Source organism: Anguilla anguilla, chromosome 6 (assembly GCF_013347855.1).
Source record: "Anguilla anguilla isolate fAngAng1 chromosome 6, fAngAng1.pri, whole genome shotgun sequence".
In the NCBI taxonomy this organism is placed as follows: domain Eukaryota; kingdom Metazoa; phylum Chordata; class Actinopteri; order Anguilliformes; family Anguillidae; genus Anguilla; species Anguilla anguilla.
The window spans coordinates 32,142,134-32,286,312 of NC_049206.1; the positions used below are offsets into that span (position 1 = coordinate 32,142,134).

Consider the following 144,179-nt stretch of genomic DNA (forward strand, 5'->3'; position numbering starts at 1 on the left):
TCTGGAGAATCCGTCCCTTTCTCACCACCTACTCAACCCAGCTCCTGGTCCAAGCAATGGTACTATCCCGCCTGGACTACTGCAACTCTCTTCTGGCTGGACTACCGGCATCTGCCATCAGACCCCTGCAACTCATTCAGAATGCTGCAGCTCGTCTGGTCTTCAACCTCCCCAGACACTCCCACGTCACTCCCCTGCTCACTATCCTCCACTGGCTGACTGTTATGGCTTGCATCAAATTTAAAACATTGGTCCTAGCATATCAGGCAGTCAAGGGATCAGCCCCAGCATACCTCCACAAGATCTTCAAACCCTACATGCCAGCCAGACACCTCCATTCCGCTACCTCAGGACGCCTAGCACCTCCCCCTCTTTGCACCTGCGCTTCCCAAACTTCTCCTGTCTGTTCTGGCCCCACGATGGTGGAATGACCTCCCTGTGGAGATCAGAACAGCTGAGACACTGACCCACTTCAAGCGACAACTGAAGACTGACCTCTTCAGGCTGCACCTCTCCCCATCCCTCCCTACCTCCCTGTAAACTCTAAACTGACTGTAAGCTTAGGGTTGTAACTAGGTAGCTGTTTCGTAGGTGACTTAGTTAATGCACTCGTCTTAACTACTGCTTGTATTTTTGCATAGACTGTGTTGTTGCTGTTCTCGTTTGTGTTAGTGTTAATCAGTTTAACCTACAGGGTCCAAATTGAACTATGCAGTTGTTCCCTGCACTTGGAACGGTACTTCTCTCTAGGGTTTTCGACACACTTGTTCTTGGTCTGTGTTCTTACACTTTAGCCGCGTTTCCACCGCAGGAACTTCACCCCGGGGGCTTTATTTTACCCCCAAAAAAGTTCCTGCTCGGGGGGTAGTACTTTCCGAAAGTACAGGAACCTTTTGGGTGGAGCTTGCAGCGCTGAACATTTCTGATTGGTCGAGTACTCGCAGCATTTTTTTGTGTTCATTTTCAGCCGCCATGTTTAAAAATATGCAGGCGCAAACCGATTTATTTTCATAATAACTTCAAATCAAACTTGTATGTTATGCGGCGCAGTAGCCTAGTTTTGGTTATAGTCTGCCAACGTCTTGGAATTATAACGTGTGCTCTTCTGTTCTTTTCTTGCTTTAGTATTCGTTTTATAAAATGCTAAGCATTCGTGCTGGGACAGCATATTACGTACCAAAACATTCAAACGGATTAATTCGGTTGCTGAATATTTTCTTCCGGATTTTCTTTGTTAGCCCGTTGTAATTGACTCAAAACGTTTGATACAGTTATGTGAGGTATGCGGTAGTTCTGCGTAATTCACATTGGTGATACAGTAAAAGCAAACTGGAAATCACCTTCCGCACTTTTTGTCAGGGTAAAATAACAGGTTAATTCTAGTAATCGTCCCTTTAGCTTTTTCAGACTGCCATAAGTTTACTCTGCGGTTCTTCAATTCCACAAAAAGACCAGGAATACTACACATGGACTAATTTATGGCGCATGGTTCGCATCTGGAGGGCACACTTCGCCGCTCCGCTAGCAGTAACTTTGAAGGAAAGCAAACGGTGGCTGTACCACTGCAATATTAGCTAATTTAAATTTTCATGCAAGTCCGAGTTTTCATTCTATTTATTCTTCTCATTTTGCGATTAGCCTATGTGGAAATGACGATAAGAGTCAAATTAGTCAGTTCAACAGCAAATTGTTTACGATGTGTGCATGTTTTCTGCTGTTGTTACCAGTTATTTGTGGAATGTGAATGCATTCTGTCGCCTCGGATGTCAAGACATGAAAGTGAATGTTCGCATAAAAATATAATGAATGTGTTTGAGAGGATATATAAAAACAGTTACAATCTGTATATTGGCCTGTTATATCCTGTTTGTTGCATAACAACGGTCCAAGTCGAACTACCAACGAGAGTTTTGCTTGACAACAGTAAAATAATATGCCCAAACTGCTGCGGAATAATATTTCAATTTCAGGTGATTATTAAGTCAATAAAAATCAATAAATACTAAAGTAACCATATATAGTCATTGTTGGTAACCCATTGTATAAGTGGAATAAACCCCTCCGGGCTGTCCCGGTTATTGGAAAATAATGTACTTCCGTGGTGGTATGGGGTTACAGAAGAAATCATATGACAGATGATGTCGCTTTTTCATATGTCAGTGGGCTAATTTGCCTAATCTTCGCGGGTCCTTAGACCGCAGTGGAAATGCAGACAACAATGGGCTGAAGGAACCTTTTAGGTAAAAAGGTAAAGTAATTCCTTGAAAAGTAATTCCTGGGACTAAAAGTTAGGGTACTTTGGGTGGAAATGCGGCTTTATTTATTTAGGTCGGATCTTTCAGACAGCAAATATTTCACTATCCATGAAATCTGAAATTTCACTTACCAAATGAACATGTAATAAACATCAAATTTGAGGGGAATATAAGGAAGAGACAATGAAAGATAATATGCTTGACCACCAAAAATGGGCTATAGCAGTATCCACCTGATTTTGTGTGGGTATAATGAAGAGACACGATTCAAGTTAATGACAAGTTTAATATCAGACTGAATATATTGAAGCCATCAAGCTCTTAAAAGAACTCCAGCACAAAAAAGACAGAACAAGGAACAGAGAAACAGAAATATATAAACATCGAGAGGGGGATTGCAGCGCTATCATCAAAATTAGCAACACAGTTTTAAACCTACAATACGTCGTTAGATTTAAAAACCAGAATAGTTTCAATGACATTTTAAGCTATTAAACAAACTACATTGTTATAACATTACGTGGGCTAGTTTAATTATAATTACATTTCTGGGCTCTTCTCCTGTGCTAACGTATATTAATAGCACACCTGGTCGTGCCTTAGTAGCTACTTTATTAAGTGTCACAGAATTAACATTATAGCTATTTTATATCAATTTACTTCAAGTGACAGCTTACCTGAAAACCAGTAACGTTACGACAACTTCTGAATATGAAGAGAAAGTGACAGTTTGAAGAGTGAGCGTCTCTCCTTCTCGAGTGCTGGTTGTGGTCGCAAGCGAGCAACTGGTGAGAGTGGGCGCCTCTCTTTCCTAGAGCGCTGGTTGCGGTGGTGGCAAATTAAGTATAATAGTCAGTGGGCCGACCTATCTGAGACGTTTGAAATAGAGCACAGGGATTAGAAGAAATCCGCCTATGGGCCGATGCTTGTCAGAAATTATGAATAGAATGCAACGTTACAATCTCAGGTCAACACCTATTTTTATACAGTCTATGCTTTGTCCATATTTTTCCCACTGCGCGCAGGAACTGCCGCTGTGGGCTGTGCATGGCAAATTGTGGTCAGTCACTCACGGACGATCTGAGAGGGACATTTAGTTGGACGTGTGCGCAGGTGATGCTTCGTCTTTGCATTTCCTAAAATCATCGCCTAACGTTACTTCAGTTAATCCTAACATGTTAGCACCTTTATCTGTCTGCATCTCCCAAAATCACAACTTCGAACGGCACAAGATTTTTATGCACAGCTTTATCGCCTAACGTTACTTAAGCTAATCCTAACATGTTCGCGTTTCGCCTACTTTAGTTAACCTAATCACCGCGTATGGATTGCCTACTTTAGTTAACCTAGTTAGCGCATATGGATGCTATCCTGAACGCATGAGTAGGACCTAAGGACACACAGCTAAAACCACTGATACAGATGTATGGACACACGGAGGACAACAAATAACGTTACAGAGGTGAGGACATGCCATAGCTACCTAGCTATATAGGTAGTACAGTTGCCCCGTGGGTCTGGACGGTTTCGTGCTTGTTATACAGTCTATTCATGCATTCAGACGGTCCTCGTCAACATGTAAAGTCAGAAATTTATCACGTGACCAAGTCGTATTTACAAGGTGTTTGGTTCGGGTGGTCATGGCAACAGGTAAATTTATCTCATGAACAATATCTATGTCCGCTGGGGATGTAAAGGAGGTGGACCAATGCAATCACCCACTGTTGGTCACATGATACATTTCCGACATCACCAGAGTCATCCACAAAAACTGGGGGAATACCTAAACAAATAATATTTAGAACAAGGAAGTAGCCTAACATTTATTATAGTCTAGTTTACAGCTATAAGTAGTTAAGCTAATTAGATTTAGCAATTATTTCTTGTTGTTTACTTACTGATAGGGCATAATCACTATCATGCCATTAACAGAAGGTACTTGGTACATGTAGGCTAACTGTTAACAATCATTTGCACACATTATGATCGAGAAATGAAAATTATACAGATATATTTACCATTAACCTGATACATTTATTCTATGTTTGCCAGTCGTCCACCATGTGTTGAAAGCAAGGTGAGGTCAGTGAAACGTCACAACTTGTAAACTCGGGTATCATAGAACTTGTCATGACTGAAGGTAGAGCTGAGTAACTTTCAGGCTGATTGACCAAGAGGGAGCATGGCGATGGGCGTGGCCTATCACATAAAGGCGCATAACTCCCGAATGGATTCACAGATTTGCACAAGTTTTTGTGGAAAGGTTGGTCATGAGCCAAAGAAGAGGTCACATGTTTGTGTGAGGGTGTGTGCGTGGATGCATGCACACATGGATGCATGCACATGTGCGGTCGCAGCTATTGCGGATTCGCTCTTGTTTTAAACTGACTCAAAAGAAACACATAATATCCGCAAGAGAAACCATGGTGCAGCAGGTTGCTAAAATACGATGACTACTTCACGCGCATTGATTTTTATTCTTATATGTATTTCCAGTGTAACTGGCATGAAAATATGACTGTAAACCCCTTAGTTCGCTAGAAAAAGGCATGGGATTCTCCATTACACCCGATGGGGAAATTGAGAGGTGCGGTGCACTGGACGCCAAATTGGTTTCTGCAACTTCAACAATCGAAGCAAGCTGTGACTTGTATTCCTTATCATAGAGTTCCATATCATAGCAGCTCCCATAGGAATCCATGAAACCGGTAGCCTAAATGGAAGTCTCCAGTTTTTTTATATCTCGATCTCATAGAAAACACATTTTCAACGTACAAAAATGCCAAGTTACTCACACATACATAGCATTGTCTATAACTCATTCATTCAAATGGGCAAAATTTAGGCCTGCCATTAGGGTTGGGCCGATGGACGATGCCATCGTCCATCGCCGATGGCTGACAATCATCGACCACTGAGCCCAACATCGTGATTTAAAGGAATTTGTGATTTACTAAAGGAAAAACTGCTTATTTAATCACACTATTCACCGCCCAGTGAAAGCATATTTTAATTTAGGCGCCGCGCAAACATAAAATTATTTTTAAATCTACCTGGTTTGCACCTGCCTTTGTAAATCAGGGGGTGAGTCTTTATTTGTATCGCAAAACTGAGGATTAAAACTTATCTACAGGGTGAGCTCTCCCGTTCTCTCATAGGAACCTAAATTTCAAAAAGGTAGGAGTCGGACTCCTACAAACTACCAAACATGAAGCAAAGTGCTGCACCTGTCTTAAACAAATAATTCCTAATTGTTATATTGTCATTAACCCTTTTTTTCACCATGCCTCACCCTGCACATTTAACTGAGAGTTAGTTCATGTTTAGGAAAAATATAATCAATAAATGATTAATATTGTAATAATTAGAGGAAACTCTTGCTGATTTAAGCCGGTCAGCCACCGCACGCGTAGCGGGCGCAAGTGCACGACGCGCGTATTATGTGCGTAAGTGAAGCGTAGTTGAAGTACTGTTATTACAACGGCAGCGGGTGACGTCCTCCACACCAGGCACGAACCGGGTGCGAAACTTGTGTGACACAAGCTAATTGAAGCGTAGTTTTTCGCTTCTGTTCTATTTTTCGGCTTGCCGCACGGCATGATGACCTGTTTGTACACAGAAATATGCTCTAAAATGCTAGGTATACATGCTCTGATTTATATTTCATCCTTATATTACTGGGGGTGTGACCCTAGTTCCCTCTTGCAGTAGTGGAGAACAAGATAAAACCAAATAAGCACCAGATATTTTATAAGCAGCTAAAAAATGCAAGCCTTTTCGATTTTGTATTGTCCTGGCAGAAAAAAAAATTTAAACTGGAACCTGGGAAAAAGGCAAACATAGTTTCGCTATCTTATTTTGTGGAGGAGGTGGGTAAATTCAAAAATACACCACAGAAAGACAAAAAGTATTGAATGATGTAGAAGTGAATGCACTGAGCAGCGGTTTGTTAGCTCGAGTGTTGGAAGGTAGTTTTTAACCAACCATTGCTCAGCCTATTTGACTTCTCCGATGTCTTCGTTTGCCGTGCTTTCAAAAAGGGCTTGTTAATAAAAATAAAATAATCCACAGAGCTTTAAAAGAGCAGATTATTTAGTGGTCTTGCCGATGAAAATGCACCTATTTTATAAATGAAGTTGTAAGCAAGCCTTTATTGCACTTGTACTTCAAAGCTTCCGGTGTTTATGACGTTGTGGTGTTCATATCCGTTCAAGTTTAAACTGTTACGCTATCTTTTTGATGATTAGCTGATGTTACTAAATCTGATCATTTCAATGTTTTGACGTGAATAACAAGACGACACAGGAATTCTGAATGGTTGATTACGGACTATTTAGGGGTCCTACGAAGTAGGAACAATATTGTTTTTGTTAGTATTATTAGGGGTCCAAGCAGCGAAGCTGGTGGAACCCTATTGTATCTGTTCAGATTATTATTATTAGGGGTCCAAGCAGCGAAGCTGGTGGAACCCTATTGTTTTTGTTAGGATTATTATTATTATTATTCTTATTTTTCTCCGCTAAAAGTGTCTGAGGCTCAGAAACCATAAGTCCTAGAGCAACCAAATGTGGCAGGTGGGTTCCTATGGCCCCCCACTACTCAGGCACTAAAAATCGCCTATGTCGGCCAGATGGTGGCGCTATAACAAAGGGTCATGTGTACAAGGCCATAACTCCCACACCATAGGGTAGACCAACCCAAAACTTCATGGACCTATGCATCTGAACGTGCTCTACAACTTCGCCATTGGCACCACCTATGTCGGCCAAATTGTTTGCCCGCCATTTTGACATTTTCCTTTGGGCGTGGAAGCTTTCTCCACTAAAATGTCTGATGCTCAGCAACCATAAGTTGTACACCAACCAAATTTGGTGGGTGGGCTCCTATGGCCCCCCACTACTCAGGCACTACAAATCACCCAAGTTGGCCAGATGGTGGCTCTATAACAAAGAGTCATGTTTAAAAGGTCATAACTCCCACACCGTATGTCAGATCAACACAAAACTTAATCGACCGATGCATCTGAATGTGCTCTACAACTCTGCTTTTGGGACCACCTATGTCCGCCATATGGTTTGCCTGCCATTTGGACTTTTTTATGAGGTGGGGTGCGGAAGAGCTGGAGCTCCAAATCTATGTGCTACAACATCTAGTAAGCTTCTTTACGGCAAGCGACATCCATGGCGACGCAAGTAATCTGACACCGTAAGGTCCAGTTTTTATCAGTGAGGGGAGGGACTGACCGTCAGGGAAGCAATGGAAGATAGTGCCAGCCACAGTGTGTGCTAGGCTACTAAAAGTGTGTTTCTAAAAGCTTTTTGACAGGATGAATAATTACTTTTCTTTGGCATGGGTCCTTCTGAAGACAATATCTGGTGAGTTTGTTTAGTCTTTGAATCTGTCGTTATGCTGAGAAATAGCTAAACCATTTTATTGGTAGTATTTGAGTTCTGTGTAAACGTGCCAAAACACGCTGGTATAATAAAACACTGACGGTAATACATATGTAGTCCGCTTCGTTCCGTTGCTACCATAACATACCAGACTATCTTGTGTCTACAGCTGCAGTTTCTCGCTGCAATTACTAATATCGAATATAAACAAAAGACACAATTTATGCTGTACTCTACCAATGTCTAAATACATAATACGGTACTCTGACCGTAGGAAGCAGTTAGCATGGATGGCGAGTTGATATTTTTTGGTACCATTCACAACTTTAACTTCAATTATATTCATAATATAGGTAGAAATAAAGTGCCACAAATGTAATTATCTTTGTGAAAATAAAAAAATGAAGTTGTTATCCTTCAGTTTTAAATGAAATACTGAGAGATATATAGATATATAGACATATAGCAGACAAAACTACACATATGCTGGATCATAAACTCCTTGACCACAAGTATGCAAAATCTGAGGGTGTGGAACTACTAAATATCTATGAAGCAAAAGGTAAGCAGAGTACCTTGGTGTCCCACGATGTCTCCAAATCTATCCAAAATATCTAAATTGTGCATTGCATCATAACATAAACAATTTTGACTCACGTTTGCATAAGTTTCAAGTGAGAATTTCATCAGTATAGGTAGTGCTTGATTTGGAGTAAAATAAGTTCAGAGACTTACTTTTTCAAATGTTTTCAAAACTATTTCAATTTTTCATTTAATAGTCTGTTCAGTGATGAGCAGAAAAAATGAGCACAAAATGTGTAAACTATGAAAATATCTTTTTCATCTGAAATTTGATGTAAATTAATTTCATGTACTAATGTCAAATTTAAAAAAATGTCAAATAATTAACTTCTGTCAAAATATGCCTAACATTTTGACAGCACAACTCAAAGTGGAGCATGGATCACTAACTATCCCCATTGCAGAACAATGTTAGACAGCAAAGGCAACATTAGGGGAGGCATATAGGGCATCCTTTTAGGTGCAGTGTGGTGTCCCTCACTCCCTTCTTCAGAAAAACAAAAAACGAGGTGTGGCCTAGTCCCGGCGGTGCGGCTTGGTTGGAAAGCTCACCAGCGACATCTGTTGGTTAAAACGTGAACGCACTATAGGAAAACAGCAAGTCTGAGATCAGTGTTCTTTACCCTCATTGTGTGTAGAGTGACGTTCAACACTTAACGCTTCCAACTATCACAAGCTAACGTTACCTAGCAAGCCACCATTTCTTATTTAGTAGGCTAACTAACCTCGTTACAAACTGCGTTATCACCTCATCTCGACGGTAAGTACATTCTTTTTATATTAACTTAAGCAGTGTATAGGTAACGTTAAACTAGTAGTATGAATGTAACGTTTGATACATTGTAACATTACATGACTTATTAATCGCAATCGAAATGACGACTTCACTTGTTTATTAATAACGTTAGCTTGATGAGATTGATGTGCACGACAACATTGTCATAAAATTTTTCCCGACCATGAAAACTGCCTGACTTGTTTACATTTTGGACAGATGTGGCTACAGAGTAAATCTATCGTCGTTTCCGTCGCAGCACCTTCGACACAAGTAATATCGGAAAAATCCTAAAATTTATTTTTACGGTGAAGGGTGCCTGACCGGCAACCGTAGAAATGTGTAAACACAGCGGCAAAATTAGGCTACATCTAGAAATACCATCTTTGGGGAAAAAACGCTATGGTTGAGGGTCAGGCACTCTTCACGGTAAGAAGAAATTTCAGGATTTTTTCGATATTGCTTGTGTCGAAAGTGCTGCGATGGAAACAATGATAGATTTACTCAGGAGCCACACCTGTCCAAAATGTAAACAAGGCAGTTTTCACGGTCGGGAAAAATTTTATGACAACATGGTCATTTAGCTAACTTAGCTAGCTAGCCAAACAGTTAGTAACACAGATACTTTCTTTGTGACATTTAGGGATAATGTCAAGGAGGAAAGGTAGCCTACTGTAAAAGCCAAAAAACCTTTTTTTAAATGTTTAAAAGGACTTGAATACAAGTTTTTTGTAGAGTGCAAAAACCTTGATATTATTTATTTTAATTTAATTTATTTTGTTGTTGTTGAAATGTGACCAGCATTCCAAGGCTGTAAGAATCAGTAGCCAATCAGGACTTTTTAAAAGTTTTTTGTAGAGTGCAAAAACTTTGATATTATTTATTTTAATTTCTTTTTTTGTTGTTGAAAACACAGCATTCCAAGACTGTACATTGTTGTCAGGTTCTTTGTAAGACTCTGCTATGCTGTAAATAGTTGTTGATTTTTAAAAATGTGTGTTGAATAAATGACTTATTTATAACAACATTCACATTACGTAGTCATATTTTCAAATCTCCAGTCAGCTTTTAGCACTGACTTAATGTAGGGCCCTATGGAATCTGTGTTATAGCTTTTTTAAATTCTCAATTCCGTCCATGATTCTGTTATCACAGAAACTATAGGGCCCTACACCTTAATGCTGCCATCAGTCTGTCGTTGACTCGCACCGGGCCCCCGTCAAAAAAGACACTTGGCTGCTGGCCCCCGTCAAAAGATACAGGGCTCCAGACTAACTTTTTACATTGGTTGCACTGGTGCACCTAACTTTTTCATTTAGGTGCACCAGCACATAATTTAGGTGCACCCAAAATTTTTCACCGCGCCTTTTGGCGCCACAATAATACATTTTAAGCATTACCTTTTTTGTCAGTTCCCATTCACATTGGTAATTTCTTAACACATTATGTGAATGATTGTAAACAGGAATAAAGGTGCAGATAAATGTTTTTTCTTCATTTAAATCACAAATAAGCACAAACAAGAAATCGCAATAACCTCAATTGTTTAAAAAATAAACTTTAAAAGTGCTGATGTTTAAAGTGCTTGACAAACTCAAATAAATAAATCAAACTCAAATAACTCAAACAAAAGTGTGCGCTGCTCCCAGAGGAGTACAGGGCGCGGTTTCACACATACATGTCTTATTTTTTTCCCCACCCACATTCAGTGAAGAAGAATATCAGGGTCAGAGCCAATCAGAGGCAGAGTAGGGGCGGGTCTTCGCAGAATGCGGGTGGGAAAAATAAATAACGCTACACATATACTCACACTGTACTACGACGGAGTATTGGGGCCACATTGAGGGGGAAAAAAAATTCTGAGATTTCAAGAATAAGGTCGTAATATCACAAAAATAAAGTCAAAAACATAATTCTTTGGAAAATATATTACCAGCGACCAACAAAACGGGCGAGAGGACAGTCTAATGGCAGCCTGAGTGCTGCCTGCAATTTCCTCCAAGTCCGTGTGGTTTTTTCTTCGGAATAGACACAGTGATAATGTGGTGCTGATGTGCCAAAAGATTAATACTAAAGTATAACTTCACAAGATGCTCCACCTTCCTCATTTTAACGCAGGCGGCAGGCTGCTCTTCTGATATTTCCCATCTAAAATAACACGTAGCCTAAAATTCCTACTTTATTCTCGTATTATGACTTTTTCTCATAAAATTACGACTTTATTCTCGTAATATTACGACCTTATTCTCGAAATCTCAGAATTTTTCCCCCCTCAGTGTGGCCCTAATACTCCGTCATAACACACAGAGACAGACTAAATGTCAGGCGCACCGGTGCGACCAATGAAAATGTTGACAGATTTTTGGTTGCATGTGTGACCAAAATGGTCACACTCTGGAGCCTTGAGATACTTTCCACCGGGCCTAACAACTTTTCTGGGGGAAACCCTGCTAACTCCTGCCTTTTCTCCCAACCAGAGATGCTTTGATAAAATAAGGAGGTACATAAACATGAGCCAATATTATGGATAACAGAGCAACTCCATTAACTTAAGAGTATGAAATTTGTAAAGATAGCTTGGCCAATAGTAGGCTAACCTATAGGGAGCACATCCAAGCTAGGAGTTCAATTTTTTGTGCTCAGGCATGCTCAGTAGTGTCGTTGATCATATGCTTGATCACAAGTATAACACAATGACAGTAAATGCAAGGACAATGCTACACCGCCATTTTCAATGGGTGAGAAGAGAGATCGATCATATGGCTTCCTGATCAGCCTCTTGTGCAATGGATACAGAGAATGCGCAAGATTACACAGCCAAGTCTCCGGTTTGTGATTCAAAAGATGTAATCCTTGTTGTAGCTGTGCTGCAGAATTAGTTATACAACACTGTGGTTCACGTATCATCCTAGAAATTTTTGTTTGAAATTATTCCTCATATTCTCAAAATAACTCGCTCTTATATGTAGTGTGGATGATAGTTTCCCACTTTCCATATGGCAAACCTCCTTAGAGTTTAAGGCTTTTTAAGGAGCTTCTTCAAACATTACAGCACAGTCCTTTGAGGTTGCAGGTTTATAATGTTTTCATTTGAACCGAGAAGGCCAGAAAGGTTACAATTCCTGAAGGAATTGTGTGGGCTTGCTTCAAATTCCAACTGGCACTGTCCTCAAGCCTCAATGCATTTCAATGAGGGCACATAGCTCAGAAGAAGCACGAAACCGTCCAGACCCACGGCGCACCGTAGCATTACATATACAGCCGGGGATCAGCAAGTAGCAATTATGTTCCAGGGATTAGTCATATCCTAAAAGAGTCCTGAGTAAAACTTGGCTAACTATATAGCTAGCTAGCTATGGCATGTCCTCACCTCTGTAACGTTATTTGTTGTCCTCCGTGTGTCCATGTAGCTGTGTGTCATTAGCTCCTACTCATGCGTGCAGGATAGCATCCGTACGCGGGTTGTAGCTGTGTGTCCGTAGCTCCTACTCATGCGTGCAGGAAAGCATCCGTACGCGCTAACTAGGTTAACTACATAGCTCAGGAGGTAAGAACGGTTGTCTGGCAGTCGGAGGGTTGCCTGTTCGATCCCTACCCTGGGCGTGTCAAAGTGTCCCTGAGCAAGACACCCAACCCCTAACTGCTCTGGTGAATGAGAGGCATCAATTGTAAAGCGCTTTGGATAAAAGCACTATATAAATGCAGTCCATTTACAAGAGAATCTTACATCGCCATGGCCTGAAAGGCTGTCGCACAAGGAAGAAGCCCCTACTCTAAGACCGGCATAAAAAAAGCCAGAATGAAGGTTGCAGGTGATTACCAGGACGAAGACCTAGCCTTTTAGAGGAGTGTTCTCTGGTCAAATGAAACAAAAAATTGAACTGTTTGGCCATAATGATCAGTGTTAAGGTATGGAGAAAAAAGGGTGAGGCTTTTAATCCAGAACACCATCCTAACTGTGAAGCATGGGGTGGAAGCATCATGTTGTGGGGGTGTTTTGCTGGAAAAGGGACTGGTGCACTTCAGAAAATAGATGGCATCATGAGGAAGGAGGATTATCTAGAAATACTGAAGCAAAACCTCAAGACATCAGCTAGAAAGTTAAAACTTGGTCGCAACTGAGTCTTCCAGCAGGACAATGGCCTTCATTCACCAACCGTTCTTAAGAAGAATTTTCTTCTTAAAACCCACTTACGCAGCTTTCACGAAGATTCTGACATTCATCAATGTTTTCTTATTTGGGATTTGTTCTTAGGTAAGAACAGAATCTACGCACACTCAAGAGCACACTTACGCACATTTGAGTGCTGACATGTTTGTGCAAAATAATTGGTTATTGCGTTTTCTTCAATTCTACAGATGTATAATATTATATTTAAATTACAATAATATTTTTATCATTTATAATATTTTTTCATTATTATTTTACAAAGCATTAAGGTGCCAGGTTCTGCCTCAGAGGGTGGTTGCCTCAGCGGGAGTAAATTATAAAAATCAAACCATTGTAGTGACCTTTTATTTTTGGGGGTTTCAATTATGCAATGTTTGGTCTATACTGAAAAAGCAAATGTTTAAATTTTGAATACAAACTTAGCACTTAAGTAACACTTTTTAAACACATGGACATGTTGAAGAAAAGAACGTCAACTAGGGGGTGACACCAAAATGACTGGCAATACATTTTTTGTGCAATATTTTGTGCAGCGACGGGTTTACTCTGATGCAGTTTACTGCCGGTTGATTTAATTAGCGGTATTAATGTGACGAGAAGCGCTTTGTCGTTTGAATGCATAACACGCAATTCCTTGCGCCCACTCCCAATATTTTTTTTTTTTTTTGCCACAGATTTTACATCAAACCATTTTTTTTTACTTCATCAGTTGTGCGCCCTTCTCCGGATACAGCGAGTACTGAACAACATACATCTTTTTTGTGTTATTTTATATGCACTACTGATGCTACTAAATATGACAGGTTGTTTGCTGTTCACTTCCCGCAGCAAAACCTCCACTTCAGAACTACTGAAATTTTTCTTACGTTTTGAGTCCGGTGCTCCACCGTCTTTAGATTTTCATTTGGGCATTACTGACTTCGTTCGCTCTCAACTTTTCTTTTCGATTTCTGTGTGTGCACGGCCCTGCAGTCTCATGCTCTTTTATGGGGATTGGCGGGGCGTTTACCTATGCTAATTAGGAACAACTGGCACGCGCTTTACACTTACGAGGACAATGGGATTCATCATTTTAAGAACACGTGCAAACACTTCTGCGGTTTAAGAACACGTCGTGAATCTGACGTAGACTTTTCTTAGGAATTTTCTTAAGAACAAATTTAAGAAAAAACTTATTGGTGAATGAGGCCCAATGATCCTAAGCATACCTCCAAAGTTGTAACAAAATGGATTAAACACAACAAAGTGAAAGTATTGGAGTGTCCATCACAAAGCCCTGACATGAATCCCATAGAAAATTTGTGGAATGAACTGAAAAAGTGTGTCTGGGCAAGGAGGCCCGCAAACCTGACTGAGTTACCCCAGTTCTGTCGGGAGGATTGGACAAAAATTCTGGCAAAGTATTGAGAGAAGCTTGTGGAAGGATACCCCAAGCATTTGATTCAAGTTAAGCAACTAAAAGGCAATGCCACTGATAGGTTCCCAGTTTTATTTAGTATACATATATATATTATATGTAGTGTATTGTGTTTCCGTTTCTGCCATTACTGTGTCTGTAGTTTGCATGCCTCTGTGTCTAGCCCCTCTGTAGTGTGTCTCAGTATAACACCTCTAGTGTCTGCGGCAAGGATGTCACATTCCTATGCTAAATGGCTGCGAGGGTCCCCAGGAAGGGACAAGACCATTTGTCTCCGGCCCGCCACTTAACTCAACCTTTTGATATGTATGACTGGTAAACTGTATATCCAGACACCACACAGCGTGATCGGCAGAGATTCTCTCAGCGCAGCGCCCGAATGTGCTGGGTCTGTCTCTCCCTTGCGCATTGAATTAAACAACAAATCCTCTGAGGAAACTTTGTCAGCGTGTTCTTCATTGTCCTGCATTTGACTCCACGAATAAGGGCAAAATATCTTAACACCACCAAATACAAAGTGTATGTAAACCTTTGACCCACTGTAAAATCTGATGTAGTACATAAAAGCTGAATTAAATCTGTCTCTTAGTTTTTATTTTTAAATAAGTGTTATGGAAATAAAAGTAGATGCTATAATTGACGTAACACAAGAAATGTATGGTAACATGAAATGTGTGGAGTCGTGAAAAATTGAATTTGAATGTCTTTAGCCTTGGTGCATGTAAACTTTTGGCCTCAACTGTAAAACTGCAACTCAATTTTCCTAATGCTCAAAATGCTTTACAGTGATGAGTGGGAACTCACCTCACCCACCATCAATGTGTAGCACCCACCTAGGTGATGCACGGCAGCCATTTTGTACAAGAAAGCTCACCACGCATTAGCCAAGGTGGAGAGGGAGAGAACATTTTTAGCCAATTAAATCAGGAGATGATTAGGTGGGAAGTTTGAGAAATCCAGGTTGGGAATTTAGCCAGGACACAGGGGAACCCCCTACTCTTTGGGACAAGTGTCATGGGGTCTTTAATGACCAGTGTGTCAGGAACTCTGATTAACGTCTCATCCGAAAGAAGGCATCTCCAACAGTCTCCCACTACATTGGGGTTTATTCAACCAGAGGGAGGATTGCCCCCTGCTGGCCCACTAACACCACTTCCTGCAGAAACTTATTTTCCCTGGTGGTCTCCCATCCAATTATTAACCAAGCCCACAGTTGCTTAGCTTCAGCCATTCAGCAGTAGCAGGGTGCATGGTGGTATGTATGGTTGCTGGCTAATAACATTATTATTAACAATAATAATAATATAATAATGATAATAGTAATAATAATAAAGTATTTGAATGCATTGGTAAACTATAGAGCAAGTAAACAATCTTATGTCTTCTTTGTTGCCTAAAAAAAAAGGTATCGGCGATTTGGCTTTAAAAAATAAGTTTTAAAAAAATTAAAAATCAGCTACTGGAATCAGCCATAAAAATTCATGATCGATGCACCCCTACTTTAGTTTCATAAGATCTGAACTGGATCATGACAATTTGTGATGAAAATCAATCAAGACAAGATTCCAATACAGGAGGCAGGAAAAACCTGCTCTCTCTACAGGTGGGCAAAGATGTTTTTGTTTCACATTTATAACGATGCCAGGTGGCAGGCAGAGAGACATTTAGAATTCCACAGAACTGTACAAAATACTTCTAGACTATTTGATGTTTGTCCTTCCTGACAATATTAGTATGATAGCCTTCTTGATTTCTTACATTATTGTCATTTGTGTATGTTTTTGTTAATTTTATTTGGGCATCTACACAACCAGGTCATCATGACAAATCCCACAGATCACACCATCCAGGACTATGCTGCTGAAGTTAAGGGCTTCTCAAAGCAACTCTGTTGATGCTGAGACTGGACCAGAACTACCAAGTTCATCTCGGGCAGTCAACGAGCTCAAAGATCTACAGGCACAACTTCAAGGCATTTATAACTGCATGAAGCTCCCAGGTCCTGACGAAGAGTGTGGGAAAGACCTACAGAAAAAGCTTTAGAAGGAAATTGCACTGTTTAAGACAACTGAAATCCTTTAGCAGTGGTATAAACCTCTCACCATAATATAGCCCTCAACTGCTGTAGCAGAAATGGCATTCTCAGTCTGCTAACAATTGGTCACAAAAATCAAACCAGTTGAGTGACATTGATACTTTATGCTTCTTGAAGCAACACTTGAAGCTATTATGACACCCCGCTACCAACCTGAAGTTAAGAGGGATGCCTGTATGCTCTGTCTACATCTATATTCAGCTGTACGCTTTTCATAGGTTGTCATGTTGTAAATAATGTACAGGGCATGACCCAGCAACCCAGAGGTAACTGATGGTTTACCTGAAAACTCAATATAATTTCAGTTAAGAAATAAACACACACACAACTTTTGAAAGCTGTAATACAGTATTTACTTCAAGACAGGATACAAAAAAGTTGAGCTACAGAAGCAGTCCAAAGACAAGCCTGGTGATTCACAAATCCCCCAGTGGGACAGTTTGGGTGAACGCAAGATATGTCCATCCACTGTAGCCTTCAAATCCACTTTCTGCCAGACCTAAGAGAACAAATGCTTCTTGAAGAGAGAACAGTAAAAATACTAACGAGGAAATACTATAGTAATTAGAAACAAGTGGGACCTTTGATCAGAAACACAAGTAGAGTCACTGGTGGCCATAAGTTTACAATAAGTTAGGGTTACACTTAAAGTAAGTTGGCAATAGCAGAAAGTTGGATAAACACTTCTGTGCTTTGCCATTTCCTAAATTACTTACAAAATAAAAAATCATTAGGCAGGTTACTGTGGCTGATCAGTTTCTCTGGAATGCACACCTTCACTCTTGTTCCTGAAAAAAGCACTTTCCGTCACCAGCTTCTTTGAAAAGAATATATCCAATTTCAAGCAAATTACACATCAGCATATAGTCACAATTTGGCCTATAAAAATCAGGGTGATTCTATTTTAAACATTACTGATGTGCCACAAACCAGTCAATAATTTGAAAATCTAAAATATCTTCTAAGGTTGTTTAACCTCTTAGCGCACACCCCGTAGTGGTAGGCACGCCGGCGTGCCTAGATTATTCAACACAGACATTCATTGCTCCTGCAACCAAAGTATGAGTTCAAAACAGAAACGCTTTGTTTTAGTTTCATTAGTAGACGATACACAACAACTATGCTGAATACGAAGTTTCGCAAGCACCCCCTATCTGCAGTCTCATCTGCAACTACACCCCCCACCAATGACATAATGGAAAATATCATCTATCTGGGAATTCATAAAAATATTCTTTCACCACTCAAAAATCGTGTTCTGTCATAGCAACAAGATAAACCCAACAATAGCCAATATGCCAATACAGCAGTGAAAACGCTGCTCACTGAATAATGAAATAAACAAGACAAAGTTTTCAAAAATTATACCATGTCATTCTACAGTCAATATCTCGGACTTAATATTGAATAAATATACGTTACCATTGGGTTTACGCGTAGAGATGTCCCTTTTGAGACTGAGTGGTCATACTGAGTGTCTTGGACAATCCGTTTGTGAAATATGACACCGGGGTACCTTCCAAAATAGCTGTGCGTTATACCACACGTGTTGTTTACGGCATTGTCGCCCATTTTAGTACAGTCTGGCTTGATTGACAATTCATTTATTCAGTAGATGAGAGTATAAGCTTTCTAACGATGTATAACATGTCTACTTCTGCTTTTGGAATAGCGTTTCATAGCTCAGCGTAACCAAAAGTTCATCATCGCATTCACTTACACATTCAGTCTGTGGTAGCAGTAAAAGACACTGCACCTGACGGAACGTTATCAACAATATTTTTGTAATTTCCTGGAAAAAATTATTATTGAGGACTTCTGAACATAGCTAAGCCATGACTGCTGATATAGACCTAACTGACATTGTTTTCTGGAGTAAGACAGAAGTGGAGAGAATGGCATCATTGATTTACTGTCTGTCTATCTACTGAACACAGATGAGATTTCATCAACACTATGTAAGTATTATTGCTCAAAATATTTTGATTATATATGTTATATTTGTAATTGTGTGTCTTTAAATAGGTTAGTGGTATTTTATAATGAGGATATTTCACACTGTAATGTAAGCGTTCGTTGGTAGCTTAGTAGTTTTTGTGATGCATGCAACAGTTATGACATGACTTGGAACATTGCCAAGACATGGTGGATGGTTTAAAATTGTTTTCATGTCATCCCATTCCCATACAAGAAAACATTACATACTGTAGAGTACAGAAATGCATATGAGTAAATTATTACACATTTAGGTACTGTACCACATTATGAGACAATGTTTTTGCATTATTTTTTAATCTGATATCAATGTTTCATCTTAAACCTTCATAAGGGGCTCATTTATATGCTTTATAATGGACAAAAAACATTTTATTCATATTTGGAGAGATTTTGGATGTTTCTGGACCCCTAGATATTTTAGACCACTCTACTGATGGAAAACTTGTAATACCCACTTGAAAATGATGCAACAGTGAGTTTCTTGAGTCAAAACAGTTGATTTGTAGTGAAATATGTGAATATGCTGCGACTTACAGCAATGCATAATTTAGGCATTTTGGATAGATTTGGAGATGCTGGGTACACTGCTTAGTTTTTGCTTCATAGAACTGTTGTATTTCTACATATCCACCTTTAAATTTTATAAACTTATGGTCAAGGAGTTTTTGATCTAGGACATGTATAGTTTAACCTGCTGTATATATGCAATCTCCCAGTATTTCTTTGCAAACTAAAAAAGAGCAAATTTATTTTGGATTTTTTGCCTAGACAATTGCATTCGTAGCATTTTTCTTCCAAAATTATGAATATAAACTAATCTAAGCATTATAGTATTGTAAATGGTACAAATGTCTTACTTAATTTAAGCCATTTTTCAAGTCTCTGTGGTATTCACATCTGGAGTTATAAAGCTTTAAATAGGGTACCCCATAAATGGGCAACGATTGGCCAGATTTGGCATGTGCGCTAAGCGGTTAACAGGCAGCCCCTCAAAGAAATTTAATATCAAGAACAAGATGCAACACAACCATATTTAAAAAGCCTTGAAGTATTAAGATTTAACTGAAGATATCTAGATATTCTGCACAGGATAAATACATTTAAAAACAGAAACAAAGGCCAACTTAAGTAGTTTTTTTCCAGAAAATTTAGGTAAATTATGAACTGCTATAAATTTAAAACCTATATTCAGAGAAAACGAAAACTCTCCTGTAGATATGAATTATCTACATAATCGACAGACTGAACAGATGACTAATTCATTAAAGCCTGTGCTTACCTCCCATTTTCCAATATTGGCTCAGACTCATTGTGTATGTGGTTAAGACCACAGTAAACATTTTATTCATACAAAATACAATAGATTAAAAAAGATGACACTTCTTATGACATGACCTCATGAATCTGTTCAAAAGGGAACAGATTCATGAGAATTAGGGCAGTGATAACTAAACTAAGTGAGAGGGAGAGAAAGAACACAAAACTGAACTGCAAACCAAAGATTGATGGTATGAAGATAATTCAGGGGAGATTCCACGCCTATTGTTTGTGACAATAAAAAGGGTGTGATCAAGAACAAACAGCTATTGATCCATAACACAGATCATAATTTTTTTTTTTTTTTTTTTTAAAGAGATGGTAATACTGACATTAATTAGAACTGTGCTGGGTTTAGCTTTTTTCTGTTTTCCCTTCAAAACAGAAGTGGAAGTCTACACTGAGAACAAAAAAAGCTGGAGGCAGTAACCCCTCCCCCACTCCCACCACACCCCTTCAAGAGGACAGATAGGACAGATCCCACCATCCTCTGCGATACCATGCCTTGAGACATGAGGGGAGGGAAGAGGGACCTAGCCACTATGCTTAGGGTGGGGTTGAATGCAGTTCTGCTAGGATGACACAGTGACTGGGTTTAGAGAACCGTTGCGGCTGTAGAACTTTGTGAAGGCCTCTTCCAGAACTGAAGCCAGTCGCATCTGATCCCCCTGCAGGAAGAGAGGAAGAGAGAGAGAGTGAGAGAGATGGGGCAGTCATTGTGAAGTAATAACATTTGTGCAACAAATCAAAAATATAGCCCTCTCTTTAAATAAATCAATTCTGGCAGAGCTGCTTTAGGAAATGTTGTTCATTTCTTTCACAATTCAAAATAATGAATCTTGAGATCCAATCTTGATCATACTTTTGTTAAACTGCACCCAGGTCAAAAAAAGTTTGTTATTATTCGCCTAAAATGGTCATGATTTATTTGTTCATTGAAGGACATTGTAGGGTTGCATAATATATCGAACTGTGGTTTTGCAAAGCATAATATGAAGAATTCCTGCCATGGGGCATACAAGCAAACTTTCCTTCAATTATACCAGATGCGGCAGTAAACAACCAAATGTCATGTGAAATCCTTCCAGAAAAAAACATCACATAGCTACTGGGGGTGTTAATAAGACAGCCAATCAGCAACAGCTTCATTATGATCATGTTATTTGTTTTTTTAATCACATTGAAGCTGTGGGTTGGCTAATCTGCACCCAATAGATATTATCTGAACATCCAACTTGTACAGAATTGCAGTCGCTAGGGTTCTTACTAGAACTAAGAATTGGGAACATATCAGTCTAGTGCTTAAAACACTTCATTGGCTGCCTGTAAAATTTAGGATTTACAGAGATTCTGCTGTTAACTTAAACGGTTTGGCTCCAGAATATCATAATGAGTTACTCATTCCTTACCCTCCTCTAGGATTCTCTATATGTTGGCTATGCGAAAATGACAAGTATATCTAAACTTACAATGGAAGTAGAGCCTTCTATTACAGAGCTCCTGTCTTATGGAACAATCTCCTCATCAATGTGCAGGCTTCAAACACAGCTTTTGTCAAAGTGTAGGCTCAAACGTTACTTCTTCAAAGTAAGTGAAGATGTCTGGGAGGGGTAAATCAGGACCATAGAGTTGTTGTCAACTGAGCTGGCTGTACCGTTTAGTCAGGGAGAGCAGGTATAGAGGAAGGTGGTTTGGGGACACTTGACGCTGACAAATAGTCAAGTTGAATCATGGAGTTTAGGAAGGTAGATTCTGATGTCTAGACTGCTGAGCAGGCTAGGGCATCATAGCAGTGCTTCCCCTCAAACCAGCAGGAACAGATGTTCCCTTTGCAGCCTAGCCCAGCACATTGTTCTGGGCTATGGCACAAAGGGAGGAAGGCAGCTTAGCCTTGTCCATGAATTCACTGTCAGGGTTAGAACATAAAATGAAATTGGGTTGAGACTCCAGTAGGAGTAGTCGCTGCCTTAGCCATCATAGGTTATAAACCGGTGGCTGAGGATTATATAGCAGCTGGTTGGAACTTCTTTACAAGTGTTAATCCAAGTTTTTTGGCACAGAGAGTACACTTGCTCTGTTGTGTGTTGATAACCTACAGTACCGAACCATCTCTTTTTCTTTGTCCCTGGGGCTCGTGCCCTGCCTCGCCCTGAGTTCATGGTCCGCTCCAGCTTTCTCCCTCACCCAGAGTTCACAGGTTCACTCCAGCCCTGTCCCTTGCTCGGTAGACATGCACTGCTGCTTTTCTTTTACATCCATTCGTCCCCTACAGCACAGCAGGCCAGCCACTTGACGATGGGCTTCCCCCTCTATAGCCAGGTTCCTACCAAGATTTCTTCCTATCAGAAAGTTCATTCTCACCACCATTTGAGGGTTTCTCCCTCTACTGGGGAGTTTTTATTTTTACCTCATGTGCTTGCTATTCGGGGGGTCAGGTCTAGTTTTTGTTATTTTCTGCCACTCTAAAAAGTGTCTTTGTGACAGTTTTCTATAAAAAGTGCTATACAAATAAAACAGATTTGACATCTCTGTTCAGAGATTGCTTTGGCCAGTCTGAATCACTGACTTAATCAGTTACACCTTGTTAAATGAGGTTAATGTTTTGAGCTGGAAATCCCCTTTCTCCATAAATTTAACACAACCTAATGAAACTTGCCAACCAATTCTAAGGCCAAAAAAATGAAACATTCTGAAATTCACAAAACATCACTGTTCCCTTCCAGATATTTCAAACATACTGCAATGATCAACCTCCATTTCTGGAACACTGTACCCTCACTGCAAACTCTCTTAAAACAGGCCCATAAATGAAAATCAGGCAGCCTGTAGGTGATGTTGGTGACTCACTTACCTCACTGATAAACCCCAGCTGAACCAACTCCACAGCCAGTTCCTGCACATTCTCATCTAAAGAATCAGACAATGCATTCAGTCAGTCAGTGCCACCCCTACAAACACACGTCTGAATTAATACATTTAAATTCTATATAAAAACCAAATGCATATACATTCATAAGCAATGATCGGATCTGCGGTTGCAGATAACTGGACTTTCCAAATTAAGGTAGGAATTGGACAGGTTCAAACCCATGTTGGGCACCAAATAAAAAAAATTACTCCATTCCATTACTTTCCATTATACAAATAAAGTCCTTACATTCTGAAACAGTGTACAACATAGAATAGCATAACTTTTTAAAAAACGTGATTGGTTAGAGCAAATCAAAGTCACTACCTGGAAAAGTTATACACAAAACCTACAGACATTTTTCCAACACAAAGATACTTACTTGGTAACAAATCACAGCTTAGATGTCTGTTCAGCTTATCTTCCAATTTCAGCAATAAGGTAAGCTGTTAGACAGAAGTCAATTAGCATTTGGAAAGAATGTGTAATAGTTCGACAAGACAGACTGCGGTATTGACTGAACATGTTTGCAGTTTATCCCAATTTAAAGGAATATTTCACTTTGGTAGAACAAGTAATTTTGGGGAGCTTACAACTCCGTTAACAGCACTGCCGTTCTTCCCATTGTCCCCAAATCCCATTTTTGTGACCTCGCCAAAATTAATAGTTTTAAAGCACCAAGAAACTACAAAGCATAATAGACTGATAAAAAGTAATATCGAATGGACCAAGTTTTAAAAAAAAATTATCTGATGTATTTTTGAAATTTTATTACCTTGTAAAAAAAAAAAAAAAAAAGAAGATCCGAAAAAAGTTCTGTTACTCGAAGTATCCTTGAGCACAATAAAATTCACATGGGCATGTGCATTAAAAAAAAAAACTAACTACAGCTTACTGTATTTCTATGCCGTAGCCAATCTGAAAATAGTTTCAACATTTATTGCTAACCTAAACCTAGAAACAGATTGTCAGCTCAAAAAAACAGACACCGTTTGACGTTAGTACTCTCTTATCAATCTACTATTCTCCGTAGTTAGTTTGTGCTTCAAAACTATTAATTTTGGCGAGGTAGCAAAAATGGAAGAGTGAATTGGGAGCCAGACAGCTGGGATGAACGGCAATGCCATTAATGGTCAGCAGGGACAACTGATGTTGCTAGTCTTTACACTATGCAAATACAATGGGTAAGGTCCACAAAATTACTTGTGTTATACCAAAGTGAAATATTCATTTAAATCTATATCCATGTTCCCACAGAATGTCATCATTAATAGAATGATGACATGCTTCAGTGACTTGATCTGACTAAGGCTAAGCCCACATAACCTATGAATAATTTTGATGAGCAAAGGGAAATATGTGTTCAGTGACGGACCGTCATGCAGATCACTGTAAATACACTGAAAAATATAAATGCAACACTTATCAATTTCTAAGATTTTATTGAGTTCAAAGGTAATAAACGTAAATCAGTCAACTGAAATAGATTCATTAAGCACTTATCTATTGCTTTCATGGGGGACTGGGGATACAGATATGCATCTGTTAGTCACAGATTCCCCAAAAAAGAAGATACCATGAAATGAACAGAATACTGATCAGTATCTTGTGTGGCCACCATTTGCCTCACGCAACGCAACACATCTCCTTCGCATTGAATTGATCAAATTGTTGATTGTAGCCTGTGGAATATTGTCCCACTCCTCAATAGCTGTACAAAGTTGTTGGATATTGGTGGGAACTGGAACACGCTGTCGTATGCACCGGTCCAGAGCATCCCAAACATGCTCAATGGGTGACATGTCTGGTGAGTATGCAGGCCATGGGAGAACTGGGAAATATTTCTGCTTCGAGGAATTGTGTATAGATCCTTGCAACATGGGGCCGTGCATTGTCATGCTGAAACATGAGATGGTGGTGGATGAATGGCACAGCAATGGGCCTCAGGATCACATCAGGATATCTCTCTGTGCATTCAAATTGCCATGGATAAAATGCACTTGAGTTCTCTGCCCATAGGATATGCCTGCCCATACCAACACCTCACCATCACCATGGGCCACTCTGTTCACAACGTTGACGTCAGCAAACCGCTCGCCCAGCCGACGCCATTACACACTGCCTGCCATCTGCCCTGTACAGGTGAAACCGCGATTCATCAGTGAAGAGGACCGTTCTCCAGCGTGCCAGTGGCCACCGAAGGTGAGCTCTTGCGCACTCACGTTGATTGTGATGCCGAACTGCAGACAAATTAAGACCCCGGTGAGGACGTTGAGCTCGCAGATGAGCTTCCCTGAGGCGATTTCTGACAGTTTGTGCAGAAATTCAACAGATGTGTAAACCAACTGTTTCATCAGCTGTCCGTGTGGTTGGCCTCAGTCAATCCAGCAGGTGAAAAAGTTGGATGTGGTGGTCCTGGGCTGGCGTAGTTACACATGGTCTGCGGTTGTGAGGCCTGTTGGACAAACTTCCAAAATCTCTGAAATGAAGCTGGAGGTGGCTTATGGTGGAGAAATGAACACCCATTACTCTGGGAACAGCTCTACAGGACATTCCTGCAGTCAGCATGCCAACTGCATGCATTAACTCTTGAGGCATCTGTGACATGGTGTTGAACAACAAAAAAATTCAACATTTTAGAGTGGCCTTTTATTGACCCCATCATAAGGAACACCTGTGTAGTGATCATGGCTTTTAATCAGCATCTTGATATGCCACAACTGTGCAGGAGATGGATTATCTTGACAAAGGAGAAATGCTAGCTAACAGTGATATAAACAAATTTGTGGGCAAAATTTAAGAGAAAAAAGATCTTTGTGCACATAGAACAAATCTTTGAGGTGTTATTTAAACGCATTAAAAAATGGCTGCAAAAATAAAAGTGTTGCGTTTATATTTTTGTTCAGTGTAGATCACTAAAATACTATATGACTCATGACAATTACAAATCCCACTTATAAACTCATTTCTTTTCAACTGCAGTACTCTGTTGAAAAGAATCCATTTCCATATTGCTAAGCGAAACTTACATGATGCTTAGCCCCTTCTTCAACTGGCTCGATATTGCACTGCATTTGAAGGACCTTAAAAAGTGAAGTGAAAGCTCAGAGTTTCTGCATTGAACACATAGCTTAATTTCACAGTTTCAACACCCATCTGAAATCGTCTTGATAATTTCCAGCATTTGCTCTACCCAAAGAGAAACCAAAATTGCACTTTCAGAGTATGTTCCTTTCTTCTTCTCTACCTCTCCAGTGCCATTCCTATCTCCTCACCTTCCTGGTCTCCAGCTCTGCAGGCTCTGGTGTGGGGGTTTTGACAGAAGGTGGTACAATAGGTGACTTAACAGCCTCCTGCTGGGGTTGCTGTGGGCATTGCATCCCGAATGCCGTGAGAGGATAGATCCCATTCCTGTTGATTTCAAGGCAAGGGGGCACAAATGGGCCAGAACACAGATAATGGTCATACCCTGATAAATAAACTCAGCACTTAGACACAAAGACCTTAAAATTACAGGGTGCCATTTGTCATTTTAACAGTTTTAACTGAGCGTTAAAATTTTCATACAGTATAATATCACAAAGTACTATTTCTTATAAGAGTTTCAGTTGCTCAACACCATGAATTAATTACTTAACAAACAAATATAGTAAGTTTTTAATAAGCTTGGACAACTGCAAAATTTATTTTCTTTTTTGGTGAGATGGCAGTGGGGGGGGGGGGGGGGGGGGGGGGTAGTTTTTGCAGAAAAGACCTTTAACTTAAAATTCCTTGGAAATGTTCAGCAGTATGGTTCTAACTAACACTAAAATCTACTAACAAAGTGCACTTCAGGCATGGCCCAGTTTCTAGTTTCATAGTATACCAGTGTGAAAAAGTTCCAAAACCACTACAATTCCCACTCATACCATTCTGATTATTTTTAAAATAAATTAAAAGGACTGTGAATGCTGCTCTTATTCTACGAGTTTCTACCAGTGCAATTTATCGCACGGCATCTACTAAACATTGCGTGATCAGCTATATGAAAGATAAAAACAAACCTGGGGCCTCATTCATAAAATGGTCTTACGATCATTAAAATAAGTTCAATAAATAGTGCCTTATGCATAAAACCATGATGCAGTAGTTCAATAAAATCCAACTTTATACTACTTAATTTCACTGGTTATGTGGAGGTACTGCACTTTTCAGTGTTGCGTGCAAATCCCTGAAATTAGCTATGCTCATATCCAAAAAACCTAGTCACAGTAAGCCAATAAAAATTGATAGAGGTGTGGCGTATCACAAAAATGCTGTACATTATGTGTCACTGCCATCTTGGATTGGCCACATTTTGGAATGTTACTATCCACTTTCCTCTGTCCCCTGTTTTGGCCTAACCACTTGAGTGACACTTACAGGTATGCAACATTGTTGGACAGTATGTAACATGACCATTTTTTCTAAATTATAGCCTTTTGCTTGGACCCCCATGTATCTCTTCTTGCAGCTAAATTTAGGGGTCCAACCACATGAGTAAAACTTATGCAAATTGGCACATTGTTTGACAGGTTATTCTTTCCAAATTACAGCCTTTCGCTTGGACGTATATTATGACCACTGTCTTAAGTTTTGTTTACATTGGCCGTTTCGTCTCCAGTTACTCGCCGTTTGCCACTTACCAGTGGAGACTAGCTCTTCAAAGTCGTGCTTGGTGTGTTTTGGATAGCTATTGCGTCATTTGCCTTTGCATATTTTACCTTATTTTTGTATGGTTATAAGACTGATGCACATTAGAACTGCTGAGTCAGTGGCCTTAAACTTCATCTGAAGATCAGTTTAATAAATTGGCTCTAACAAATGTTATATGTTGGGCTTGCGTAATGTTTGTTTGGTTATGTTTCTTTTTTAAATTATTCTTTTAAAAAATGTTTATTTACACACATTTTTTTGTTCACTTTCTAAAACTTAACAGCTTTTAGGGTGTGTGGATTATTAACATTACTAAGATTATTGCCCTCTAGTGGTTGTAGTAAGCCTGGTTATTAATTATTAGCTAAGGCAGATAGGGATTCCTCACCTCACATCCTCCAGGAACTTATCCAACTCAAGAGCAGGAAACTGGGAAAGCCTAAAAAAATGAAATGTATTAAACACAACAGGAGATCCAGAACTCATTTCCAAACATAAAAGATCCAAGAATGCATAACAACAAGAATTGGTCATTCAGTCAAACTATGCTTACTACTTACTTACAAACTAGCATTGTACCAAGCCTGTACTTGAAACCCATAGAATAAGGATGTAATCAAACCCAAATGCCCGGTTTGAAAATGCACACACAATGCATTGTATACATATTTTATATTACATCATTTTATATATTATATATTCCTGAGGTATAAATGGATAGATTGAAATAAGTTAGAAATAAATGATTGAAATGAATGCAGGTGAACTACCAATAGCTAGGCAGTTATGCTGCGTTTTATTATCAGTGAACACTGATGAGGATGAGTCTTTGTTTGCAACTTTGTTAGTGAAGTTGGCTACACGTAGCTAGATAGCATATATACTGTATCAATTCAGTTCTTGATTGAATTAAATAATGGTTAATTACTGAGCTAGCTATGTTGCAACTATAACAGCAGTTCCCACAGCGGGGAAGACATCTTGGGAGAACACAATTTGATACAAAAGCTAGCTATCCTCAAGCATCCAGCTGCCTAATGTAACTAGCAAGCTAAAAGTAACGTTACTTACAGGTCCCAAACCACAGGCTCTGTAGCCACTCCCACCCTTCCCCACACAGAAAAGAGCACCATGCCAAGAGACATCCCAAACACATTTCAGAATAACACATATAGGCAAAATGTGCACAAATTCACCTAAACTAAGTAAAGACATAGATTGCCAGTGCATCATAGATATACCTTAGCATGGTTATTTTATAATATTTTCAAGTATCCAGCACAGACTGCCTTTAATACTCAGCATATTCTGATACATCGGTTCTATGCAGGCAACTCTCAGTTCAACCCTAGTTTTTCAGCTTAGTCAACTGATGAGTCAATCAGAGCCTCATACTCCATGTGTAGGTGTGCCCGTGTAAGCAGGTGGGCGCACTGTGACGTAAAACGATGCAGACAAAATTGGAATTAAAAAAATCTTATAGCTTCTGGGGGGCACAGAAAAAATTAAATTAAAAAATAAATTGGCGCCTGGATAGCAATTCGTTATTATAAATATTAGAGTTGAAAAGTGGTTAAATCTGTAGTTTTGAATGGACTTCAAGGGGGAATTGTCTTTTTTTGGCACCAGAGGCTTGCTAAACTGCAATACCTAGAATAACCACTGAAATTTGTGAGCTTCACAAAGAATGGTAATTCCTGGTCCCCTGAAGTAAACACGAATGTGCTACAGTAACAGTTTTAGTTCCCGATGTAGATAGTTCCGGTCTACTTTTTAGTTCCTACAATCCTGTGGAAAATGGACTAAAATGTGCCAAATTAGTTACACTGATATATCTGACTTTGATCGCCACACCCACTGCTGGTTTAGTCTGAAGTAGATGCAGATCATTTTGTTTGTTGAACATACATATACCCTAGGGTCTCTGCTTCTGCTGTAAGACCTGGCAAGCTAATGCTACAAAGACAACTCTCTGTGAACAGAAACTTACACAGAATTTACATTTTGATTATTTCCTCCTTTGTTCTACTAACAGAGCTCAGCCCATATAGTGTTGCACTTACTGAAGTTATCTCTTAGTACTGAAAATCTGTGAGATCTAAAACATGCAGTGCATGCAAGAAGACCTAAGAACAGTTCTGAACTCAAAGGCTTCAGCAAGGAAGAGTGGGGGCGGAATGCAAAAGTGAGAATAGAAAGACTAATAGCTGGCTGTAAGAAATGTTTGGAAGCTGTGATTTTTGCCTGTGGAGGTGTTTCCAAATACTAACTGACAGTATATCCAAACTATTGTACATGCCACATTAACAGTTTTATTTCTCAGATTAAATTCAGCAAATAAAAAGTAATTGTGCATAGAAATGTGAAGAAATGCTATGTTTGTTCTCTGCGTACTTATTTTCACTGAGAAAATCAAATACCATTAGTAAGCTCCTTCCTCTTGTGACTTTTGATTGTCTGAATGGGATAAGTTCTTTTACAGAGAGAATTTTGGCCTTGATGCCCTCAATATTACATCTGAATATGGCGTTAGTGGCTTCTGCCTTGGTGGCCCATGCCATTTAGGCCTTGCCTTAAAAATAACAAAATTCAAGGCCAGAAATTGTCATTTTGAAGAGATTCATAGTCTGTCAATCAGTCTGTTGCAAACAGGAATTATACAGATTTGTGTGCCAGTTGTGGCTACAGCACTGGGCAACACTACATATTTATTTTAACACTGTAAATACCTGAGACAATTATGAGGATTGCTTGGCAAAGTTGTTTGAAACAAGCAAAAATATGTCAGAAACCAAATCCCAACCAGTAAATACATTTTACACAAAGTCCATTATGCATTTGCAAGCTTATCATTTACAGGTGTGGTAGTGGAAGTGCTCAGCTTAATTACTTGAGTGCTAACACCAGGCCTGCATTGATAAGAAGAGTGGTTGTCACTCTGTGTACAATGACATCAGTAAGCAGGTGTTGCTGGCAAAAAGAAAAATGCAAAAAGACTCCACAGTAATCTTTTCCTCACCACCACACAACCGCTGTGGAGTCTGAAAATACTTACAGTTAAACCCAAAATTATTCATACCCATGCCAAATTTTGAGTTATAGTGAATTTTTAATTGACGAATAGGTTTCTTCTGGCTGGAAATGACATAAGAAGGTCAAGTTTTTTCTGCAGACTGCCTGATGTTTTCCACCAGAATCTTAATGTAGCCCTCTTTGTTATGATGGTATTACTTTGACAAGGTTGCCTGGCCCATTCTTGCCTGGCTTCTTGTGAGCAGCCACAATGAGTAATTGGAGGTCCTCACAAAGCTCTTTGGTTTCACCCATGACTTGCAATTGACTAGAAACTGACTAGAGAACAACTGCATCAGCTGTTCTCAATTTATAGTTGATTAGAATGCTTTAGAACATGATAGAAATTACCAGGACCATTTGGAATGGTATAGAAGCTTGCATTTCCTCAAAAATTTGCGACAATTTCAAGGGGTAATTTTGGAAATGGCATTTTTTGTAAAAATGTAAAAAACAAAAAACAAAAAAAAAAAAAACATTAACACAATGTTTTACCATTTTGTCTTTTGTCACCTTATGATGTAATTTCCAGCCAGAAGAAACCTATTCAAATAAAAATTCACTATAACTCAAAATTTGGCATGGGTATGAATAATTTTGGGCTTAACTGTATTTGTTGGATTTTCTTTTTGCCAGCAACACCTGCTTAATGATGTCATTGTACACATACATGCATTCAGTCACACTCCATTTGCATTACACCTCGCACCTTGTGGACTTTTTATGTTGGATGTCTGTCACTGGTGTGATTATTTTCATTGTAATAAACTTTTTGGTACCTCGTATGTTGTCTATCTTGTACCGATTTTGGCCAATCAACTGTTACAGTTAATATCAGCGGAGGGATGACTGTTGGGATTAACAGTTTCTTAATCAGTCCTTTATTGGTTCAGAGAATTTGTGCTTTGATTGGTGGCGTTTAGATTTAGCGCATAGTGCCACAGAGACACAGAGTATGTTTTAGTTTTTTTGTTTATCCAGTTGTGTTGGAGGGAGGATTACTTCCAGTTTGAATCTAAAAGATAATTAATTTTTGCTTCGGCTATCAATTATAAGTTTTTGTTTTAAAAGAGAGGAGATTTTGTTTGCTGATTATTGAGGCCAGTCCAAAATAGTTTTGGTACAAGTTACGATAGAGCAAGGAATTTTGAAAATTGAAATGGTAGACAATAGTGTTTGTGGCATTCAGTCCACCGAAGAAGCGTATCGGTCTTGGTTGCGCCGGCTGGTGGAAAGAGCACATGCACCTGGGCTGCGTTGACACGTGAGTCCAAGTGTTTAAAGGTGTGTTCCTCTCTGACCACAGAGCTCATTAACATATACATTGACTATCTGGACAAAGTGTTGTGCCAAGTGGTGGAATTGCAAGGTGGTCCAATTGAAATTTAATTGAGCAAAGAGTGCACGTTATTCATCCTAATGTTGTAGTGCTTTATGTACAGTGTCTGCGGTCTTTTGTTGTTGTTTTAATAACATCATTTAAACCCCTTTCCTCAAATACTCTATAGGATCAAAAGTATCTGGACACCTCTTAGTCTGAAGCTGCTTTTCATGGTTTGGGCTAGACCCCTTTGTGTCCAGTGTAAGGCCAATCTAAATGCTACAGAACATAATTACATTCCAGATGATTCTGTGCTTCCCCAACATTTGGGGGAAGGCCCTTCCCTGTTTCAGCATGACAATGCCCTTGGGTACACAGCAAGGTCAGTATTCAATAACGTTGGGATCAATTGGAAAGTCAAATGTGAGCCAGGCCTAATTGCCCAATCAATGCCCGACCTCACTAAAAAGTGGAGGCTGCGGCAAAGGGTGGGCCAACTCCACATGAATGCCCATAATTTTGTATGAGATGTTGGATATCAGGTGTTCACATACTTTTTCCCATGAAGTGCATCTTGGTTTGATTGAATTCATTGCCAGTTTATCAAAGGTGTAACAATAGCCTACAATGCAAATACAGTTTATTCAATATGTGAGTTTAGTTTTCACCCCATCTCACTAGGTTACAGCCTATAGTAGGAAGGTCAAACCAGTTTTGGTGATTTCTAACAAAACATATTTTGACAGTTTATTTTTCATGTATAATGTCATAAATGCTACAGTATAATCAAATAACATATAAATCGCTAACTTGACAGAAAATAACGATTGTTTGCTTTAATATGAATTTTAAAAATTAGCCGCTTCTCTTAAAAAAAAAAAAAAGAAAAAAAGAAAGAGGAGACAATGGTTGATGTGAGACAGGCAGCAAGGACTGTTTGTTCAGAGAGTTTGAGGTAAATAAATCCAAAATAATAGTGCAACGAAAATGTAGCTAGTGAGCACATGTTCAAATAGTACTTTACCAGGAAGGCATTTGTGCTTTCGTTTTTGTTACAAGTAACAACCATTTGTGAATGACATGACAGTTACTATATTCTGATAAAAACAGAATAAAGTAGCTGCCTTATTAGAAGCAATCTTGTTTTGTAGTTATTTCTGTACCCTCCCCCGGTTTCCTCTTCTCTCTTTGTGCCGATAAATTGAAAAATGTTTGAAAATGCACAGGGCTTTTTTGGGCCGCTCAAAATTGTGGTCGGAACGAGTCTCTGAACTGCTCATACTTAACCAGCGTCGGTAGATGGGCATGAGCACAATAATAATAACCAATAATAAATAAATGAATAATTCAATTAGAAGGATAAAAAGAATAGTTTATCGAAGTTTATCAAAGTTTTGTGCAGAACCTTTAGAGGTATACCATGTAGTATTTTGCAGCCTTTGTAGACTCTGGTAGTAAACCCCACTCACAACATTCTCACTCCTCAACCCCACCCACACCTCCGCTGAGGACACACCCTCGAGCGCTACAAGCAAAATATCAAGCGAAGAGGTGAGGTGGTCAGAGATATTGAAAATAGCATTTTCAGCAACATGAATGATTCCATATAGATGGTAACAGTAATTATGCAGTGTTATAACTATCTTTACACTGAGTGCAACCCTCAGTGCGTGGGAACATTGTATGGTAGCTACTCTGGAGTACCGGTGCAGCTATTTAGTGTTTTTCCTCATTTGGTGTTTGGCTATTCTAGGGCATGTTTCACGAAGCAGGAGTTAGCAGGATAACTGCACTGAGTAAAATTCGGAACCCTCCCAAATCTGGAACATGTACTGATAAGAGCTGTTCTGGATTTTACTCCAAGCTCCGTAAGCCTTTTCAAGGTTGTTGCAAACTTTGTCACCTTTGTTAGTGAAGTTGGCTGGCTACACATAACGTTAGTTATATAAGTTGCAACTATAACAGTAACAACAGTTCCCATGAAGGGGGGTGGGGGGAGGGGGCATCTTGATAGAAGAACATAATTAAATGCAAAAGCTACCCAACCTCAGGCATCAGGCTGCATAAGGTAACTAGCTAAATGTTTTAACTAGCTTTACTTACAGGTCCAACAGAAACCAACTCCGCATCACTTTTCACCCCCTTGGTGAACTTCAGTTGACGCCACCAAAGAAAAGTAATTGCAAGGTTGACTCTAGTTTTTGAACAAGCCCCGTCGGCTTGCATTTTTGCTTCGCTGTAACTAGACACAGCATCTGCCAATGCAGCACACTAGCAACAAAAACTTTCTTGGAATCTGATCACAAACCACAGGCTCTATAGCCACACTCCCTCCCCACACAGAAAAGAGTGCCAGGCCCAAAAATGTCCTGAACACATTTTAGAATAATAAATACAGGTTAAAGGTGCACAAAATCAGCTAAATGTATAAAGACGGAATTTGCCAGTGCATCATAGATATAGCGTAGTTATTTTATAATATTTTCAAATAAAAAATCCTGTATAGCATGCCTTTAAGGGAATTATCTTTTTTATAGTGTCAAAAAATAGTGTTTTTAATCGACCTGGAACAATTAGGTAGCCCTTGTTGCTTCCAAAAAAGAAGAATAAGGCACCGAGCAACTAAGAAGATAAATGCTATAATTAGCTTTGCATGAGCTTTGCCTTTGAAAGAATGGGGTTCTGAAGTGAATCCAAATAGGGGACACAGGGCTGGGAGGGATGTCTTTTTGGAAAATCGTGCTGTTCTGTAACCTCTGGCCACCTGCCCCCTCCCTCAGTGCGTGCCTTCATGAACAGTTGAATTAACCTACTTTGAATGAACATTATTCATAATAAATAAAATTAAGTAACTAATTTATTTATTTTTAAAATAAAAAAAATTAAGGGGGCGACATAGCTCAGGAGAAAAGAGCGGTTGCCTGGCAGTCGGAGGGTTGCCGGTTCGATCCCCACCCTGAGCGTGTCGAAGTATCCCTGAGCAAGACACCTAACCCCTAATTGCTCTGGTGAATGAGAGGCATCAACTGTAAAGTGCTTTTGGATAAAAGCGCTATATAAATGCAGTCCATTTAACTAAGGAGCTTCTTTTATGGAGCCAGGCTTCTATAAAATCTTTTGTCTAGCGTATTATAACTATTGATTGGCCACAATCAGTACAAGATTGAGACAACACAAGTGTGAGGTACCAAAAACAATTTCTTACAAAGAAAATAATTTCCTATGGGTGATAGCGCTCCAGGATGCTGGTGTGTCCCACCCTTGGAGAGTCAATTCTGACGTGTTTTCCTAGGTAATATTTCCCCATGTGGAGTTATCTTCATTTGCATGTATTTTTGCTTGTGGTGGCTGCTTGGTTTTCCAAGGACACTGGATAGGGATATCAAACTGGTGTCTTCTGTGCTCCTCTGTGCCCCTTGCTGGTGGGGTTGTTCTCTTGTTTACAGGTACGGTACTGGCAGTGCTCAACTTAATTACTAGATTGCGAACACCTGGTCTATGTCAATGCGAGGAATGTTTGCCTCTCTTCCTTGCCAGGCGGCTGTGGCCATGCAGTCCACGGATACTTTTTTTGTTGGTTTTTCTACTTGACTACAACATCTGCTTATGATGTCATTTACATTACACTTCACATCTCAAGGAGGCAGTTGCAGTAGACCAGACAGCAGCTGGGTCAAGAACTGAGTTGGTGGTTGGTGTTCAGTATCATTCCAAGGGTCCAAGGTTCTTAGCAGAGGAACAGGTCGACACTGTGGTACTGTCCATGGTGAGTGATAGGTCAAGCAAGAGGAGAACTTTACCGGAACTGTAGCAACTCATTTTAAACCGAGTTGAACTAAAGCAGGTTTTCCATCCAGCTCAAAATGCCTTGCAGACCATTTGTAGAATATTGCAAAAGATGCATGCTAAGACCAGAGTATCAGAATTAAGGAGAGAGAAAAAAGTTGCCTGTCATCAGCGTAGCAGTAATAAGACAGGCCATGGGAGGAAATGGCAGAACCAAGAGACCTGGTATCAAAAAAGAAGAGAGCCAAGGACTGAACCCAGAACGACACCAGTATAAGTGCTGAAACTGCATCCCTACATTCAACCTTGAAAGAGCCACCATTGAGGTAGGAAGCAAATGAGATATAAATCACCCTTGCCAACATATATACTCAAACAAGACCAATTAGTAAATGACCCTATGTTCAATTTTTAAATTTCAGATGAGCGTGCTGTCTAAAATAATAATTACAGATGCGACAATTGAATTGACAGTAAAGGAATTATGGAATATATGGATTACGGCTTTGTTTCAGTAAATATCCAGCTGTATAAATGCAAGCTATTTAAAAAAATAAAAAATCAATCAGATTTTTTTAAATCAGAGATTAAATCAGAGTAAGTCACTCTGGATAAGGTCATCTACTAAATGCCAGTAATGAAATGTAGTTTAATGTAATGCATATTTAGAATCCCAATCCTTCTCAGGCAACTAACTTAATACAAACCATGGAAAAAATAACTTGGCTATATACAGTAACAAATTCCAAAACATTTTCATGGGTGGTGCATTTACCACATTTTTGTCAACTCACTTGGCATATTGAAAACATCTCATACCTTCCTGGAAAATAGAAAGCTCTTCCTGGGTTTCTGTTTACCCAAGATTACTGGCCACATACTGAGTTTTAGATTCTTTATGTGAATAAATTAAAAGATGTAAAAAAAATTTAAGAAAAGGAATATATTTTAAATCCTGTTAATCCTTTTTATAATTGCATTACTTGGTATGGTCGCTACATTGATGATTTATTGTTTGTATTCGACGGAGATGAGAATCAGTTGTTGGACTTTCATTAATATCTCAACTCCATCAATGAGAATATTAAGTTGTCCATTGAATATTCACAACAGAGCATTGATTTTTTTGGATCTTACTAATTCAAATGATGAAGATGGCTTGGTACATACTAATATTTTTAGAAAAAAGACATCACGCAACACCATTTTGAGAGCAGATTCTTTTCACCCCCCGCATCTAAAGAATAATATGGTCAATTCCAGCGGCTACACCGCATATGTGGTAGGGAAGAGGTTTTTGAAGAACAGGCTAGCATCATGTCCAAAAGATTCAAGGACAGAGCCTGCAAACCTGCGGTCATTGCGCAGGCGTGCGACAGAGCTCAATCGTACTGATCTTCTTAGTAAAACTGCACATCACACAAATTCTCAATCTTGCACTTTTGTTACTAAATATAGTACCCATGCAGAACGCATTGTTAAATCCAATTAATCCATCATTGAAAGTGACTCAATACTCCGTAATGTTTTCCCGGAACCCCCATTGGTTTCTTTCAGACGCGCTCCCACATTGAGGGACAAGCTCAACAAGTCCATAGTTACCTCCCGGTGGAGAAAAAAGAGACTTGGCTCCAGAAACCAACTGGCACATAAAAATGCATGAATTGTAACCACTGTGACAATGTGCTGCAAACCAAAGTTTTTACTGATTTTAAAACCCAGAAAACATGCACACACACAGATTTTATTAATTGCAATACCACTTTTGTTGTGTACCATCTGACTTGCCCTTTTTTTTTTACGTAGGGCGTACCAAAAGACGCCTTAAGGACCGTCTTGCGGAGCATAAATATGCCATCAGAAAACTTTATAAGGACTACCCCACAGCGGCTCACAATAGCAATGATTCCCTTTTAAAAATTGAAGGCATTGAGCATATTGAAGCCTCCATTAGAGGGGGCGATAGAATACGAAAACTCAGCCAAAGGGAAACTTTTTGGATACATACCTTTGATGCTTTAAATTAACCAGGCCTTAATGAGGATATCGATTTCATGTCTTTTTTGTGATTTTCTCTTCTGAGTTTATTATTGTTTGCATATATGTATATGCTACATATACATATATTTCTATCCATTTATTTCTCACATTCATTTTGCTTTCCTATGCTTAGCTTACTCCACCATGTGACCTCTACCTTGTTTTTCCATTGGATACACTGTCTACATAGGTAAGGCCTCACCTGTTTGCCACGTATGCCCTGATGAAGATCGGTTCTCGATCGAAACGTTGGCTTTTTAGTTTATTTAGCCATTATAATAAAGGCTTTTTAACTTTACCCTTTTCCTGCTCTCCTCATTGGATTACTATATGAGTGCCTAGAACGCTTTTTAATTCTTTTTGGACTTATTATTCTTCATGCGTTTGTTCCCTACGTTCTAAGAGCACCTACTATATATATGTTTTCGCATACTCTTGTTTACCAGAGAGTATATTTTTCTTCTACTACAATATCATTAATCTCCATGAAAAGTAGAAAAACAGTAGCTAGCAGACTATTTACAGTCTCTTATGTATAACTGTTAGCATTTAGAACAATTAAGCAATGTTAACAGTCATTTTGTGGGCTAGTGCTATTCATTGTTGCTAGCCACGGATTTCTTGGCAAAGAATAGAATCGCAAATCAGGTTTTTAAATTGTTTGTGGAGCAGTAGGCCAACATTTTGAAAATTTCAATGATTTTAATATAGTACTAGCCCTAATTTAAAGACCTATAACCCCTTCCACTTCACTGATTTCCTATGGAAACTCCACCAACATTTTCCCCATTGGGGGTTGGGCCTGGAGAGTGTATGACATGTCGACTGGATCTACTGCTGAAGCTCTCGCTCATTTTTTTCTTGTTTTGTCTCTTTTCTTGAACATGTTACCAAATGATTCGAAAGCAGCTGATGTGCTCACGTACTGAATAATTATTATTATTATCTTCCATTTGAAAACTCCATTCGTGCACAAATTTTGAAATGTCTGGTCGGTACTTGGATCCTTTTTTTAGTTTAGTTTAGTTTATTCATTTGACGATTCACTTTAAAAGGACAATTACATGGTTGCAAACACCAATGTACATGCACAATTAAAAGAGCATCAATGATGACACAAGAAAGTCACAAGACTTATTTCCATTGTGGTCCTTGCTGTGTCTTACATAATAAAAACATGCTTGCCAATATGCTTTCCAAGTGCAGTCTTGCTTCAGATCTGGTAATTGTACCATCACTGCAGTATCTCCAGTAGGTAATGATATTGTCCAAGCTCTCGATAATAAACACACATCGCACTACCCTATCAATTGATTTATCCAAGGCTTTTGATACAGACTAAGCCTTGGATAGAGATTGGCTTTGGATCTGCAGCATCTAACTGGTTTGCCAATTACCTTTCTAACAGTACACAATGTGTTTTTGTAGATGGACATAGGTCCCCCTCCTTAGAAATTAAGAAATGGGTTTCACAGCTCCATCTTGGCTCCTATACTATTTTCCTTTTATGTCAAGAAAATTTAAACGATACCCAATGCAATTACAATGCAGGTAACACAATTCTGTATTGCATGGCCCCTGCCCTTTCACAAGCCTTCAAAGTAATCCACAGAATGCTTTTAATTGTATTCAGTCAGCACTCATGAAAGTTCACTTGTACTACTCAATGTAGGCTAAATAAAATGGCAAGTGTTTTCGTGGTCTCATTCCTCACTTCCTGATGACTTCAAAATAACAGCTTTTGGAGGAAGGTTTTAAGATATTTTGGAAAATTCACTGTAGCCACTTTATCATCTGCTTTAGACTATGGACTCCCTCTACTCTAATTGTGATTTTCAATGTGTCAATGTGTCATGTCAAAGTGATGTGTGCTCCTGCTTTTAACCTCTGCTTATAATTCCAGTTTTACACAAATATTCTTATCTTTGGTTCTGTCAATTGTCTTCGTTAATTGCGTTATGTCACGTCCCCCGTTGAAAAAACTGCAAACCCAAAGGGGTCTTCCTGGTTAAATAAAAGTTAAAGGATAGGGTTGGTATTTAGGACTTTAGGCTCTATTTTCAGATAGTCGAGGATGATTGGGAATAGTACAGACCATAATTTGGCTGATTGCTTCAGTATTGGACTCATGCTGCAGCACCACCATATTTTGGGTATGCAATATAGGTAGAAGGCTAACTGTGTGGATGAAGCAAGAATAAGGACCAGAAGAATGCAACTTCCAACGTCCAATGCCATAACTTTTTGATACAATGCTGTTTGTGACCATTTTTTCATGAGAACATAGTAGGACATGCATAAGCATCCATTTACAAAAAAAAAAAAACCCATTTATCATGGCTTTTGGAGGCTGCAAAAATTACCCCACTGTATTCCCATTGGGGCCATGTCTGAGTATCTGAAGGGGTTGTGATCTCAATACCAAAGCAAAATTAGCATTTTGATCATCCCAGACTATCCACATACAGGGCCTAGGGTCCTAAATATCAAACCTATTCTTTAAATTTAAAAAAATATAAATATAGCAATACAGCAGGTATACAGTTCCATCTAAGCACAGATTTAAAATCTGATGAGCTGGCCAACGCCAACAACTAATAAAAAAAAAATTGAAAATAGCTTATGAGAAAAATTTTAATGTCACAGAACACTCACTTCAGCTGAACCCTTTCCTTGCTTTCAACGATTACAAGGTTTGGATCCATGTTCTTGGTAATTTCTTCTAAAGCATTTTCCGGAATCATGTCTAAAAGGGACAAGAACAATAGTGAGAGGACAAAAAACACTTTAGTAGAATACATATCTGCTAATGTTTCATGTGGTATATTCAATAGATGAGTGATTCAATCCTGACTGGAATCATTTTTAATTAAGACGCTGTTAGGGCAAAACTGGAAGTGTTCAGCCTGCCACAAAGGCAGGTTAGGGTGTACATGTATAGATGGAATTCACATTGTTGGGTTATGATTCAAAAATCTGACTTATAGAACAAGTAATTATATAAGCAATTATATAAAATATCACAGTGATCTTAGGTAAGTTGCTAAATGTATTTCACTAAGCGCTGAATGTTTATTTTAATAGCCTACATATCTACTTATACGCTGTTTCACCATAGCATGTGTCTGTTGAAATGTAAGCAAAAGGAGACAGACCCAAACTGGGGTATAAATCAAGTGCATTTGGGAACCCAAGGACAGCAAAGTTGGAGGAGGCTCACATGGTCAGTCTTGGTATGGACTACCTGATCCCAGCCCATGATTGGCCATAAATGCAATTGGTGGCCAATGCAATTAAATTAATGGTGATTAAATGAATCTCATAGGCTAAGAACAACACTTCTTTGTCTCTGAAAACTAAATAAACTCATACATTGGACTTTACATTTTTGAAGACTGAACTTGTACCTCTTCCCCACCAGTCGTTTTATTTAATTATAAGAAGGACCTCCTGAATCTGTCGTTGGTTAACTTTATCTTCATCACCATTATTTTAGTAAAAAAATTCCAACATCATACTCTTTCCCACTGTCTTTGTTTGCAGAAGGCTATAAGTCGCAGCCTGCCTGCTTAGGCTTTGACAGCATACAGGATTACTTCCTTCACTCAATGTTTGTCCACTTATTAGAAAATAAGAATTAGTGATTCTTGAGTGATCAAGTTAGCCATTGATAAGAATTAGTTACCTACCTAATTACCAAACCAATGTTATTACCATTAGCTAGCTTTGCTAGAACTGGTGCTTTGAAATGCAAAATATGAAAATGCAGAGTATAAATGCCTAGAAACATAAGCCATTCATGTACAATCTGAAAAGACATCACAGCAAGGGTAACTATACAAATAAATATTAACGTGTATAGTAGAAATATACTGTACTATACAGTATATATTCAAGTATAGAAGGGATAATATGTGATGGTGTAAAATGATCAAGAAATATGCAGTGGTGGACAAAGTACATAACCCCATTACTTGAGTCAAAGTATAGATACCCCTGGTCAAATATTACTCCACTACAAGTGAAAGTTGTTCAGTCAAATTTTTACTTGAGTTAAAGTACTGGAGTACTTGCTTTTAAAAATACTTAAGTATTCAAAAGTGCATTTTATTTTTAATGCCAACGCACTGTTGTATTGTTTCTACGATGCATTTGCAGAAGCTCATTTACAGATGCATTTTTACTGTTATTAGATAGCAACACATGATAGACAGGGGTTAAATTGGGATTTGGGAGGTGGGTGGACCCTGAGATCCGGTGGGAGGTGGGTGAAAAAAGGTACAAACCAATGAATGTCTCAGCTCAAAAAAGTTCTATCTTTAATGTAGTGCACATAATTGTAATTAAGGAAAACAATGTTTTAAAAAGAATGTATACTCTATTGATGCAGCATTAAGGTAGGGCCCCATAGTTTCTGTGATAACAGAATCACGGACGGAATCGCGGAATTGAGAATTAAAAAAAGCTATAACACAGATTCCATAGGGCCCTACATTAAGTCAGTGCTAAAAGCTGACTGGAGATTTGAAAATATGACTACGTAATGTGAATGTTGTTATAAATAAGTAATTTATTCAACACACATTTTAAAAAATCAACAACTATTTACAGCATAGCAGAGTCTTACAAAGAATCTGACAACAATGTACAGTCTTGGAATGCTGTGGTTTCAACAACAACAAAATAAATTAAATTTAAATAAATAATATCAAAGTTTTTGCACTCTACAAAAAAACTTGAAAAAAAAACCTGGCTACTGATTCTTACAGCCATGGAATGCTGGGCACATTTCAACAACAAAAGAAATTAAATTAAAATAAATAATATCAAGGTTTTTGCAAAAAACTTGTATTCAAGTCCTGATTGGCTACTGAATCTTACAACAAGCCTTGGAATGCTGAGAACATTTAAAAAACTGTCTAAGGTTCTTTGGCTTTTACAGTAGGGTACCTTTCCTCCTAGACATTATCCCTAAATGGCATAAAGTAAGTATCTGTGTTATTGACTGTTTGGCTAGCTAGCTAAGTTAGCTACATGACCACGTTGTCATAAAATTTTCCCAACCGTGAAAACTGGCTGATTGTTTACATTTTGGACAGATGTGGCTCCTCAGTAAATCAATCGTTGTTTCCGTCGCAGCACTTTAGACACAAGCAATATCGAAAAAATCCTGAAATTTCTTCTTAGCGTGAAGAGTGCCTGACCCTTAACCGTAGCGTTTTTTCCCCAAAGATGGTATTTCTAGATATAGCCTAATTTTGCCGCTGTGTTAACACATTTTTACGGTTGCCGGTCAGGCACTCTTCACCATAATAAGAAATTTTAGGATTTTTACGATATTACTTGTGTTGAAAGTGCTGCAATGGAAACAACGATGGATTTAATATGTAGCCACATCTGTCCAAAATGTAAACAAGTCAGGCACTTTTCACGGTCGGGAAAAACTTTATGACAACGTTGTCGTGCACATCAATGTCATCAAGCTGTTATTAATAAACAAGTGAAGTTGTTATTTCGATGGCAATGAATAAGTCATGTAATGTTACAATATATCGAACGTTACATTCATGCTACTATTTTAACGTTACCTACACACTGCTTAAGTTAATATAAAAAGAATGTACTTACCAACGAGATGAAGTGATAACGCAGTTTGTAACGAGGTTAGTTAGCCTACTAAATACGAAATGGTGGCTTGCTAGGTAACGTTAGCTTGTGTTAGTTGGAAGCGTCAAGTGTTGAACGTAACTGCGCACAATGAGGGTAAAGAACACTGACCTCAGACCTGCTTTCCTACAGTGCGTTCACGTTTTAACCAACAGATGTCGCTGGTGAGCTTTTCAACCGAGCCGCCCCACTGTAACTGTAGTTTAAAAAACATCTTAAAAATACATAAAAATTATTATTTATTTTTTTTAATTCCCTGATACTTAGGGCCGGCGGGGGGTCAACTTAGGCCCAAGCGGGCTGCCGGGCTTGCAATACACTGGCGGAAACCCTGATGCTCCTCTCAGAACATACAGAGTGAAGTCCAAGACAATGCCTGGTTCACTCCTAGGTTACACAACCTTCTTCATAAGTGCAACTTGGCCTGGGCCAAAGTTCAGGTCTAGAATCTGACTGTCTGCTTTTCAGGCAACTGCGCAACACATACACAGTTCCTATGAAGAAAGCCAAAGCTAAGCACTTTCTTACCAAAACATCAAATAACTTCAACAACCCAAGCAAATAAACCCAAAGGAAATAAAACTGGTATAGAGCTTCCACCATCCATTGGCAAAGACTCTCACATGATCCCTGCTAAAACCGACATTGAGATTAAACAGAGCAGAGCAGCCTACCATTTTATTTATTTAGACATTGGCAGATGAGAAAATATTTGGTTACGCTGACCTATAAAACACTATTCCAACAGCAAAATCAGACATGTTATACATCGTTAGAAAGCTTATACTCTCACCTACTGAATAAATGAATTGTCAATCAAGCCAAATTGCACTAAAAAGGGCGACAACGCCGTAAGCAACAGGTGTGGTATTAGGCACAGCTATTTTTGAAGACAGCCGACCCAGGCGTCACAAATGCGCGTAGCCTGTATTTCACAAACGGATTGTCCAAGACAATTTATGACCACTCATTTGCAAAAGGGACATCTACGCGTAAAACCAATGGTAAGATTGTATATTTATTCAATGTTTAGTCCCAGATATTGACATGGTATAATTAAAAAAAACATTTGTCTCGTTTATTTCGTTATTCAGTGAGCAGCGTTTTCACTGCTGTATTGGCATATTTTAGGGCTAATGTCGGGTTTATCTTGTTGCTACGGAATATTACATTACATTACAGGCATTTGGCAGACGCTCTTATCCAGAGCGACGTGCAACAAAGTGTATAATCATAATCAGGAACAAGTGTGTCGAAAACCCTAGAGAGAAGTACCGTTCCAAGTGCAGGGAACAACCGCATAGGTTCAACGTGGACCCTGTAGGTTAAACTGATTAACACTAACACAAACAAGAACAGCAACAACGCAGGCTATGCAAAAATACAAGCAATAGTTAAGACGAGTGCATTAAAGGAGTACCATGGTGATTTTCACACTTTCTCGGTTTTATGTGCTATTTGCACAAGAGGCATTGAAGAAACACAATGAGCAAAGTATTAAATATGTCCGTTCTGTATTTTTGGAGAAATATGCGTTTTAAATTCATCGTCCCATTTTCAACCGGTTGAGAAAGTTGTCATTTTTCTACGTCACGAATACAGTAACCACTCCTATTTCCACGCCCCGTAAAGAAATCTGACAGGACACACCGTCCTGCTGTTCAGACAATGCAAATAGTTGACTAACGTTAGGTTCACTTAAATTAGAGTTCCTTTAGATTATTTCTGGTTATATTCATTTAGCTAGCTAGCTAACGTTAGCTAGCTAGGAGGTTTGCTTTCATAAGGCAATGTTATCAATAACGTTAGCTTGCTAGTTCGCTTTTATGAGGACGTTATAGTTGTGCTTTTATCTTAACTTGGCTAGCTAGATAGCAAAAATTGTAACTGGATACAAGTCAACGTCCTTACCTTAGCTATCTATCGATACTTGATATACTACTAAGCTAGCTAGCTTGTGAAAATTCAGTCTCCCAAAGAGAGCGCGTATCATGGGGGTAGCTATGGTAACGGGGAACGGTCTGTCAATCATAGCTAACTGACAGTTCTCATTACCACGCCCAGACGGTTCGGGTGAATTTTTATAGTGGGAAATTTAGGCTTAGAAAGATACGTTTTAAAGTACATTGAAATGACTGAAGAATAAAAAAATTATGCACATTTGTTTTGTTGTTGCCTGAAGACAACTGGGAAGTGTCACGTTCAACCACCATGGTACTCCTTTAAGTAAGTCACCTACGAAACAGCTAACTAGTTACAACCCTAAGCTTACAGTCAATTTAGAGATTAAATTGAGAATACGATTTCTCTCAGCATAATGACGGATTTAAAGACTAAACGAACTCACCGGATATTGTCTTCAAATGGATCCATGCCAAAGAAAAGTAATGATTCATCCTCTCAAAGCTTTTACTAACAAACTTTTAGTAGCAAAAAACGAAATATCAACTCGCCATCCATGCTAACTGCTTCCTACGCTCAGAGTACCGTAGTATTTATTTAGACACTGGCAGAGTACAGCATAAATTGCGTCTTTTGAATATATTCAATATTAGTCATTGCAGCGTGAAACTGCAGCTGTAGACACAAGATAGTCTGTTATGTTATGGTAGCAACGGAACGAAGCGGACTATATATGTATTACCGTCATTGTTTTATTATACCAGCGTGTTTTCGCGCGTTTGGGACAGAAACTCAAATACTAACAATAAATGGTTTAGCTATTTCTCAGCATAATGACAGATTCAAAGACTAAACAAACTCACCCGATACTCTCTTCAAATGGATCCAGGCTCAAGAAAAGTAATAATTCATCCTCTCAAAAAGCTTTTACTAACAAACTTTTGGAAGCCTAGCATGCACTCCAATAAAACTAGACCCTACGGTGTCGGATTACTTGCGTCGCCATGGATGTCGCTTGCCGTAAAGAAGTTTACTAGATGTCGTAATACTTAGATTTGGAGCTCCAGCTGTTCCGCACCCCAACTATTAATAAAGTCCAAATGGCGGACAAACAATATGGCGGACATAGGTGCTCCCAAAAGCACCTAGTTGTAGAGCACATTCAGATGCATCGGTCAATGAAGTTTTGTGTTGATCTGACTTACGGTGTGGGAGTTATGACCTTTTAAATATGACCCTATGTTATAGCACCACCATCTGGCCGACATAGGTGATTTGTAGTGCCTGAGTAGTGGGGGGCCATAGGAACCCACCTACCAAATTTGGTTGCTCTAGGACTTATGGTTGCTGAGCCTCAGACATTTTAGCGGAGAAAGCTTCCACGCCCCAACGAAAAAGTCAAAATGGCGGGCAAACAATATGGCGGACATAGGTGGTGCCAATGGCAAAGTTGTAGAGCACGTTCAGATGCATATGTCGATGAAGTTTTGTGTTGATCTAACTTATGGTGTGGGAGTTATGGCCTTTTACGCAAGACCCTTTGTTATAGTGCCACCATCTGGCCGACATACGTGGTTTTTAGTGCCTGAGTAGTGGGAGGTCATCGGAACCCACCTGCCAAATTTGGTTCCTCTAGGACGTACGGTTGCTGAGCCTCAGACACTTTTAGCGGAAAAAAATAATAAGAATAATTAAAGCCGCAAGCGGCGTTGGGAGGGGTCCAAGCATTGGCAGCATCGCGCCCCCTATGGAGCGATTTTAAAATGGCTTTGTCCTCATGATCATATGCCTTCACCCAGCATATCTACTGAATGTCATGATGATCGTATGAAATATTGATGACTTATGGCCAATTTTGAGCTAAGAGACGCTGTCGGGTGACTTAGTTACGTCGCCATGGATGTGTCCTGGCCGCTTCCCGTCAAGGCCTTTACTATGTCGTAACACTTAGATGGCATGTCATAACACTTAGATGGTCCGGTGTGCATGCACAGCTGCAGTGTTTCTGCGCCGCAACTAAAAATGGAGTCACACTAGTGTTGTCACGATACCGAAATTTTGACTTTGATATTGATACCAGGTTTAGTATTACGATACTCAATACTGAAATGATACTTGAAACGTAAACGGTGCTAATTCGATACTCGGTACCTAACGATACTGAAATTACCTTAATAGATCAGAAACGTAATGTCCATAAGGGTTGACCTCATTGTCTAATTCATGGTTTATTTACAACCTGGTTCATTAACAACCTGTAAGTTGAAGTCTCTTCAACATATTAATATGCATAGGCCTATAGTGTTACACACTGAACAATAGAAAAATATGTTAAATATATTTAAAAAATTAAACAGTTGTAAAGTAAATAATCTTTAAAACAGGTCTTTCACCTTTAAATAGATTTAAAAACAGCATATTTTAATAACAATGAAGCATCTATCTATAATAAAATATTTCCAAATTGGAACACCTATTGCTACTGAAGTGAACTGAGTCAAAGCTTGCGCAGTATCAGGGAAGTGAATGCACAAGCGCAGGTCACCTCACTTGGCAACCTTAGTTGCTACTGCCATCTAGCGAAGATTCTGACAAACTACACTTTTCATCCTCTAAATCAGTAATGCGGGAGAAACATTTCCCTGGCTTTTACATTTGACGCAGAACTACCGAACGTCGGAAAATTTTTTTTTTTTTTTTTTTTTTTATGTACCGAGAAAGTGCTGAAGTTTTGGTATACCGTGCAACACTACGTCAGACACATATTCCAATCCATTGCTCAGTTTAGCAGAGAATGCACATTTCAGAGCGCCTCAGAGACAGATGTTCCCGTAGCCGGCTGCGTAATAAATCTTCCTGCTTTTACTACAAACTTTTGATCTGCTTCTTCCTGGGATAACGGTCATTTTACCTGTTTTAGGTAATATCTTGATTAACCTACACTAGTTATCGCGTACGGATTCTATCCTGCACGCATGAGTAGGAGCTAAGGACACACAGCTACAACCACAGATACAGATGTATAGACACGGAGGACAACAAATAACGTTACAAAGGTGAGGACAGGCCATAGCTAGCTAGCTATATAGTCAGTACAGGTGCACCGTGGGTCTGGATGGTTTCGTGCTTGTTTATTTCACATCCGAGATAGTCTTTCTCCTGTTTTTTTATCATATATATTTTTTTACCTTGTGTTCTGACATCTTTATAGAATATAATTAGTTTTTATATTGTCCGTCTGCAACCATGTTATATTTGCTGCTGCCTGTCTTGGCCAGGACACTCTTGAAAGAGATTTTTAATCTTAATGAAGTTTTATGGCAAAATGAAGGTTTCATTAAAAAAAAAAGACTGGAGCAGAAGGTAGAACAGTGGGAAAAGGAATAGTAGAAAACGAGGTGAGAACTGGGTATGTGTATGTGCACACGCATATCTACGTATATGGTCTGGGTACTCACGCTGATGACTGACAATGCAGTGGGCAGCCAGCAGCTTGAGCTGCGGCACTTCAAACAGCGCCTGATGGAACAGCAGCTCCTTCGCTGTCGGCCGCTTACTAGGGTCTGCCTCCAGACACTTCTGTATGAATTCCTAAAATAAACACAAACACCCATTGTATGCTGTAAAAACACACCCCATTACATCAAATACTCAACATGTACACAGGGTTGAAGCCATTATGTCAATTGCAAATACAAATGCATATCATCATAAACGTGAAAAACTGCGAAGTCAAAGACACTCCCTGCAAGCCCATTACATTAATGCTAGGATTAGCATGTGGAACCCTTTACAATAAGTTTTGTAACAGGTTTTTCAAATTCTGAGAACATAAATTTAATTCTGAGAAAAATTATCCTGAACTCATAGATACACCGATGGTCACTTTCCATTGCCTAAGTGAAGCATTTTTTAAAATAACTACATATTCCATTGTGTCTGCTATCAGGGAAAACTCTGAGTTTAGTTTACAATCATTGTTCAGGGTCATTAATGCTATGTCTGGACCAGTGATGCTTTGTGACTCAAAACATTGGGAAGGCCGGGAGAAAAACCAACCCACTGCATAATGCTATTTAATACAAGTTGGAAATTTCTCTACTTTCTTGCCCCTCTGTGACCCCCTCACTCACATTGCCCTGAAATTCTTTGTTAGCAGTAGCATTAATCCATTGCAGCAGTTAGTTTGCTGAGCAGTTCATCAAAACCAAAGCTTGTTGTAGCGCTAGCTACTGCTGGATGAAAAAACATAAGTCAAAAAAAAAAAAAAAAAAAAAAAAAAAAATTGGCCACTGGAAAACCTAGCAAGCAAGCCAACTTGCATTAGCAGCTGGCTAACTTAACTAGTAAAACCAACAGCCAAAAGTAAATCGGAAAAAGGTATTTACAATAAAAAGTATTTAAAAGAACATTTTGCACAGACTAATTTCTCACACATTTCGGGGGTGTTCTATTTAAAACATTATAACAACAGATGTGAGGATCAGACACTTGGAAAATGGTTTGAATGAAGCAATACATTTGTACCATTTACAACACCAACTTTAGATATTCATAATTTAGGTAAAAATAAAGTGTCACAAATTCAATTATTTTGGCTAAAATGCAAAAATGACATTCTCCTTCAGTTTGAAATTAGAATAATTAATGGAAATCGTACATCTTTACTGAATGCAGGCTCACTACTCATAAATTAGACAACATAAAACATTAAACAAGACATTAAAGGTAAGGAAAACTGAAATCTTTGCTGTTGTGTCCTTTTAATGCTTTTTTGCATTCACAAACAGCCGAGAAATATTTTTAAACAATTCTTTCAATAACAAAAAAAACAAAAAAAAAACACAAAAGCCTGCTTTCTCACTTGGCTAAACATCAGGTTTTCAGTGGGCAACTGGGTGTTAGTTACGAAACAAAAACCTTAAGTCTAGTGAAGTCCTTCCTACATATAATATGCCAATGGTGTTCTTGCCACTTCAATCGACCTTCAATCACTGTTATTGTTATAAGCTTCCAATGACAAATGCCATATGGAATGCTTATACTATACTCAACTAGATAAGAGTCAATCAAACCAGCATTAAGTAAAAGGGTCAAAACAGTGTTAACAGCAAACGCATAACCATTTAAGATGGTATAATTGCTTGGAATTTGGGTGTGTATTTCTCAAACGGATTTTCCAAGACAATTAATGACCACTGAATCTTGAAAGCAACAACTCTACACATAAAATCAATGGTAAGATTATATATTCTACTGACCCACACAAAAAAATACGATCACATCTCACACCAATCCTGCACAAACTACACTGGGTGCCAGTAAAATACCAAATACAGTTAAAAACCTTCCTGCTAACGTGCAGTGCACTCCATGGTTTAGCTCTGGCCTACCTCACTGATCTTCTCCTGGACTACGAACCCACTCACTTGCTCTGCCCTTCTCTGCAAGACTTAACTGCCCCCATCCCACCACTCCACTCTTGGTGATCAGGCTTTCTCCTGTGCAGCGCCCAAACTCTGGAACACGCTGCCTCCCCACATTCATAATGCTGAGACTCTCTCCACTTATAAAAAAATATTTTAAAAACTCACCTCTTCACTCTAGCTTTCGCATGAACAGGACATCGCTATCCACTCCCCACCCCGAACCCCCCCCCATCGCACTTTTATTTATTTCTTTTCAAATACCATGTCCTGCAAGTGCTGTGTCTTTTTTAACTGTTTTTAATATCATGTCCTTTTATGTGTAGTGTCTTGTCATTTTTCTAACCATTTTAATACCATGTAAGGTGACCTTGAGTGTTCAGAAAAGCCCCTGATTAATAAAATGTTTTATTATAATATTCATTTCATATTTAGTAGCAGATATTGATAGTATAATAATGTGGTGTAATTATACAAGAATCCCATTTGTTTATCTTGCTATTCAGTGAGCAGCATTTTTCACCGCTGCATTTGCATACCTTCGGGCTATTGTTGACTCCATCTTGTTGCTATGATGGAATCCAAATTTTTGGTGGAGAAAGAATATTTTTATGAACCTGCAGATAGACACTATTATCCAATATGTCAAACTTTGTCTGTGTAGTTGCAAATGTGATGGGGGGAGGGAGGTGCTTAAATGAACAACCTACGCGATGATGGTGGCCCTTGGAAACTCAGTATTTGGAATAGCTGTCATGTATTAGGTACTAACAAAGCTAAAACACAGAGCTTGTTCCCACAGTTTGGTCTCAGGAGCAATGTCTGAGTTGAGAAATCTCAGGATGCCAGCGTCCTGGCCACAAGGGGGCCTGCATCAGCAAGCTAACCTCATATTCATTTCAAATTCAATGTGTTGGAGAACAGAGCCAAAATACCTATGAACTGCACTGTTTGCATCTCACTTACTCTCTGAAGTGGGTCCTCCAGGGACTGAATGGCACTGTTAATGGCTTCCTGTGATACATATGAAGACTCTCCATTGCTTTGGATCTCCAGCACAGCCATCTATAAAACAAGCCACAGTACAGAATACGAGAACCAGGGCTCTGCAAGTTTTTCTCTGACAGCCTACTCTTCTCATGACATTTTATTACATGCTGGCATTTGAGAGATGCTCTAATCCAGGGTGACTCAAACAGGCAGCATTTTTAACTATCCATTTTAACAATCCATTTATACAGATGGATATTTTAAAGCAGTAATTCAGGTTAAGTACCCAGCTCAGGAGGACCCCAGCTGGGAATCAAACCCACAACCTTTGAGTTACAAGCATGTATGCAAACCATTATACTACACAGTTATCCCAGCTTTCCCTAATCATCCATTACTCTTCTGCAAGAGCCTACTGTTTTCACCAGGTAACCTCCTTAACTAAACATGTTTTAGGAATTGCAAACCTTTTGTTGAATTATACTGCCTTAAAACGAAAAGATGAGGCAGTGTTTTTTTTCCACACTAACAGCTGAGCTAGCGCGGTCACAGTACATGAAAACCACTGAAGAAAACAAAAACAAAACAAATGCCTATTTGAGTAAAAAAAAAATTTACATTTTTTTTTTTTACACAACATGGCACTTGCACTACTCAGATATTAACTGACCCCCATGCCAATCTGGACCACCCCTTGGATTTCTCACCTCTAAGGCGCACATTCCGAAGGAATAAATATCAACCGCTGTAGTGACATCTGCTACAGCTGTAAAAATGGCAAAAGGATAATTACAGTGATGAAAAAGAAGTTCCGTTTATGGAGAGATGAAAGGTGTGCCTTTTGATGAAAGGTGTTCAGAGACTACCTCCATATTCTGGTGCAAAAAAGTGCAGGTTCTTCTGCTCCTCCCGACAGGTTTTGACATGGTTGTTGATGGTGTCCGGGGCCACTGAAAGAAATAGAAATGAGTTACTTCCTTCTTTCTTTTTGGCACTCAGAAAAGCAGCTCATTTGTTGTGTGCACTTGCTTATGCACCTGAGCCAATCTTGATCAACCCATTGTGCTGGATGAAGATGGTGTCGCAGGTCAGGTTCCCATGAATGATTGGTGGATCACATGAGTGCAGATAGCTGGAAAACAGAAGACAGCATATGTGAATAAGAGTCCAGTTTTTAAAACAAAGATCAGGGTCCCTGAAGAACATGGAGACAGATTACTGCCTCCAATCAAACATACAGTTCAACACTCAATAAGACCGAAGGATTTTGCTTTGAGAGACTGGTCCATTGTGAAAAGAACTGTAAGGGAGTTTTTTAATAAAAAAAGTACAGTGGTTTAGGGTTTTTTTGGTGCAGCGCCCTGAGAGATCCCCGAGAGGGGCAATTTTTTTTTTTTTGTTTTTCCACAGGAACTACTTTGTACAACCATCACCAGGTGGCAAATATGAGCACTCAAAGCCATATCTGACTGTTAACACTTTGACCGTGTGATCAAACAAACTATCAGCAGCAGTTTAACAGTAGTTTGCGGTCAAATTGCTGGTGCTCTTTAACGGGAAACAAGAGGAAAATATATTTTAGAAACGTGCTGTAAATACAGTACCTTCAGAAAGTATTCAGACCCGTTCACTTTTTCCACATTTTGTTATGTTACAGCCTTATTATAAAATGGATTACATTAATTTTTATTCTCAGTCTACACACAATACCCCACAATGACAAAGCGAAAACAGATTTAGAAATTTTTGCAAATTTATTAAAAAAAAAACTGAAATATCACATTTACACAAGTATTTAGACCCTTTACTCAGTACTTTGTTGAGGCACCTTTGGCAGCGATTACAGCCTTGAGTCCTCTTCGGTATGACGCTACAAGCTGTATTTGAGATATTTCTCCCATTCATCTCTGCAGATCCTCTCAAGCTCTGTCAGGTTAGATGGGGAGCGTTGCTGTTATTTTCACAGACTTGTCCTAAAGCCACTCCAGCGTCTTGGCTGTGTGCTTAGGGTCGTTAGAAGGTGAACCTTCACCCCAGTCTGAGGTCCTGAGCACTGTGGCACAGGTTTTCATCAAGGATCTCTCTGTACTTTGCTCCGTTCATCTTTCTCTCAATCCTGACTAGTCTCCCAGTTCCTGCCGCTGAAAAACATCCCCACAGCATGATGCTGCCACCACCATGCTTCACCATGGTATTGGTTAGGTGATGAGTGGTGCCTGGTTTCCTCCAGACGTGACGCTTGGCATTGTGGCCAAATAGTTCAATCTTGGTTTCATCACACCAGAGAATATTGTTTCTCATGGTCTGACATTGCGCTGCTATTATGCATGGGACTTACTTACAAGTTCTAATAACTTCCATTTTTTTTCATTTAGCAAAATAAAAACAAATCTGACAGTAAGAAAGAAGTGTGTGTTCTATATCTTCAATACAAAACATTAATAATGTGATTTACACAGGCCTAAAATAAGAGAGGGTTGATTATTCAGAAATTGAAACAATGGACTTACATGGTTCTTCGTCTGTAGGATTCAATTAAAGGTAAAAATTTGGAACTTTGAAAAGTCATAACTCCTACGCCGTGAGTCCGATTTACACGAAACTTGCTACAGACGTCCATCTATCCTCACTCTACAAATTTGCCTCAAGAACCATTAATTAACTGACTGAGTTACTGACTGAGTGAGTTAGTGACCTTGCCGGTCATAAAGGTGCATCTAAAAATGACCATTCAAGAATGTAAATTGGAACTGGACTTGAATGAGTATATATGGGTATATCCTGGTATTATGTGGCACCTCGAGTGTACCAGTAAAATAAATAACAATTACAAACAGAAATATAGCCATTAATTATAAGTGTGTTGAAGGCTCCCTTTTCCCAAACCCAATACCTATCATTAAATAGTTTTCATGCAGACACAATCAAACAGTCATTTATTTTTTATTTAGTTCTTGTATGACATGATGATGAAGGTCCTATGCTGCTGTTAGTTTGTTGTGCAATTAAACCTTTTCATTCATTCATTGAGAATGAACATATTGTGTCAAGTCAAATTCCTTGTATGTATAAATGGACTTGACTATTACAATTACTCTAATTCTGAGTAGGTCTTATTGCACTTTGCAGCTTTCAACAGTCCATGTTGGCTTGAACCCCAGAATCGCCGCTTGCGGCTATATTTTTCATTTTGAATTTATTAGGAGAAGTAAAGAAATATTGAATTATTGAAATAAACTTAATTATTTTTAAAATATTTTAATGTGTAGAAAATAGTTTTTCTCTCCCCAAAGGCATCATTGAAAGATTACAGCAAAGGTGTGCGTAGACAAGAGAAAGCAGCAACAAGCGAATAAGGGAAAAGTGAAACCTGACACCACAATATTTTGAATAAAAATTAGTTTTTAGATTTTGTATTCAAATGTTTTCACTGGCAGGGGTCAAAGAAAACATGTGTCATGATGCCTGTAATGTTTTTAAAATGGTAATAAATCGCTTATCAACACAACTGACCCCATCTATGGGTACAAGCAATCCCAAGGAGCAGTCATTTGAATTGAATTAAATAATCACCAAAAGTTAAAAGACAGTATGAGGTTGTTTATTTGGAAATGCTGTCATTCTTGAGCAAGCAGTCTCTTAATAATCACGAAAAAGACTAAATGGGGCAGAACTCCCCTACAGTCAGATAGCAAATACTTTAGACTTTAACATTAAAATTACTCCAACACTAAATGCAATAGCTACCCTCCTCCCTCCATGACTTTTCTTAAATATTTTGGCTTAAAATTACTGCATTTTTAAGATTATCAACTCCATCACACGATTGCAATGAATGAAATTTGTGTGATTGTATGTGCGAACACAATTTGTATCCAAGCGTTGGACATTCAGTTGCTCAACAGCGGGTGAGGAGAGGAGAGAGCAACATTTGCACCTGACCACGTACCGAAAATTCTGCAGAGATAACACCTGACATATATTCAGTTTTTCACTGATATTGAGACTTTAAATAAACTGACTCTGTATTTCTCAACAATTTTAAAATTTTTTGTTTTGTTGCATTTTGCATGCTTTTCTCAGTATGCCGGTAATGTGCCTTGATACATTTGTCCCTAAGCCCATACAACAAAATCCCTATAATTTAGAAATACAACTGTTGGAACTGATTCAGTTGTGTCCTTTATTTCAAGAAAATGCTTTTTTAAACATGGTTTCGTATTTTTTATGAAATTATGTCGCTCTGGGCGCAGAAATTGATGAGGTAATATTGGACCGTAATAGGAAGTAATAAAAAACATTAGTGAAAAAGCCAAATACATTTTTTTAATGTTCCATTTGCTCCAAAATTTTCAAGAAAGCAAGTGAAATTAGTTATTTTCATAACTTCTAGGGCTGGGTGATATGATGATAGTTTAATTACCTATGCATGCATAACATTTGGCAGAGCCACCAATAAAGCCACTGTGCAAATAAGCACAATGGGGGCTACAGCAGCCACAGCTCACTCAAAATAAATGTCATGGTCGTGATCGTCGCCGCAGACGGCAGAAGGAAATGTCACTGACAAAAAAAGTTGTCTGTCTTTGCAGTGGTTTGGGCTGGAAACAAGCTGTAAGAGCGGAATAAGTGCCCGAAGTGAAGCACAACACTGCCTACTGATCTTACATAAGGTCGCTTTGAGGTTGCTTTCCATAGAGGATTTCAGCTACATGGTCCCATATTACTAAAAATTCTGTAGGGGTGGCTAGCTATAAGAGCATATCGATGTATGAGTGCTGTGTGCGTTGTGTTGATTGTAGCGTTGAGACGTGAGCTTGAAGTGCTGTACCCATTGATATACTTTTGGACTGGAAAGGCTTCCGTAGGTGTAGAGAGAGGGGGTGGTGCAAAGTGTGAGAGGAGGAGAAGGGAGCACTTATGCACTTATAGCTAGCCACCGCTACAGCATTTTCAGTAATACGGGAGCATGCAGCTGAAATCCTCTACGGAAAGCAACCTCACAGCGATCTTATCTACGATTAGTAGGCAGTGTTGTGCTTTACTTCGGGGGCTTATTCCACTCTTACAGCTCATTTCCAGCCCAAACCACTGCAAAGAGAGAATTTTTTTTCATGTATTATTATTAGTTTCTGTTAAAAACATTTAATTCATATTCAGAGAGATAGCCAACTACTTGCAAGTTAGATGAAATGTGTAGCCGTTTACTAATACGATCGCATTTCAGCCTGGACAATAACCCATTAAAGCAGAGAAATTGCCGAGTTGTCTTAAGCCGCGTTTCCACCAAAAGTACCCGGAACTGCTTTTCAAGGAACTAAAAGTTTCCTTTAGCCCATTGTTGTCTGCGTTTCCACCGCGGTCTAAAGTCCCGCGAAGATTAGGCAAATTAGCCCACTGACGTATGAAAAAGCGACGTTTTCATCGGTCCATCTGTCCTGTGATTTCTTCTGTAATCCCATACTACCACCGAAGTAGCCTACATTATTTTCCAATAACCGGGACAGCCTGGAGGGGTTTATTCCACTTATATACAATGGATTACCAACAATGACTATATATGGTTACTTTTGTATTTATTGATTTTTATCGATTTAATCACCTGAAATTGAAATATTCTTCCGCAGCCGTTTGGGCATATTTTAGTTGTCAAGCAAAACCTGTCATTGGTAGTTGAACTTGGACCGTTGTTATGCAACAAATAGGATATAACAGGCCAATAGTCAGATTGTAACTGTTTTATATATCCTCTCACATTCATTATGTTTTTATGCGAACATTCACCTTCATGTCTTGACATCCGACGCGACAGAATGCATTCACATTCCACAAATAACTGGCAACAACAGCAGAAAACATGCACACGTTGTAAACAATTTGCTGTTGAATTGATTACTTTCTCATCATCAATTCCATATAGGCTAATCGCAAAATGACAAGAACAGAACGAAAACTCGGACTTGCGTGAAAATTTAAATTAGCAGTGGTACAGCCACCGTTTGCTTTCCTTCAAAGTTTCTGCTAGCCCAGCAGCGAAGTGTGCCCTCCAGATGCGAACCATGCACCATAAATTAGTCCATAGTCTTCCTGGTCTTTTTGAATTGAAGAATGGCAGAGTAAAATTACAGCAGTCTGAAAAAGCAAAAGGGACGATTACTAGAATTAACCTGTTATTTTACCCTGACAAAAAGCGCGGAAGGTGATTTCCAGTTTGCTTTTTACTGTATCACCAATGTAAATTACACATAACTATCGCATACCTCACATAACTGTATCAAACGTTTTGATTCAATTACAACGGGCTAACAAAGAAAATCAGGAAGAAAATATTCAGCAACCGAATTAAACCGTTTGAATGTTTTGGTACGTAATATGCTGTCCCAGCACGAATGCTTAGCATTTCATAAAACGAATACTAAAGCAAGAAAAGAACAGAAGAGCACACGTTATAATTCCAAGATGTTGGCAGGCTATAACCAAAAGTAGGCTACTGCGCCGCATAACATACAAGTTTGATTTCAAGTTATGAAAATAAATCGGTTTGCGGCTGCAGATTTTTTAAAATGGCGATTGAAATGAAACACTGCAAGTTGTCGACCAATCAGAAATTTTCAGCGCTTGCGCCCCACCCCAAAGGTTCCGGTACTTTTGGAAAGTACTACCCCCCGAGCAGGAACTTTTTTGGGGGTAAAATAAAGCCCCCAGAACTTAATTTAGACCCTAGTTCCTGCGGTCGAAACGCACTGAGTTCCTCAAAAGGTTCCTAGTTCCGGGGTAAAGTTCCTGCGGTGGAAACGCGGCTTTAGAATCTTTATCACCACAGAATGTAGCAAGGCTGGCAGCATCGGCATAGGAGTGGACACTGTAGCAAAACTTTAAGCACGTAACAATGGCTATGACAGCTGTTTTAAAATGTCATTACGTCACCCGGATCATTTGTGCAGCCCGAATCAAATTTGTTCTGACGGTACCACAATAGCCTACAGTAGCCGACAATGTGAGTATAGTTTTATGTACTGATAAAGTTTGATGCTCATAGAATATAAGAATCAGCCAATAATATTCCTCCTCGCCTCCTCCATCATTCAGTTGCTAAGGACATCGCTGTATTCTCAAATAAATAACCAGCCAAAATAAAATGGTGATTGAATGCATCACACATTTGTTTTTTTATCTGAGATAATGATATTAGCTACTATATGATGCTGTGTCAATAGCCAACGCGTTATTGCAAGCGAGTGTGTCATCTAGTCACGCGTCATCGTAGCAAGCTAACCAGACAGTAAAAACGCCGATAAAACACTTCTAACATGGATCATTTTAAGCCATGTTTATCTAGCTTTGTCGTGATAACATGAGAGAAGGATTGCTGTTGGAGAAGTGAATCAACCAACACGAAAGCGCATTGTAGTTTTTTTCACGTATTTCATCCAGTCAATTTAATTTCATCTAACGTTGCACTTGATTCACTCTTTGGCTTCGCTAGAAATGTCTTACTCTTTGAGATCATGTAGTAGAAATAAAATAAGAAAATATAATTCATTTAACTTACTGCGAATATATAATAAGAAATAATGAGGCTGTGTCAATAGCTAATGCGTTATTGCGAGCGAGTGTGTCATCTAGTCACGCGTCAGAGCGCATTGTAGTTATTTTCACCACCGAATTCTTACGGACAGGGAAGCTCGCTAGATAGTCTTACTCTTTGAGATCACGTAGTAGGAATAAAATAAGAAAATATAATTAATGTACTGAGAATAGATACTAAGAAATAATAACAAATTAATAACACCAACAACAATAATAATAATATTCATAAAAATACATGTTTGAAACTGGAAAACTGACTTTTTTAAATTCATTTTTTATAGATGGCTGGAAAAGAAAGGAGTAAAAGCAAGGTGTGGAGTTATTTTGTTTTCACACACTTAAAGATGGTGTTAATATATATATTTAATTTAATATCATCGTTTACTTATTTTATCTAAAAAGTTCTTTGTGTGTTTATAAGTTAAATGTTCTTAAATATAGAAACTTTAATGAAATATAAGTTTTTCAAATTGATTAGAAAATGTTGCACTTTTTGACAAAATATCGGTCAAAACATCGGTAATCGGTGGGCTAGGACTCTCCAAAATCGGGATTGGCATCGGACCCAAAAATCTGGCATCGGTCGGGCTCTAATCACAACAAGCAAGTAAGAGTAATCAGTTTTATGGTCACCTTCAATTTCCTTGTTTCTCGAACAACTACAGTAGGCTAGCTTCTTATCAGTCTCCACTTCAGTGTCGCGCGATTAATGTTATTCACCAGTCACCCCTCTTGGGTCAGCGCTGCTTTCATTTAAAGCATGATTTCTCTGCAGTTGCAGCTGAACTAGCATTAGCATGCCACTGCTGCATCCACAGACTAAATCTTGAAACAGACTCTCTTGAAGTACTCTGGGTAGTGTATGTTATGCATGCTTCTCTGACTGAACCTTGGTTTTAAAAGGACATTAAATTGGACTGCTGTTTTTAGCCTAACATTCTGCTTGCTATGTAATCATCATGGGCGTTTGCTATATAATCACCATGGGTGTTTGACAGACAAACAAAAAAAACTGACATCTGGACACACTTTAACAGGTCATTTAATAAACAAATAAACAATTAAGAGTAGAAAGAGCTATTAAAATTGCACTGATAGTTCACGATGTTACGCTTTTGAAGTCAGAAAATATTATGGTAATTTGACTGTTTACAAGCATTGGTGCCAACACTTAACGCTGCAACAAAATCAATGGGGTCATTATAATGATGTAATTGCATTGAAGACATTATTACTCTGTCACAGTGTTGGGAAGTTCGATTCATTAAAATGAATCAGTAGGTTTGATTCAGGTCATCTAAATGAATCATACTTACATAATTTATTTTCCCCAGACTGCAGTGCGCCTCCTACGTTGCTTCAGTTTGGTTCTACCATGTTTTAAAAAAAAAAAAAAATCACTTTTGCCGAACATGAGAGAGAGCAGGGAAATAACTAACGGCTTTCGTGTTTGGCTTAATTCTGAAAATACAACTAGAAATAGATTAATCATTTTTAATACAAACAACCTTGGTTATGATTAGACCACAATGAAATTTGATGTCACATGCCACCACATTGCCTAAAGTTAAAGTTGAATTAAATAAATTGATTATTTATATAATTTTTACATACATTTTTATTTTAATCACTCACTCTTTATTAAAGTTCTTATTTGTTTTAATTATTCTTAATTCCTTATTCTTTTTTCTTGGCTGTTATTTTTCATTTGTTGATCTTTCCATAAGCTGCCTTTATTCCTTATATTTTTAACTTGGATTGCATGCATATTTTATATTCAGATATTTCTATTTCTTGTTTTTTTGTTGTTGACATAGACATTTGCTGTGAAGTCCTACACGTCATATAATTGTTTACTATGAATTACAAATAAGTCTAATTTCATTGCTACAATCTGTTCGTACTGTATAATTAAGGGCAACGTTGTTTTTCCAGCACAAGCAAAATAATAGAATGCTATACAGATACATTGGGTTTTGCATAGAGAAATGGTCCATGTGCTAATTTTATTTTTTACCAAATATGGCAAGTATGACACATAATACTGTTAAAAAAGTTCTAATCATCAACATTGCCATTGACGTCATTGTAAACATCCCAGTGATACTATTTTTCAAAAACCTAAACACTTCTTTCGCAAAACATACCATTTCCTGTTTGTGTTGTGTTGCTGCTGCTCGTAGCAGCCATTAGTATGCCTACACTCCTCAAGTCGTTCTTTTTCAGTAAGCTTATTTTTGAGTTTTCGTATCAGTTAAATCTTTCAGGTATTTTCATTTGTTTGAAGCCTCTTTCAGTAGGCTACATTCAGCACAATCAGTTCATTTCGGCCACCTTGTAGTGCTTTTTACTATTTTTAACTATTTTAGTTACATGTCTGTTTGGATTTTCTCAATGTTAATATTTCACCTGCATTTCAGTCCCGTTTCAATCATTGTTATCCAGGTTTGCCCATGCATGCATTTTAGTCTTTCAGCAGGCTACATTCAGAACATTTCCTTCATTTGAGTCAGTACATTCAGCACAATCAGTTCATTTTGGGCATTTGAGTCATTCAGTACATTTCAGTTATTTGAGTCTATCAGTACATTTAGTTCATCACGTTCATTTGAGCCCTTCAAACTCTGAATGAACTGGAAGAAACAAACAAAAGACCAGTCTGACGGGCTTCCACTCCACAGTAGTGTATAAGCAATTTCTTATTTAATAACAAAAATAGTATTTTCAATGCCTACAGTGCAAATACATTTTGATAACGTATTGTCTTCAGTGACAAAAACTGCTCAGAAATAAGTCACCTACTGAATTTATACATAGTATACAGTGTTGTTAGGCTTTTCACAGACGTTTGCACAACATTTAGCTCCATTTAAAAATAAAAGGTTAGGAGGCGCAAGTTAGGAGACAGACGTTACAAAATTGTTTGCAACCAACAAAGGACTGATTATAACAATATAACCTATAGGCTATTTTATTAAAAGAGCACACTATTTAGCAGTGTGGGACTAATGAATGTGTAGCTTTAATGATACAGAATCCGTTGGGAAATGGCTACTGAAAATATACTCTTTCATTCACATTTTATTTAGGCTGTAATATATCATGCAGTCAAAGAGCTTGGTTAAATTGTATGCCAATCACTTTCATTTTACACATGCAAGTGACTGTCCTTGCAATACGAAGACGTTTGGGTGTGGGAGAGCGGTACGGATCCAGCAGCAGCGTAGCTAGCTCATTGCAGATCCGGTCCCTTCACGTATGTTCTTCAACCTTGCCGCTGCTTTCAGTTTAGGGACTATTGCTTCTGATCACACAGACGAGAGGAGCTCGTAGAGCACGCCCCACTCCAGCGGATCAATGCTGTCGCTGGATAATCACTAGCACGCAGCCCAAAAGTGAAAATAGTTCAACAGGAGTATCTGCAGCTTCAGCGAATGGTAAATTCGCAACTTACTGAGAGCTTATCCAAATGAATGAATCTTTACATGGAGATGAGTCAATACGATTCGTTCACCAAAAAAATTCATTCAAAAAGAATTAATCGTTCACGAAAGTCACACCACTGCTCTGTCAGGGGGTGAGCCGTGTCACGAAAGACGATCAGTGCTGCAATCATTGTGGGTGTCTAAATGCTGACAATTATAACACCTTGTAGTGCACACGTAATTATTGTAGTTGCATGTTTGGATTTTCTCAATGTTAACATTTCACCCGTATTTCAGTCCCGTTTCAATCATTGTGATCCAGGTTTGTGCATGCATTTAGAGTACCGGGAAGGCCCCACCGGTATTCACAAATAACATCTTAATGCTTGTTATTTTGATGTTTTACGGTTTCTCAAACACAAAACACGCAGACGTTACTGTCGTTAATTCAGTATTTATTGTTTGCCAGTATCGTGTAACAATAATCTGTATTCAATTTACATTCATTCACAATGGGCTGTGCCCATTGAATGTAAAATATTGTGTTTGATAATTGTATTTGATTACTATTATTTATGTACATTTATGTGCATTTAGTAATGTTTAATTTCTAACTGGGGTAATGGTAGGAGCTGCAGTTATAAAAGGGCTGCATTAGGCTCCACACCTGAGTCTAGTTTTTATGTTGAACATGCCAAGAGCAGGAGGGTGATATTGTGTGCACGGTCAGAGGACATAGCCTGGCAACATATGCCCATTTATTTTCTTTTTTCTGAACAGTTTTTGTACTGTTCACTGTATATATGTTCATTCACTGGCTTCCCGCCTGCTAATAAAACAAAAGCAAACGCACTGGTTTTGGAAAACGCTGTCTCCTCTGCTACTTACCATTATCCAGGGATGATCAATCCCTAACATACACTTTCATTACAAGAAAAATTCATTGCAAAAGGTTTCATTTAATAGGTTCTTATTCAGACTTTTGTATATTTAAAATCCTAGTTTGAACAAGATTTTTAAATTTAAATCTTCAAGATCTTGTCTAGTGTCGTATAAAGCATTTTAGTTTTACAAATGGGTGTTTTTTTAATTACAGTGAAAAGGAGACATGCGCCTTCTCGATTCCGTGTTCCCAACCAGCTGCCAGTGTGTGATGATTTGTATCCCTCGAGAGCGATTACATGGAGTTATTTTCTGGCAAGTTAGCGTTTTATGTTATTTTATTATACTGTAGCATTTACGACATTATACATGGAAAACAAACTGTCAAAATTTGGTTTATAAAAAAATCACCAAAACAGGTTTGACCTCCCAGGTTCTACAGCCTCTTGTAGTAACACAAGCCATCCGAGCCACCAATGATACAGGATTAAAAGGTCGCATGTCATAATATTATTCAGCAATTGGGATGGCAGGTATGCCATCCCGCCAAGTTACGCCTTGGCGGGGCCATGCCCCATACCTATACAGCACAGAGAGTTTGGCACTTTTCAGGGTTCCCCACAGAAATAACCACAACAGCCACAGACACTCAGCCCTTAAAAACATTAAATTCTGTACATTCTCACCCCATTTCAACAGACAGATTTCATAAACAACTTCACATGTCCACACAATAAAGCCCCAAACTAATAGGATTTTGCATTTTCTCCTTCTTCTCTTCTTCTTCTCATTCTTATTTTTCCTGCCGCCTATCCCACTAACAACATGTCTCCCCATTGGACATTTTACAGACACCAGCCAAATCTTCACCTACACGACCCAATCAAAAACTTGCATACACACGCAAAATACCCATACCTTTTTACTCTGAAATATTTCCAGTCTAAATAGCTAGCCTGCCTGTGGCCTAGTGGGCAAGGTTACAGTCTTGGGAATATGGGGTCCTAGGTTCAAGCCCAGCTAGGAACACGTTTCTTTAACCTGCTTTTACCCTCACTAATAATAGTCTACTACTTCTCAATTATTGCTTTTGCATCATATCTACCCGCCGTTCACCGAATGTATACAATGCATTATGACGTACCGTCTGCACGTTTCAGTTATTTACCGGCTACAATATTGCAAAGCCATATGGAATCAACAGGAGCTCTCCTGTGCTTACTGGCCTGTGTTCTTCTTTAAAACCACGGACAGGTTTACTAATGATATTTCACGCATTGCATAGCTATGTCATGTTGCTGCACTAACAAAGTCACAGACTGGAAAACCTCCGGTTGAAGGATTGAATCCCGCCTCGCCCTCAGGCAGATAATTTCCTCTTTTACACTAACGTTTTCTTACGCTTATATTTGCTTTATCAAAACTCACTCACGGCCACCCATATGCATTTCATGACGGCAAATGTATTCCTTTTAGTAAAAAGTTACGCCAGTTCACCGCTGTGCCATTTCTACTAACTATATTTCTCCACTTGGCTACCGTACAAAACCTTCTTATCAGCAAACGCCACGTTTCTACATTCATGTTACCTCGCCCTGTTCTCTATCTAGCCACATACAAACAATTACTACGTATGTACATTCTGCAACTCCCCATTAAAACATTACATTTAAAATTAAAATTATAACTATTAGTACTGAACATGAGAAAAGCACATCCGTGCAATAGATTTCACACGTTACTTAACCCTCCACTTTAACGACTAATGTTTTACACAGACTGTTATTATATATCGTTCGAAACTAAGCTCGCTCATGGTCACTTCATTTACTTCGCACTATAGTCTGTGATCATGTCAACCTTCACCTAGATGCCCATTCTGCTAAAAACATAATGTTTCAACTACGCAATTTCATCATTTCTCCTAATTTCTCTCACACTGTTGTTATTTTCTCATCTGCAAAGCCTGCTGGGACATATGCGTCTGCTCCTATTCTCCACTATCAAGTTTTCCGGTTCTAGAAAAACAGCGAAGAGGATTCCTACCTGCAGATAAGCCTATCAAAATGCCTCATAAACCTTACAAACACTAAAAGTGCATCTCCACGAAATAACAGACAACGGAGCAGGACAGAAGGGTACACAAGTTGCGACCTAGGGAGCTCTAATTCTACGGACTTGCTGATTCTTTTGTCAATCAAGGCTCGTTGGATGGCCGTCAAATCCGTGAGTACATACACTGGCCATATTTCACCTGTGTTTCTGATGCGTTTACACTTACGCCACCACACTTTGTCACAGCCACTGTTTTACATATATAGCAAACCGAAACTGCTAAACGGTACACGCTCAGACTGTACAAATTCACACAAGGATAGCCATAATCCACAACCGTTTCTTACAGGGTCACTTCGCATTTCTCACTCTCATAATAAAACGCTTTGCAAAAAGAAATGATCTCTCATAAAAACCAGGTTTTCAACGTACAGAAATGCCAAGTTACTCACACATACAAGACATACACCGTCTAAGTCATTCATTCAGACTGCCAAAATCCAGGTCTGCCATTAAAAGTATTGACATCAAAATGACGCCAAGTTACGGTACTACAAACAATATAGGCTATCTTGCCTCACCAAAATTAAATAAGATGTATTCCAAAGCAACGCTTCCCAATATTTCCTCAATTCTTTCAAGTCACTTGGCCCTGTGTTTTGTAATCTTACCATTTTACAATGTCATGCAAACTTTGTGTCAGATCAAAGTGTCAAATATTTCGAATTGCCTCATGGAACACATTGAAATTCATGTAGAAAACTGCTGGTGAGTAACTACAGGAAGCATATTTCTCCAGAAAACATATGTTTCTATTTGCTTCTGAACTGAATTTCAGTAAATGTACAAGTTATTGTATATTTGCTACGTACAATAAATGCTGCATGTCAAATACATATTGTACATACATACATAGAGAACTTCTTTATCCCCATGGGGACATTTCCCTCGCAGCATGTTACATTCACATTTACGAACAGACATTTATACCAAGAAACATACAATCATTCACGCAACAGAAATGCTGGGCAGCGAAATACATACATACCAATACAAATTGGACATATAGACGCCTATTCAATCAATCTAGACTGTGAGAAAGCCATCCACACACATGTTTGGCCTGTCCATGTACTGCATGCTTTTACACACAGGGCCAAGTGACTTAAAAGAATTGAGGAAATATTGGATAGCATTGCTTTGGAATACATGTTATTAAATTTCGGTGAGGCAAGATAGCCTATATTGTTTGTAGTACCGTAACTTGGCGTCATTTTGATATCAATACTTTTAATGGCAGGCCTGGATTTTGGCAGCCGAATGAATGAGTTAGACGGTGTATGTCTTTTATGTGCGAGTAACTTGGCATTTCTGTACGTTGAAAACGTGTTTATGAGATTTTATATTACTCTACAAGGTCTACGAAATGCACGGGTAAAGTTTTAATGGAAAAAATATTCCAGTACATTTAAAAATATATAAATAAATCTAGCAAGTTCTTATTCTTTGAGCAAAATAGGCCATTTTGGGTGGGCGCCCACACTCCCTCTCCGGAAAAGTGAACATTGGGCCTCATTCACCAATATCTTCAAGTTTTTTCTTAAATTTGTTCTTAAGAAAGGTCCTAAGAAAAGTCGACGTCTAATTCACTACATGTTCCTAAACTGCAGAATTGTTTGCACGTGTTCTTAAAATGATGAATCCCATTGTCCTCGTAAACGGAAAGCGCGTGCCAGTTGTTAAACGGCCAGCCAATCCCCATAAAAGGGCATGAGACTGCAGGGCCGTGTGCACACAGAAATCGAAAAGAAAAATTGAGAGCGAAGTCAATAATGCCCAAACAAAAATCTAAAGACGGTGGAGCACCAGACTCCAAACGTAAGAAAAACTTCAGTAGTTCTGAAGTGGAGGTATTGCTGCAGGAAGTGAACAGCAAACGACCTGTCATATTTAGTAGCGTCAGTAGTGGATATAAAATAACACAAAAAAGATGCATGGGATGCTATTACTCGTTCAGTGAACGCTGTATCCGGAGAAGGGCGCACAACTGATGAAGTAAAAAAAAAAAAAAATGGTTTGATGTCAAATCTGAGGCATAAAAATAAAAATGCTGGTGGGAGTAGGCGCAAGGAATTGCGTGTCACACATTCAAACGACAAAGCGCTCCTCGTCACATTAATACTGCTAATTAAATCAACCGGCAGTAAACTACATTGGAGTAATCCCGTCCCTGCACAAAACAGTGCACAAAAAAATGTATTGCCAGTCATTTTGGTGTCACCCCCCTCTGATGGCGTCACCCGGTGCGGTCCGCACCCCCCTAGTGACGCCTCTGAATAAGTGTTCTCTTCTTCAACATGTCCATGTGTTTAGAAAGTGTTACTTAAGTGCTTAGTTTGTATTAAAAATTTAAACATTTATTTTTGCAGTATAGACCAAACATTGCATAACTGAAACCCCCCAAAATAAAAGGTCACTACAATGGTTAGATTTTTATCATTTATTTACAGATGAACACCGTAATGCTTTGTAAAATAATGAAAATAATACTTAAAAAATATTATAAATTATAAAAATATTGTTGTGATTTAAATCCTATAATATTATACAACTCCAGAATTGAAGAAAATGCAATAACCAATTATTTTGCACAAACTTACAGCACTCGAATGTGCGCAAGTGTGGCTCTTGAGTGTGCGTAGATTCTGTTCTTACCTAAGAACAAATCCCAAATAAGAAAACATTGGTGAATATCAGAATCTTCGTGAAAACTGCGTAAGTGGGTTTTAAGAAGAAAATTCTTCTTAAGAGCGGTTGGCGAATGAGGCCCATTGCTTCCGTAAATCCACCGGTACACCTTTGCAAGCTACAAAACAGCTGAACAAATAGCATTGCATCAAATTAAATGAGTTAGCCCTTGCTCGTCTACCATCCATGCTCTTGGTCTAGTTTCACTGGGTCTCAAAGTGCACTTATTTCATAAATGCAACTGTGTAAACAGGACGGGGCACAATGTATCAATGACAGCCAGATTATTGGATAATTAAAATAAAATTTGATCATTTTAAGCACTTTCCCTGCTCTGGAGATCAGAATTGTGTAGCACACAGCAAGGTAAAACCAAGTTGTTTGAGTGTTTCTAAGTTAAATTAGTGTGTGTGATAAGAAATCATTATGAACACATTTTGTACATAGAAGCTCTCCAAAACGACCCTTTGACTGAAATACAGAGCTTAGCCAAAAAGAGGGAATGGGTAAATAAACAAGACCAGGTTAAAACAAGACCAGGTTAAAACCTAGAGTATAAGTTTTAACCCATACTGTAGTGCATATAATTTTGTAGATAACAGGGTTTATTTAAGACAGGGGGATTCTTATAGGACGCCGGCATCCTGAGATTGCTAAACTCAGACATTTAGAGCTCCTACAATCAAACTATAAGTGGAGACAATAAGCTCTGTCTTTCAACTTTATTCAAAGGTGATACAGGACAACTAGGTAAATTACGGAGTTTCTAAGTGCCACCAAAACGATAATCACAGAATAGTAATATATACATGAATTGTGTAATTGGACCAGGCCATTCTACTATTAATATCTGCAACTAAATATGGAACAAATATACAACCTTACCATTGGTTTTACGTGTAGAGTTGTCCTTTTCAAAATTGAGTGGTCATATATTGTCGTGGACAATCTGTGTGTGAAATGTACTTATTTGTGATGCCTGGTTACCTTCTGAAGCAGCTGTGCATAAAACGACTCATGCTGTCGCCCTTTTTAGTACATTCAGGCTTGATTTTACCCAGTAGGTGACAATATAAGATTTCCAACAATGTATAACATGTATACTTTTACTTTTGGAATAGCGTTTTATAGCCCAGCATTTCCAAAGGTTTTGTCTCATCAACGCCGCCTTACGCATTCTGCCTCTGTGATAGCAGTAAAACACATGCACCCGGAGAGCCGCAAGCATTGTTTTCCAACATCTTTTGGAAAATATTCTTGAGAACTTCTGAGCGTGGCTAAGGCATTTATCGCTGATACACCGAGCTGACATTGTTTTCTGATTTGACCTGAAGCTGGAACATCCACAAATAATTTGAAGAGACCGTGAAGAGTCCCTAACTTGTTTATGTGTTTATCTACATTCTGGACAGAAGTTACAGCAAAACGATGTTACACTTGGAACACTTTAGACGCTAGCAATGCTGCCGATTTTAAACTTGCCTTTAATTACTAATATTGACATAAGGGTATGATGGGGAGTAGGGATGCACTGATATGAAAATTTCAGTCCGATACAGATTCCGATTATTTGGGGGAAACATTGGCCAATACAGACACCGATTGATTGGTAGTTGTACTTCCATAAGTTTCATGAACAATTATTTAAAATCTAGCCATTGTAATGAACACAAATATAATTACACACATTTAAAGTAATGCAACATTTATTTTTTGACATTTCTTGTCATTCATCCAACTGAAAGTGCATTCCTGAAATATCAGTGCTTCCCATATAATTTTTTTCAGGCCTGGTGGTAAGCACTGAAAAACCTATAAACAGACACGGCACGCAGGGTGGTATATTGACATGGTTGGATGGTGTAGCAGGCAGTCGGCAATTAATATTTGCTTTCAAATACCTGTATGCTCTGCATATGCAAGATTTAAAATGATCACAAGAAAAGGATTGATTACACTGTGTTTATTGCATAAAAATAAGCGGTGTAACCTCTGCTACATTATAAAAACTCCACAACTGCATACAGAGCATCTTTAACAATGTTACAAACTTGTGACAAAGAATATTTTTAGAACATTTTGTAAAAATAAATAAGATCAAATTAATTTACATTAGATTAATGTGCCAGGGAGATGCTAGGTCTGAGGAATTGCCATTGGAGTCAAAAATAGGGACACAGCTGGCAGCTTTAACCAAGGTTTTATGCACCTTGTCCATTAATGTTAATTTCCAATAACCTTCACAAAATATTAGCACATCATGAATATAGGAGATAACATTTAATACTTGGTTGTCCATTGCCTGCATTAGAGTTCTCTCGTTTAGGCCATGCTCACGTTGTCGTAAAATTTCTTCTTACTGTGAAGAATGCCTGACTAGTTTACGTTCTGGAAAGAGGTGAATGGAAGTGAAATCTATAGCTGTAACCATCACAGCACTTTCGACACAATGCCAGAAGCGCTGTCCTAAAATTTCTTCTCATCGTGAAGAGTGCCTAACCGGCAACCGTATGAAAGGTGTTACCACAGCAGCACAATTTTATTGAGAAATAGCATTTTGGAAAAAAAGGCTAAATCCAGTCACTGCATTTAGAAAAAACTTTCCGCCGTTGCTTGTGTCAAGTGCTGTGAGGGGTAACAGTGATACAATTTGCTTGCAGTAACATCTGTCCATAATGTAAACAAGTCAGGGATTCTTCACTGTAATAAGAAATTTTACGACAACGTACAACCATACGGATACAATGCGGTAATGTTAGGTTGACAGTGCAAACGAGACATACAAGTGAGACTGCAGTTGCACAAGCCAATATAAAATATAAGAAACTTATTTTCACTTCACTCAGCAGGGATAAGTAAAGGGGACTGTGATCACATTTCAGTAGGACTGACAGCAGCATAGAAAACAATGAACTGTATAAGAACAAGTTCTTATACACTTCATTGAGAGAGCACTGCAGTGACACTATCACGTCAACTTTCTCAAGCAACAACAATGAGGTTGACTCATTTCAGAACAGTGCCTCGCAGAGGCTCCCAAGCTAAATGATTACTGACTTCCAAATGAATAGATATTTGGCATTATTTTTGTCATTTTAAAAAAGCATTTTGTTGCCTGGAAGCCCACCAGGTCTGTACAATTACAGGAGATTATGGAATATGGAAAAGAAAATTAAATTATTTTGTATCTGACAGGCAAATGAAAACCACCTCTTGAACTACAATTAAACAATGGACTATTTCTTCCTTTTGATTGACAGGACATAATTATAGCTGACCATCGGCTGGTTTCAAACTATTGGCCAATGGCCGACTGCAGTATTATCGGCAGATAACGATTGGTGGCCAATCAATCGGTGCATCCCAAATGGGGAGTCTAATTTTGATTGGTGCAAATTTGCAGCAGGGTCATTATCACCATATGGCGTTTGGCACTACACAAAGTCTCTAAATTTTAGGTAAAATATTACAAACTTACATCCTTATCCTCCAGCAAGGCCCTTGATTTGGATGGCTACCCCAACTCCAGCCCATTTATGACAATGCTAAACACTTTAAGGAAGTGGTGACCTCCATCTCATTCCAAATCCATGGGCATTAATATGGAGTTGGTCTGCCCTTTGCTGCTATAACAGCCCCCACTCTTCTGGGAAGGCTTTCCACTATTTTTTGAAACATGGCTGCGAGGATTTGCTTCCAGTCAGCCACAAGAGCATTAGTGGGGTTGGGCATTGATGCGGGGCGATAAGGCCTGGCTCACAGTCAGCGTTCCAGTTCATCCCAATGGTGTTTGATGGGGCTGGGGTCAGGGTTCTGTTCAAGTGAGTCAAGTTCTTCCACACCAGACTCGGCAAACCATTTCTTTAAGGACCTCAACTTGTGCATGGGGGCATTGTCATGCTGAAACAGGGAAGGGCCTTCCCCAGACAACTGCCAGAAAGTTGGAAGCACACAATTCTTGAGAATGTCATTGTATGCTGTAGCATGAAAACTTCACAGGAACTAAAGGGCGAAGGCCAAACCATGAAAAACAGCATCAGCCTATTCCTCCTCCACCAAACTTTACAGTTGGCAATATGCATTTGGACAAGTAGTATTTTCCATTTGCCAAACCCAGATTCATCTGTCAGACTGCCAGATAGTCAATACGATTCATCACTCGAGAGAATGCTTTTCCACTGCTCAAGAGTCCAGTGACAGTGTGCTTAACACCACTCCAGCCAAGGCTTGGAATTGCACGTGTGATCTTAGGCTTGGGTGTAGCTGCTCGACCATGGAAACCCATTTCATGAAGCTCCCAACGAACAGTTCTTGTACTGACGTTGCTTCAAGAGGCAGTCTGGAATTCAGTAGTGAGTAGGGTTGGGTCAGTTTCCGGTTTTGCCGGTCCGGTGTACGAGCTTAAACCGGTTTGATTTTATGCGAACCGACTGAACCGGCATTTGTCATGAGACGTAGCCTACTGGCAAATTGAAAAGTAGCCTACATCAGCAACCTCTGCCGACAGCGCTAAATCAAACTTGTATTGCATTAGTAATAAACAATATGACAATGTGATTAACATGATATTATGTTTGTTTATAAACGGAGCCACTAGTGTCTGAGTGCAAAAAAAAGATTGACAGGCCGTGCGCAATTTAGTGCCGAGGCCGGCAACAAGGAGATCCAATTTCATTATACAACGGCTTGGCTGAATACTCGATTCTGATTGGTCAAAGGGTGGGCATTATTTCTCAGTAAAGGGACCTTGGGCTTTTAACACTTCTAAAATCAATGTGCTACAAAATCCAGCATTCTAAAGCAGTTTAAACAGCAACTTTCGCTTTTGAATTGTTGTTACATCCCCTCCATTTTCAATGTGCAATTTCACAACTGATGGTAACGTTGAATCACATTTCTAGTTACTGTTGCTAGCTTTACAAATCGGAATCGTCCCTTATTTGGACAGTAGAATTGGCATTATGCATTTAACTCATGGCTACGGATGCATTTTCATCCATATGTTTGTGAACAATCGCGTTATAGTAACCGCTGTTTTGAATACAGTTCAATAGTTAGCTAGCTAACCAGCCGGGATAACAAGCATGCCGTGAGACCATTCTGACCTAAAACCAAGAATTTTAATATTGGCTAGGTGACAAGTGACGGCGAACCTATCTTAAAGCTAGCTGGCATTCAAACCTGTTTCAGAGGGTCTTAGAAAGACGTTATGTATACACTGCGCGACCCACACCGTTTAAAAAGCAAGACAGTGCTAGGGAGATTAATTTGATTGACTTATGGTTTCATGCAGTTTTATTAAATAATGTAATGACAAAAATGACCAAAATTGGTGCTAATTGTACGGTATAAAATTAGAAGGAACTATTTTTTCTTGATAACATTATTGTTTTCATAGAATTAACGACCAGAGGTTTTTGCTTAACAACGGTGCAAATAGAACTACCAACCAGAGTTTTTGCATAACAACGGTCCAAATAGAACTACCAACCGGAGTTTTGCTTGACAATGGTTAAAGCCGCTACACTCATTCATGGGCTCGCATTATGTTCCACTCGGGAGCGGCTGATTCACGTGCGCCTAGTGGTTAAATTCTGTATTAACGGTCCGGTCCGGTATTTGGCTTAACATCAAACCGGTTTGAAAACTTTTACATCGGCCCAACCCTAGTAGTGAGTGTTGCAACTGAGGGCAGACGATTTTTACACTATGTGCTTCTGCACACAGCGGTCCCGTTCTGTGGGCTTGTATGGCCAACAGCTTTGCTGTTGCTGCGCCTAGGCGTTTCCACTTCACAATAACAGCACTTACAGTTAACCGGAACAGCTCTAGCAGGACAGAAACAAACGGACTTTTTGGAAAGGTGAAATCCTATGACAGTGCCATGTTGAAAGTCACCGGGCTCTTCAGTATGACCCATTCTATTGCCAATGTGGGTCAATGGAGACTATATGCTTGATTTTATGCACCTGTTAGCAATTGGTGTGGTTGAAGTAGCCGAACCTACTAATCAGAAGGGGTGTGCACATACTTTTGGCCATGTACAGTACAACCCCAATTCCAAAAAAGTTGGGACAGTAAGGAAAATGCTAATAAAACAAAAAGGAGTGATAATGTAATTCTATTCACCCTGTACTATATTGAAAACACTACAACAGAACATTATTTGATATTTACCTTGTGAATTTAATTATTTTTTGAAATACTCATTTCAAATCTGATGACTGCAACACGGTCCAAAAAAGTTGGGACAGTCAAGTGTTTACCACTGTGTAACATCATCATTTCTTTTAATAACACTTATTAAGCGTTTGGGCACTGAAGACACCAGTTGGTTAACCTCTTAGCGCAAAGCCCCTAGTGGTCGGCACGCCGGCGTGCCGAGATTACTGAACTCAGACATTCAGTGCTACTGCAACCAAAGTATGAGTTCAAAACAGAAACGCGTTGTTTTAGTTTCATTAGTAGACAATACACGACAACCATTCCGAATACTAAGTTTCGCAGCGCCACCATTGTCGCACTGGTCGTTCATTTGACATACACCCCCTCCCCCTGCAGTCTCATCTACAACTACACCCCCCACCCATGACATAATGGACAATATTGTCTATGTTGGCGTTCTTTCACCACTAAAAAATCTGTCAAAGCAACAAGATAAACTCGACAATAGCCCTAAGATATGCCTATACAGCAGTGAAAACGCTGCTCACTGAATAACGAAATAAACGAGAAAAAGTTTAAAAAAATGATTACATGTCATTCTACAGTCGATATCTGGGACTAAATATTGAATACATATACACCCTTACCGTTGGTTTTACGCGTAGAGATGTCCCCTTTGAGGCTGAGTGATCATATATTGTCTTGGACAATCAGTTTGTGAAATATACGCGCATGTGTCATGCCTGGGTACCTTCCAAAATAGCTGTGCGTAATACCACACGTGTTGTTTACGGCGTTGTCGCCCTTTTTAGTACAGTCTGGCTTGATTGACAATTCATTTATTCAGTAGGTGAGAGTATAAGCTTTCTAACAATGTATGTATAATTTTGCTTTTGGAATAGCAAACTTTTTCTTATCATCGCATTCACTTACGCATTCACTCTGTGGTAGCAGTAAAAGACACTGCACCTAACGAAACGTGGGCAACGATTTTTCATAATTTCTTGGAAAATACTATTATTATTGAGGACTTCTGGGCATAGCTAAGCCATATGTTTACTGATAGACCTAGCTGACATCGCTTTCTGGTGCAAAACAGAAGCGAATACAACAGTATCATTGATTTACTGTCATTGTCTCCATCTACTGAACATAGATAAGATTTCATCATTGCTTTGTAAGTATTACTGCTCAAAATACTTCGGTTATATACGTTATTTTTGAAATTGAGTGTCTTTAAATAGGTTAGTGGTATTATAAAATGTGGACATTTCACACTGTAATGCAAGCGTTAGTTAGAAGTGTAATAGTTTTTGTAAAGCATGCAACAGTGATGATGTGAAAGTTGGAACATTGCCAAAATGTGGTGGACGGTTGAAATTGTTTCATGTCGTCCCATCCCCATACAAGAAAACATACGAGTACGGAGTATAGAAATACATACAAGAGTTAATTATTACACATTTAGGCACTGTACCGCATTGTGACAATATTTTTGCATTATTTTTTAATCTGATAGCAATGTTTCATCTTAAACCTTCATAAGGGGGGCTTCATTTAAATGCTAAATCTATAGAAGTTCTACATATCCACCCTTAGATTTGATATGAACTTGTGGTCAAGAAGTTTTTGATCCAGCATATGTATAGTTTAACCTGCTGTATATGCAATCTCTCAGTATTTCGTTGCAAACTAAAAAAAGTGCAAATTCATTTTTGATCTTTTGTCTAAACAACTGCATTTGTGGCACTTTATTTCTTCCAAAATTATGAATATAAACTAATCTGCGTTGGTATTGTAAATTGTACAAATGTCCTGCTTCATTTAAGCCATTTTTCAAGTCTCTGTGGTGTTCACATCTGGAGTTATAAAGCTTTAAACAGGGTACCCCCTAAATGGGCAAGGATTGGCAAGATTTGGCACATGCGCCAAGGGGTTAAAGATTAGCAAACAGAATTTTCCCCCCATACTTCCATATGCAAGTCTTCAGCTGCGCAATTGTATGGTGCCTTCATTGCCGTATTTTGCGCTTCATAATGCGCCACATTCTCAATCGGAGACAGGTCAGGACTGCAGGCAGGACAGTCTGGCACCTGCACTCTCTTCTTACGCAGCCATGCACTTGTAATCTGAACAGAATATGGGTTGGCGTTGTCCTGCTGGAAAATGCAGGGACGTCCCGCAGAAGACGGCGTCTGGATGGCAGCATATGTTGCCCCAAAATTTGTACATATCTTTCTGCATTAATGGTGCCCTCACAGATGTGCAAGTTATCCATGCCATGGGCACTGACACACCCCCATACCATGACAGACGCTGGCTTCTGGACCTGACGCTGATAACAGCTTGGATGGTCCTTTTTCTCTTTGGCCCGGAGAACACGACGGCCGTTTTGTCCAAAAACTATTTGAAATGTTGACTCGTCGGACCACAAAACACGCTTCCACTGTGCTACTATCCATCTCATGAGACTGAGCCCAGAGAAGTCAGCGGCGCTTCTAGACAGTGTTGATGTATGGCTTCTTTTTTGCATAGTAAAGCCTTAACTTGCATCTGTAGATGTAGCAGCGAATGGTGTTGACTGACGAAGTATTCCCGAGCCCACGTCATGATATCCATTACAGACGCATGACGACTTTTAAGACAGTGACGTGTGAGGGATTAGAGATCGCGCGTATTCAGAAGTGGTTTTCAGCTTTGCCCTTTACACACTGAGATTTGACTGGATTCCTTGAATCTTTTAATTATATTGTGCACTGTAGAGGGTGAGATGCCCAATATCCTACCGATTTGTCTTTGGGAAACGTTGTTCTCTAAGTGCTGGATTATTCGCTGATGTATCTGTTGGCAAATTGGTGAGCCTCGACCCATTCTTGCTCATGAAGGACTAGGCCTTTCTTGGAGGCTCCTTATACACTATAACACGATTGCCTCACCTGTTTAACATCACCTGTATCACATCACCGTGATATCCTAAATTGCCCCTGTCCAAACTTTTTTGTAACGTGTTTCAAGCATAAATTTCATTATAAACATATATCAAACATACAAGTTGATTACGTAAAACATGAAATACCTTGTCTCTATACTGTTTTTGTTTGAATACAAGTCAAAGTAAATTTACAAATTACTGCTTTCTGTTTTTATTTGCATTTCATTGACCGTCCCAACTTTTTTGGAATTGGGGTTGTACAAAATTAGCATTTCCTTACAGTTTCCCACATACCTCCTAACATCGCTGGCATTCATATCACTTTGGACTTCACTTACTAAATTCTTGGTCTACAGCTCACCTTAACTGCTTGTCCACATAATTCCATGTGGATGTTTCCAATTGCACAGGGTATTTATTGAGTACTTGTGGCTCTGGTATATTTGCCTGCTTGAGCATTGACATTATTCATTTTTATTTATCTTAGTTGATAACTATTTATTTTTCTATGTGAAATATGTTTGTGTTAACTAATCAAGTGCTACTTCTCTAAAACTACAGTATTGGTGTCAGTTAAGAAATGGCAAATGGAAATATTGTATTTGAATTGAGACATGCACATATACAAGTAGGAAATTGAAATACAAATGTAGGATTACACTGCCATTTTACATTTTCATTTGAATTTTGCCTGTGATATCCTTCCATATGATTGCATTGCTGTACAGTATATAGTTGAATCCAAATTCTTTTTGTGTATGCAGTCATTTCTGTGGGAAACCCTGAAAAGTCGATTTCAACAATTTCAGGGTTTCCCATGCCCCGCGAGTGTGCAACTTGACAGACAGTACACCTGTCATTCCACTACAAAAACAGAAAAAACCATTAAAGATCATTTTCATGTCACGTATCACTTCAATTATTTGAGAGGCTGAATGATACAAATTTTACACTTAATAACAATCAAGACTGAAATGTACTTTCCAAATAAATTCAAAGATGTCACAAATCTCTAGTTAGCTTTTTGTGTATACTGAATGAATCAGAGCTAAATAAACCTCAGCTTAGCAAAGTCATGTATTTTATGTCCAATTTGATGGTGAAACTAAAGTGTTCCATTTTATAGTAATTGGAAGTTATTTGCATATTTTTTGCAGTTTCATTCTTGGGCAAAATTTCAACTTGTCGCAAAAAGCTTTAAGAAGCCCAGCTAAAAATGAAAGAATGAATGAAAACGCGCCAGAACGTTCAATTGCCATGTAATGAGGAGCAACGAGACAGGATGTACAAAATTGGAAAACTTCAACCAGCGTCTGCCATGGAGGAGTCTCCTGTCTGTGAAAATGGACACTTTGTCCCTAATTTTCTGAATGATAGTGAGGGTTATTTCCTAAAAATGGTTATTACACTCAGGTTATATTATGGTAACATTAACATGACATCAAGTCAAATATAAGAAAGATCTGAGAGGTCAGAATTGAAATTGAATTGATTCTCCCATAATTACCCTAAGGGGACATTCTGTAAGACATACTCTGGAAATGACTGACAGTGACAGAATGTGACAGACCTGAGAGCTGACAGGATCTGAGTGCACCAGCGCTTCCATGCCTAAAAGGAAACAAAACCAGGAGGCTGTTTATTCTGCTGAAACACAGCCTGCAGGTGTACAACTGACAGAGAGAATCAATGCTTTTACTAAAATCAAATCTGTGCTAAAATTTCTTGTGCTTTTTTTCTTTTGAGCACAACGCAATTACTATTTTTTGTCAGAAAACCCAGCATGTCCACTTTACATTACATTACAGGCATTTAGCAGACGCTCTTATCCAGAGCGACTTACACAACTTTTACATAGCATTTTTACATTGTATCCATTTATACAGCTGGATATATACTGAAGCAATTTCGGTTAAGTACCTTGCTCATGGGTACAACGGCAGTGTCCTACCCGGGAATCGAACCTGCGACCTTTCGGTTACAAGCCCAGTTTCTTACCCACTGTGCTACACTCCGTTCCACTTACTCTATATTGGACTAAAACATTGTACATAAAAAAATGCATACCTTTTCATTCATCGTTTTGTGGTTTTTCTTGGTCTTTTTCAGAAACTGTTTCAAGCTTCCTGAAGACATGTACTCTGTAATAAAAATGACCTGTTGGAATAGAAGATATTCCTCATCATGACCCTGCTTTTTTTATGCAGTTAAGCTGTCACACACATGCTTACCAGTAATGGCCCTTAACTCCATTATCAAGTCTTCTTCTTCAAAAAAAAATTGTTACATGCAAATATATACTGTACATACTATACATATGTACTGGATAACATACAACATGAACTCAAATCTACCTTTGACGTCCAAACTCAAATCTAACCCAACAGGCCTCCACAGCACATCTCACTGTGGCTATACTTACCCGTGCTCGGTTTTCTTTCACATCTGCCCAGTATTTGTGAAACTTCACAATATTGAGATGCTCCAACTGGATCAAGTTGTCAAAAACTGCTTTGACTTTTTCCTGTTTGGCAAAGAAGGTTAAAAAAGGTTTTAAACAAAACTACCATTTCATTTTCACATTATTGATTATGAAACTTATTTTACGTAACCCTGAGGATGCATTCACCCGCTTGGCTTCCTGTTTGTAGTTCCTCTCTATAGGTCATAGACAACAGGCCCACTTCAGAAATAGCCTCTAAAAAGACTGCCGAACACAGACCAATTTCTACAATGCTGATGCAAGGACTCAAAACGATGTACATGACAAAATTTTTACAGACAACAGCACTGCTCCCTCACCTCAAACTGAGCTTACATTTCAGGGATTCAGCAGACACTTACACTGAGAAATTTGCATAACTGTTTTTGTACTTGCTTTCTTTAATATGGAAACCCCAATAGTCTTTACATGCACAGTATTTTGAATAATGGTCCTTTATCCTGGTCATATTCTGAGTAGGCCACTGTATGTGCACATGCCTTTTCTGAATCTTTTTGATCCAGTGTTGATGGTGGTTGGCTCACTGGAGTCTTTTCTTCTTGTTAACAGCATATAGCCTTTGCTATAGTCTCTAGAGTCTTTGCTAAGCACCTTGATTAGTAGTGTAGTGAGGTTTACTCAGATAAATTGAGTTTCAACAACCAATCAGAAATCGGTATATCAGTAGAGCCCAACTTATTGAAATAAGACACAACAACGGTTTAGAAATAAAGAATATACATTTATTGATTATGATGAGTTGGTAACAGGCTAATTGAAAACAATGATTTGTATAATATGATGAATAAGATCATATGCTTCAAACAAGAGGAAATGATGCTTTTGCAATGGCTAAACATAAGAGGTTGGCAATACTACCATTTAACGAAGGTTAATTCGTACTATTGGTTGGTGAAACGCTACTTTATGTTACATGGTTAATTTCTTATATCAGTCTCATAAATAAAGTTTTAACAACGTAAACTACAAGGTCAGGGAATTAGCTATTGCCGACAAACATACACACAGCAAACAAAACAACGAAAAAAAAAAAACCTAATCAGGTATTTAAAATTTCACACTATCCTATAGTTTGATGTCAGTGTTAAATGAAATTAGTTTCAATACTTAACAGTGATACTAAGGGAGGCCAGTCCTTAATTCCGTTAGGTGATGCTTGTTCAGCTCGTCAGCTGGTCCCAGGGGTCCGTGGCAGGTGTGCAGAGACTTGGGAGACTTGAAGTCGGGGACGCAACAGGTTCCAGTCAAGACGACGGATGTGCACAAATCCTCCACTTGGGCCCGGCCACAAGGGAGATACAGAGGAAAAGTATATAGATACGTGTTCCTCAAACAGCTGTCGATGGGAAATAAACCAGCTTGGTTTATTTTGTGGACGGTGGCAGGCCAACTCAGGCAGGTCTCCAGCGAGCTGGGAAATGCAGCAAAGTCCAGCAACGTCCTTAAGGGGATGCGCGTCTGGTCGGTTAGGCAATGTTTTCTGAATGAGTTTATCCTCAAAAGTCACTGATGCGACATCACACATGGGGTTATCTCGTGTGTAATGTGATTGTTGTATTATTTTGGCTACACAAACATTTGATTGGCTTGTGGTATTGGAGTGGCCAATGAAACAGATAGATAAACCATTGATTACTGCGTTAATGTTCAAGCTCCCCATTCCTCCAAAAGGGGATGTTCCTTGCCCCAAGCTGATGCTTAATTGATCGAACAGAGTTTATTGCATGGTCACAAGAGGAAGGGGACAGGCACTTCATTATATCTTGGTTTACCAAAAAAGTTAATGATGAACGAGACTCGGCAGAGAGTCAGAGAGGCCCCAAAGTTTGTGTGTATAGTTAAACACTGTTACAGTAGAATCAGGTGTGCGCTGGCCCTTTCTGGATTAGACTGGGGACCCGAGCTCTAAAACATGAAAAGCACCTAATTAAGAAAAATTAATACCTTGTTAAAATTCTGGCATTGCAGTTGAGGTTGGAATGAAAACCAGCATACAGAGTGGTCCCCCAGGATAGAGTTCGAGAACCACTGCAATAGCTGCACAGAGTTCTTTCTGTAATTTTAAGATGGTGTCACTTGCTAGACAACACAATATTTGTCTTCTGCCTCTGGATCTTCCTGGCATTTTCCTGTTAACATTACATGTATATACACAGATAGATAGGTGACAAATTAAAGGAAAAACCAAAATAAAGTGTCTTAAAGTGTTGGGCCACCATGAGCCACCAGAACAGCTTTACCCTGCCTTGGGTCTCTGGAAATCCACTGGAGGGATGGAATGTTCTTCCAAAAGATATTCCCTCATTTGGTGTTTTGAGGATGGTGGTGGAGAGCGCTATATATATACACTCACTGGCCACTTCATTAGGTACACCTGTTCAACTGCAAACTGCACCCGTTAATGCAAATATCTAATCAGCCAATCACGTGGCAGCAACTCAATGCATTTAGGCATGTAGACATGGTCAAGACGATCTGCTGAAGTTCAAACCAAGCATCAGAATGGGGATGAAAGGTGATTTAAGTGACTTTGAACGTGGCATGGTTGTTGGTGCCAAACGGGCTGGTTTGAGTATTTCAGAAACTGCTGATCTACTGGGATTATACCATCTCTAGGGTTTACAGAGAGTGGTCCAAAAATGAGAAAATATCCAGTGAGTGGCAGTTCTCTGGGCAAAAATGCCTTGTTGATGGCAGAGGTCAGAGGAGAATGGCCAGACTGGTTCGAGCTGATAGAAAGGCAACAGTAACTGAAATAACCACTTGTTACAACAGAGGTACGCAGAAGACAGGGCTCCAGACCAACTTTTTACATTGGTTGCACTGGTGCACCTAACTTTTTAAATTTAGGTGCACCAGCACATAATTTAGGTGCACTCAAAATTTTTCACCGCACCTTTTGGCGCCGCAATAATACATTAAGCATTACCTTTTTTGTCAGTTCCCATACACATTGGTAATTTCTTAACACATTATGTAAATGATTGTAAACGGGAATAAAGGTGCAGATAAATGTTCTTTCTTTATTTAAATCACAGCACAAACAAGAAATCGCAATAACCTCAATTGTTTAAAAAATAAACTTAAAAAGTGCTGATGTTTAAAGTGCTTGACAAACTCAAATAAATAAATCAAACTCAAATAACTCAAACAAAAGTGTGCGCTGCTCCCAGAGGAGTACAGGGCGCGGTTTCACACATACACACTAGTGATGCGCGGATTGGCTCTGACGTCATCCGAATCGCATCATCCACCCGCCACCCACCCGAACTCACTATTTTCTTCAATTTAGAGACCTGCACCCCTACGACAGAGTATTAGGGCCTCATTGAAGGAGAAAAAATCGGAGATTTCGAGAATAAAGTCGTAATATTACGAGAATGAAGTCGTAATTGAGAAAAAAGTCACAATAGTATGAGAATAAAGTCATAATTTAATGAGAAAAAATCATTGTGGCAAACAAGCCTGCCACAGGCCACCGAAGTGGCTTTCCACGGGGCCCTCCAGCACAGAGACACAGGGTGTTCAAATAGTCCACATTTATTTACAAGGGTTTGGCAAGATGTTACCGCCAAGGAGCAGATGTAAAACACTGTCATGACAGAGAGGCTTCCTTGTGTGGGTGGGGATGGCAGATTTAACCTGTGCGCACTGATTACCTCACTACGCACAGGTGCAGCCACCCCTGTTCCTGGGCCCAATTAGCCTGGCCAATTATCTAATTCATAACCAATTATCTAACTAGCCAGGTCTAATTAGCTTGACCCAGGGCAGGTGTGTCATCAACCAGCCATCCCCACACCACATACCCCCAACACCAAACTGAGGCCTACTCCCCCCCCCCCCCCCAGCACTCCAACCAAGCAAAAAAAAAAAAAAAAAAAAAAAAACTAACTGCTCTGGCGAATGAGAGGCATCAATTGTAAAGCGCTTTGGATAAAAAAATTAATATTTTCCTCATTAATGATGTATTATTTCACCCACCCACAACCCATCTGCTTTTAATCAGAATGTTAATTTTTATGACTCGGCCCGCCCGATCAGTGGATTAACCGCGGTGCCTGCAGATGTAACTGCGATCCGCGCATCACTAATACAGACATTCCTTTTTTTCCCCCCCACCAGCATTCAGCGAAGAAGAATATCACAGTCAGAGCCAATCAGAGGCAGAGTAGGGGCGGGTCTTCGCAGAATGCCGGTGGGAAAAAAATAACGCTACAGACATACACACACAGACAGACCTGCTAAATGTTAGGCGCCAGGTGCGACCAATGAAAATGTTTAGTACCACTTGACAGATTTTTGGTCGCATGTTTCGACCAAAATGGTCACACTCTGGAGCCTTGGCAGAAGAGCATCTGAACACACAACACGTCAAATCTTGAAGCAGATGGGCTACAGCAGCAGAAGACCAACCCTGGTGCCACTACTGTCACCTAATGAAGTGGCCGGTGAGTGTATATATATATATATAATCTCATAAAAAACAGGAAATATTGGAAGCATTGCTTTGGAATACATCTTATTTAATTTCGGTGAGGCAAGATAGCCTATATTGTTTGTAGTACCGTAACTTGGCGTCATTTTGATATCAATACTTTTAATGGCAGGCCTGGATTTTGGCAGTCTGAATGAATGAGTTATAGACTGTATGTCTTGTATGTGTGAGTAACTTGGCGTTTTTGTACGTTAAAAACGTGTTTTTTATGAGATATCATTTCTTTTTGCAAAGCGTTTTATTATGAGTGTGAGAAATGCAAATTGACCCTGTAAGAAACGGTTGTGGATTATGGCTATCCTTGTGTGAATTTGTACAGTCTGATGAGCGTGTACCGTTTAGCAGTTTCGGTTTGCTATATATGTAAAACAGTGGCTGTGACAAAGGGTGCGGTGGCGTAAGTGTAAACGCATCAGAAACGCAGGTGAAATATGGCCAGTGTATGTACTCACGGATTTGACGGCCATCCAACGAGCCTTGATTGACAAAAGAATCAGCAAGCCCGTAGAATTAGAGCTCCCTAGGTTGCAACTTGTGTACCCTTCTGTCCTGCCCCATTGTCTGTTATTTCGTGGAGATGCACTTTCAGTGTTTGTAAGGTTTATAAGGCATTTTTATAGGCTTATCTGCAGGTAGGAATCCTCTTCGCTGTTTTGCCAAGCTAGAACTGGAAAACTTGATAGTGGAGAATAGGAGCAGACGCATATGTCCCAGCAGGCTTTGCATATGAGAAAATAACAGTAAATGGTAAATGGACTGCATTTATATAGCGCTTTTATCCAAAGCGCTTTACAATTGATGCCTCTCATTCGCCAGAGCAGTTAGGGATTAGGTGTCTTGCTCAAGGACACTTCGACACGCCCAGGGCGGGGTTTGAACCGGCAACCCTCCGACTGCGAGACAATCAGTCTTACCTCCTGAGCTGTCGCCCCAACAGTGTGAGAGAAATTAGGAGAAATGATGAAATTGCGTAGTTGAAACGATATGTTTTTAGCAGAATGGGCATGTAGGTGAAGGTTGACATGATCACAGACTATAGTGCGAAGTAAATGAAGTGACCATGAGCGAGCTTAGTTTCCTTGTCGAACGGTATATATAACAGTCGCTATAAAGCATTAGCCGTTAAAGTGGAGGGTTAAGTAATGTGTGAAATCTATTGCACTGATGTGCTTTTCTCATGTTCAGTACTAGTAGTTATAATTATGAGTGAGTCATGATTTTAAATGTAATGTTTTAATGGGGGAGTTGCAGAACCTGCATACGTAGTAATTGTTTGTATGTGGCTAGATAGAGAACAGGGCGAGGTAACATGAATGTAGAAACGTGGCGTTTGCTGATAAGAAGGTTTTGTACGGTAGCCAAGTGGAAAAAAATAGTTAGTAGAAATGGTCCAGTGGTGAACTGGTGTAACTTTTTAATAAAAGGAATACGTTAGCCGTCATGAAATGCATATGGGCGGCCGTCAGTGAGTTTTGGTAAAGCAAATATAAGCGTAAGAAAACGTTAGTGTAAACGGAAATTATCTGCCTGAGGGCGAGGCGGGATTCAATCCTTCAACCGGAGGTTTACCAGTCTGTCACTTTGTTAGTGCAGCACCATGACATAGCTATGCAATGCGTGAAATAGCATTAGCAAACCAGTTCATGGTTTTCAAGAACACAGGCCAGTAAGCACAGAAGAGCTCCCGTTGAATCCATATGGCTTTGCAATATTGTAGCCAGTTAATAACTGAACGTGCAGACGGTACGTCATAATGCAGCGTATACGTTACCGTATACGGTAAAATGTAAAATGTCCAATGGGGAGACATGTTGTTAGTGGGATAGGCGGCAGGAAAAATAAGAGAAGGAGAAATGCAAAAATCCCCTTAGTTTGGGGCTTTATTGTGTGGAGGTGTGAAGTTGTTTATGAAATCTGTCTGTGGAAATGGGGTGAGAATGTACAGAATTTAATGTTTTTAAGGACTGAGTATCTGTGACTGTTGTGGTTATTTCTGTGGGGAACCCTGAAAAGTGCCAAACTCTCGGTGCTGTATAGGTATGGGGCATGCCCCCGCCAAGGCGTAACTTGGCGGGATGGCATACCTGCCATCCCAATATATATATATATATTGCACACACACATACTGGGATGGAAGTTACGCCTGGGCGGGGTGGCATCCCCCATACCTATACAGCACTGAGTTTGGTACATCTAGTAAAATGAACTTGATAACCAAGAATAAAGATATGTTTGCTGGAGGAATATACATTCTGTAGGTATTCACCTGCAGTTCTGTACATTCATTTAAATGTCTTGCATGAGGCATGTAATGACACCAAGATCGTAAGATTAAAAAACACAGGGCCAAGTGACTTGAAACAATTTAGAAAACATTGGGTAGCTTTGCTTTGGAATACAGCTTCTTTAATTTCGGTGAGGCAAGATAGCCTATACTGTTTGTAGTACAGTAATTTGGTGTCCTTTTGATATCAAAACTTTTAATGGCAGGCCTAGATTTAGCCAATTTGAATGAATGAGTTATACACAGTGCTTTTGTATGTGTGAGTAACTTGGCATTTTTGTACGTTGAAAACATTTTTGTGAGATCTCATTTCTCTCTGCAAAGTGTTTGTTATAAGAAAGTGAGAACAGTAATGCATATAAATGTAGAAGCATGCGTACACATACATGCAAACACGCATACAGCTTAGGCAGTGCCAGATGTAGACTGGTTTGATTGTGAGGCAGAGTGAGATTTTGGGGGAGGGCAAGTTGAGGACATGATTCGTGATGAACACCGGAGCAGACCTGGGTGCAAAAATGCAAAGTAACCCTTTAAGAAATGGTTGTGGATTATTATGGCTATCCTTGTGTGAATTTGTACAGTATGACAAACCATTTAGCACTTTCGCTTTGCTATATGTGTAAAACAATGGCTGTAACAAAGGGTGCAGTGGCATAAGTATAAAAGAAGCTTGCACCTTTAGAAAATGAACAGAAATGTCCCCAGTGTATGTACTCACTCATGTGACAGCCATTCAACAAGACTTCATTGACAAAATTATCAGTAAGCTCGTAGAATTTGAGCTCCGTAGGTCGCAACTTGTGTATCCTTCTGTCCTGCTCAGTTTTCTATTCTTTTGTCGAGATGCACTTTCAGTGTTTCCAAGGTTTATAAGGCATTTTGATACGGTTAGCTGTAGGTAGGGACTCCTCTTTGCTGCTTTGCTTAGCTAAACAGTGGAGAATAGCAGCACACGCATATGTCCCAGAAACATTGCATATTAGAAAATAACAGTAGTACGAGAGAAATGAGGACAAATGATGAATTGAGTAGTTGAAACAATATATTGTTAGCAGAATGGGCATGTAGGTGAAGTCTGACATGATCACAGACTATAGTGCAAAGAAAATAGTGACCATGAGTGAAATGAGTTTCCTTATTGAAAGGTATATAAAACAGACGGTATTACTAGTTACATGTTAACTTAGTTGTTGAAGCAATGCGTGAAATAGCGCAGCGGAACTGTAGTATAAATGTACTTTTCTGACGTTCAGTACTAGTAGTTATAATTATGAATGAATCATGTTTATAAATGTAATGTTTTAATGAGGTGTTGCACAGTTAATATGTAGTAATAGTTTGTATGTGGGTAGATAGAGAACAGGGCAAGGTAACATGAACGTAGAAATGTGGCCTTTGCTGATAAGAACGTTTATTACAGTAACCAACTTAAGAAATATAGTTAGTAGAAACACCACCGTGGTCAGCTGGTGTAACTAAGAAAATCAATACATTTACCGTCATGAAACCCCTGGCTGGCCATGGTCACTTCAATCTGCATTGAAGATTCAGATATTTTGATAAGTGCAAAAGCAATAGTTCAGAAGCAAAAAACAATTGTATTGCTAACTAATAAGTGTAATAAAATGTTAGTTTAAGATATGAAAAGATCTGCCTGAGGGCGAGGCGGGTTCGATCGTCCGACCTTGCGCTTCGCAGTCAATTACATTGGCAGTGCACCACCATCAAGTAGCTGTCCAGAAGTGTGAATTTTCTTGGTGAAATGTGTCCGTGGTATTAAAGAAGACAGGTCAGCAAGCACAGCTGAGCACTGGTTGTATCCATATGGCCTGGCGATATTGTAGGAGGTTAACTGAATGTGTAGATGGTATGTCATAATGCAGTGCATACGTCCGGTGAAAGGCGGGTAGATGTGGTGCAAAAGCAGTACCGTATTTTCCGCACTATAGGGCGCACTAGATTATAAGGCGCACTGTCAATGAATGGTCTATTTTCGAACTTTTTTCATATATAAAGCGCACCGGACTACAAGGCGCATTAAGCGAAACAAAACAGTCAGATAAGTCAGTCAGTCAAACTTTATTAAACACGTTCACAATAACTCTCAACATTGTTCAAACGTTAATAAGCGTATTCACAATAACTCCCAACCTTGTTCAGTTGTAACACGTAAAAAAAACACAGTCTGATACCGCTAAATCAAACGTTAGCGTATTCACAATAACTCTCAAAATTGTTCAGTTATAACACGTAAAATACAACACAATACACTCACTTTTTCAGTTCATTCCTCGTCCACAAATCCCTCAAATTCTTCATCTTCAGTGTCCGAGTTTAACAGTTGGGCGATTACGGCATCCAGCATGCCCGGATCCCTCTCGTCATTATCCGAGTCAGTATCGTTGCTGTTACCTGGCAGTTCAGTGATGATTCCGGCCTTCGTGAAAGCTCGGACCACAGTTGAGACTGATACCTTAGCCCAGGCATCCACGATCCATTGGCAGATAGTGGCGTAAGTCGCCCGGCGCTGTCTCCCTGTCTTGGTGAATGTGTGTTCGCCTTCTGTCATCCACTGCTCCCACGCAGCTCGCAGTTTAGCTTTGAACGCCCTGTTGACACCAATATCTAGCGGCTGGAGTTCTTTAGTTAATCCACCCGGAATGACGGCAAGCTCCGAATTAGTTTGCTTCACTTGGTTTTTGACAGCATCGGTGAGATGGGCGCGCAATGGAGTTGCAGATCAATAGGGACGGATATTTGTGGAAAAAGCCATCCGGTCTGTTGACGTAAATTTCTCTCAGCCACTCTCTCATGATTTTCTCGTCCATCCAGCCCTTCGGGTTAGCTTTGATGACGCCGGCTGGAAACTTTTCTTTTGGCAAAGTCTTCCTCTTGAAAATGACCATGGGTGGAAGTTTCTGGCCATTAGCTTGGCAACCGAGAACTACAGTGAAGGATGACTTCTCGTTCCCTGTGGTGCGTATAGACACCGTTCTGGTCCCTGTTTTCTCCACAGTGCGGTTCACGGGGATATCAAAGGTGAGGGGAACCTCGTCCATGTTGGTGATGTGCTCTGGCCGGATCTTCTTTTCAGTGATCTTGTTTTTGCAGTATGCGCGGAAAGTGGCTAGCTTTTCTTCGTAATCTTTTGGCAGTTGCTGCGAGACGGCAGTTCGTGTGCGGATGGAGAGATTACGTTTTTTCATAAAACGAAAGCACCAAGAAGGACTGCCTCGAAAGTCATTGATATTCATGTCCCGTGCTAACGCTGTTGCCTTCAGTCGAATAGAGACTGTAGAGACGCTTCTACCCGCTGCTCTCTGTTCAATAACCCACTGTTCAATTTTGTCCTCTAACTGTGGCCATCTCGCTTTGTTCCCTCGGAAACTCTGTGTGGTCTTCTTTACTTGACGCAGGTCATCTTCTTGCTTCCTCCACTTCCGTACCATTGATTCATTAATGTTGAATTCTCTCGCAGCTGCTCTATTCCCATGTTCTACTGCGTGACTGATAGCCTTGAGTTTGAAGTCCGCGTCGTAAGAGTGTCTCTTGACAGGTGCCATTTTGGGGTCTTTATACACACACACTGTAATATTATGGTGAAGCACAGTATGTATTACTGTGTTACTGTATTGTATTGTATTGTTGTATTACTCCGCGACGCTCCTGACTACGGTAGCCGTAATGCTGCAAGCGGTGCGGCTTTGTAGTTTACCAGTCGTACTAAAACATTTTGACAGAACGCTGTGAGCGCCGTGTACCACACAAAATCGCTTCGAGGTCAGTAAGCACAACCGGATTTAATCCATATATAAAGCGCTCCGAATTATAAGGCACACTGTCGTTTTCTGAGAAAATTAAAGGCTTTTTAAATACGGTAGTTGAGAAATAAGACAATTATTAGTGAATAAGCATGTATAAGAAATTTGCTTCAGGTGGGATTTGAACCTGTGACTCAATGATTCGAAGACTGTGACATTACCACTGAGCCATGAACTGACTAGCTGTAGAGACTAGAGCCCGACCGATGCCAGGTTTTTGGGTCCGATGCCGATCCCGATTTTGGAGAGTCCTAGCCCACCGATTACCGATGTTTTGACTGATATTTTGCCAAAAAGTGCAACATTTTCAAATCAATTTGAAAAACTTATATTTTATCAAAGTTTCTATATTTAAGAACATTTAACTTAAGCAAACAAATAAAAATACACACAAAGAACTTGATAAAAAATGTAAAAGATGATATTAAATTAAATATATATATTAACACCATCTTTAAGTGTGTGAAATCAAAATAACTCCACACCTTGCTTTTACTCCTTTCTTTTCCAGCCATCTATAAATATTAATTTAAAAAAATCAGTTTTCCATTTTCAAACATGTATTTTTATGAATATTATTATTATTGATGTTGTTATTAATTTGTTATTATTATTTCTTAGTATCTATTCTCAGTAAATTAATTATATTTTCTTATTTTATTCCTACTACATGATCTCAAAGAGTAAGACAATATCTAGTGGAGGTAATGAGTGAATCAAGTGTAACATTAGATGAAATTAAATTGACTGGATGAAATACGTGAAAAAAACTACAATGCGCTTTCGTGCAGGTTACCCGCGCTAACTGTTGGTTGATTCACTTCAACAGCAATCCTTCTCTCATGTTATCACGACAAAGCTAGATAACATGGCTTAAAATGATCCATGTTAGAAGTGTTTTATCTGCGTTTTTACTGTCTGGTTAGCTTACTGCGATGACGCGTGACTAGATAACACACTCGCTTGCAATAACGTGTTGGCTATTGACACAGCATCATATAGTAGCTAATATCATTATCTCAGATTAAAAAAACAAATGTGTGATGCATTCAATCACCATTTTATTTTGGCTGGTTATTTATTTGAGAATACAGCGATGTCCTCTGGAAATGTAGATCCTACGCTGCTTATGTGCTCACTGCCACTTCATAAAGGCTTGCTAGCCAGCTAGCTTGCTAAAGTGAACCAAATATGTTAGCTAGCTCGCTCGCTTGATAATGAGGATTGATAAACATAGTGGTCGTATAAACGCATTTAATTAAAAACTTTCAATAAACATACATACCTTTATTGCGGCAATCGAATCTGTGCAGACGGGTCTTGCGGTGGAGAAATCTGGATGAGGCACGAGTGACGAACGTCTTATTACAAAAGCAGCGCGTCAGCTGCTGCAGTTCACTTGTATTAGAGCTCCCTCTACTGGATAATTCTAGTAAATAGCAATTACAACGTTCGAACAGACAAGTACAGATAAATAATCAATGTTTTTTTTTGTTTATTATACTTATTTAAAAATCGGGACACATCGGCTGCATAACTGCCAATCCCGATGTCGTCAAAAAAGTCAAATAATGGCCGATATTGGCCAAACCAATACATCGGTCGGGCTCTAGTAGAGACTGGCATTTTCTTGGGTAAAAAGATATGTCCATTTTGCGTGTGTGTGACATTTTGATTGGCTGGTGTTGGTGAAAGATTGGCTGGTGTACATAAAATGACCAATGGGGAGACACATTCTTTGTGGGCAAGGAGGCAGGAAAAAGAAGGAAAAAAAGAAGGAGAAAACACAAAATCCCCTTTATTGTGTGGACATGTGAAGTTGTTAATGACTTCTGACTGTTGAAATGGGGTCAGAATGTACGGAAATTAATGTTTTTAAGGGCTGAGAGTCACTTGGCCCTGTGTTTTGTAATCTTACCATTTTACAATGTCATGCAAACTTTGTGTCAGATCAAAGTGTCAAATATTTCGAATTGCCTCATGGAACACATTGAAATTCATGTAGAAAACTGCTGGTGAGTAACTACAGGAAGCATATTTCTCCAGAAAACATATGTTTCTATTTGCTTCTGAACTGAATTTCAGTAAATGTACAAGTTATTGTATATTTGCTACGTACAATAAATGCTGCATGTCAAATACATATTGTACATACATACATAGAGAACTTCTTTATCCCCATGGGGACATTTCCCTCGCAGCATGTTACATTCACATTTACGAACAGACATTTATACCAAGAAACATACAATCATTCACGCAACAGAAATGCTGGGCAGCGAAATACATACATACCAATACAAATTGGACATATAGACGCCTATTCAATCAATCTAGACTGTGAGAAAGCCATCCACACACATGTTTGGCCTGTCCATGTACTGCATGCTTTTACACACAGGGCCAAGTGACTTAAAAGAATTGAGGAAATATTGGGTAGCATTGCTTTGGAATACATCTTATTTAATTTCGGTGAGGCAAGATAGCCTATATTGTTTGTAGTACCGTAACTTGGCGTCATTTTGATATCAAAACTTTTGATGGCAGGCCTGGATTTTGGCAGTCTGAATGAATGAGTTATAGACGGTGAGCAACTTGGCATTTCTGTACGTTGAAAACCAGTGTATGTACTCACGGATTTGACGGCCATCCAACGAGCCTTGATTGACAAAAGAATCAGCAAGTCCGTAGAATCAGAGCTGCCTAGGTCGCAACTTGTGTACCCTTCTGTCCTGCCCCGTTGTCTGTTATTTCGTGGAGATGCACTTTTAGTGTTTGTAAGGTTTATAAGGCATTTTGATAGGCTTATCTGCAGGTGGGAATCCTGTTTGCCGTTTTGCTAAGCTAGAACCGGAAAACTTGACAGTGGAGAATAGGAGCAGACGCATATGTCCCAGCAGGCTTTGCATATGAGAAAATAACAGTGTGAGAGAAATTAGGATGAAATGATGAAATTGCGTAGTTGAAACAATATGTTTTTAGAATGGGCATGTAGGTGAAGGTTGACATGATCACAGAGTATAGTGCTAAGTAAATGGTGTGACCATGAGCGAGCGTGTGAAATCTATTGCATTGATGTGCTTTTCTCATGTTCAGTACTAGTAGTTATAATTATGAGTGAGTCATGATTTTAATGTAATGTTTTAATGGGGAGTTGCAGAACGTACATACGTAGTAATCGTATGTATGTGGCTAGATAGAGAACAGGGCGAGGTAACATGAATATAGAAACGTGGCGTTTGCTGATAAGAAGGTTTTGTACGGTAGCCAAGTGAAGAAATATAGTTAGTAGAAATGGCACAGCGGTGAACTGGTGTAACTTCTTAATAAAAGGAATACATTTGCTGTCATGAAATGCATATGGGTGGCCGTGAGTGAGTTTTGGTAAGCAAATATAAGCGTAAGAAACGTTAGTGTAAAGAGGAAAATTATCTGCCTGAAGGCGAGGCGGGATCAATCCTTCAACCGGAGGTTTACCATCTGTGACTTTGTTAGTGCATCACCATGACATAGCGATGCAATGCGTGAAATATCATTAGCAAACCTGTCCGTGGTTTTAAAGAAGAACACAGGCGAGTAGGCACAGAAGAGCTCCCGTTGAATCCATATGGCTTTGCAATATTGTAGCCGGTTAATAATTGAAAGTGCAGACGATACGTCATAATGCAGTGTATACGTTCGGTGAACGGCGGGTAGATATGGTGCAAAAGCAATGATTGAGAAGTAGTAGACAATTATTAGTGAGGGTAAAAGCAGGTTAAAGAAACGCGTTCCTAGCTGGGCTTGAACCTAGGACCCTATGTTCCCAAGACTGTAACCTTGCCACTAGGCCACAGCGGACTAGCTGTTTATACTGAAAATGTTTGAGTAAAAAGGTATCGGTATTTTGCGTGTGTATGCAAGTTCTTGATTGGGTCGTGTAGGTGAAGATTTGGCTGGTGTCAGTAAAATGTCCAATGGGGAGACATGTTGTTAGTGGGATAGGCGGCAGGAAAAATAAGAATGAGAAGAAAGAGAAGGAGAAAACGCAAAAACCCCTTAGTTTGGGGCTTTATTGTGTGGACATGTGAAGTTGTTTATGAAATCTGTCTGTTGAAATGGGGTGAGAATGTACAGAATTTAATGTTTTTAAGGGCCGAGTGTCTGTGGCTGTTGTGGTTATTTCTGTGGGGAACCCTGAAAAGTGCCAAACTCTCGGTGCTGGATAGGTATGGGGCAAGGTGTAACTTGGCGGGATGGCATACCTGCCATCCCAATGGCAATTTTGTTATTTACCTAATGGACAAAACAATTTACAGGGCCATTATACTTGCAGAAAAAAAAATATAGCTGTATGGTAAGGCTCAGGAACTACACACTACAGTTGTGTGTGTGTAGGGAGGGGGGGGGTTGGAGGGGAATTCATGGCCTGCTTTCAGCTCCCATCAGAGTGTGATTAAGGGGGAGGGGAGAGGGGCTGTCCGAGACGGAATGCAGTCTCTGTATTTGAGCTAAATTCAGAAAAGTCACTGTTGTTTAGCCAAAACGTATTGCAGCAACGTACACTTGTGTCATGTTCTGCAAACCTTATCAAAATATTGTGCATATCAAATATGGTGTGTATTGGATGCAAGAGCACATCGGCAATAATGATCTGAATATTGCAATTTTGAAGTGGTGCTGTAGCACAACCTTGCGTGGTAGTTGTATGAAATGAGATGCACATTATCTACATGGGTCCCTTTTCAATTTGTATATTTCCAAAAATGGTGTGGTCAAATATCTTTCATATACTTTTTGCATTTTCATATTTGATTATTTTTAAGAATCTTGGATTGAGGAGGGTGTACTTCTCAGGACTGTTAGAGGGAAGCTTTCTGAGGGTTCCAGTGAAATTTAGTAGAATTTGGCCTTATGTAGCCTATGCAAATAATATTTTGCAAATAGCACACCCTACAAGCCGTATTGCAGTATAATAGTGTGAACCTGTGCATGCTCGTTCACTATAGGGCTGTCCATCATCCCTTGAAATATAGTCACAACCTGCCCTCCCCCCACCCCCCACTTTCGATACACACTGCATATGCTATTATATATGCCAGTTTTGAGCGTCTCATGCATTGTGGTGGTCAGTGTATTTTTCAGAAAGTATTGAGCGTCATCAGTGATCACATTTTAATTTATTCTATTTCAGGGGATTTACGTCACCGTGATGCTCTAAATAGTGAAAAAACATGCACCACGGCTGATTATTAGCCCTGTAGCCTATATAATTATAGAATTATAAAAACATATAATAAGTACTAATTTGACTGAATAGGTTAGTTAATCAATTTGGACCACCTTGGTTAGGCACAATACTGCAAGAGTGCAACTGCAAATCCCATGTGAAGGTGCACTGTGTCCTACCTCCTGCAGCTTGAAATTCTTCCTCTCAGAGAACATGACCTCATTCCACACCACCTCCACACCCTCCTCTGTGTCCATGGCTAAGTAGGCACTGTCAATTCCGGGCACATTACGCTGGTTCACCTGTGGCAGGGGACATGATTGTGCAAACTTGACCACACTGGGTGACTTAAATTACCATGGCTAAATAAAGAGCAATTCAGAGAGCTGCACCTCCTCTCTCCGTTTCTGCCAGCGTCCACATGGGCTCTCCTCCAGGATCTCTGATTCATCCTCGCTCTCCTCCTCCTCATCCTCTGTAGCAGTGGCTGGAGGCCCCTGGCCTACAGCTGAAACAGGTGGGGAAACTGAAGACACACCCTGGGCAATGGGGGCCGAGGTGACTGTCTCTGGCTTGGCCTCTGGGGCTGAGGGCAGGACTGGTTTCCCTTCTCCTTCCGACATGGTTTCTGGTGGGATTCCGTAGCCCTTGCCCTCTCTCTCTCTCACTTGCAACTGTTCTCCACTTCTCACTGTTCTTCTGGAGCTCTGAATCACTATAACAAATGCATGGCCCATGTTACTTCAACAAGGAACTGCAATTCTACCCATATCACCTCAAGGATGTATACTGTGAACTCATCACATAGCTACGACAATAAACATTGAGTAAGGAGGATTGCAGGACTTGATTCAAATTTCAGAGTACAAAAAAAAGACATTCTGTTAACCCCTTAGCGCACATGCCAAATCTGGCCAATCCTTGCCCATTTAGGGGGTACCCCTGTTTAAAGCTTTATAACTCCAAATGAGAACACCACAGAGACTTTAAAAATGGGTTAAATGAAGCAAGACATTTGTACCATTTATAATACTAGCTTAGATTACTTTATATTCATAATTTTGGAAAAAAAAGTGCCAGAAATTTAATTGTCTAGGCAAAAAACTAATAAAATGAATTTGCTCTTTTTTAGTTCTTTATAACATTGTGAAATTTTTATAACATTGTGAAATTAACATTTAGGTGGAGGCTTCAAATAAGCCCACTGGGTTTTCTGCCTCTCCCTGAACTGTATATTATTTGTTATCTGTCATTTTTGTATTTTTTAAATTGTGCAAAAATAATAAAACTAAAACTAAAATACAGAGAGATTGCATATATACAGCAGGTTAAAGTATAGGCTACATGTCCTGGATCAAAAACTTCTTGACCACAAGTTCATAAAATCTAAGGGTGGATATGTAGAACTACTAAAGATCTATGAAGCAAAAACTAAGCAGTGTACCCAGTGTCTCAAAATCTACCCAATTATGCACTGCTGTAAATTTCACTACAAATCAACTGCTTTTACCCAAGAAACACACTGTTGCATCATTTTCAAGTGGGAATTAAAAGCTTTCTGTCTGTACAGTGGTCTAAGATAGCTAGGGGTCCAGAAACATATCCAAAATCAATAATTTAGACATTTTGGGTAGATTTGGAGACAATCGGTACACACTGCTTAGTTTTTGCTCCATAGATCTTTAGTAGTTCTACATATCCACCCTTAGATTTTATGAACTTGTGGTCAAGAAGTTTTTGATCCAGGACATATATACTTTAATCTGCTGTATATAGCCTATGTAATCTCCCAGTATTTCATTGTGAACTAAAAAATGAGCAAATTCATTTTAGATTTTTTGCCTAGACAATTGCATTTGTGGCACTTTATATTCATAGTTTTGGAAGAAATAAAGTAATCTAAGCTAGTATTGTAAATGGTACAAATGTCTTTCTTCATGTAAGCCATTTTTCAAGTATCTGTGGTGTTCACATCTGGAGTTATAAAGCTTTAAATAGGGTACTCCCTAAATGGGCATGGATTGGCCAGATTTAGCATGTGCGCTAAGGGGTTAAAGACACTCAATTTCAAAAATAACGTATACAACCAAAATATTTTGAGCAGTAATACTTACATAGCAATGATGAAATCGTATTTGTTTTCAGTAGATAGAGACAGAGACAGTAAATTAATGATGCTTCTGTCTTACTCCAGTAAACGATGTCAACTAGGTCTATCAGCAAACATATAGCTATGCCCAGAAGTTCTCAATAATAATAGTATTTTCCAAGAAATTACAAAAAATTGTTGGCAATGTTTTGTTAGGTGCAGCATCTTTAACTGCAACCACAGTGCACATAAGTGAATGCGATGTAAAAAAAAAACAAACAAAAAAAAAAACGCTGACCTATAAAACGCTATTCCAAAAGCAAAATTACGCATGTTATACACAGTTAGAAAGCTTATACTCTCACCTACTGAATAAATGAATTGTCAAATCAAGCCAGACTGTACTAAAAAGGGCAACAACGCCGTAAACAACACGTGTGGTATTATGCATGACTATTTCGGAAGGTACCCAGATTTCACAGATGCCCATATATATAAGATTGTATATTTATTCAATATTTGGTCCCAGATATTGACTGTAGAATGACATGGTATCATTTTTGAAAACTTTGTCTCGTAAACTAATGTTGGGTTTATCTTGTTGCTACGGAATATTACATTAAATTACAGGCATTTGGCAGACGCTCTTATCCAGAGCGACGTACAACAAAGTGGTATAACCATAACAGGAATAAGTTGTGTCGAAAACCCTAGAGAGAAGTGCCGTTCCAAGTGCCGGGAACAACCGCATAGTTCAACTTGGACCCAGTAGGTTAAACTGATTAACGCGAACACAAACAAGAAACAGCAACAACGCAGTCCTATGAAAAAATTAAAGCAATAGTTAAGACAAGTGCATTAAGTCACCTACGAAACAGCTACCTAGTTACAACACTAAGCTTACAGTCAATTTAGGAGATTAAATTGAGATACGATTACTCAGCATAATGACGGATTCAAAGACGAAACAAACTCACCCGATATGGTCTTCAAATGGATCCATGCCAAAGAAAAGTAATGATTCATCCTCTCAAAGCTTTTACTAACTTTTAGTAGCAAAAAACGAAATATCAACTCGCCACCCATGCTAACTGCTTCCTAAGCTCAGAGTACCGTATTATGTATTTAGACATTGGCAGAGTACAGCATAAATGGCGTCTTTTGCTTATATTCAATATTAGTAATTGCAGCGAGAAACTGCAGCTGTAGACACAAGATAGTCTGTTATGTAATGGTAGCAACGGAACGAAGCGGACTATATATGTATTACAGTCATTGTTTTATTATACCAGAGTGTTTTCGCGCGTTTGCACAGAAACTCAAATACTATCAATAAAATGGTGTAGCTATGTCTCAGCATAATGACAGATTCAAAGACTAAACAAACTCACCCGATACTGTCTTCAAATGGATCCAGGCTCAAGAAAAGTAATTATTCATTCTCTCAAAAAGCTTTTACTAAAAAACTTTTGGTAGCCTAGCATGCATTCTGGCTGGCACGGTCTTCCAGTGCTTCCCCGACGTTCAGACCCTCCCCTCACTGATAAAAACTAGACCCTATGGTGTTGGAATACTTGCGTCGCCATGGATGTCGCTTGTATGTGTAAGTAAGCTATATTTAACAATGACCTATATGTCATACAGCCATAACAGGCTCTTATAAAACTGAGTTAAGCAAACAGTCAAATCTAGCAAAATGTTTTTTGATATCAAAACAGTTATTCATGCTTATTCTGAACTGCATTGAACGATCTGCATGAACCTCAACACCACCCCTACCTGACGGTCACTGAAGTGTATTATAAACTGAAAAAATGTTTTCATAATTAAAATTGTTCCTCATCTTCATTAACTACTTTATGCAATGAACCCTAATTAATTTTTTTTTTTTTTAAATAAATAAAATAAAACAAAAACAACTACAAAATGTAAGGCTACAAATCTAACATGTTTTGTTGATTGTTTAATACTTTTTCTTCCATCTTTGTTGAAGCTCCACTTTCCCTGTATATTTGACTTACATAATTTTGGGTAAATTTAAAGAATAGATCGAAAAGCTTCCCTGGATGGAATACATCTTCAGCTATCATGCCTTTACTCAAACTTGCTCTTAAAAACATTTAGACAGTTTATTTTTAATACATGTCATAAATGCTACAGTATAATCAAATGACATATTAATCACCAACTTGCCAGAATATAGCAATTGTTCGCTTTAATACAATGTTAAAAATTAGCTGCTTCCCTCGGCATGTAATCACTATCGTTGGAGGCAAATGCATCATTGCCTTTTAGGGTGGGGTTATCTTGTTTTCCTCAACATAAACCAATATTTAGTGGTATTTGAACAGTTAAACTAATATAATGTATGCATTTACTTGTGCATATTATTATGGGATGCAACATTTAATGAAATATGAACTCCCAAAACACAATACATGCCAGAATGTCTCAGTATCAAAACTAGCAGCCCCATGGCTTCAAAATTTCATTGCAGTTGTGGACTCGAGTTGACCAGGCTCACGTCCCCATTTTCACCGGAATGACAAAAAACACCCATTCATAAAACAAAAACATTTTATACTAGACTGTAGATAAGATCTTGGCAAAGACATGCATATAAAAATCTTGTTGTTCAAACTAGTTTTCCTGGTGACTTAGCCACCAGAAAACATGCATACCAGCAGCAGTTTAGCTGGCTGTGTCATACTATTCTAGCTACTGGGGATACGGAATCTAGAAAGCGGCACGTCCTCTTTTCACCATAATTATAAAAAAAAACACATTCATAAAACAAAAATTCTTTATACCACACTGTAGGACTAAATATTGTTGTTCAATCAAGGTTTAGCTGCCTAGCCATGTCAGAAAACATTTTATTAGGCCTCATTCCCGACATAACTTAGACGAAATGGAAATTGAACAATCAGGATGCTGTTGAGACATGGGTTGGCTAAAATCTGATTATCATTTCATTTTACCAATAAAAAAATCCCTTCTGTGGTTATTTTGATTAAGTTAGCGTGTGCTGTTTTTTGGGTGCCATTTCACTTCCGAAATAGCTGGAGTTCCTTAGGGTGCTGGCAGCCATAACGTTTTTACGACACCTAAATATATGAACATATGAAGAAATAATAACCAATTAACATCTAAAACCTTTCATGGTAATTTTTTCTGGTCATAAAATGTGTAATAATGTCTTCAGTGTAGTTAATATTTTTTATAATGACCCCATTGATTTTAGTGAAGCGTTAAGTGCAGGCACAAACAGTCAAAACAGTCAAATTAGCATAATAATTTCTGACTTCTAAAGAAAAACAAGTAATCGCTGAACTGTCAAGTGTACTTTTGAAACTATTTAATAGCTTCATCTACTTAGATTTCATACATTTCCTTGTTAAATAACCTGTTTAAGTGAGCCCAGATGCCAATTTCGTTTTCCGTTCGTGTGTGGAACGCCCATTGTGATTACACTGCAGGCAGAAGATTCAACCTACCGTTGAACCTCGAGCATTTCTCTAGCTAGACAACTGTACTACACCAGTGCCACCCTGGAGGCCATTTAGGCTACATCCCTGAAATATGTTGTCCGTGTTTGCATTCTTCATTTGAGGAGCAACAGACATTAAAGCTGCTTCTTCCCTCTTTGTCATTGCGATGCATCTTGGTCAGTTTCAACTAGTAAGTTGTCACAGTGTTCTATTGCTCCCTCAAAATTGAAAAAGTTGCCACGGAGGCCAGCCAGCTACCTCTAATTTACACTGATGCAATGACTTTAGAAGCTTCTGATTGGCCAATTGTCATACTTAGGAGTTAATTGGCACCTGTGGCTGTATTTAAGGGCCTACCTTTAGAGCCACTGCCTTTTGCCCTTGATACCATGGTAAAACCCAAGAAACTCAGCCAAGACCTCCGAAAAAAAAAAAAATTGTGGACCTCCACAAGTCCAGTTCCTCCTTAGGATAAATTTCCAAACAACTGAAGGTACCACAAGCATCTGTATAAACAATTGTATGCAAATATAAAAATCTTGGGACCACACGTACATCGTTCAGGAAGGAGGCACAAATTAACTCCCAGGGCTGAACGAACTGTGGTCTGAAAGGTTCAACTGAACCCCAAGACAACAACAAAGGAACTGGTGAAGGAATTGGAGGCATCAGGCAGGGCTCAACAGTGCGAGCATTTCACTCGCATTTGCCCCTAAAAATAGGTAGGCTATGTGCAAACCGGAAAAATAATTTACAAGCAGTGTGCGAGTAAAGATTACAACCTACCGTAATCTTTCTTCCCCCCGCCGCTAATTGTTCAAAAACTCCAAGTCCCACATTCCACAAGCCGCAATCAAGCCGGTGTCAAGTGAGAGGAAGGTGAACAGCACTGAAAAAAACACTAAATTAACGTACATGCAGACATTGCTAAAAATGAAGCCCATTCATTTTTATTTTGAGCGAAAAAGAGACGAGGAGAAAGCTGAATCCGGCGAGGGGGATTCGCAAGGTTCAACTAACGAGGCTTCGCAACGCTTAATTGAGGTAGCTAACGTTATCATTAACATGGCGGCTAGTAACGACGGGGCGGCTGAGAACGACGTTAGCGAAGCTACTGTGACCCCCGCTGTCACTTCAACATCCACTGGAGCCGGCAGAGGGAGAACATATAGATATAATGCTAATTAGCTCAAAATGTTTCCATGGCTAGAGTTCAAAAACAACGTCAAGGGCGGAGTGTAGCACAGTGGGTAAGGAACTGGGCTTGTAAGCGAAAGGTTGCAGGTTCGATTCCCGGGTAAGGACACTGCCGTTGTACCCTTGAGCAAGGTACTTAACCGAAATTGCTTCAGTATATATCCAGCTGTATAAATGGATACAATGTAAAGTGCTAAGTAAAAGTTGTGTAAGTCGCTCTGGATAAGAGCGTCTGCTAAATGCCTGTAATGTAATGTAATGTAATGTAATGTAATGTAGCCTACTCCTTGGGAAAAAAGTTAGCGTAGAGCCCTGGGCATCAGGTACAGAAGTATCTACATCCACCATTAAAAGAATCACATCGCATTCTACATCGCATTAGCCTGAAAAGGCTGTAGCACAAGGAAGAAGCCCCTACTCCAAGACCGGCATAAAAAATCCAGAATGAAGTTTGCAGGTGATCACCAGGATGAAGACCGAGCCATTTGGAGGAGTGTGCTCTGGTCAGATGAAACAAATTGAACTTAGCCATAATGATCATCGCTATGTATGGAGGAAAAAGGGTAAGGGTTTTAATCCGAAGAACACCATCCCAACTGTCAAGCATGGGGGTGGCAGCATCATGATGTAGGGGTGTTTTGCTGGAAAAGGGACAGGTGCACTTCAGAAAATACACGGCATCATGAAGAAGGAGAATTATCTAGAAATACTGAAACAAAACCTCAAGACATCAGCTAGAAAGTTAAAACTGGGTCTTCCAAGCAGGACAGTGATCCTAAGCACACAGTTTCCACCAGTGTATTGCAAGCCTGGTGGCCCACCAGGCATAAATTGACCCCCCGCCGGGCCTAAGCATCAAGGAATGTTTTTTTTTTTTTTTTTTTTTTTTTTTATGTATTTTTAAGATGTGTTTTAAACTACAGTTACAGTGGGGCGGCTTGGTTGGAAAGCTCACCAGCGACATCTATCACTATCAACTATCACAAGCTAACATTACCTAGCAAGCCACCATTTCTTATTTAGTAGGTTAACTAACCTCATTACAAACTGCGTTATCATCTCGTCGGTAAGTACATTCTTTTTATATTAACTTAAGCAGTGTGTAGGTAACGTTAAACTAGTAGCATCAATGTAACGTTCGATACATTGTAACATTACATGACTTATTAATCGCCACTGAAATAACGACTTCACATGTTTATTAATAACATTAGCTTGATGACACTGATGTGCACTACAACGTGGTCATTTAGCTAACTTAGCTAGCTAGCCAAACAGTCAGTAACACAGATAGCCTACTTCCTTTGTGACATTTAGGGATAATGTCAAGGAGGACAGATAAAAGCCAAAAAACCTTAGACAGTTAATTCAGACGGGGTGATGGCGATGAGGAAGAGACTGCTAACAGGGTTGTCACTTTTTTCCCAAAATTACATTCGAACGAATAACAAATAAAATGGAATTTGTTCGAATTAATTTGAATCTTTATGTAATTTGATACTCCAGCGGAATGGACGCGGATAATGTAGGCTACCCTAACTTAACATGCCTTGGCTCGCTCTCCTTTTGCAATCCCATCCCATTTCATAATCGCAAACAAACTTTCATTAACAATTTATTTATTCAGTAGGCGAGAGCTTTCTAACAATGTATAACATGTCTAATTTTGCTTCTGGAATAGTGTTTTAAATCTCAGCATAACCAAAAGTTGTTTCATTATCGGATTAACTTAGGCATTGATTCGAACAAGAATTCGAATTTTGAATAAAAAGTGACAGCCCTAAATGCTAACATTCGCAGCTCCACTGAGTCAACGTTAGCTGAGCCTTGGGTCGACGAATCGCAGCCGAGCACCTCGTCCTCGGTACAGCCGAGCACCGCATAGAGTGAAAAAACTTCGATATTTATTTTAATTTATTTTGTTGTTTAAAGCATTCCAAGACATTGTACATTGTTGTCAGATTCTTTGTAAGACTCTGCTATGCTGTAAATTAGAGCCCGACCGATGCCAGATTTTTGGGTCCGATGCTGATCCCGATTTTGGAGAGTCCTAGCCCACCGATTACCGATGTTTTGACCAATATTTTGTCAAAAAGTGCAACATTTTCAAATCAATTTGAAAAACTTATATTTTATCAAAGTTTCTATATTTGAGAACATTTAACTTATAAGCAAACAAATAAAAATAAACACACAAATAACTTTTTGATAGATAAAAATGTAAAAGATGATATTAAATTAAATATATATATTAACACCATCTTCAAGTGGTGTGAATTCAAAATAACTCCACTACTCCTTTCTTTTCCAGCCATCTATAAAAAATTAATTTAAAAAAAAATCAGTTTTCCAGTTTTAAACATGTATTTTTATGAATATTATTATTGTTGTTATTAATTTATTATTATTATTTCTTAGTATCTATTCTCAGTAAAGGAATTATTTTATTTTATTCCTACTACATGATCTCAAAGAGTAAGACTTTATCTAGCGAGCTTCCCTGTCCATAAGAATTTGGTGGTGAAAAAAACTACAATGCGCTCTGACGCGTGACTAGATGACACACACTCACTTGCAATAACGCATTAGCTATTGACATAGCCTCGTTATTTCTTATTATTTATTCTCAGTAAGTTAAATGAATTATATTTTCTTATTGTATTCCTACTGCATGATCTCAAAGAGTAAGACTTTATCTAGCGGAGCTAATGAGTGAATCAAGTGTAACGTTAGATGAAACTAAATTGACTGGATGAAATACGTAACGTGAAGCTTGTCCATAAGAATTTGGTGGTGAAAAAAACTACAATGCGCTTTCGTACAGGTTACATTTAGCCTAACTGTTGGTTGATTCACTTCTCCAACAGCAATCCTTCTCTCATGTTATCACGACAAAGCTAGATAACATGGCTTAAAATGATCCACGTTAGAAGTGTTTTATCAGCGTTTTTACTGTCTGGTTGGCTTGCTACGATGACGCGTGACTAGATGGCACACTCGCTTGCAATAACGCGTTGGCTATTGACACAGCATCATATAGTAGCTAATATCATTATCTCAGATTAAAAAAACAAATGTGTGATGCATTCAATCACCATTTTATTTTGGCTGGTTATTTATTTGAGAATACAGCGATGTCCTCTGGAAATGTAGATCCTACGCTGCTTATGTGCTCACTGCCACTTCATAAAGGCTTGCTAGCCAGCTAGCTTGCTAAAGTGAACCAATGTTAGCTAGGTCGCTCGCTTGATAATGAGGATTAATAAACATAGTGGTCGTATAAACGCATTTAATTAAAAACTTTCACTAAATATACATAACTTTATTGCGGCAATGGAATCTGTGCAGACACGTCTTGCAGTGGAGAATATTGGATGAGGCACGAGTGACAAACGTCTTATTACAGAAGTAGCACGTCAGCTGCTGCACTTCACACTTGTATTAGAGCTCCCTCTACTGGATAATTCTAGTAAACGGCAATTACAATGTTCGAACAGACAAGTACAGATAAATAATCAATGTTTTTTTTTGTTTGTTATACTTATTTAAAAATCGGGACACATCCGCCGCATAACTGCCGATCCCGATGTCGTCAAAAAAGTCAAATAATGGCCGATATATCGGCCAAACCGATATATTGGTCGGGCTCTAATACCATGAAACAGGTGAAAAGCGATTGGCGGTCCAACCTAAGGTCTGATACACTGTCACATCTTCTTATGGTCCAGCTGTCCTCTCCATAGATCACGGAGAATGACCCCACAAAAGCTGTGATGCCGTGGCATCCGGACTCTGTCAGGAGCAGGAGGCCAGACTTCATGGACCGTGCAAAGAGGGTAGAGAGTGAGGAGTAATGTCCACACCTCCGATAAGGAGAGAAATGAGGTCTGTATGGGTTCAAAGTGCAGTAGACGGGCGAGGTTGGGGGCAGGGTGGATGGGATATTAAGGTGGAGATGCCATATGTAAACACAGCCAAGCTCCAGCTGTGCGTGCACGCACGCACGCACGTACGCACGTACGCACACACACACACACACACACACAATTCTCACAGATATACTTAGTGCTGGTGTAAGAGCTTACTTTAAGATAAGTTACTATAGGTTTTGAATTATTCATGGAAAACAATAGAATCAGTGAGGAGTCTGATGAGGAGGTTTAAGTTGATTAAAATGAATGGCTTGAATTGATTAACTGTTGATCAATATATTAAAATAATTTTGCTTCAAATTTTCCTCTGGCCTCCTCTTTAAGTTTGTATTCAACATAATACCTTATTATCTCAATGAAATGTACTGAAACAAATGTGACACAAAAAGGCAATTTATTATTTTGGCTGGTAAAAAATATGCTTGGCCGGTGGATTTTTTCATCTACCAGCCGCCTTGGCCGGTGAGTCAAAAAGTTAATTTTGGACCCTGTGTACAGAAGATAACATCTTAACATGTTAGCATTTCACCTACTTTAGTTAACCTAGTTAGCGTGTACAGATGCTATCCTGCATGCATTAGTAGGAGCTACGGACACACAGCTACAACCCTTGTACGGATGCTATCCTGCACACATGAGTAGGAGCTAATGACACACAGCTACAACCACTGATACAGATGCATGGACATACGGAGGACAACAAATACAGGGGTGAGGACATGCCATAGCTAGCTAGCTATATAGTTAACCAAGTTTTACTCATGACACTTTTAGGATGACTAATATAACTAACATAATCGCTACTTACTCATCCCCGGCTGTATACGTAACGCTACGTTGCGACGTGGGTCTGGATGGTTTCGTACTTCTGAGCTATGCGCCCTCACTGAAATGCATTGTGCCAGTTGGAATTTGAAGCAAGCCCACACAATTCCTTAAGGAATTGTAACCTTTTATTTCAATACCAACGTTGGTAATGAAGTAATATTTTTCACCAGGTTGTCCACGTTTATATAGCCTAAATTAAACAACACGGTAAGAACGCACGGGGCGAAGTATCTAAAATGTGCTTTTAGTAGTCCATCTTCGGAACATTGTAGTTTCACCACGGCAGACCCACGTCAATAACATCCGCCGTCGCATAATTACGTAGACTAATGCAAGTGCAGTCGGATTCTCTTAGCGCCACGGTTGTCTTTTCCAAAGTCCTTATGAATTCTCCTTCACATCTTTCCTTGACCTCATGACGTTTTCCTTCGAGGTCAAGGAAAAGTGGTTAGGAAAAGACATAGGGCGTAATTTTTTTGACTATTCGGACTGCATGGAGAATAGCTAGTCTTTTTATACCTTGATTACGTTTAGAATATTGAATATAACGTTTTTTCATATTTTTCCGAAGTAAAATATTTTCCTACCGCACAGACAAAGATATGATTTTAAAATTATTCTTTATATTAGCCAATTGAGCTTGGAAGTCAAATTGCCTCCAGGGGGCGTCTGGTTTGTGATGTCACAGCCCAATGTTAAAATCCTAACGACTTTTTAAAAAATCATTGATTGTAAAATATCTATAGCGATTAAAAATAAAAGATTTCTCACGTTTTTTTGGGACCATCATTCTCTACCGTACCATATGCTTGGTTATATTTATTTCAATCTCTGGAGGGAAAACGGATTTATGTCGATTTACGATGTGCTGGTGGTCCTCAACTACACTAAATGAGTCGCACGGATACACGTCACAACCACGTGTGCTTGTAAGTCTACCCGCCAAGTGCGGTGCCTAACTACTGGTCTGGGATCAGATTTCCCTTCCCAGGTCCTAACTTTAATCATTAGTAGGGGAAGAAAATAACTGACTCTGGACCAGCAGACAGGGCCAACTGCACCCAACACCGGTGGCTAGCTAGCTATACCCACGACAAATGCGGTGTCATTGGTTAGCTTAATGCATTTTTGCAATGGTCAGGACAATAATGTTAAGAAGGGAGAAAATCATTCCAGATCCAACCATGTGGAGCAGGTCATATACAGCCAGGGTAGATTAGCGGGTCTGTCAGCGTCAGCATGAAAGATATTGTTCATAAAGTTTTGGTTAGCTAACGTTAACGTTAGGAAGGGCTGGATCAGCAGGTAGCTAGCTAGCTGTCAAAGTCAGGTTTATTTGTCATTACAAACCATATGCTGTACAGTACACGATGTAACAAAACTTCGTTTCGCAAGGCTTCGGTGTAACAGACTTTCAGTGTGCTCACAGCACTTACAAAGGAATACACACATTGTGAAAATCAGAATCACAGTGCACTTAGACAAGACAGGTGCAGTAGGCAAGAGAAAACTATTTATTAGAAATTGTCTATTAAAACAAAGTAGTAAATATATTGTCGGTAATTTATCGAAAACCATGCTGGCTAGCTATATTGTTGTGTTAAAAATATATATGACGTTATATTCCATTTGAAATTACGTCTTAAGTTAGTTAGGTTAGGTTGTACTCTTTTATACGGTCTATGGTTGTACTTTATAGATCCCTGAAAGGAAATCCTGTTGTCATCACGACCATACAATTATGATGTGAAATAAACAATATAACTTAATAGTAACAAATCTGTTATTTCCAGTAATGTTAAATTGAAATAAGATATCAAAGTGACACTAGAAGTAAAAGGGCGCAAGCGTGTTCCAGCTGAGCCGTGACGACATAAGCGTGCGTCGTGAGTACAGTACCGGTGTAGTTCCTAAGCGTACTAAACGTACACAGCGTTGTACCTTGTACTTCTCATGGGTCAATCGTGCTGCTGATATTATATTTCATGAGTCATATGTCATGAGTACCGCATACTAATAGCTAACTGGTTCCCGACTTGTAACTAAAAATATTGCTTATTGAAAATTGCCCCATTCATTTTCCCATTGACAAATTTGCTGGAAACGAGGGGAGTGGCTTGGCGACGTTTTCACTTACAAGCTCTATGACTGCGCCATCCTCGTTGTCCACGTGATTTGAGAAACACAACTGAGCATGTCTGTTGAGCGAAAAATTGTACTTCCTGGTTCTCATATGTTTCTATTGGCGTCGCTGTCTTAACAGGCTGCCTGAAAAATGCATGAGGCGACTCCAGTTTCCGCTCTATTTGGGGAAACGTTCCTAAACAGAGGACCACACTTGCGCATACTTGTATTCGTTCCGTAACTGAATGACCCATTTGAATTGATTTAACTTAGGAAACCTCTACTGTTTTCATAAATAAGCAGTTCTCTCGAACAAGTTCTCCACAATGTCAACGGACTGAAGTGTACGAGTTCGAAACACTTCAGTCGACAAATCGATAGGCATAACAAACGGTTCTACTGCACATCGTCATTGAGACTTGTTAGCTAACATTTCGCGCTTGTTATTAGCTCCTGCTGATCCCAAGCAAGTGGGTTCACAAAAAGCACAAATTAATCGAAATGTCTAGCGAAATAACTCGAACTCAAAGGGTGGTACTAAAGCGGTTTACAGTTGCACAAACACACCAAAGTACCGAATCTTCGACGAGCTAGGTAGACTAATCTAATACAAAGTAAATTCACCTAGCTAGCCACATTATTTCAAGAAAAACTGTAGTCTAGTCCGGTGAAGCGTTGCCACGCTCGACTCCTCCTAGAAGAATGATAGTATCTACTAGTCACAAGTACATTTTGCAGGCAATTTAGCATAACGAGTCTAGATGGCTAGACAAACAACCGACTGCATTTTAGCTGGCTAACTGGTCAGCCACTGCCGGCGCTTCAAATGTTTTAACGAAGAACCAAGCTAATAATACACATCAAGAAATTATACTAGCTAGCTACTTTCTCTCGTGGTAATAACGTACTGAGGATCAGAGGCCTAATGCTGTTTTCAACAAGAGGTACATGTTACATAGCCGTTTTTATAACTAGTTTACTTGTGTTGTAAGTAAGAAAACACCCGATTAGCTAGTTAAGTATTTTCCTCAACAATTATTACCTTCGCTTGTTGATGAGATCAATTTTGTCAGTTCGGACGCGGTAAGCAGTTCTTCCACTCCTTCCAAGGGGCTTCTTGATAGCAGTCCTTCACGTACTCACAGGCAAGCAGATCAGTCCTCAATGACTAGCCAACTGGCCAAAAGTCGCGTTCCATAAAGCGCACTTGCTTCGTAACAGTTAGGCAGAAGCTGAGCTCTTCTCAATTCGTTCACTTTCAGGTTAGTAGATTTTTGGTTAGCAAACAGCCATCTTATTAACCAAAATGCACACGGTTAAAGCTATTATCAAGATAGCTTCCTATGTGAGGATTAGCTAAATCAATGGCTTGATAACGTTAGCTAGCTACCTATTAGCCTATAACCCGCTAGCTAATTTAGCTATAATTGATGTGCTTTTTCTGTCGGAAGATAAAGCTCCTGGCTAACACAATCGTAAGCACACGTGTAAATAAAGGCTAGTATTACCGCAAAACATACGCGAAAAGCGTTCACAATACCGATATTTCCGAACTAAATGTGTCTCGTGTCTATCCCTGCAGTCAAATAATGGCGACTGTCGAATGCAGAGAAGAGGCCATTCTCTCATCACTAACTTCAGCCACACATTTTTTTTTACATGGTATGACGAAAGACAGACTTTCGACAGCACCAATCGCTACACAAATAGAGTGTTACAGTGATGACGTATTTTGTAGGCCAATCCCGAACGTTTCTTCCGCCATTGGTTCCCTCCAGAGATATGCACGTCAGATTTCGTATAGGAATTTCGTTTTCTGCCGAAAATAAGGTATTTGACGAACGTATTCCGAAGACGGTTTCACGTTTTGTTCTACGAAATACATTACACGCAATAATATATCAGCCGTGAATTTAGAAACAGTTATGTGCTTTAAAAAAGTAAGTTGCTAAAAAGTTACTATGTTGAAACTACAACGGTTGTCACGTGCAAGAGGGCTAGTATTGAAACTTGAGTGGTGGTTGTTAGAAAGCGACCATTGTTGTAGTTTAAAAATAGCAACTTACTTTCTAAAAGCACGTAAGAGCTTCGAAATCCACGGTGGTGATATTAATGGGTGTAATTTATCTCTTAGAACAAAACGTGGAGCCCTCTTAGGCTTACGTTCACCACAGACCTTATTTTCGGCAAAAAACTGAATCCCTATGGGAAAAATCATGGGGATGGCCCAGGGGCGATTCTAGGATCAGAACTTTAGTGGGGGCTCAGCCCCTAATGAGAATGTGGCATGCATACAGTGCCTTGCAAAAATGTTTAACCCCCCTGCTAAATCACTAATTTCATTGGATAACAATTAATACATTAATATTGTTCTATATATGATATTTAATTTACAACAATACTTTTAATGAATTACTAGTAAGTAACATGAGTTTTACACCACAACATATTTTTTAAGGAAATAAAAAATGGAATATGCTGTTTGCAAAAGTATTCAACCCCTTTCACTTTGGCAAACCTCAATTCAACTAGGGTACACAATGTTACCTTTAGAAGCAACCTAATTAGTTGGGTGGTCTATTGTAGTGTATAATAATAATGGTCCAGAATGAAGAATCACAGATTTTAATAGCCTATAATACACCTGTTTTAGAGAGGACCCACAGTTAATGAAAACTGAGGCAAAGACTCAATCATAATGACCATAACTTTCCAAAGTAAATAAAAGACTACTTTGACTAAAATAATGTGGCGATCTTGCCTGTGTGTAACTAAATAATTGTTAGCTTGTTAGCGGTTAACTTGTCCCGCTCCGCGATCGTGTAAATACTCGTTATTTTGAATGTGTGTGGCCTGCTAGGAATCGCTTCCGTAGCGCTAGCAGCCCTCGGGTTTATGATTTGCACCGTCATGTTTCTGTCATTAGTCAATTAGCCAATACTGTTGTTGTATTCCCTGCCTGTCTCTGTTTTGCGTGTCTCGTGCTGCTGTTTCCCGCTGTATGTAAATCCGACCTTTGTGTGATGTGCCGTTAAGGCTGTGTGATTGGTTAGTCCCGTTGCGCCGGGGCAGCCAATCACGGCAAACGGGGTTTGACAAAAGCAGGCTTCGCCCAGCTATGATGGTCAGTCTACGAATTACCGTTTTGAAGAGATGTCACAAATAAAGCGAAGCTCCCCGGGAGCGATTCGAAAACAGCCAAGCCAGTCTCCGTCTCTGCTTCCTCGCGAAATCGCCACATTGGTGTCAGAAGTGGGATTCAGCTAGCTGAAGTGGAGAAGGCGATCCGAGAGCTGGAAGACAGACTGGGGGTACCGAGGCGGCGGAAGACCGAGGCAGCAGAGACGGCGACGGGCGCCGATCTGCAGAGCTCGGTGGCGCAACGACAGAGGGCCCCCAGACAACCAGACGAAGCCAATGCTGTTCGACCAACGCACCCGAGGGAAGCTAACGTTAGCACGCCAGCCAGCGCCAGCATGACAACCACCACGGCAGCTAGCACACAGCCGAAGCTAGCCCGGTTCAGTGGAGCAGCACAGTGGGAGACGTACCTAGCCCAGCTGCAGCTGGCTGCCCGTCACTGCGGCTGGAGCGAGAGCCAGACGGCGACGCATCTAGCACTCGCCCTGGAGGGTCCAGCGCTGCAGGTCCTGCTAGACCTCGATGCTGCCGAACAGGGCGATCTGAAGGCACTGACGACGGCCTTGGCAAGGCGTTTCGGCCAGAGGCGGTCAATGCAGAGCAGTCGGGAGAAGCTCAACAGCCACCGCCGCGAAGGAAAAGAGAGCTGGGGGACCGTGGCTGCAGACGTGCGGCTCCACGCTCGGCAGGGCTACCCGTCCCTCGACTCGGCAGGGCAGGACGAGCTCGCGTTGCACGCCTTCCTCCAGACTCTCTCCCCGGAACGGTTGCGCCAGCACGTCATCCTGACCACGCCCTGCTCCCTAGATGACGCTCTGAAGGAAGTAGAGAGGGCGGAAGACGTTCTCTGCTTGGTTCCAGGGCAGACAACCCGGCCCCGCGTCCGCGAAATCGACTGCTACGAGGAGGAGGAGGAAGTCCGTTGGGCTCGCTCACCCCCACAACAGCGGCGACAGCGCCCACCACCAGCACGACGCGGTCGCTGCTATCGCTGCGACGAGCCAGGGCACCTGGCCCGCGACTGCCCAGCACCAGCGCCCAAGCCCCGATCGCCACGGCCGGCGGGAAACAACGCGGGGGGCGGCGCTGTGAGGAAACCGCTGCCCCAAGAACCCATCCTCAACCAGGAGCAGCCTGCTGCGCCTGAAACCAGTTCGGTCCCACTCGCAGAAGCAAATGTTTCATCTGCCTTTGTGAAGGCGGGAACTGAGCAAAGTCCTTCTATTATGAGAGCTGAAAGCAAATTCCAGCCCGCCCTTTTCAGGGCAGGAGAGCAGCCTGCCCTTTTGAGGGCGGAAGAGCAATCCATCCAACAGCGAGTGGGCCGACTGGGAGAGGCGGGCGGGCTATACCTGCATTGTAGGCTGGATGGGCAAGCCTGCTGGGCACTGGTCGACACGGGGGCCACCATCTCCCTGGTGCGACCGGGAACGCTCCCCAACACTGCCTGGTCCCCAACAACCACTCAGCTGCAGTCAGTGACGGGACAGAGGCTCGCCATGCGGGGCAAGAAGATGGTGAGCGTGGAGGTCGGAAACAGAGAGGTGGTGACGCACGAGTTCTGGCTGGCCGACATCAGCGACACGTGCATAATCGGCCTGGATCTGCTGGTCCACTGGGGTGCTACGGTGGACATCGCCAACGCCAGGCTCTCCATCGGTGCCACCACCCTCGCCCTCCACGCCACCCCCAAGAGGAAACGCAGGTCCAGGAGGACCCGTCGCCGAGCAGCCTCAGCCCACCCTCACCAGTCGCCGCCAGCCTCAGCCCACCCTCACCAGCCGCCGCCCCAGCTAACCAACACAGAGCGTGGCTCGCCTGCCCCACTGTCACAACCTGCGCCCCCCTCTGTCGAGACGGTGAGTGCTGTCCGCGAGCTGTGGCGACGCAGCTGCAGCGGCCTCAACCCTCACCAATGCCAACAGCTTGAACGCTTGCTGAAGGACAATGCAGACCTCTTCGCTGCCCGCGATGAGGAATGCACGCAGACCGAGCTAGTGCAGCACGCCATTGACACTGGTGACGCTGCACCGGTTCGTCTGCGCCCTCACCGGTTGTCACTAGCAAAGCGGCTGGGGGCAGAGGAGAAGGTTAGAGAGATGGCCGCTGCAGGCGTCATTGAGCCCTCCAACAGCCCGTGGGCGGCCCCTGCTGTCCTAGTGCGGAAGAAGAACGGAGAGTGGCGTTTTTGCGTGGACTATCGGCGCCTCAACGCCGTAACGCGCAAAGATGCCTACCCTCTCCCCCGCATCGACGAGGCGCTAGACCACATCGCGGGGTCCAGTTGGTTCTGCTCGCTGGACCTCCGGAGTGGCTACTGGCAGGTCAAAATGGCCGAGGATGCGAAGCCTAAGACCGCCTTCACCATCGGGCAAGGGTTGTGGCAGTTCCGCGTGATGCCGTTCGGACTGTGCAATGCCCCTGCCACGTTCGAGCGGCTGATGGAAAGGGTGCTGTCGGCCGTCCCCCGATGCTGCTGCGTAGTGTACCTGGACGACCTCCTAGTACATGCCAGTAGCTTCGAGCACGCCCTCGCTAACCTCCACAACGTGCTCGCGGCGATTCGCCGGGCTGGGCTACGGTTGAATCCCCGGAAGTGCCAGCTGCTCCGGAGGGAGACGGCCTTCCTGGGGCACGTTGTGAGTGAGCGAGGGGTAGCCACCGACCCAGCTAAGGTGACTGCTGTTCGGGATTGGCCGACCCCAGCAAATGTAGGCGAGCTGCGCAGCTTCCTGGGGTTGGCGAGCTACTATCGGCGGTTCGTGCGGGGTTTCGCCTCCATTGCCAGTCCCCTCCATCGCCTCACCGACAAGTACCAGCCGTTCGTCTGGACCACTGAATGCGCAGAAGCCTTTGCCCGGCTCAGAACGGCTCTCACGGAGGCCCCCGTACTGGCGTATCCCGATGTGCACCGCCCATTCATTGTCGACACCGACGCCAGTAACGTGGGGGTGGGAGCCGTCCTCTCTCAGGAGGACAGCGACGGAGAGAGAGCTGTCGCCTACTACAGCGATGCCCTGAGCCGGGCAGAGCGGAACTACTGCGTGACCCGCCGAGAGCTGCTGGCCGTAGTCAAGGCACTGAGGCACTTCCGACCCTATCTCCAAGGTAGCCACTTCCGCCTCCGCACTGACCACGCTTCGCTCACCTGGCTCCTAAACTTCAAGCACCCGGAGGGCCAAGTCGCACGGTGGTTAGAAGAGCTACAAGAGTGCGATTTCCAGATCGAGCACAGGGCGGGGCGGCACCACACCAATGCCGACGCTTTGTCCCGCCGTCCCTGTGCTGAGCTGGATTGTCAACACTGCCAGCGACAGGAAGATAAGAGCCAGGTGGAGCTAGCGGTGGCTACCGCTAACATCAGCGAGGCGGGGTGGCTGCCAGTGTCGCAGGAGCAGCTGCGGGAAGGCCAGGAGGCCGACAGCACGCTAAGAAAGGTGAGGGGCTGGCTGGAGGCAGAAACACCGCCGCAGTGGGCTGAGGTCTCGGCTGAGGGGCCCGAGCTCAAGACCTACTACGGGCAAAGGAGGAGCCTTGAGCTGCGGGACGGGCTGCTGTATCGGCGGTGGCAGGCACCCGGGCTTGGAAGCGACCTCCTCCAACTCCTCGTTCCCCGAGCGCTCCGGCCCCAAGTCCCCGGGTTGGTGCATGGCTCGGTGGGGGCGGGCCATTTCGGGAACAGCAAGACCCTGCGACGATTGAGGAGGCGCTTCTACTGGCCTGGGTGCCGCCGGGACGTGGAGCTGCACGTCCACTGCTGCGACTCCTGTACGGCATGCAAGGGGCCTACCAGGCGCTCCCGCGCCCCTCTACAACGCTACGTGGTGGGGGCCCCGATGGAGCGAGTGGGGGTGGACGTCCTCGGCCCCTTCCCTGTCACTGAGGCCGGTAACCGCTATGTGCTTGTGGCTATGGACTACTTTACGAAGTGGCCCGAGGCGTACGCGATGCCGGACCAAAGTGCTGCAACAACAGCGGGGAAGCTGGTCGAGGAGATGTTTGCCTGTTTCGGGGTCCCCGCCCAACTCCACAGCGACCAGGGGCGAAATTTTGAATCGCGGGTGCTGGCTGAGGTCTGCAGTCGGCTCGGGGTAGCGAAGACCCGCACAACTCCACTCCATCCCCAGAGCGACGGACTGGTTGAACGGTTCAACAAAACCCTGACTGCACAACTCGCTATCCTCGCCAGCCAGCACCAACGAGACTGGGACCGCCACCTGCCCCTGGTCCTGTGGTCCTACCGAACTGCCGTACAGGAGTCCAGCCTCTGCACGCCCGCAGCCCTGATGTTCGGACGGGAGCTCCGGACGCCCGTGGATTTGGTGTTCGGGGCCCCGCCTGAAAGCAGGGAACCAGCCCGTACAGAGGCCTGCTACTTCCGCCAGCTGCTGGAACGACTGCGGGTGGCACACGACTTCTCTCGCCAGGCCCAGGACACTGCGGGACTGCGGCAGAAGCGCGCCTACGATCAGCACTGCAAGGGGCAGGCCTTCAAGCCAGGTGATAAAGTGTGGGTCCACTGCCCAGTGCGCAAGAAGGGCCTGTCTCCTAAGCTGCAGTCACATTGGCGTGGGCCTGGCGAGATCTTGGAGCGGCTGAGTGAGGTGACGTATCGCCTGCGCATACCAAATCGAGGGCGCCTGGTGGTGCTCCACCAAGACCGACTCGCACCTTACCAACCACTCGCCACCGAAAACGCAGCTGGCGGACAAGGTAGCAGCCCTGTCCCCTCTACACCACCGGCAGCAGAGGAAATGGCACAGCCCACCACGGGCCGACCTACTCGGAAGCGACGGCTACCGAATTATTTAATCGACTACGAGGTAAATCGCATAGAAATTGTGGGTTGTCGGGGACTAGCGACCCTTTAGGTGGGGGCTGTGTGGCAATCTTGCCTGTGTGTAACTAAATAATTGTTAGCTTGTTAGCGGTTAACTTGTCCCGCTCCGCGATCGTGTAAATACTCGTTATTTTGAATGTGTGTAGCCTGCTAGGAATTGCTTCCGTAGCGCTAGCAGCCCTCGGGTTTATGATTTGCACCGTCATGTTTCTGTCATTAGTCAATTAGCCAATACTGTTGTTGTATTCCCTGCCTGTCTCTGTTTTGCGTGTCTCGTGCTGCTGTTTCCCGCTGTATGTAAATCCGACCTTTGTGTGATGTGCCGTTAAGGCTGTGTGATTGGTTAGTCCCGTTGCGCCGGGGCAGCCAATCACGGCAAACGGGGTTTGACAAAAGCAGGCTTCGCCCAGCTATGATGGTCAGTCTACGAATTACCGTTTTGAAGAGATGTCACAAATAAAGCGAAGCTCCCCGGGAGCGATTCGAAAACAGCCAAGCCAGTCTCCGTCTTTGCTTCCTCGCGAAATCGCCACAATAATAAAGTGCATCAGTTAGCTCGTTAGCTGGCAAGTGTGCAATGCAAGCAGACTCGCTCAGAGAGCTAATCTAGCTAGCGAACAACGTCAGCTAACGTTCTTTGACACTCTCACCATGGAACTACAACCAGAGACTTTCTAAGTCTTAAATCGACTTTGCTATAACTTTATGACCCACACAAACAACGTTAACTTTAACAGTACCCACACAAATGACATTCACGCACTGCCATGTTTAAAATCTGAAATTAGCAAATTTACAAACTCAGAGATGATCTAACGTTAGCCGTTAGCTAGCTAGCTAGCTAGATTGTGAGCTTGCTAAAATTATGTTGATACATCCAAATACATTGAATCAACTGCACACACTGTAAGACATTTCCAGTTGGTTTAATTTGGAAATGCAAGTTCACCTGCTGCCTTGAAAATGCAAGTCAACTCAATTTGAAGATTACCTTTGTTTCAATTAAAATTGAAATTAAAGTTCATAAAGTTGATTTAACTACAATGTTCTAGTTGTCTCAACATTGTTTTTTAAGTTGTCAAAGTTGATTGAACTTTTAATCACTTGTTGTTTCAGCTTAATACTGTGAGTTAAAACAAAGAATTATTTTACATTATCAATGCAATAAAACTTTCCTTATCTAGCTGAACAAACACACATTTCTGCATTACTGTAACTCAAAGTTAAAAGCAAGCTAGCTGGGATAACAAGCATGCTGTAAGATCATTCTGACATAAAACCAAGAATTTTAATGTTGGCTAGGTGACAAGTGACAGCAAACCTATTGTAGCAAGACAGGGCTCTATCAGGTAGCAGACTCTGAGACAGTTCAAAACTCAATTAAACTTTATTGATGTGTCTTTATTGGTTTTAAACATTTTACATTTTTAAAACATATTCCTTTAAAACGTCAAAAGGAACAAAAAGTACATTCAGACAGACTTTCACTAAATTACCAAAAAAATCAAAAAAGGAAACCTAATACAACAACCCTACCTATATTTTAACTAATAATCACAAGACAAAATTATCTTAAGAATATTTACAATAAATACAATTTTCTTTAAAATATAAACAACAATACGTGTGCTCGGGAATGGGGTGAAGAGCGGGTGCCCCTCCTAGGGGGGTGGACTATATGATGAGTTCTTTCCAGTGGTCCACCCCCCATTTCTCTCTAGCCAGGTCCTTGTTCTTTCGAAAATCTGCCAGAACGCTGTCCTGGAGGAGGTTCTGTGTCCTCCTCCGGAGAGTGACCAGGTCCACAGTTGTTTTCTGGTAGACCTTGATGTTCCTCGTCTCCCACAGGACTTGCTTGATGGTATTGACGATCCCCACTGACGCTGGAGCTCCGTGGTCTTGAATCCCTCTCGGGGACCGTAGAGGACGCTCTCAGCCGTCAGGGAGGACCTCGGCAGCAACCTGTTATGGGAGACAGAGGAAACAACAAGGCCCCAGACCCGCCTAGCCACGGTGCACTCCCAGAACAGGTGGTAAATGTGTTCCGAGTCAGTGCAACCGTGGGGGCAGTGCTCAGTCAGGGCTAAGTGCCTGCGATACATGAAAACTCTTGTGGGGAGACACCTGTGAGCTGTCATCCAGGCAATGTCTTTTTGTTTGTTGGTAAGACACTTGTGCGTCACATTTGCCCAGATGACTTGCGGGTCCCGGGCCGGCCCTGACCTCGGGAGCGTGGCAGTCTCGTTTGATCTTAAATGAGCCATGATGATTTTATAGCTCCACGAGGTCAGGCCAGCCCTGGGCAATCCCGTCCCGAAAGCAAAGTCCTTCAGGACCTGATAGACATAGGGGGGGTCCCAGCTATATGGTATGGTAAGGTCCAGCACACCCAGGCCCATTGCCCGTAGTAAGGGGGTGGCATAGTACCTGGCAAAGGCACCAGAGGCCTTTCCCACCTTCCCAGCGTTCTGGACCAGGGCGGCCAGACCTTGCACCATAATGATTGTGACTATGTCCGGGACCCCCCGCCCCCTATTTCTCTCCTCTTTGAGGAGGGTGGCTCTACTCAGTTTTTCCATTTTGCTCCCCCAGACAAAGCAAAAGGCCAACCTAGCAATTTTCTTGCTGGTGGCCTTGTCTGGGGGAAACACCCTCCCCACATAGAGAAGAATGGGCAGGACAATTGCCTTCAAGACAAGGATCTTACCCGCCATGGTCAGGGGCCGCACACTCCAGCTCCGGTTTTGTTTCGGACGCGGCGTAGGGCTCTCAGCCTGGAAGGTCACCCCCAAGAGCTTGATGGTATGTCTGCGCACAGGGAAGGAAACGGTTAGAGGCTCACTATAATAGGGAGACAGAAACTGTTCACTCTTGTCCTGTTGACCAGGGTGCCAGTGGCCACACAGAAGTCGTCCAACACCTTGGTGGCACAAGCGATGGAGCGACTATCTGTGGCGACGATGGTGATGTCGTCCATGTACGCCATCACCTTTAGCCGCTCTCCCCTAGCCCCCGGCAGCGGGTAACCCGCCACTCCGGGGCTGGCCCTGATGGCCTGGAGAAACGGTTCCAAGTAGATGACGTACAGGAGAGATGCTAGAGGGCACCCCTGCCTGACGCCAGACCTGATGGCAAACGGGTCAGAGGGCTGCCGGTTGACAACCACTCTGCCCGTTATGTCAGTCAGGCAGATCTTTGTCCAGCGCCGGAGGGGGCCAGGAATGTTCATTCTCTCTAGCACTCTCTCCAAGCACACATGACTCACCCAGTCAAATGCCTTCTCCTGGTCAAGAGTGAGAAGGCACAAGGGGGACCGCCGCTCCCCGGAGTGGATGATTAAATCCCTCACGAGGAGCAGGTTGTCATTAATGGACCTCCCTTGCACGCTGCAGGTCTGGTCCGGTCCGACCACCGATGTTATCAGGCCTTGGAACCTCCTCATCAGCGCCTTCGCCATGATCTTATAGTCGACTGAGAGGAGGTTGATCGGCCGCCAGTTACGGAGGTCCTTCAGGTCCCCCTTCTTTAGGACAAGAGCTACTGAGCTCTGTCTCAGTGAGGCCCCCAACCGCCCCTCCCTGTACGCCGATCTGAAGACCTCAGCCACGTCCTCCTTCAGGAGATCCCAGTAAGTTTGATAGAACTCAGCTGGGATTCCGTCAGGACCCAGAGCTTTGTGCTGATTGAGGGAGAGCACGGCCCAGGTGAGCTCCTCGGTGCTCAACTCCGACTCCATCTGCTTATCCCCCAGGCATCTGTCAAGGCGGCCCAGGAAGGTGTCCATGAGAGCCCCATCGGAGGGCCTCTCACTATAAAGGCCCCCGTAGAACTCCCTGGCCACCTCCCGGACCTCTGCCTCTTCAGACACCACCACACCTCTGTTGTTGTAGAGAGACAAGATGTTGTTAGTCTTAGACCGCGCCCTGCGGAAGAAAAACCGTGTGCACTTCTCATCCTCCTCGAGGCCCTGGAGCTTGGAGCGGAAAGTAAATTTTTCCCGCTCTTCCCGGTAGAGGGTGGTGAGGCTCTGCCGAGTCTGTACGATTTCACTGCTAACATCCAGGCCTCGGGACTGGAGGAGGCTCAGTCTCTGGAGGGCAGCATTGTGGTATACAAAAACTGCCCTCCTTTCCTTCACCTTCCTCCGCCCGACTGCCCGGAAGTAGCCTCGTACTCGCTCCTTCACCATCTCCCACCACTCCACCGGGGAGTCAAAGAGATGTTTCAGACTCACCCACTCCAGGTAGCGTCTCGAGAAGGAGAGTCGTACCTGGGGGTCTTGGAGATGGCCGGTGTTCATTCGCCAGAGCCCCTTACCCACGGTTATAGGTTTCTTCCAGGCCAGGGACACGGTCACCATGTGGTGGTCTGAGAAGTGCACCGCCTGGATGGAATAAACGGGCACCCCCAGGCCTGGGGAGAGCAGAAACAAATCAATTCTAGAAGAGGAGCTACCAGAGGAACTCACCCACGTGTGTTGGGGGGGAGAGGCGCCCCCGGCGCCGCGGAGGGAGAAATCCTCTATGAGGGACCACAGCAGGTCGCTGGAACGGTCCCGTCTGGGTCTGCTGCGGTCCTCATCAGTGAGTGCACAGTTGAAATCCCCCCCCACGACAACCGGCATTGTGCAGTGTATGAGTGATGGAAGTTTTGTGAAGAGGGAGACCCTCTCGGCCACGCTGGTGGGGCCGTACACGTTGATGACCCTGAGTGGGGAACCCCCGACCTCGAAATCGGTGACGAGGATTCGCCCACTCTCTACAATGTTGCTTGATGTTATTTGCACAAAGGGATTTTTCACCAACGTGCCAACCCCATCAGCTCTGGCAATGTTGGAGCCAGACCAGAGAGAGTCTCCCAATCTCCATTCTCCCCCCAGAACGCCATCCAACTCCCGGAACGGAATGCCACATTCCTGGAGCAGGATGACGTCCGAGGGGACCTGTGAAAGAACGGAGAAGACTGTGTGGCATTTGGCAGGGTCTCTGATGCTACGTGTGTTAAGTGATGAAATTGTTAGTGAAAATGTCATGTGTATTATTGTTATGTATGATTTATGAGCCAATATTGCTGTTTGCAATGTCTTTACAGATTTTGTTGAGTTTTTGGTTGACAATGTCCTGGTTATTGAGGTGCCTACTCACCCCCGGACTGTGTACTCACAGGCCTCCCCTCCTGACTGCCTGGGAGGTTCCGTCCTGGAGAGATGGGGGCAGGTGTTCTTGCCCCAGGCTTACCCCCAGTCCCTGGAGGGTCCTGAGAGGAGGATTATGCTCCATGCCCTTTAATAGGGTCTGGACCGGAGGCTGGCTGGTCCCCAGTGATTTTGGCGTGAACAGTGATGGTGTTCTGTAATGTTTCTTTGTGATGCGTGGGTGGTGGTGTAGATGGTTTTGCAGGGCGGGGAGGGGGCTCAGGCCTGGCTGTGAGTTGTGTTCTATGTTCCGGCTTTGAGAGTAACTGTGTTGGTTTTTTTGTTAAGTGTATTTTCTGGCGAACTATTGCTAGGTTGGGAGATTGACTAGGGGGTTCTTGAATTATTGCAGTTGGGGATCTGACACGTTTGCCCTTTCTTTTTTAAATTTTTTGCCAGGGTGCTATTGAATTAGAATCTGATTCAGATGTTGAGTCTGACTCCAACACCACAATGGGGGTGTCGGAGTCAGGCTCCTCCTTGACAGTGATGGGTTTGGTGGGACCTAGTTCGGCAGGGGGCGCTGTGGAGTTGGGGGTTCCAGGGGTGGTGATACAGAGGGTAGGGTCTTGTGCTGTGTTCAGACTGTTCAGACTGTTCAGACTTAACAAGACCATACCTGCCCAACCACGTACTCACGTCGTGGTCCTGTACAGCCTCATTGTAAAACTGTACAGTGACCACCTTGTTTTCCGTGTCGGACAGGGGCACTACATCAAAATTACTGAGGGGAGCCTTACCCTTCCCCTCTCTATAGAGGTTCCAGAACCTCTCCAGGATATTTGCAGACCTGAAACTAATTTCAAAAATGTCTGCATTACCAGGAACCTTCACCAGGCAGTTCAGGTCGCCAGGCACAAAACCCATGGCTCACTGGAGCACTGCCCGGCTAAATTCTAGGTGGGTCAAACCTGTCACTCTCCTGTTGATGTTTGGGGCAGCGGCATTGCTTGCCCCCCAGTAGCTGCTGGCTCTGTGGCGCCCCCTACGGCTGCGCCCTTCGCCCCTTGTGCCACCTGGGGGGGTCCACTAGCACCGCTGCCCCCTTCTCCGCTGTTCTGAAGCATCATCCGGACGGCGTTGTGGCGTCGGACTCCTGGCTGCCCTCCTAAAGCCATCCTCCCTCTCACTCAGGCCGGACCTAAGCAGGTAGAAGGAAAGAAGCACATTAAACTTTATTGAGGAACAACCCAGAAAGTAAGACAATCCTCAGATTCTCTCTATAGAATCATAGTGAACAGCAGAGAAGCCCTCCTGTACAGCACCGCTAGTTCGCTCAGGGTAACACTTATAAAACTAAACTAAAAGCAACAAACGCAATTCAGCTAGCACAAGAATACATATTTACACACGATAAATTCACTATTTACATGTATTTACAATTTACAGTCCCACACAAACTATTTACAAAAGTCTGTGTACCATGCATTCTGGGAGCTGCCGGAACAGCCCCCCAGACGTCATACTATCATAAGCTAGGTGGCATTCAAAACCCGTTTCAGAGGGTTTTCCAACAACGGGACAGCCCGTCGTGGTTTATTCCTTATATAACACCTTTAACAAAACAACGTTAACAAGTCACTGCAAGCAATGACATTCCATTTTTATCAACATTAGACATTACAAAAGGGTGCCTGCCACTACACCGTCCAAAATGTAGAGCCAGGGCAAGATGAATTACCAGTTGCACGGAAAGGTAGCCTGCGTGTAACTATCGTGAATGTCAAACTTTGCAAGGTAACGCAAAATGTATTGGTAAATGGACTGCATTTATATGCTCTTTTATCCAAAGCGCTTTACAATTGATGCCTCGCATTCACCAGAGCAATTAGGGGTTAGGTGTCTTGCTCAGGAACACTTCGACATGCCCAGGGCGGGGGATCGAACCGGCAACCCTCCGACTTGCAGACAACCGCTCTTACCTCCTGAGCTATGTCGCCCCTATGCTATGTTGCGAGGTAACGCAAAAGTATTGCGAGGGAATGCAAAAGTATTGCAAGGGAACGCAAAAGTATTGCGAGGGAACGCAAAAGTAGCTCAAAACAAATCCCCACCATGACCCTTAGGGAGCTCCGTACCCCCACCTTTTTCTTTCTTTCTTTTTTTAACTGATAACTTACAAATCCAAGTTCAATCAACACGTACAGATCTGACACTGTGTTTCACAGTGCAGTAATATTGATTTGACCCAACGTTCTCTGTCAGAACATTCAGCAATTTTATTTGCTAATGTCTCAACTTCTGTTTTTCTGCGCCATGAAATCCTAAATTCACTACCTAGCAACATCTCGCAAGCTCAGTTTGAAACTGGGGGGGGGGGGTGGGTACAGTGTTGTGTCGTTCGCGAACGATTCGTTCAAAAGAACAAATCTTTTAGGTGAACGAACTGTACTGAATCACTTTGTGAAATGATTCGTTCGTAAACGTAAACTGGTCATTCACTGACTTACTATCGTTTGCAGACTCAGTGAACGAATCAGTTCAGTTATTTGTTCACTGAACGTACTATGCCCAAATTGTTCGCGAATGACACAACACTAGCCAGCGTCGTTCACGAACAACACAACAGTACACTTGCCCGGATTGTTCGCGAACAACACAACCGTACACTTCCCTGAATCGTTCGCGAACGACACAACAGTACTCTTGCCAAAATCGTTTGCGAACGACACAACAGTACACTTGCCCGAATCGTTCGTGAACAACATAACACTAGTTTGTTCCTCTTGCTGTAGTGAATGCAAGGAGCGGGTACAGTATGGAATAATGGATAATAAATGGATAATAATCAAACATCACTGTCAAGTGAGCTGTTTATTTTCAATGAAATAACAATAATTTTTTTAACATGTCTTAAAGTAGGCTAGCCAAGACTACTATTTTATCGACTACATTTTATGAGAAAACGTGATCTACTTAGGCAACGTATATCAGCATTTTCTATTTCAAGCAGCCCTTCGAACAAGTCACGGTAAAGAAATGTAGGATGTAGCAGCATGTAGGGCTCAAACAACCCATTTTGGGAAATGTAGTGAAATGAAATGGCCACATGAAACACATTCTTTCAAACTGTGTTGTTTCAAATTGTGTAGAATAAAATCGAAACGAAAACATTTTATGAAAAATAGGAAGAAAGTGTTTGGTTCTTTGGCTATTAAATATATTCTGTAGGAACATGCTCTGTCTATAAATGATCCACGATCCAACAGCTGATTCTACTGATTCGGTATACTGAAAAGAAATGTTTTGCCCATCACTAGAGGGTAGGAAGTGTAGAATGGTGCTGATTTTCAATTTACAAGCATTTAAGCCCTCAGACAAGTTCGCAAAATCTAACGTTAGAGAGGGCTAAAAATGATTTCAGAAAATAATAATAATAATAATAATAATTTTTTTAGGGGTGCTAAGATTAAATTTAGGTGTGCTTGAGCACCCCTAAAAAGAGTCTAAAATCGCCAATGGGATGGCCCCATACCTATACAGCACCGAGGGTTTGGCACTTTCCAGTGTTCTCCATAGAAATAACTGCAACAGCCACAGACTCTCAGCTCTGTGGAAGTATGCTTCTCCTATAGACTTTTAATGTTTTTACATTTCTGCTTATTAAAGATTGTATTGATCAAGAATATAGTTAAATGTATGTGATTATGTGAAGGTTGATGAAGAACAGCAGGTGTTCTATGTTATGTCTAAGAAGTTGTAACTAAGGAAAGACCGTGGCCTCTTTGTACACTGATGCATACGATTTAGAGAATCTTTGAATCCCAGTTGCAGGAGGAAAATTGTAAACATTTACTTATTGGAATTTTGTAAGTAACTTATGTTGGGAAACAGTATTGTGCAGAAGACCTTTGAGTTGCAAGAGAAGAGAAAGAACACACCGACCTAGAAATAACTGTTTTGCTATATCTAGTTATTGTAAAGATTATATTCTATTAAAATGAATAAATGAAAATCAAATTAATAACAGCAACAGTAATAATATACACATATTCTGTTAGAATATGCTGGTGTGTTTGTATATGAGTTAAATATTTCATTTGGATTACTGCATGTATTGAATGCATTTAAAGTGCATGTACATTGGAACCAGAAGATTAAACAATTGTTAATCATGAGAACAAATACTTGTTATTCAAGTCATGCATATACATACCTCTGTAAGTGTGTGTGTTGAAATATCATTTATTGAAATTGAAAATTATATAATAGTTATTGTTAAACTAGCTGGTGAAACATAAGTGTGACCTAGGCTGGGATTGGTTGTTTTAGAGGGAAGATACATCATGGTAGAGGGAGATCTGATTGTATAAAAAAGGATGTAAAATGTAATTTGGAGAGCTCTCTGTGTGTCTTTATGGTACTGGAGACCTCCCATAGGCCTATGGGAAATAAAAAGATAAGAAGAAAATAAAAGAGTATTAGAAGAAATCATAGTTTCTAGTCTTTCTTCTTACATCGCCGACTCACCCATCGAACCTAAGAGGAGGTTTTCCTCCACAGCTCTTAAAAACATAAATTTCTGTACATTCTGACCCCATTTCAGAAGACAGAATTCATAAACTATGGAGGGCTAAATAAATAAATGACTCAATAAATAAATGAAATAATAAAGAAAGAAATGTAGAAATAAAAGGCTCAATGATCAAATAAATGTGCAATTTAATTTGAAAATAAATAAATATGCACAGATATACAAAAATAAATAAATAAAATTCATTTATTTATTTGACAAATTACTTATTTTTGTATTCATTTATTTTCATATTTAATTATTTCCCAATTTATTCTTTTCTGTTTACATTTATTTCTGTTATAATTTATTTCCCTATGTGCTTTTCCCAGAGTCTTTGTGAGTCAGGCCGGATTAAGCATCAGCACAAAGCAGGCCAAAAAGAAGTGGAATAATTTAAAAGAAAAATACAAGGTAATTTATCATAAAAACAGGTAAAAACAGGTATAAGGTCCTAGCAACTCTGGGACTTAAGCTGGAACTTTGCCTTATCTTCAGGAGCTGAGGGACCCATCAACAGGGAAAGGGGTAGAGGCAGGAGGGGTTACTGCTGCCACTTGGCAGTGGTATGGTGTTATGGATGCAGTACTCCAGGGGCAGCACTCCATTAGTCCGCCCCTGGTAGTAGCTGCAAACATAACACCCACTGCCGGTGGTGTTATGGCCTCCCCATCCTCTGCCCCTGACAAAGGCAGAGTCAGGCCAGGAGCCAGGAAGAGGGCTAGTGACACAATTATTGACCTCCTAAAGGAGCAAGCGGAGAAGGAAGAGGACAGAGAGCAGTGGAGTTTGTTAAAAATGAAGTTTTTTGAAAAAAGCTTTGTCAGTAGTCAGTAAACAGAAAGAAATGCAATAAAAAAATAATAATAATAATGTTAAACTATGGTATTGGTATGTATGTTGATAACATAAGCAGTAGACACGCTTCGTAAAGATAATCAAATGAGTAAAGGCTGTGGTTAATATACAAGAGAGCTGGTAAACTCCTACGTTCAGGCCTGACAGAAGACATAGTGTTATTGCGGAGAAGGGGACAAAGGAGACACCATTGCAAAGCTGAGGGTCAGAGCTTTAATTTGATAAGCAGTTTCTATTCAACATCTAACTAGCAGCAATTGGTAACTAGGCTGAAATTCCAAACATAACTCAATAAAAATGAAAAAAAAATTTCCATTTAGTTAAAATCCCACCTTTTTAGAATTAGTGGGTTCATAAATGTCTCCGGCTTGCTTGATGTGCAATTGAATGATATTTGACTGTTTAATGTACGCTGCAAAGTGGTTTGACCCCGTGACCTGGAAGTAGGGGGGGTGAATTCCTTATTTAGCACTTGGGATTCTGGCGCAAGGCAGAAGGAGCTTGCTTTTGAGCGAAGGACCAAGATGGCCGCGTGCTGAGGAAGGCATGACCGAAAGATTTTTCACGTACCTCTCATAGCTCTAGCATTTTGCGTGTCAAACCAAGTTTACCGTCATTTAATTGAAACAACCATACGGCACAAACCCATAGCCGGAGAACATTTTAGAACCTTTTAGAAAAACCTGGACCAACGAAGCTGGATGCAGCTAGCGCTAGCTAGCGACCGCTTTCCGTGACCCCCCGAACGCCGTAGTCAATAAGGAGGGCGACCGGGCGAAGACGCAGTGCCCCGAAGCCGGCAGCGTCTTCCTGCAGCTGCGTTGTGGTAACGTTACTTATCATTTCTTTGTACATTTAAGCAAGCCATGTGTGTTTGCCCGCCAGACTGGGAGGTTATTACGGAGAGATTTTACTGCCCGTTTGACAACAAAGTCTTTCCCAATTAATTACTTTTCGGCAGTGTATTGATATTGCTTGGCTTGCTATCTCTCTGCCCAGTGTACCGGGACAATATGCACACACACGAACCCCCCCTCCCCAGCACATTGTCTTATTTTTTTCTCCCTTAATTATAGTCATTCTGTAATTAAGGTTCTGCAGACCTGCTGGTAGCTCTACTGGAGCAGACAGTTGTGCTGCCAGTCTAGCCCGGAGGTTGTTGCCAGACAACTCCTGCCCATCCTCGCCGCCCTCATCCTCCTCTTCTCCCTCATGCTGTGGTTGGTCTTCCTCCTCCAAGATGTTGTCCATGGACAGACAGAGGTTGTGGAGGATGCAGCAGGCAGCAACCACCTTGGGGGCAAACAGAGGACGGATCTTCAGAGCCCTTAGGAAGATGGCCCTTCAGCGGGTTTTGAGCATGCCAAATGTGCGCTCTCACGCACCTCGCCTTGGCATGATGGTAGTTGAACCGGGCCTCAACGTGTCCTGGAGGTATAATGATGTAGAAACAATATTTAGTTATGTTGTTTAGTAATGTTATGTTATTTAGTGTGTGTGTGTGCGTGTGTTGAGAACTTTTGATTTAATAAATATTCTTACCAGCTATAGGCTGTCGATATGGCGTGATGACAGCCACGGGATGCTGAAGGCACGGATATACACCATCTCCGAGAAGGAAGTGGCCAGCCGGAGGATAAAGGGAGTCTTTGTACATCGGGGATCTCCGTAGTACAAGGGCATCGTGCACAGACCCCGTGTTGCCAACATACACATCAAGGAATTTTCCGGTGCTATCACAGATGCCCTGCAAAATCACTAAGAAAGAGCTTTCGGTAACACCTTTTTTGTGGCGCAGCAGGTGGGCATATGCGGATGTGGCACCCGTCAATGGCACCTGCACCTACCTCTCCCATCTCATCTGGCTTAGGGAAATGGATGATCCTGTGGAGAATGGTCATCATTTCCTCCACCACATGGTGTACAGCCCTACAGACTATGGCCACTGGCATGGCAAAGTTGTCAGAGGTCACTTGGCAAGAGGCACCGCAAGCAAGCCAGTACAGAAACATGTACACCTCTATCTCGTGGCTCCAACCATGGCTTTTCTCTCTTGGCAGAATCTGGTGCAGCAAGCTGATGGTCTCTTTGGCGAGTCTAAAGGCTGGTTTTGTGCCAGCATCAGAGAAGACCACCTTGAGGATGGACACTTGATGGTTGACTTCAGCACATCGCTTAAGTGGAGTTTGATCCTATTAAAACAACATTAGACAATGTTGTGTTATACCATATTCAGTTACTTCAGTTTTATTTTGGTCATTGTTTTTATTCCATTAAATGTTGTACTTTTTGTTCATTGTTGTGTTTATTCCATTAGATGTTAACAACTGATAATGATAAACAGCTTAATGAAGTTGTTGGTAGTCACTGATATGAAAGTAAGCTCCCGCTCATTCTTTACATCATTGAACAAAGCAGCTAGCTTGCTAAGTATTTATTTGACAGAGGGTGGCGCACTTACACAGCAAACAAGTGCCAACATAGCACATAGCCTCGCCATCCTCCTTCGCCTCCTCCTCTGGACCTGACGCCTCAGCTCAGCTGCCTCCTCCTCAGCTTTCATGTAAAGCAACCCAATAGCCGCTGCTGCTACCACCAGCGCCCTTCTGTCCATCTTGCACGTTCTCTGTTAATTTACTCTATGATGCTTTGTTTTACCGGATTTTTTCCCACCGATAGCTATAGACGCTTTCAACGGTAACAACATAAACAAACGTTATTGCGCATGTGCGTTGTTCTGGCCCTAACTTAACTTCCGGCAGACTTCCGCAAAAGTCCCTTTAGACCATATGTGTCAAACTCAAGGCCCGCAATTATATTCGGCATACAATTATATTCGGCCCGCGAGATCATTTTATATAGATCTATTATTATTGTTATTAATGGACCAGCGATATGAAGCGCTGATAACACACAAACTACAGATCCCATAATGCAGCGCAACAGCTGCCTTGCCCAACGATAGGTTACACGGGAACATTCCCGCGTCAATCAACTCAAGCATCTGTTGCTGTTTACAACCCTACTGTAAAGTCAATGCTAGCCCCTAACAATGGCGAAAAGAAAGGTTGATTCTGAAAACAGAGCCTTTCAAAACCGATGGGAGGCTGAGTATTACATTACATTCATTTGGCAGACGCTTTTATCCAAAGCGACGTACAAGAAGTGCATTTTCATGATCGTAGACAACTGCTGAACACGGGTTCAGTAAGGTACAATTACTTATTTTGTACAGCTATTTCTAGCCGAGAACAATGAACACTATCCTGGTCTAACATCTGCAAAGCCAAACTAGGCAGAAGAATAAGCTACAGTATTAGGACAAATACAATTTACCAAGAAGTGCAGGGATGGGGCAACATGTAACAAGTGACAGGAAAAAGGGTTTTTAAAAAATTAAAAAAAAAAAAAATATATATATACATAGCATGGTGGTGGTTATTCTAGGTATAGTCTGAATAGATGAGTCTTCAGGCCACGGCGGAAGATGGATAGTGAAGGGGAGGTTCGGAGAGGGACGGGGAGTTCGTTCCACCACTGGGGAGCTAGGGTGGAGAAGCTCTGTGATCCCTTTGGGCGGGTGGGAAGGGTTACAAGACGCCCTGCTGCCGCAGAGCGGAGTGGTCGAGCAGGCACATAGAATTGAGTCATGTCCTGCAAGTAGATGGGGGCTGTCCTGTTGGCGGCAGTGTAGGCAAGGGTCAGGGCTTTGAATTGGATCCTGGCAGCGACCGGTAGCCAGTGAAGTGATCGCAGCAGAGGAGTGACGTGGGAGAATTTGGGGAGGTTGTAGATGAGCCGGGCAGCGGCATTCTGAATCATCTGTAGTGGCTGTATGGCACAAGCTGGCAGGTTTGCAAGGGGAGAGTTGCAGTAATCAAGGCGAGAGGTCACCGTAGCCTGGACGAGCAGCTGGGTGGAGTGCGTCGTCAGGTATGGTCGAATCCTCCTGATGTTGTATAGGAGGAATCTGCAGGACCTTGATGTTGCCTTGATGTGCTCCTTGAGGTCCAGTTGGTCATCCAGGACCACCCCCAAGCTCTTGGCAGAGTGAGAGGCAGTCACTGTGGTGCCATCAACCGTGATTGAGAGGTATATGTTTATTGACATTGCCGGTAAACCCGTGTGCCTTATTTGTGGAGGAAATGTGGCTGTAATTAAGGAATTTAATCTAAGACGGCACTTCGAGACAAAACACCAGGATAAGCTGAAAAACCTGAGTGCAGAGCAGAAGCTACAGAAAGTAGAAGAGTTAAAAAAGAATCTGAAATCTCAGCAGACGTTTTTCACCAGCGAAATCACAGAGTGAAGCTGCTGTGAAAGCAAGCTTTATTGTGGCAGAAGAGATAGCCAAATCAGGCCAGCCATTTACCGAGGGAGAGTTTCTGAAGAGCTGCAAGATGAAGGTGTGCGATGTCTTGTGTCCAGACAACAGGCAGATATTGGCAAATGTAAGCCTGAGTAGAAATACGGTTGCTGATCGGGTTTGTGAGATGGCCACTGATTTAAGAACACAGTTGATGGAAAGAAGCAAAGACTTTATTGCATACTGTCTTGCTGTGGATGAAAGTACTGACATGACGGACACTGCACAGCTAGCCATCTTCATCCGTGGAGTGGACTCCAGTTTGTGCGTTCCAGAGGAAATATTAGACATTCAATCGATGCACGGGACAACGACAGGAAAAGACATTTTTGAAAACGTATGTCAAAGTGTAACCGACATGAAACTGCCCTGGGACAAACTGATTGGACTTACAACAGATGGAGCACCGGCGATGTGCGGTGAAAAAAATGGGCTAGTGGGGAGGATGCGGGTAAAGATGCAGGAGGAGAACTGTACTGGTGAGTTGAAAGCATATCACTGCATCATACATCAGGAAACGCTGTGTGGTAAAGTGTTAAAAATGGAACATTTAATGAGCACTGTAACGCAAACCGTAAACTTTATCCGAGCTAAAGGTTTAAATCACCGGCAATTTCAGTCTTTTATGCGAGAAATAGATTCAGAGTTTGCCGACATTCCTTATCATACAGTTGGTGAGTCGAGGAAAAGTTCTCAATAGAGTTTTTGAGCTACACAAGGAAATTTGTCAGTTCATGGACAGTAAAGGAAAAGACTCCACAGTTTTGCGGGATGAGAAGTGGAAATGTGAGTTGGCGTTTCTGGCTGACATAACAACTCATCTCAACGTCTTGAACCTTCAGCTCCAGGGACGTGACCGCATGATCACTGACATGTATGATGCAGTGAAGGCATTTCAAGTGAAGCTGCTCTTATGGGAGACACAAATGCACCAGTGCAACTTGCCTCACTTTCCCTGTTGCCAAGTAATGTTGAACCAAGTCGGTGCAACGATGTTCCCTAATGCGCACTTTGCTGACAAACTGAGCGAGTTCTTACGGCGCTTTGGAGACTTTGAAGCACAAAAAAGGAATTTCGAGCTGCTTCGCAACCCATTTGCCGTCGACGTGGAAACTGCACCTGTACAGATTCAGATGGAGCTGATAGAGCTGCAGTGTAATGGGACACTAAAGGCAAAGTATGACACTGCAGGGCCCGCACAGTTTATTCGCTCCATTCCTGAAGCAATGCCTCAGCTCCGTCTACATGTGGCTCGAACCTTGTGCATGTTTGGTAGCACATATCTGTGTGAGAAGCTGTTCTCAGTGATGAAGATTAACAAAACAGCACACAGGAGTCGTCTCACTGATGAACACCTGCAGTCCATCCTGAGAATCTCCACAACACAGAATCTTACACCAAACCTAAACAAACTTGTTGCCAAGAAAAGATGCATCCAGCTCTGACAAAACAGCATAAGAGCAAAGAAAACTGAATGTTTTGATTTGTTATTTTTATTTTTTGCTGAAAAGCACAAATTTTATTTATATTTCCAGAGTTTTTTGGACCATGCTCATATTTTGAATTTGTATAATTTTGACAAGAGATATTTTTATGGAGAGCAAGGAACCTTATAAGCCGCGTTTCCACCAAAAGTACCCGGAACTACTTTTCAAGGAACTAAAAGGTTCCTTCAGCCCATGGTTGTCTGCGTTTCCACCGCGGTCTAAAGTCCCGCGAAGATTAGGCAAATTAGCCCACTGACGTATGAAAAAGCGACGGTGTCGTCGGTCAATCTGTCATATGATTTCTTCTGTAACCCCATACTACCACCGAAGTAGCCTACATTATTTTCTAATAACCGGGACAGCCCAGAGGGGTTTATTCCACTTATATACAATGGGTTACCAACAATGATTATATCTGGTTACTTTTGTATTTATTTTTTTATCGATTTAATCACCTGGAATTGAAATATTCTTCTGCAGCCGTTTGGGCATATTTTACCGTTGTCAAGCAAAACTGTCGTTGGTAGTTGAACTTGGACCGTTGTTATGCAACAAATAGGATATAACAGGCCAATAGTCAGATTGTAACTGTTTTATATATCCTCTCAAACACATTCATTATGTTTTTATGCGAACATTCGCTTTCATGTCTTGACATCCGGAGCGACAGAATGCATTCACATTTATATGTATAACTGGCAACAACAGCAGAAAACATGCACACGTTGTAAACAATTTGCTGTTTGATTACTTTCTCAATTCCATATAGGCTAATCGCAAAATGACAAGAATAGAACGAAAACTCGGACTTGCGTGAAAATTTAAATTAGTAGTGGTAGCCTACAGCCACCGTTTGCTTTCCTTCGAAGTTACTGCTAGCCGAGCAGCGATGTGTGCCCTCCAGATGCGAACCATGCACCATAAATTAGTCCATAGTCTTCCTGGTCTTTTTGTGGAATTGAAGAATGGCAGAGTAAAATTACGGCAGTCTGAAAAAGCTAAAGGGACGATTACTAGAATTAACCTGTTATTTTACCCTGACAAAAAGTGCGGAAGGTGATTTCCAGTTTGCTTTTACTGTATCACCAATGTGAATTACGCAGAACTACCGCATACCTCACATAACTGTATCAAACGTTTTGAGTCAATTACAACGGGCTATCAAAGAAAATCCGGAAGAAAATATTCAGCAACCGAATTAATCCGTTTGAATGTTTTGGTACGTAATAGGCTATGCTGTCCCAGCACGAATGCTTTTTATTAAAAAAAATTATAAAACGAATACTAAAGCAAGAAAAGAACAGAAGAGCACACGTTATAATTCCAAGACGTTGGCAGGCTATAACCAAAACTAGGCTACTGCGCCGCATAACATACAAGTTTGATTTGAAGTTATTATGAAAATAAACTGGTTTGCAGCTGCATATTTTTAAACATGGCGGCTGAAAATAAACACAAAAAAATGCTGCGAGTACTCGACCAATCAGAAATGTTCAGCGCTGCTAGCTCCACCCAAAAGGTTCCTGTACTTTCGGAAAGTACTACCCCCCGAGCAGGAACTTTTTGGGGTAAAATAAAGCCCCCGGAACTAAATTTAGACCCTAGTTCCTGCGGTGGAAACGCGGCTATAGTTCCTTGAAAAGTAGTTCCTGGGACTAAAAGTTCTGGGTACTTTTGGTGGAAACGCGGCTTAACACTTTCAAATAACCTAAGTACTCAGATACTGAATGATAGAAATGAGAGACATAAGTTTTGAGTTCGTATTTAGCTTTATGTTCATTTATACAGCGATTAAAAAAAATAAATCTTCCTAGAACGAAAATGAGGTGAGATATAGGTGTTAAAATAGTTGCATTTTAATTCATTTTAAATACAGCTTCTGTGAATAAGTATCGGCTCGTAGCCAGTACTAGCCTCTGTTGTAACGAGCATCAACAGAGGCAAGAGCGGATCTCAAGTCTGGAGTTTGCATTCTTGGTGTTTTTAACATCCAGGATGTGACAATAAAGCCGCTCACCCACCGCACGCGTAGCATAAGCGGCGCGAAGCAGCGCGGCGGTGCGTCGTGTGTCTGCACAGGTTCTGTTTGGGTCACGCAAAGGCTTGGTTTAAGCTCTATATTACTAGTAGCTCTCGCAGTCTGCAGTGGGATTACATCATGTATTTCACGTTTGTTCACGACTGTTGATTATGGGTAAGTAGCCTACATACTTGGTGAGTGACCTTTTTCAGTTTGTTAATTTGGTAATATTTTGTTATCTCATGTAAATACGTGAGAAAGTTTGTGCTGAAGCTACCGAAACTTGATGAAACTGGATAGGGAAAAAGACTACGTACTTCAAATCAAATCAAAAATATATAAACTCTTTAAAGAATTACCATAAGATTAAATCACAACGTAGCCTACATAATAATCAATCTCAAACTGTATTCATTTACTTGTTTGGTTAAAAAGCGTGCCAACTTTATGAAGAATATGTAATGCTCATAATAATAATAATTAATAATAATACTAATAATAATAATAATAATAATAATAATAAATATAGCTGCGAGCAGCAATGAAGGGGCCAAGCACTACAGGGGCTCCAGGAGGACAAGCAACCAGAACAACCCCTGTACAAGACACCAGTCCATCGCAGGGAGAACGGCATAACCCTCTACCATTCTGCGAAGTTTTGTAAAAACCGACCAGTCGGTTATAGGGGCCGCCGTAGACTTCCATGGCAGAAAGCATTTGTCAAAAAAGTTTAATTTGTGGAAGATCACAGCTCTAGGACAAAAAATGTCTAATTTGCGGACGATTCAATGGGCAGGGCTTATGGGTCCTTATTGGAAACTTGTTACCCTTGACGAGTTGCACATATGTGCAGAATTTAATGACTGTAGCTCAAATGGGGACGGAGATATGCTTGTTCAAAATTATCTAAGAAAAACACCTTTTTGCTCATGACAGTGCCACCTCTTGGCCAATCGGCATCATATTTCCTCCCTGTCCATATAGAGTGCCCCAATACATGTGTACCGAGTTTCGAAAACATCGGCACAGCGGTTATGCCTACACAGAAAATAAGCTCTCTAGCGCCACCACATTGCTTGATCGGGCCGAAAATGGAGGGTTAGCCTTCACTTATGTCTGCTGATGGGCCTACCAAGTTTCATGCTGTTAGGTGAAACCGTTCAGAATTTACACACCTTCATGTTACAAGCCACGCCCTTCTCAATATTCATTGGTTCATTGTGGCCATATAAATAGATTTAGCCAAATTCTGTGAATAGCTTTTGGTCAGCACCATCTGTAGATCATACGTACCGAATTTGGTGGTGATCGGATCAACGCCCTAGGACTAGTTCGCAAAAGTAGGTTTTTCTAATAATTCAAAATGGCGGAAAATATATTATGACGCGTTTTAACGGCAATTAGTGCATAGGCATCGGCATGACCCAAGGATTCAGGGGAAACAATCCCCACAACTCTAGGACAAACGGTTCAAAAGTTATAAGCAAAAATGTACCTTGAAGTTTGGCCTGTTGGTGGCGCTACAGAGTTGGATAGATTGACCCCAAATTCGATGCCTGGATACATTGGCCTGTCCTTGATCAATGTGCCATATTTCATAAAAAACCACTAATTGGTTCTATGGGCTGCCATAGACTCGCATTGCAGAAATAAATATAGCTGCGAGCAGAAGGGACATCTCTACGCGTAAAACCGATGGTAAGATTGTATATTTATTAAATGTTTAGTCCCAGATATTGACTGTAGAATGACATGGTATAATTAAAAAAAAAAAGTCTTTCGTTATTCAGTGAGCAGCGTTTTCACTGCTGTATTGGCATATTTTAGGGCTAATGTCGGGTTTATCTTGTTGCTACGGAATATTGCATTACATTACATTACAGGCATTTGGCAGACGCTCCTATCCAGAGCGACGTACAACAAAGTGTTTAATTATAACCAGGAACAAGTGTGTAGAAAACCCTAGAGGGCAGTAGCCTACCGTTCCAAGTGCAGGGAACAACCGCATAGTTCAACTTGGACCCTGTAGGTTAAACTGATTAACACTAACACAAACAAGAACAGCAACAACGCAGTCTATGCAAAAATACAAGCAATAGTTAAGACGAGTTAAGACTAAGTCACCTACGAAACAACTACCTAGTTACAACCCTAAGCTTACAGTCAATTTAGAGATTAAATTGAGAATACGATTTATCTCAGCATAATGACGGATTCAAAGACCAAACGAACTCACCCGATATTGTCTTCAAATGGATCCATGCCAAAGAAAAGTAATGATTCATCCTCTCAAAAAGCTTTTACTAACAAACCTTTAATAGCCTAGAATGCACTCTGGCACTGTCTTCCATTGCTTCCCCGACGTTCAGACCCTCCCCTCACTGATAAAAACTAGACCCTACGGTGTCGGATTACTTGCATCGCCATTGGATGTCGCTTGCCGCAAAGAAGTTTACTAGATGTCGTAACACTTAGATTTGGAGCTCCAGCTCTTCCGCATCCCAACTAATAAAAAAGTCCAAATGGCGGGCAAACATATGGTGGACATACGTGGTCCCAATGGCAAAGTTGTAGAGCACATTCAGATGCAACGGCCGATGAAGTATTGTGTTGTTCTGACTTACGGTGTGGGAGTTATGACCTTTTAAACATGACCCTTTGTTATAGCGCTACCATCTGGTCGACATAGGTGATTTTTAGTGCCTGAGTAGTGGGGGGCCATAGGAACACACCTACCAAATTTGGTTGGTCTACATCTTATGGTTGCTGAGCCGCAGACACTTTTAGCTGAGAAAAATAATAATAATAATAATAATAACGGCGTTGGGAGGGGTCCAAGCATTGGGCATGCATGTTTTTTGGCAGTATTGTGGCTGCTGTGGAGCGATTTGAAAATGGTTTTGTTGTCATGATCATATATGTTCATCCAACATGTGAATATCATGATGATTGTAGGAAATATTGATGACTTATGGGCAATTTTGTGGTAAGAGATGTTTTGTCGATGTTAGAGAAGTGTGTTGGTTGACAGCGGGCATAACGTGTATGTGACTGGGCCCATTTATATTGCATTTATGTAGGTTGTTCTGCTGAGGCTGTGTATGTGATTTGGTGCTGAGTGGGGCAGAATTGAAAAAGCCTTGTAGAAAAACCTGTTTTTCAAAAAAGTAAAAGTGGTGGGCAAAGAATATGGTGGACATAGGTGGATAGAATGGCAAAGTTGTAGAGCACGTTGAGATGCATAGGTGAATGAAGTTTTGTGTTGATGTGGTTTATGGTGTGGGATTTATGGTATGGGCTTTTTAAGCAAGTAAAAATGTATGCAAATAAAAAATGTGCAAAGACAAATAAAAATCATGAACAAAATGGCAAGAGATCAGAAAACACCAAGTGAAAATCTATGGAAATAAAACATGTGAAAAGGAAAATCACAAAGAAAAAAGACAAGAGATCACAAAAAGATGAAGTAAATTTTTTAAAATTGTAATATAAATAAAGAAAAAAATACAGAGTAAAATCATAAGTAAAATGGCAAGAGCAGAAAAACGCAATGGGAAAATAAATGTAAATGTAATATACAAAATAACGCACATGGGCCATCCAATTATTGGTCATCCCCTGTATGCCCCTCTCCACAGAATGAGATTGTATTTTTTGCGGTAGCTGACTGGGGGGGGGGGGGGGGGGGAGGCACACGCTTTTTAAAATGAGTTATGAAATAATACCATATAAGGTGGGGCACTGGAAATATTTGAATTGGCTTCAAGTTGTGTCAAACAAATAAGGAAATATATACAGTGGTCTATAGCTTTGATTTGTGTGAAAGAACTGGAAAACATATACAGTGAGTGCTCAATTGGTAGAGTTTGTGAAATAACGGGAAAATATACAGTGCTCCACTGGCAACACTTTGTGTAAAATAAATGGGAAAATATACAGTGAGTGCTGCATTGCTACACTTTAAGTGACTGCTGCACAGCCTACTTGTTGCAAAGTGTGCACTGTTTGTTTCAACATCTTATTTTACGGGGCTTTGTGGAAAAATATTTCAATGCACTATCATATGGGAAGGCGTCAGGATGGGGTCCATTTATGGAGATGCTGAAGTAGGCAGCCAGGTATTGTTCCTTGAAGCTGGTTTCGGAGGTCTGTTTTCACCTGAGGATAAAGGAAAGAAAAAAGGAAAACCAGAAAGTGCAGTAATATAAAGAAAATGCGTAATTATTTGTTGTGCTTTTCAAAGTGATGCTCTTACCCTGTTCATCGTCAAGAAATCATGTTGACAGTTCATACTGGAAATGGGGATAAGTAGTGCAATGTATTTACAGAATATAGTGTTGTTTCTCCAAAGATGGTATTTGTTGATATAATTGTGGTGCATATTGATTTTCTATTTTCAAAATGTATCCCAAAATGTCTTCATGATTAGAAGAAATTTTGGGATAGCGGTTTCGATATTGCTTGTGTTGAAAGTGCTGTGACTGAAACAGGGATAGATGTAGTCACTTGCCACATCTGTACAAAAAAATAAACAAGTCAGGCAGTTTTCATGGGAGGGGAAAATTTTATGACAGCGTGCTAACCTTGGCAAGCCAGCTGTATTGTAATGTTAAGTTATATCTATCCTTACTAGCTAGGGTCCTTACCTGCTTGCTAATAACTTATATGAAGAGTTGGGTCTTGGAGATTGACAGTGTTTTGTTAAGAACCTAGGTAGAGGAACTTATGTGAGTTAAGTTGAATGCATCAGTTATGGAAAAATGTGTGCAGAGGTGTTAATGAGACTAACCATTTGTGAACTCTGGATTGATTGTATTCAGGAATTTGGCCAGCTGTGTTGTCTGTGGGGAAAAGCCAACAACAAATTTTCCTCCTGTGCATGATCACGTTTTGAGTGTGCACGGAGAGGAGGGCCTATTCACAGATGGGCTGGGACAAATAAATCAATGTATCGGAAAGAGTTCATTGTTTGCTTCAGTTAGCTAATGGCATTGGTCTTGTGTCATAGGCTGCATGAGAGGCAATAATTTGATTCAGCATTAGTTTTCTGGAATTTGTATTGATTTACTGGAAAACATCAATGACAATACAGCTATGGAAACTGAAATATGTTTGCATTATTTGAATATCAATTTTATAAGCTGTGTTATCTTTGACATAGATATGGTCGATTAAGGTGGCCTTTTCAGTAGTTGCTTGTTTAACAAGTTGGGTGTATCCATGTTGCTGCATGAAATCTTGAACAGTTTGTGTAATGAAGAGATTTTCATTGAAGTCGCCCATTATTATTTTGGTTCCCAAGAATGTGTCAAGATGATCAACCAAATGCAGCAGTTTTGTTCTGAAAGTAACCAAACTATAGGATGGTGGTCTGTAGAGGATGGCAACGTTTGCTTCCAGTGACTTTATGTTGAATGTTAAACATTCAATGTTTAGACATGGCAAGTGTGTGATGTTGCGGTCTGCATCATTTAAACTCCAACACCACCATGCTGCTGTTTCTTCAGTTCCATGAAGATATGTTCAGTGTCATCATATGCAAGACACCTTGGTTTGCTGTGAAATGAAAAGTTGTTGAGATGAGTGTCTTGGGTAGAATGTTCTTGTTTTAGCCATGTTTCTGTCACACAAATGACGTCAGCTGCAAAATACCTGTGATCATATCGAATGTCTTTGATATGAGCAGAAAGTCCTTGAACTGTAACTCATCCCTCTACATTTCACGTTATTGTTCTGTACCGCCCTCCAGGTCCACTCGGCTCATTTCTGGACGAGCTGGACACTTTCCTGAGCTCTCTCCCTGAGGATGGCACTCCTGCTATTCTACTGGGAGACTTCAACCTCCCACCAGAAACCTCCTAACTGTCCAGGGTTGCCTCACTCCTCCAGTCTTTCGCCCTATCCCTGTCCTCCTCCCCCCCCACACACAAGGCTGGTAACCAACTAGACCTTGTATTCACCAGAGGCTGCTCCATTCCCCAACTTGCAGTGACTCCCCTCCATGTCTCGGACCACTTCTTTCTTTCTTTCTCCCTCTCCTATTCACTCCCCCTCAATTCATCCAATAGCTCACCCACAGTAACTTTCAGGAGAAATCTCCCTACTCTGTCACAATCCTCCCTCGTCTCCACTGCTCTGTCTACACTTCCCCCTCCTGCGTCTTTCTCTAACCTGCCAGTTGACCTTGCCACCTCCACCCTCAACTCCTGCCTCTCTCAGTCCCTCGACTCACTTTGTCCTCTTGTCTCCAAACCAGCACGCTCCTCACCCCCCTGCCCATGGCTGACCGAGTCACTACGCTCCAGCAGAACATCACTGCGGGCTGCAGAGAGAAAGTGGAGAAAATCCCGATCCTCTGATGACCTGACCGCATACCATACCCTGCTGGCGACTTTTACATCTGCCCTCACGTCTGCAAAAGCCTCTTTTTTCCAATCCAAGATCAGCGCATGTGTCTCTAATCCACGTAAACTATTCTCCACCTTCTCTTCCCTCCTCATTCCTCCTCCACCCCCACCTCCCTCTTCCCTCTCCGCAGATGACTTTCTGGCCGCCTTTGAAGGAAAGGTGGCTACAATCCGGAACTCCTTCACCCATCCAGTGAGCCCCCCAACCCCCCAGGACAACCCCACAGCCACACTGACCTCCTTTGAAATGCTGGAGGACTCCGATGTATTACAACTCATCACCTCTCATCGCGCAACCACCTGTCCACTTGACCCCATCCCATCTAAAGTTCTCCAATCTATCTCCAGCGAGCTCCTTCCCTATCTGTCTTCCATTGTTAATTCCTCTCTCTCCTCTGGTCATGTTCCCTCTGTTTTTAAGACGGCTCGTGTTACCCCACTACTCAAAAAACCCACCTTAGACCCCTCCGATGTAACAAATTATCGACCCGTATCCCTTCTACCCTTTCTGTCCAAAACCTTCGAACGAGCAGTTCTTAAACAATTAACCTCTTTTCTCCATCAGAACAACCTGCTAGACCCTCACCAGTCTGGCTTCCGATCCGGGCACTCAACAGAGACTGCACTACTAGCTGTGACGGAGGCACTTGCCACTGCAAGAGCCTCACGCCTTTCCTCTGTCCTGATCCTTCTTGACCTGTCTGCAGCTTTTGACACGGTCAACCATAAAATACTCCTCTCCACCTTGGCTGGGATGGGAATTGCCGGGACTGCCCTGTCTTGGTTCGCTTCCTATCTTGCAGATAGGACCTACCAGGTCACCTGGAAGGGGTCTGCCTCTGCCTCTCAACAACTTGTTACGGGAGTGCCGCAGGGATCTGTACTGGGTCCTCTGCTGTTCTCCTTATACACCAGATCTCTTGGTTCAGTCATTAATTCACATGGTTTTTCCTATCATTGTTATGCAGATGACACACAACTCTTCTTTTCTTTCCCCCCCTCGGCCACACAGATCAATGATAAGATCTCTTCCTGCCTGGCTGACATCTCCACTTGGATGGCCAGCCACCATCTGAAGCTCAACCTCAACAAAACTGAGCTGCTCTTCTTCCCGTACAAGACCTCCTTGCTTCGTGAACTCTCAATCATGGTTGATGGCACCACAGTGACTGCCTCTCACTCTGCAAAGAGCCTGGGGGTGGTCCTGGATGACCAGCTGGACCTCAAGGAGCACATCAAGGCAACATCACGGTCCTGCAGATTCCTCCTATACAACATCAGGAGGATTCGACCATACCTGACGACGCACTCCACCCAGCTGCTCGTCCAGGCTACGGTGACCTCTCGCCTTGATTACTGCAACTCTCTCCTTGCAAACCTGCCAGCTTGTGCCATACAGCCACTACAGATGATTCAGAATGCCGCTGCCCGACTCATCTACAACCTCCCCAAATTCTCCCACGTCACTCCTCTGCTGCGATCACTTCACTGGCTACCGGTCGCTGCCAGGATCCGATTCAAAGCCCTGACCCTTGCCTACACTGCTGCCAACAGGACAGCCCCCATCTACTTGCAGGACATGACTCGATTCTATGTGCCTGCTCAACCACTCCGCTCTGCGGCAGCAGGGCGTCTTGCAACCCCTCCCACCCGCCCAAAGGGATCACAGAGCTTCTCCACCCTAGCTCCCCAGTGGTGGAACGAACTCCCCGTCCCTCTCCGAACCTCCCCCTCACTATCCATCTTCCGCCGTGGCCTGAAGACTCATCTCTTCAGACTATACCTAGA

At 41.0% G+C, this 144,179-nt stretch overlaps 1 protein-coding gene across 1 annotated transcript; it reads right to left on the bottom strand.

Annotated features, from left to right (window-relative positions):
- Positions 1-19,998: 19,998 nt before the first annotated feature.
- Positions 19,999-111,239, bottom strand: nrbp1 (nuclear receptor binding protein 1). Its single transcript, XM_035422295.1, has 18 exons — positions 110,608-111,239; positions 96,297-96,619; positions 96,084-96,206; positions 80,009-80,110; positions 79,654-79,743; positions 79,157-79,197; positions 52,827-52,921; positions 52,656-52,739; positions 52,497-52,555; positions 51,766-51,864; positions 48,832-48,964; positions 40,460-40,550; positions 27,974-28,024; positions 26,187-26,322; positions 25,941-25,994; positions 23,294-23,357; positions 22,855-22,910; positions 19,999-20,671 (listed from the first exon to the last, which is right to left on the bottom strand). The coding sequence occupies exons 2-18, from the start codon at positions 96,525-96,527 to the stop codon at positions 20,576-20,578; spliced, it is 1,605 nt and encodes a 534-aa protein (XP_035278186.1). The 5' UTR covers positions 96,528-96,619; positions 110,608-111,239; the 3' UTR covers positions 19,999-20,575.
- Positions 111,240-144,179: the final 32,940 nt, after the last annotated feature.

Bases quoted from the DNA above. Each gene is read 5' to 3' on its own strand.
- nrbp1 (XM_035422295.1), bottom strand. From the start codon at position 96,527: ATGTCGGAAGGAGAAGGGAAACCAGTCCTGCCCTCAGCCCCAGAGGCC. The intron at 52,740-52,826 runs GTGCATAAGCAA...TATTTCTTTCAG, and splicing joins GTTGATCAAGATTGGCTCAG to TGGCCCCGGACACCATCAAC. The intron at 51,865-52,496 runs GTGAGAAATCCA...CTTGTTTTATAG, and splicing joins TCGGAATGTGCGCCTTAGAG to ATGGCTGTGCTGGAGATCCA.